This window comes from Nyctereutes procyonoides, unplaced genomic scaffold (genome assembly GCF_905146905.1).
Source record: "Nyctereutes procyonoides isolate TBG_1078 unplaced genomic scaffold, NYPRO_anot_genome, whole genome shotgun sequence".
Classification (NCBI taxonomy): Eukaryota; Metazoa; Chordata; class Mammalia; order Carnivora; family Canidae; genus Nyctereutes; species Nyctereutes procyonoides.
In genome coordinates, this window is record NW_026575131.1 from 3,811,861 (window position 1) to 3,952,951 (window position 141,091).

The following is a 141,091-nucleotide window of genomic DNA, read 5'->3' on the forward strand; positions in this document are numbered from 1 at the left end:
CCAGGCCAGGGCAGGGGTGTATTTCTCCACCCTCTGAAATGGGATGTGCCCATGAGCCTGCTTTATGAACTGTGAGCTCAGGGGCATTTGCATCTCCAGGGCAGAAGCTTTCTGAGCCAGTGGGTGATTTTCATGACCCTTTGTCATGGTGATGGCGGAAGCATGTTTTGAGCCATAGCATCTCTTAGCCTGAGTTCCTGAAAGCCCAAGGTGAGTAGAGCCCCCAAATGGGGGTGGACATTCAGTGCGAATGAGAAATAAACCTTTGTTATTTAAGCTACTGAGGCTTGGGGTCACTTGTTATGTAGCATAACCTTGCCCACTCTGACTGACACACATCCCCTTTCCATAATCACAGAGGTGATTTAGTGATGTGATGTTACTCAAACTGGACCAGAGTCCTTATCTAGACTTTTTTATTTTTGTAAAATAAATGAGTGGGGAAGGGACCTTGTTTCTTGAGTTATAGAGCAGTCATGTTTCGACCACAAAGATAAAGCCCATCTAAGGTATGAATGAGTAAAATGGAGGCAGAAAAAGGCAAAATATGATGGAGAAAGAGAATTCTGGTGACATCAAGACAGAGCTACTGTGAACGGCTGTACAAGTTGTGCACTACACAATTCTAAAGAGTGCTGTTTACATAATTACCATAATATATTTGTGTATTTATCAAGACAATTTTCCAGCAGATGGCAGTAAAGTGTCTTGAGGAAGTAGAGCCTTTCTCTGCTTGGCACAAATTTACCATACAGGCTGAAAGCCATGCTGTATCAAGACCCCAATTTCAGTCTTCAAGTCCCCAGAGCTTCCTGAACTTGAGCAGCACTTGGTAGGGTTTATGCTCTTGATAAATTCCCCCTGCTGTTAAACTGCACTCACAACAGAATCGTTGATGCTCCAGTCACCAACAAGAGGCATCGAGCTTGCTTTCCACTTTTCGGGGCAGACCCTAAGTGCTTTTAGAAATAACAGTCCAACAACAAGAGAGGACACAGAACAACCATTAAAGCAGGCAGAGAACCACCAAAAACATACCCGTTGGAGGCCATTCATGTGGTGCGGGTGAGCTTCCTATCTCGACAAGCACCTAGATTCTTGCTCTACGGCACTGCAGCCTGCAAATGGTTTGGGATAGTAATTTTTGTTAGGGACACAGAGCAGACATTGTGTAGACTGCATTTCCTCTTAAATGGTGAAATTATAACTGTGTCGTTGCTCAAAAGGACAGACCAAAATTATCTAGAGAGTTCACATGTGTGTGGCTTAGGCTAAATAAATAATGTATCATTGTAAAAGACAGGCTGGTGTCCAGTGGGGGCCGGGCCCCCTGCTATTCCTGATGCCGGGGCCCTGAGCCCACGCTGCCCCGTGTGGGGTGGCTCTCTCCCACAGCTCTGATGCTGGGAGTTCCCAAGAAAGGTTTATGGGAGGCTGTGGGCTCTGGTGCAAGACGATCTGGGATGGGGTCCTGGCACTGCCTTTTCTAGCTGGATGGCGCTAGACAAGTGCTCTCCCCACTTGTGGGGCCTCAGTGGCCACTTATCGCCCCACTTGTGGGGCCTCAGTAGCCACTTATCAAAAGTGGGAATGCGGACACCCACCTGAGGGATGGTTGGGGGGGTGTCAGGTGGGCATGGGAGCCACCAGCATGTAGCAGATGCTCAGTGCACAGCAACTGGCACCAGGCAGCTTTCTTGGCTCATCCCATTATCTGCTCCCCCTGCCAGATGGCGTGGGGGCAGGGATGGGGTCTGCTCTCCCAGGGCCTGTTGGCACTCAGTAGGTGCCCCACAGGTACTCTATCTTGTTCTACTTGTGAGGGAAATTGGCTTGTGGCTGTGGGGGAACAGGACAGGGACAGTTTTTGCCAGGCCAGGCTAGAAACCCATGTCACTATCCCACTTAACAGAGCGTTGGGCTCCAGTGTCCCCTCTGAATCCATGGGGGCCCCGTCCCTCTCCTGAGCGAGTGCTCCCTGTCCCTATTCCCCTCCAGACCCTTCCCAGGTCTCCTGGTGAGCATTGCTTGGCATCGGCAGGACACAGAAAAGACAGCTCCCAGGCCTCTCCAACAGCCCTGGCCAGCTGCCTGTTTTTCTGCCTGGAGCTTCCAGGGAGCTGCTGACAGCCAGGTTGGGGGGCTTGGGGTGAGACACCAGTGGGCACAGGAGGAACCAAATTCACCCTCTCCATCCATGGGATAGCCCTGGGGTAAAAGTGGTCGGGGCCCACTTTCCTTTGACCTTGGATGAATGACTTAGCCTCCCTGGTCTCAGTTTCTTCATCCATAAAATGGAGATAGTATCAGTACTTCTCAGCCGAGCAGTGAGGAAGGAGTAAGTGGGCTCCTGCAAAGCTCACAACGACTCCTGGCACGTAGTGCAGTCTCCAGAAATGAGTTACCACACTGATTATGATTCTAAGTCATTCCTGCCAGGCTTCCAGTCTTGGGCTCAGCTGCAATGACGCAGGTCTGTCTTTTCCCGTCTCCAAGCCTCGGGTGCCTGTGTGTGTACTGGAGACTGTGAAGATATGTGAATTCAGTCTCCTGTCTGGTCACTGGACCCCCTTCTGCCATCCTCCCCACCCCCCACAGGGAAGGGGTCACCTGACCTCTGGGAGGACTTGCCAGCTCCATCAGACACAGAAACAGTAGACCTATGGGCCCAGGATGTTTCCATGGCCAGCTCCCCTTTGCCTGGGATTGGAAACGGAGGCCTGAGAGGGACGGGGCTAGCTGCTGAGCAGATGTCAGGTCCACCAGAGCTGAGGTGTGGTCAGCCAGGTTCCCTCGGGCCCAGCTCTGGAACAAACTGTCCTGACTCGTCTGGCTGCAGTCCCTCGCTGTTGTTTGGAGACAGAGCAGTCATCGGCCCCAGCCCCACCCGCCCCTTGGCTCCCCTGGCTCCTTGGCCTGCAAGGCCCCTGCTAATGGAGGTCATGCTAAGTGACCAGCGGGAGGCTCTGCTGCTGCTTCAAGGTCCTCCCATCCTTCGCCTCCACCTGAAAACCAGGGGATGGAGCTGTTGTTCTCTGACTACCCTTGGAGACCTTGGAGAAAGAGGACGGGAGGCATGGTGTCAAAGGGTGCAGGGCCAGGGGACGACACTTGGTTAGTGCCCGCTGGGCACCAGGAGTCGCTGAGGACTTCATATCCCTGATGGCATTTGGGAGGCCGAAATAGACATTGCCATTTTATGAGTGGGGTGTGCATCTCCCCGACCACAACCCCACAACCCCAGCCTTCCCATTCCCACCTCCTCCACCACCCCCCTGCCCTGACTCAGAGGGGATCTGGGCTGAGGAGAGTGTGTTCCCCAAGATGGGACAGAGCTGCAGAGTGAGCTGCAAGGGCCCTTGGGAAAGGGAGGGGAGCTTCTCCCCGCCAGGCAGATGGTGGGGAGGCAGACCCTAGTTCAGGTGGGGCCCCATTACTGTCTGTTGGAACCAGAAGGAGCAGCAGGGCCCGGCCTTCTTGGCAGCAAGGGAAATTGAGACAGGAGCCCAGTTACAGGGCCTGCTGAACAAGACCCACCCAGGAGGTGGCTACTGTGTGGATCCTCAGCCCACTGGTCATTGTGAATCCAGGGCTCTAGGCCATCAGCTTCTAACCCTACCTGTTGATGGAAAGGAGGCTGCTGTCCCCTCCGTCCCTGGTCAGGTCAGGCCCAGACCCCACATAGGGAAAGGCTGCCTGGAGGGGCATTTGAGCTGGGTCCTGGATTCAAATCCTGCCTATGCCACTTCTTGGCTGTGTGACCTTGGGCAAGGCCCTTTCCCTTTCTGATTTCCAGTTTCCTCTTCTACATATAAGAGAGTAATGCCACCAACCTATGAAACTGGTCCACCGTGTATATCAAAGGCCCAATATGCAGTCGGTATACCATGCCTCTGCACTCCTCCACCTTTCCTTCTCAATCTAGGGGGCCTGAGGAAGCAGGCCTGGGTGATGTTTGCTCTGGCACTGGTTCCCAAGTCCCTGGCAACCTCTAGGCTGGGCCTTAGCTGCTGTCTCAGATGATGCCAGCCCAGAGACAGATTCTCTGTCCATGGGAACTTGAGTCCATCCCAGGACCATGGGCCAGATGATGGGAAAGAGAGAAGGCAGGGTGGAGGCTTGGCCAGGGCTCTGCCAAGGTCTTCTGGTCACAGGATGGAGAGTGGGCCCTGCCTGTAGAGTCTGGTGCCAGGGGCTGGCAGCCAGGGTCCAGCGCAAACAGTGGTGCTCCCCACCGAGAGCTGGAAATGGGAGCCTGGGGATGCCTGCAGGCGGTGAGCAAATATTTTCCCAAAGGATGCTTGGAACAAACCTCACTCCGGGAGCTCCCTGTGGTGGCTGGACCTGTGGAATGCTGGGTGGGAGGAGGCAGGTGGCACCTGCTGACAGCGAGGAGAGGGTGTCCAGCAGGGGTTGGCAGTCAGACAGCAGAGCCAAGGGCTGCTGGGACTGGGCGTCCGGGCCTGGGGCCAGAGTCCCTCTCTGGGAGGTCTGGCAAGACCCAGCAGACCCCAGGGCTACATCTCAGCCTGCCTTTGTGCATGTCAGAAGAAGGTGCCCCCTGGGCAGACACAGCTGGCAGGCTCCAGCTTGGGGGGTACAAGCATGGGCTTCCAGCACCCAAGGGTCCTCCTATCACTAGACACAGCAGCTCTGGGCCATCCTCAGAGCTGGTGCTTCCTTTCCTGATGCTGGCAGCCTCCTAAGCACAGGGAGGCTGGAGCCAAGTCCCTTCCTCCCTCACCAGTGACTTCAAGCGTTATGCTGGGGGATGGGTGACCTTTCCCTCTGGACCCTCTTGCCCCAGCATGCTGGAGGTCCTGACCTGCGGTCCCGTAACAGCAGGGTTAGACTGTTCATAGAAGCGTGTGGTGACAAGACTAGAGGGAAGTGAGCGTGGAGCGTCCCCAGAGGGGAGGCCACAGAGCTCACTGTGGAATGGCCTGGAGCCACCTGCTGCCCCAGGTATCTGCGGGCTTAGGCCGAGGCTGTATCCCTCTCGCCAGCGTCCTCACCCTGTGCTCTCCAGCCTCCCTCCCTCCTTGCAGATTTCCCTGAGCCCTGCAGACACCTGCCCCTGCCCAGGCTGTAGCTTGAGTTTGCAGAGATGTGGAGAGTCCTCTGTTGTTCTGGGCCTCTGGTTTCGCAACTCTGGCTCTTTCCAGGCAGTTCCTGGGACCTCTTATTAGATTCCAAGGCCTGCGGCAGGAACAGCTGAGTGGCCTACTGCCCAAGAGGGGACAGAGCTGTGTTCCTCCTCTGGGAGGTCCCTGCCCTCCAAGCATTCCTACATGCCAATTAAAGAGCTTTGCAAAACTGTGAAATAATGCTTCTCTGGGGGAGCTGTGTAGGGAGAGAGCTCAGTCAGAAGGCTCTGAGTACCAGGGCCTGGGGCCTGAACCAGGGTTGGGGTGCTGGAGTCACAGCTAGAAAGGAGGGGGACGTGGCCTCCCATTTGCTCTCAGATCTGTTCTGGGAGGTAGAACATGTCTAGATCCAAGAAGTGGGGCTCAGGGCAGTGCAGGGACTTGCCCAGATTTGTACAGTTCATGTGTGGCCATCGGGAGCAAACCCCTTTGGGCATGACACCAAAACCCACGCTTGGCCTTTCTAGCATCTTCCCCAGCTGCAGGACAAGAGCAAGCCAGCACAGGGCCTGCTTGGCGGTAGACGCAGGGCAGGAAACCTCCCTTCTCCTAGGCTGCGGGCTGCGGGGAAGGCCGTGACGGGGCTGGGGTCAAGGGGCAAGCAGAACAAAGGCTGTTTGTGAGAGGGGGATTTCAGGGCGCCGGGCCTGCACATAGGATGAGGGTCATCCCTCTGGCAGAGCAGCGCCCGTTGATCCAGGCTGCATGCCGCGGAGCAGGGAATTCCTGCTGGAAGGGGGGCTCTGTTGCTGGATCACAGCTCGGTGGTGGTGTGTTCATGCCCATCCGGCCTGGGGGAGTGGGAAAGGGACCCTGAGGACCATCCTTCTGAGGCAATAGGGCGGAGCCAGAAATGTTCTCACCCTCAGAGACGCCCCTTGGGCTAGCCCTGCCGCTCAGATCAGGGGAAGGTGGGTGCTGTGGAGAGGACACAGGCAAGGTGAGGACCCAGTCGATCTGGTGACTACCAGGTGGGCCAAGAAAAAAGACAAAGGCTCCAGCCACAGGCCTGCCTCGGTGGTCAGAGCTCTAGACCTGGGGCAGCAAGAGCAACCCTCCCTCACAGCTGATGACATGCCAGGGCCATGATGGACCATGGACAGGAGATGGGACCAGTTTCTCCTGGGACAGTCAGCAGGGGTGGATCAGCTGTGCATGATTTAAATCACTAATACACCCCACCAAAAGGCAGTCTGCTTTTTATTAGGACCAGGCTCTGGAAATTCTAAAAAAAGAATCAATGATAAAAATACTCCTCCCTGTTGTAAACAATTGCAGTAAATACTGTTAAGTTTTAATAATACAGATGCATGCTTCAAATTAGCATGTTTTGCTGATGTACAAACTCCCGCTACACGGTCATCCAGACACAAGGGGACTCAACTATGAGCATATGTTTGGAGGGAGAGCTTGTGATGCTTTGGAAGCATTCAGGCAATTTAAAATGCAGTTAGTGTCTCTAACTGCCCATGGCACCACCTACTCTTGTGTTAGGGGGTGGATTTGAAATAATCGATAATCTCATGATGATTAGAAAGATGGAAGGAACAAGACTTGACCTAACTCAGTTCTTTCCCTGTGACCACATGGAGTTTTTATGTAGGCTTAAAATTTAATACAGCGAAAAGAAATAGGCTGCTCTGTGTGAAGTACTTTTGCTCGGTAAGTGCCCATTTTTGTTCATACATAAAATATTTCCATTTTGTGATTCCCACTGGAAATAAGTTTGCCATGTAGAGAGCGGGGCTTTTGACCACTGGTCCTGCCTGAGTGTCCGACACGCTAGGCCAGCCACTGAGTCAAAGCAACCACAGGAGCTGAATTGGTTCTGAGAAGCTAAGCCCTGCGGAAGGTGGCTCTAAAGCCCGGGTCAGAGGAGGAGGCGAGGCTGGGCTGGGGAGGGGTGTGCTGAAGGCACAGCTGAAGTGGGAGCAGGTCAGAGGTCCCAAACGGAGGCTGTGGATGGCCAGGTTCCAGAGGGTGCCCAGACAGGCCTGGCGCAGGGGTGACTGGGAGAAGTTTACCGGAAACTACTGCTACTTTCTGTACAGGGTGTCTCCATTAATAGGACCCTTGGTTGCTTCTCCTTGGTGGAATGCCCTACCACAGGACAGGACGGAAGAGGGGCCTAAGGGCAGGAAGCAAACCCTGACTGAAGGCACCCCCCTCTTTGGCATCCTCTCTGCCACCCTCTGCAAACTGGGCTCCTCTGGGGGCTTCCCACCCTGTTCTTCTTCAACCCTTTCCCTCTGGTTTCTTCTAGGATGGCCTCACCCTCCCGCCCCCAAGGCTCTGCCTCCATCCTCTTACTTTTCCTGCCAAGATCTCGAAGTTCTCTCAATCGCACATGTTCCCCTTACCCTCCCTCTACTAGAAACCCCAAACCTGATTCTGGTCCAGAGCTCTCCCCTGAGCTCCAATGCTGCTCCTGGACAGAGCCCGATGGACAGTTATACCCCACACGTCCATCCTGGGCTCACGTTGCCCTCTGTGCAGGCTCTACACCCCGTGCCCCTCTCTTATCCTCCTGGATTCCCCCAGTCACTCAGTTCAGCCAGTTCTGTCTCTGTCACAGCTCTCCAATGTCTCACCTCTCCAGCCCTCCGCCCCTGCCCCTGCCTGGGACTGGTCACTGTTGCCATTCCTGACTGATTCCCACCCACCCCACCCACTGGCCCCCATTCCTCACTCTCAGCACCACTTCCAACACATTTCTTTTGGGCTCATAGTCAATTTACTGAATTCCTGCTGCACACTCACCCCTGGGCTGGGCTCCATGGAGGATCTACAGGGCAAATAAAGATGCCATCTGCTCCCTGAGGGTCTCACTAAGAGTGAAGGATGGAGAGCCATCCCATCCCACCCTCTCCCCACCCATCCCTCCATCCTTCCTCCCCTCCAGCCATCTCTCCCTTGTTCTATCCCCTTCCCCATGCCTATTCCTCCCTCCATCCAACCACCTTTCATCCCTCTATCTTTCCACCCATCCCTTCTTTATCCTCTCCTCCATCTTCCATCTCTCCCTCCATCCATCCCTTTAGCCACTGATTTATACATGTTGCCCCATTTTGTGCCAGGCCCTAGCCTGTTGTGGGGGTTCAGACATGACTCAAGTGTGATCTCAGGGAGAGGGGCAATAAGAAAACATGGAGATCAGAGCTGTAAGAGAGGACACACAGGGGCAGGGGACCAATGCCTGGGCTGGTTTCTCAGGGGTGAGTAGGAGTTTACCAGGGCAAAAGATGAGGGAAGGGCATCAAAGCAGAGGAAACAAGAGGCAAGAGGGATGAATGGTGTGGCATGCCCCATCTGCACTGTGTAGCCAAAGGGACAGATGTATGAGAGATGAGGCAGGAGATAGGGGAGAGATGGGACAGCTCACGAGGGCCTTGAAGGCCAGCCTGGTACAGTCAGACTTCCGTCCTCAGGGCACTGAGGCTGAGGCAGATCTCTAGGCAAGGAAGTTCTGTGGACAGGTGCATGTTTCCAGAAGAGCTTCCTCCTCCTCCTCCTCCTCCTCCTCCTTCTTTTTAAAGATTTTATTTATTTATTCATGAGAGACACACACACACACATACACACACACAGGGAGGCAGAGACACAGGCAGAGGGAGAAGCAGGCTCCATGCAGGGAGCCTGATGTGAGACTCAAGCCCAGGACCCCAGGATCACGCCCTGAGCCAAAGGCAGATGCTCAACTGCTGAGCCACCCAGGTGTCCCAGCAGAAGAACCTTCTTATGGCCGATGTCTGGGCTCATCAGAGGGGTGCTGGCCAGGGGCAAGACAGAGTGAGGGCGGGCACAGGGTTCCAGAGGAATGAGGGGAGAGGTAGTAGAGCAGGAGAATGGGGCCACCTCATCCTATTGGTGAAGGACTAGTTGTGGGGTTGGGTAGACAGTAGTGGGGACCTGAGAGCCAAGTGGGATGGGCTAGGGTGTGCAGGTGAGTCACTGCATTTCTCTCCGAGCACCTAGCCACCACTTACATGGTTAGGTTTTCACTATCTGTTATGCAACCCAGGTTCAAGTCCCAGCTCAGCCACTTAACCCCTGCCTTGCTTTCCTCAGCTGTAAAATGGGAAGACAGCTCCCCAGCTAAGGGCTTGCCCCCTCACCAGGTCTTTAGGGGTGCCAGGGAGGGAGGGGCTTTGGAGAACCATGCAGACCCTGAGAGCACAGGCCCTGGCTAAGGGGCTGCTGCTTGGCTCCAACTATGGGAACACAGGCCAGACCAGACCCTCCGACTTTTCAAGAAAAGCCAGAAATAAAGATGGTGCAATATCCTGCTTTTAAAAATATCTTCTTAGACAGCAAAAAATGTATTTGTGGCCCAAATCTGAGTTGTGAAGATTAGCTAGGTAGTGCCAACGAGTGCCTCCCTTCTCCCTCTCTGCCTTCCCTGCATCCTTCCTCTTCTCAAACACGAACCTGAGTTTTCCTGCACTATGTCTCCTTCCGTCCCAGCGTCTGAGCTGGATGGTGGGGGACCCGGAGTACTAGGGATTGAGGCAGTGTATCTTTGTGCAGAAAGTTGCAAAAATGTATATACCCCAGATAAACTGAAGCCGATCTCATCGGGTATTCATACACTCATATTCGTCGTGGCATTATTCAGCACAGCCAAGAGGAGGAAGCAACTCAAGTGTCCATTGACAAATGATTGGAGAAACAAACTGTGGCCTCGAAATACGATGGAATATTCTTCTGCCATTAAAAAGAAGGAAATTATGGCACAGGCTATAATATGGATAAACCTGGAGGACATTATGCTCAGTACACAAAATCAATCACAAAAGGACAAATACTGAATGATCCCATTTGTATGAGGCCCCTAGGGTTCTCAAGTTTATAGAGAGAAAGTAAGCTGGGAGTTTTGAGGGGCCGAGGGAGGAGGGAATGAGGAGTTAGTGTTTCATGGGGACAGACCTTCAGTGTGGGAACATGGAAAATCCTGGAGATGGGTGGTGGGGATGGTTGTGAATGTACTTACTGGCACTGTATTGCATACTTAAAAATGGTTAAGATGGGGGGATCCCTGGGTGGCGCAGCGGTTTAGCGCCTGCCTTTGGCCCAGGGCGCGATCCTGGAGACCCGGGATCGAATCCCACGTCGGGCTCCCGGTGCATGGAGCCTGCTTCTCCCTCTGCCTGTGTCTCTGCTTCTCTCTCTTTCTCTGTGTGTGTGACTATCATAAATAAATAAAAATTTAAAAAAAAAATAAAAAAATAAAAAACCATTTAAAAAAATGGTTAAGATGGTAAATTCTAGGGACGCTTGGGTGGCTCAGTGGTTGAGCGTCTGCCTTTGGCTCAGGTCGTGATCCCAGGGTCCCGGGATCAAGTCCCGCATCGGGCTCCCCACAGGGAGCCTGCTTCTCCCTCTGCCTGTGTCTGTGCCTTTCTTCTCTCTGTGTTTCTCATGAATAAATAAATAAATAAAGTCTTAAAAAAAGATAGTAAATTCTATGTTATATGTACTTTACTGCAATTTTTAAAAAGAAGTAGCAATGATATTCATGTGGGGGAGAGAAGGGCAGGCCAGGGAGGCTGGGATGGTGTCACTGGAGCCATTCCTGCCTGTTTCCAAACCTCCACAGCATTTACCCTTGCAACAAGATCAGGCCTCTACAGCCAATGAGCACATTTAGTTCCAGGCCCAGGGCAGAGACCTGATGCCATCCTGTGACCTCTGCACATAGCCGTGGGCCTGGCATGGGAGGTGCTGAGGAACGCTGGTTGGCTGGAGGAGCAAATTGGTATGGAAATGAGACTGGCACACTCAGCTTGGTCTCGTCTGGCTCTACCTTCGATTTTCTGTAGGAATTGAATTTGTATATTATATATACAAATTTTTGTGTGTGTATATATATAATTTTATCTACATATATATAGATATTTTATATCTATCTATCTATCTATCTATCTATCTATCTATCTATCTATAATTTTATCAGATCAAGGAAGCTCCTTTCCACTCCTAGTTTTTGAGATGTTGAGTTTACAAAACACATTTTTTTTCCCTATATCTGTTGAGATGATCATATGATTTTTCTTCTTTCGCTTACTTATGTGATGAACGAAATGACTTGCTCTTTCAGAGTTAAGCCAGCCTCATGCTGCTGGATAAATCATACTTGCATGCCATGCTTTATCTTTTTTAAAGATGGCTAGATTTGGTTTATTTATATGTGTTTAAGATGTTTGCCTCTGTGTCTCTGGATGAGGCTGGCCTGTGCCTTACCTTTCTCATGTTTGGGCGAAATCTATTTCTCAGCACATCCCCACCCTGGCCATGCTCACCAGCTCAGCCATCGAAGTTGGATGGGACCCCAAGACGAGGGTCTGGGTGGGGCACGAGCCCACCTGTGCAGCCTGGAGGGCTCTGCAGGTGGGCGGTTCATGATGTGTGAGGTTGGTGGCCCCTGGCAAAGGAGGGTACTGAATGGGTAGAGACATTCCCGCACGCCCCTCATCTGCAGAGAGGGCAGGGGCCCAGGGTGGTGGGTAGGGACAGGGTTTGGGGGCAGAACCTGGAGTGCTCAGACAGGAAAAGTCAGGTTTAGGCCACTGTGGCCTTAAAATCTCCTCCCCTCCCCATCTGTTCCCTCCAGATTTGGATGTGTCCTGTGGCCTAGTCAGGGTGGGGAGGGTGTGGCTCGTCTTCCCTGCTCTCCCCACCCTCTTTTGCAATCCAGTAGGGGGAGGTGGGGATGTTGCCAGGAGGAGGGCCTCAGTCTATCTCTGCTGTCTCTGGGACTGCAGTGACAGGCCATCAAGGCCTGCGGTGTCCTTAGTGGGGCCTCCATCCCCACCAGCATGTTCCTGGGCATGTGTGATTCTCCCTAAAGCATAGGGGAAGCCTTCTTAGGGGAAGCCCCCTCTGCAAGGAGCCCCTGGCCACAGCTGGATTTCTTCCCACCTGCTCATTTCCTGCTCCCGGCAGCGTCCCTTACTGCTATGGTGTCCTCGCCCCCCATAGCCAGGCATCTCTGCAGGGCAAGCAACTGGCAAGGCAGTCCACACCTGGCCCCCTACCATGGTGATGCCCTGTGGGCCCTGACAGCAGTACCTGTGGCTGGGCCCTGCCCCACCCCATCTCCCCCACTCTCTTCTCCCCTGCGCACACAGACCCAGGACCCAGGGCTCCTAGCCCAATGCAAGAGATGACTCCAAACTAAGAGTGAGGTGCCCATCTCCCCTCGTTGCAGATCTACCCAATCCCTTGGCGATTTGACTTTTGAGGGGGCTCTACTTTGTTTTCTGGGGGGAAGGTATGCTTAGCTCCTGCCCCATGAGCAACAGTCCACCCCCTCCTCCTCGTGGTCCACATATAGTAACGGATGGAGTGGGGCACAAGCTGGAGCTGGAGCTGGAGCTCCCAGGGTGGTGGCTGGAGCTACAGGCTGAGCCTATCCCCCCACTGGCTTTCTTTAAAATGTGGGCTTTGGGGTCTTCTCTGTTCCCAGTTCTGGGTCCTGATCACTAGTTCCTGCTAAAACAAAAGTCTCAGCACCCAGTGCTACTGGCAGGCTCAGATAAGCGGGTGACCTGCCCATGGCCACATGGGGTGTCCTCGTCAGATCTGGGACTGGCTTCCCTCCTCTGGATTCCTAGACAGGGACAATCCCTACATCATTCCCTCTTATCCTGACATTTAGGGATACAAAAGATGACCTGGGGCAAGGATTTGAGTGCGAGTGGCTTATTTGGGAGATGATTCCAGAAAGCACAGTGACAAGGTGAGGCAACAAAGGGTATGCTCATGAAAGAGTCACCGTTGGAAGCCACTGGGGCTCAAGCCAACTGGGGACCCTGCAGGGACAATACAGTGCACACCTCAGAGTTGCCCAGCATGGGCCGAGGAAGCTGGGGTGTTTGCCCACCAATCCTGCTCCTTATTGGTTGAGGCTGGTCCTGGAGGCATTAACCGCATGGCATTCGGGGCTGCCCTGCAGGCCGGGTGCGCTCTTGCCAACAGAAGCCATCTGTGTGTGCAGGATGACCAGGGAGGCTTCAGTGACCTCCCGCATGGCCTTACAGGACGCGTCTGCCACTGGACCGACCACTCTCTAGCCATCCCGTAGAGCCTTAATAAAAACAAAACCAGACCAGGGTAGGAGTGGGGTGGGGACATCACAGCTTACCACGCAGCCCTTTTATTAGCTCCTCATGCCTCGATCGTAAGTGTGTGCATGCTGGATTCTCACAAATCTTAGTCATGAAGCAGGGTCTCAGATCAAGAAGCAGAACCCAACCAGAAATCACCTCTGTGCCCTCCCAGTCACGACCTGCTCCTGACTTCTAACAGCAGGCGATTAGTTTTGCCCATTTTAGAACTTCCTAAAAAATAGACTCATATGTGTGTAGCCTTTGTGCCTGACTGTTGCTCAGAGCTGTGGTAGGGAGCTGTACCCCTGCTGTGTGCGGGCCCCTAAATGGCTTGCGTTGCTGCGCGGTGCTCAGCTCTGTGAACGCACCACGACGTGCCGATTCGTCCTGCTGCTGATGGGCATCTGAGCAGTTTCCAGTTTAGGGAATCATGAACAGTGCTGCTAGGGACCGTCTCGTCGGGACTTCTGGAGGACACATGCTCCCCTCCTCTTGAGTCAAACTCAGGAGTGGAATTTCTGGGTCAGAGTACGTGCATGCGCTCAGCTTTAGTCAATCCCACCAAATAGTTTCCTAAAATGATTGTACCATGGTGTGTGAAACTCCCACCAGTGGTGGACAAGAATTCCAGCTGCTTCACTTCCTTGCCCACACTTGATCTTTCCATTGTTTTCCTTCTAGAACTTTAGTGGGCGAGTGGCCTCGGCTTTTTCACACTCTCCATGTGGTGCCATCTCTGCCCCTGCCCGTCCCAGGCCTCACCCACATTTCAAAGATGGGAAAATGGAGGCTCAGAGAGGGGAGTCCCTTGCCTCACATCGCACAGCTTGCGGGTGGCAGGCTGGGAGCTTGAGTCAGAGTTCGCTGCAGGAGGCCTTCTGCTGGCTGGCAGGCAGGCAGGGCCGAGGGAGCCGGGGTGGAGACTCAGCAGATTTCCAGATGTGAAGTGGTGAGTGGGGTTGGGGCCTCCTCCTCCCCTTGAAGCTGTCCAGTGGGCCGGGGGATGACATCCTGTCCCTGTCCATTCTCTCACTGGGGAAGCTGGGGAAGCTGCATGCTCCAGCGGGAAGGTCAGGGTGAGGTTTGGTGGAAGACTCCCCCTGCCAAACCTCCTCCCACCCTGACCGAGGAGAGGGCACTGTGGTACACCTCAGGGCAGTGGGGCAGCAGAGTCAGGCCGTCCATGTGTGGTCCAGCCTCCGCCTCTTCTGGCCGAGCCGAGGGCTCATGATCATGGCCTCCAAGCCTCCCGAGTTCCTCATGTGCTAAGTGGCCCAGTGGCGATGCCTGCCTGGGGGGCTGGTGTGAGCCTTGCATGAGATGAGAAGGGAGCACGCTTTGGCTCCCTCGGCCCCACGGGGCATTCAGACGAGTGCAGCCGGCGGGGAGGGGGCAGCAGGAGGAGAGCTCGCTTCAGAGTCTGTGGCATCTGGCACTCTGGGCAGGGCCTGGAGTTGAGAGGGGCGCTGGGATGCTGCCTGGACGCCCACCCCTCCTCCTCCCACGTGTTGGCATGTGGTTTTGTTCAGCTGGAGCCAAGCTGTTGGGGGGGGGTAGTTTCCGTGAAAGAGCCTGGGAACAAGGCCCCTTTGTCTGGCCCGGGGTCTGCCGGCATCCTGGGCCTGAAATTGTAGGTCAGACCTCAGGCCGACCATCCAGGGGCACTACCTCTGATGGTAAGGAGGCTGGGGCTCCCCTCTTTGAGATGGGAAAACGGAGACAGAGAGGACAAGAGACTTGTCTAGGAAGCCCAGTCTGTTAGCAGGAGAGCCAGGACTGGAAGCCAACTCCCTCCTCCACCTTAACCCAGATCCAAGTGGTCCCTGGGTCCCTCCCAGGGCCTGCGTTGGAGGAGCCCCTTCTCTCTAACACTTCCATGCTGCCCCTGCCACCCCTCCCTCCTTCTCCCTCTTCTAGAGTTTCAGATCTGACGGACTGCAGCCACGTTCCCTGCTACCGAGAATAAGGAGCCTGCAAAACAGTCACCGTCTTGGCCGTCAGGGACCTTGCTGTCCAGTTTACAGCGCAGGAGTGGAGACCTTGACACGCGGCGAGCAGACGCCGTGGCCCCACGGGCTGGGTGGAGGTGGGGAGAAACCAGGAGGGCTCCCGGGAGGAGATGATGTTTTAGCGGAGACTTGAAGGCTGAGAAAGAAGCCGCCAGGCAAGGATGTGGGGGTCTGTGGGGAGAGGGGTTTTCCGGCAGTGCCCCAGCATAGCAGGAGCTGGGAGGTGCAGAGGCTGGGCTGGGGCAAGCAAGTGGAAGAGGGGAGGGGGAGAACATGAGAAGAGAGTGTCAGGAAACAGCTCCTATCAAGAATGGAGACGCAGATGGGAGCCAAACCACTGCAGGGCCTCGCTGGCCAGGCTGCTGGGCGTGAGCTTTACTCTGAGGCCCCCGGGAGTCACAGGAGGGCTTAAAGGCGGGGAGTCACATGGCCGGACCGTGCTTTAGAAATCAGTATTTCCAAGAAGAAAACAGTGTTTTCGGGGCAAAAGGAAGATGCAGAGATTTCGTAAAACGGGAGAGGCGGGTGGCTGACAGGCAGACGTCAAGATGCTCATCCCCCACTGGTGGTGGTGAGCGGCAAGGGGCCTGTGCATTCAACCCTCCCCGAGATGCCATTTCACACCCACTGCCCCGGCAGATGTTCACAAATGCTCTCGAGGAGGTGCAGCCCTCCGCAGCCGCTGGCAGCCTTGGTACGAAGCCTCGCAGCCACAGCCTGGCCTGAGCTGGGGAGCTTGACCGCGTGCACACCCAGTGACTCAGCACTCCCCCTCCTGGCCGCTGGCCCCGGAAGACAAAACAAATGTCACAGGAAGACGGTCCGGAGAGACCTACAGCGACACCCTTTGTAACAGGAAAGAAAACCCAGGAAGCAGCCAAAAGAGCCAGAGACCAGCGGTCACTGCGCGCTCGCCCGCGGAGTACTATGCAGCACTGCCTAGAGGTGGGGGCGGCGGCAGGCTCCCCGCCAGGCAGATAGAGTGTTACAGCGCGTCTGCCTCCGACAGGTTCAAAAACAGCCCGAACTCAGTAACGATTGGGGATGCGTCAACTGGGGAGGCCTTGCAGCTGGGGAGGGGTGCAGGAGAGCACGTCTAGGTCTGGTAGTCTGTCTCTCAGAGGCCCCGGTTCCGGGGTTCTCACATGAAGCAGAGTCAGACTCTGGGCTCCTATCGCATTCTCTCAGGCTGGTTAGCATTTTTGCAATGGGCGTAACCTGCTTGTTTGATTATTAGTCACCAACCGCAGGCGACGACGTTCCTACCGGACCCACGTTGCTTCCACGGTGGCGCAGTCCCTGGCCTTGGGGACCCAGCCTGGTGTGAGCCCATGACGTGTGTGATTCAGGAATCTCTGGGTTTTCATTGGCTGGATGGCCCGGGGGTTCCCTTGGCTGAGAGCCAAACACTGATGAGCTTGACGAAGTCCCCTCGTGACTGTTGGGGATTTTACAGGGAACATGTTTCTAAAATATGTGCTATTATCTGACAGTGTCTGAATCAAATACAGACAAAATCAACTCTAAGTCCAAGGCTGGAAAATCACCCACCCTGTCGGGGCCATTCACAGATTCCTCTCCAGCTTCTGGCAGCAGCCCCGGGTTTCCATGTAGAAGTTCATCCTACCCCCTACCATCCTACCCAGACTTTTAGGAGAGAGCAGGGAACGCGGGCTGACCCAATCAGCACAGCCCATTCCTCTCAGCTGCAGTGACTGGCTTAGGCCTGGGCACCTGACTTAAGCCCCTCCAATCTGAAGAACTTTAAGGTGAGTGGACTAGCGCTTCATTTTGTCTGGACTTAAAGAATTGTACGCTGGCGGCAGCAGGGTGACTCAGTGGTTGAACGTCTGGCTTCAGCTCAGGTCGTGATCCTGGGGTCCTGGGATCAAGTTTTGCATTGGGCTCCCTGTAGGGAGTCTGCTTTTCCCTCTGTCTGTGTCTCTACCTCTCTCTCTCTGTGTGTCTCATGAATAAATAAACAAAATCTTAAAAAAGAAAAAAGAGTTGTAGGCTGGAGCTCCTCGGAGGTTGGCTCACTAGAAGAGTGTTTTTGGCAGAAAATGGAGGAGAGGTAGGGAGATCTGAGGGACAAGGGGAAAGAAACCTGGAGACATTTGAGCACCTGGATCCAGCTATGCCTGAAGTCCATCCCTCTACTCTTTTATGGAATTCAGTATCTCTGTTTTTGGGCTTTAGTCTGTTTGAGTCAAGGGTACTGTGACTTGCAGCATAGAGTCCAGACCAGCATCCTCCTCCAGCTAATCAGTGGCACCTCCTGAGCCAGTAGCTTGTGGTGGGGGTCGTCCCTGCCCCTCCCTTGCCTGGCTCCCAACGTCATGTCCTTTTCAGGCCCTCCCTAGTTGCAAGGCCTTGCCAAGGTTATAAACCACAGATTGTTATTTGGTCCGGGCTGTTTTTGAACCTGGTGCAAACAGACATACTGTAAATGTTCCTTTTGGCATTGGGGAGACACCCGTGGGAGTACACAGTCTCTCCCCTTGGTATCTCTCCAATCCTACTGCTTCCCTGTGCCTCCACACCCATCTGAACCCCATCATCTCCAACCCAGGTTCTACCACCCATGTCCTCTGGGTGGGGGGCTCCCTTAAAACCCTCCAATGGGGGCAGCCTGGGTGGCTCAGTGGTTGAGCATCTGCCTTTGGCTCAGGGCGTGATCCCTGGTCCTGGGATCGAGTCCCGCATTGGGCTCCCTGCAGGGAGCCTGCTTCTCCCTCTGCCTGTGTCTCTGCCTCTCTCTGTGTCTGTCATGAATAAACAAAATATTAAAAAAAAAAAAACAACCCTCCAGTGGCTCCCCTTGCTCTCAGAATACACACCAAACTCATCCCGCAGCCCACGGCCTGCCACATCCTGCCCCACAGCCCTTCTTTCGGAGGGCTCCTCAGCTTCCACTCCCCGCCCAGGAGCGTGGTCCTCGAGCACTTACTGTGTGCCTGGCCCTGCCGAAGTCCTGCCCACCTCTGAACTCACGGGACCCCTCGTGGAACCTGATGAGTTAGGCACCACGTCCCCATTTGTAGAGAAGGAAACGAGGCCGAGAGAGGCTGGAGCCTCCCCCAGGCATTGTGCAACTAGGAGCCAGCCCTTGGGGGCCAGGTTCTGTGAGCTGACCACCTTCCCACACACCCTGCCCTGCGCGGCCTCCTCAGGGTGCTTCTTGCTGTTTGTTGGTGAGGACGTTGAACTCCTGTCTCCTGCAAGAGTGCCACTCCTTGAGGGCAAGGGGCTATCTGCCCTCCAGCTGGACCCCCATGCCTGGCACCAAGTGGGTGTACAGGGAAGATTTGCTGACTGAATAATAATATTAGCCCGTACTCACTGAGCACTCACCACGTATAAGCCACTTCTGAAGCACTTTCCATATATTAGCGGACTTAGTCCCCACGATAGCCCGCGGTGGTCGGAGTTTATTTTATAGCTGGGAACACCGAGATAGGGAGGGAAGGTCCCCAGATCCCACAGCTAGTAAGTGACAGAGCTGGGATTCAAACCCAGGAATCATGGCCCCAGAATATGTACTTGTAACCACACTATCCCTGCATGGGGTGGGGGTAGGGGGTCAAAGGGTAGACAGACACAGAGGACAGAGCCTGATGGGCGGGAGTGGGGGTCAGGCTGAGCAGAGATCAAGGACTTAGAGCCAAGACTGGGCTCATACCCCAAGTGTCGCAGGAGGCCAGGGCTGGACAGATGGAGATGCAGGATTAAGACACACCTCACTGGGGACCTTCTCTGCTTCCTGGGGTCGGAGCCAGCTGGCTGGTGTGCTGCAGAGTGTGAGTCCCCTGCCAGCTGCCTTATCTGGGCCTCAGTGAGGAGGATGGAAGGAAGAAGAGGCCTGGTGGGTTCCAGGGAGAACTGCATGGGCTGGAAAGAGACAAGAGGGTGGCTCAGTGTAGATCCCCAGGACAGATGGGCTGGCCCCCTCACAGGTTCCTGAGCCCAGTGGGGTTAGCACGAAGGCCAGGAGCTCTGCATGTTCAGCTGGGAAGTGGACAGACCCTGGAGTCAGTGCATGTTGCCACTTTAATAAGTCACCCCTACCTTGGGTCAAGTCTAAATGTCAGAACATGGAAGGTGAACCATCTCTCTGAGCTGTGCAGACCACCCCCAGGTCCTGTGCTCAGCTGCTGGCCCAGCTCTAGGAGAGGGAGACAGGCTGAGTTGGCCACAGTATAGCAGAGGAGCTGGGGCAGCTCAGCATGGAGAGTAGCAGCCTTGGGGGGGGGGGGCTCTGACTGAGGAAAAGCAGACAAGTCTGGAGCTCCAGAGGGCACACCTGGAAGGGAAGAAGGGAGTCACCTCTCGGTGTGCTGGAGACTTTTATGTCAACACCTAAAGTTGCCTGCCCTCCCATCCCATAGCTGAGTTTCCAGCTCCTTCCTCTGGGTTCAGCTGGGGCGAGGTGACCTGGGCTCCTTTCGTCTGGGGAAGGGAATTCTGGGCCCTGTCCCCCTGACATTTCTCTGTCCTAGAGGGGCATGTGGGTCTCAGAGTTGGAGGAGGAAACACAGAGCCTCCCAAGCTGTGGCTCCCAGGGAAATGCTATGGACTGGGATTCCCAGACTGAAGAGCTTGGTACTTCTGGGGGCCACGGGGCTCTCCCCAGCTTCCTGACGGGAAGGAGAGAGCCTGGATTTGGACTGAAGCTCAGCTGTCTTTGAGCCTCACCTTTCTCATCTGTAAAATGGGAACCGACAGTGTTTAACTCCAGTGTGATGCAAAGGAATGCAAGAGAGATGGGTGTAGGCGAGCTTCATAAATGTGTAGCATGGTGGTGACTTCCGTTACCACTTTTATCATTGCATGAGTTTAGGTCTGTCAAGAAGCCCACAGGAATTTTGCCAAGACAGGATAGATGTGCAAGGACATTACTGTGAGAGGAAACAGGGGAAGGCAGGAGAAACTCAGGCCAGCATAGCTCAGCCACTTGCTACGAGAAATGGGAAAGTAAGGAGGATGGGGATGAAGAATGTCACAATGTGACACAGCTCCTGAAAGCTTCAGGCAGGATGAGGGGCAGCCCTCACCCAGCTTTCTGCTGCGGGGAGGCCCGAGTCTTGCTGGAATGATCCTGCAAGCCACTGTGGAGGGCAGATCACGGTGGCCTCAGCAGAAACGGAATGGTACATCCAGAAGGACGGGCAGGCACCTGTGCTGCCTGAGGCAGGAGATCTGAGTGGTGCCTCTTCCTGGCAGTGCTAATCACCATTATTCTAAACTTTCTGATACCTGAGCACTGGTTGGGCAAGCCCTGGCAGGTAAACCAGAGATTATTTGGAGCCTCAGAGGCCCAGATTTGTTATTTAAGCAGAGATGTTTTCCCTCTGCACATTCCTAGAAGGGGAGGCTTCCAGGAATTACTGGAGATCTCTGCCCCACCACAAGGCCGTGTGCTGGAGGAGCCAGCCACCAGCTGTGTGGATGGGGTGGCCAGGAGTCTTGGGGTTAGAAGCAAGGGCAGCGATGAACCAAAGATGGATGGACAACTGTGAAAAGGAGCTGGAAGAGAATATAGGCAGCCTACTACGTTTACCTTAGTATGGGGAAGCCTCTCGAAGCACAAAGAAAACTACTGGTAGGTCTTGCTACATCATATTTCACAAGTTCCGTATGGAAGAAAACACAGCACCAAAGTTAAAACAGGGGTGTCTGCTGCACGTACTCAAAAGACAAAGGGCCAACACTCCTACTACATGAAGAATTGTTAAAAGAGTTGTTGAGGGCAGCCCGGGTGGCTCAGCAGTTTAGTGCCTGCCTTCAGTCCGGGGTGTGATCCTGGAGACCTGGGATAGAGTCCCATGTCAGGCTCTCTGCAGGGAGCCTGATTCTCCCTCTGCCTGTGTCTCTGCCTCTCTCCCTGTATATCTCATGAATAAATAAATAAAAATCTAAAAAAAAAAAAAAGTCGTTGAGCTAAAGGGGTGCCTGGGTGGCTCAGTCGGTCGAGTGGCCGACTCTTGGTTCCGGCTCTGGTTGCAACCTCAGGGTGGTGAGAGGGAGCCCCTTGTAGGTTAGGGCTCAACACAACTCTGCTTGAGAATTTTTCCCTCCTCCCTTTCCCTCCCCCATCTGCTCCTCCCCCCCTCCCCTGAAATGAATGAATGAGTGAATGAATGAATAAATAAATAAAAGTCTTTAAAAAATTCTGGAGTTTAAGATAAATGCTTCAAGAGTCAAAATGAATGAAGAGTACGTACAAGAGTTCTCAGAAGAGACACAAGCAGTAACCATTTGAAAAGATGGTCAACCTCAAGTAACAGAATACCCTCTTCACCCAACAGACCGAGTAAACATCCCTACATCCCTAAGACTGAGACCCCCCGGTGGTGGTGAGTGTGTGAACAAACCCTCTGACATATTGGGAGGAAACTCTCAAAAAAAAAAAAAAAAGGAAAAAAGAAACTTTCTCAGAGTCCTTGAGCGGTTATATATCAAAAGTATTTATTTTTTAAAAGACTTTATTTATTCATGAGAGACACAGAGAGAGGAAAAGACACAGACAGAGGGAGAAGCAGGTACCCTGCAGGGAGCCTGATGCGGGACTCGATCCCAGTACCCTGGGGATCACGACCTGGGCCAAAGGCAGATGCTCAACCGCTGAACCACCCAGGGGCCCCTATTTAAAAATGTACATGCCCTTGGTCCTCACAACTTCTTGGAGGTGGACAAGTGTCCGAATATATAGATTTGGGGATGTTTTTCAAATTCGTGTTTATGATAAAGGAAACGAGGAACGATCAGGTAAATACAGCACAGTGATAGCAGACAGTGGAATACCCTGTGCCTGCTGACAGGGACTGTGTGGATAAGCTACTGATGTAGAAAAATGGCTACAACAGATCACATTAAAATGGAGCAGAATAAAATGCTCCTTAGGATTTGTGTACATTTGCACATGCATATGACCACACATGCATCTAATTCACGTATATATACATAAGTATGTAGAGAACAAAAGTGGTTGGAAGAGGCCCTCTTGTGAAGGTAGATTTGCTGGTGTTAAATCTTCTATTGTCTGTTTTCCCTAATTTATGTATTAAGATCAGAGTCAGCCTCTTCCATTTCACAAATGGGAAGACTGAGGCTCAGAGTTGGCGAGAGGCTTGATGGGACCAGGCCTCACATCTCTGGGCTGCTGTTGCTGTCCTAGGCGCCCCTTTCAGCTCCTTAGGGCTTCACTGTGTGGCCTTAGACAAATCCCTTCCCTCTCTGGGCTGCACCAGTAGGGAAGGAGCTTTGAGACCCCCTCGGCCTAGATTTCCAGCCCACGGGGGAGATCCCAGCCTCTGAGCTCAGTGGCCCTGGCCCCTTCGCCCTTGCCCTTTGCCAAGAGAGCTGGCTTGAACGGCAAGGCTGAGCCAAGTCTTGTCTAGGGTGACTAGAACTTTTCAGAAGTGCCAGAGATTTCCTCACACCAGGCAGAGAGATGGGCGGGGGTGAGTCACGAACGAGCAGAGTGAGCAGGGCCTCGGGAGGTAGGGGCTGACCATTCCCAGATGGGAAGCGTCAGGCTGGGCAGCTTTCCTGCAATCAGCAGACAGCTTGGGAAAATGTGGAGAAGCCCCAGAGTGGAAGAAAAATTGTAATGGGTTTCCCACCTCTTTTCTCCACACACCCCATTGCATGTTTCATTCAGCTCCTCCAACTGCTCTGCCCAGGGGTCACCGGGTCCTGGCTCACATACCCAAGGAAGGGGAACCCGTGGCCCCATGCAATGTGCTCCACACCTTCCCCTGCAAGGGCGGGGAGGAGCGTACAGACTCTGGAGCCAGACAGCTCTGGGCAGGGGCTCTGGCTATGCTGCTGAGCCTGTGTCTTTGTAAAATGGGGGTAATGATATCCAGCATCTCTAGGCTTGTTTCAAGGATTAAATGAATGAATCAATATAAGGTGCCTATTCAGATGCTTGGTGCACAGTGGACAGTTAACAGATATGACTTTATTTTTCATTCCAATCATTGTCCCCTTTATTTAAGACAAAGTGCCTTTGGGGAGAGTCCAGACATCATAAAATCTGATCCTCAGTGGAGAACTAACCCTAGTATCTGAAGCAAGCCTCGGAAGTGCAGGCGCCAGACTCGGTAGGTAACATTGCCTCAGTGAGACAAATTCTACTGGCCAAGAATTTTGGGTGCAAGTAACAGAACCCCAATTTAAATTGGCTGAAACCCCAATGGGAATGCATGGGCCTTTGTAGCTGAAAACTCCAGAGGTGGGTTGGGCAGGCCAAGCATAATCAGGCGCTTAAACGTTATGTCATCAGAAAGCTGTCTCTCTCAGATCCTCTCTCCCTGCTCTCTGAGCTGGTTTCCTTCTCAGCAGGTTTTCCTAAGAGGTGGTTTCTATGCCACAGGCTTGAACGCACAGCTGAGCAATGCAGCAGGAAGAGCACCTCTGTCCCAGGCTCCGATGCAGACAGCCTGCCTTAAATAGAGAGGCTCCCTCCCTTCAGTTCCTTCCCTGGGTGGGTTACTTTAGAGGAGCTCACCTGGGCCAGTGACCCTCCCTCCCCCAGGAAGGGAGGATCAACTCCATCCCAACAAAGCACATGGACTCAGAATCAAGAGAGGAGGGTTGCGTCAGGAGGCTGGTAGCTGGTAGCTGCCAGATGTAGTTAGCACAGGTGTTCACGGAGGGCTCTGGACTGTGAGCTCCCATGGAAGACTGGTGCATACAACGTTGTCTACGACTTGTTCACAGAGCACTGCTAGTTACTAGCTGAGTATAGGTTAGACTGCTATAACCAAGAGATCCTAGAAGACTATGGCTTATGCCTTTGAAAGCTTATTTCTCTTTCATGGGAGGATCCAGGCTGGTATGGTGGCTCCGTGATGCTCAGGGCTGCCTTGCACCTGAGCACGGCTTCCTCCTGGTATGCAAGGTGGCTGCTCCAACTCTGTATCCGCCAACCACCGGCAGGTAGGGGAAAGGGAAGGGGAGGCCACACCGCTTCTGCTCCCGGTCAATGGCCTCGCACTTCTTGCTTGGCTGCCAGGGAGGCTGGGGATGTGCCCTTAGCCAGGCAGCCGTGGGGTCTGTGTAAAACATCTACAGTTATGTTTCCCACATGAAGAGTGGGGCATGACTATAGTTTGTGCCCCAGATGGAGTAGTTTTCATTGTGGACAGAAAGGCGGGGAAGTTCCTGGTATATAATCGACTTTTTGCTGGGTTGAAGAGTAAAGACAGGGGTGTGCATGGGTCATGCGGCTGGAGAACTAGGTGGGGTCCAGACCAGAGAGGGCCTGCCCTGGGTTCCAAGGACTGATTGTGCACTCCATTCACGTCACCTGCCAGCAGCCACCCTTAGGCCACCCCTTGGGCCTGGAATATGTCTGCTGATGATATGGTTGGCCCACTCCTGTGGGGAGAGATGTGTAGAAGGAGCCAGCAGAAACACTGGGGCTTCGGGCCACTGGAGTAGGGAATTCCAAGTACTGGTGTGAAGCATTATGGGCTCCAGAAGAGCACATCTCCTTGGTCTGTCCTTGAGGAAAGGCCCAGCTGGAAGGAGAAAGCCAGAGGGAAGTCCTTGAAGCAGTAGTTTTCAAAATTGGTAGTACCTTACAATTGACTTGGGTTTGAAAATATAGTGATTCCTGGCTGCACCCTCTGTAGACTCAGATTTAATCATTCTGGAGTAGAATTACAAGGAGGGGCAGGCAGAGAGAGAAGCAGGTTCTCCAACGAGCAGGAAGCCCGATGCAGGGCTTGATCCCAGAACCCCGAGATTATGACCTGAGCTGAAGGCAGACGCTTCACTGACTGAGCCATCCAGGTGCCCTTATTTTTTGTTTTTAATTTAAGTAATCTCTACCCCCAAAGTGGGGCTCGAACTCATGACCCCAAGATCAATAGTTGCACGTTCCTCCAACTGAGCCAGCCAGGCACCCCAAGGACTGCCATGTTCTAAAGCTCGGGCGTGGGTGCTGCTGCCCTGGGTTTTCACTGGGCAGCAGGATGGCAGGTAGTGCCTCCTCCAGGTGAGGAGAGCCTCTGTCTGAAAATCACTGCCGCATCATCTTTTAACATCTTTTCCTTAATTGTGCAATTCTCTTTTGGCGGTCTGGCTGGGCCCAGACAACCACTTTCCTAGCTTCCTCTGTGGCCAGGGACAGACAGCTGCCTCACACTGCCCAGTCATTGTGGCTGTAAAGGATGCTGCAGGGGAGGCGCAAGCGATGAGTAAGTGGGCCTGCTGCAGAGGAAGGGGTGTCACATCCACCCTCAGGAGCAGCAGCAGGAGAAGTTCTGGCGGGGAGTCCCGGCCTATCATTCAAGGAGTGGACAGCCCTGTGCTGTCTGCATCCAGGTGAGTGGGAAGATTTGGGGCACCTTGCTGGCTCACGTTGGTTTAGGCTGTGCGTAATTAACAACAACAAACATTTACTTGAGGCCATATCACGTGCCAAACTCTGCCCTAAGAATCTTAATGTCAAAACAATCCTATGAGGCAGGAAAATGTTTTATAGACCAGCCACTGAGGCCAGGGGACTGAAGCTACCTGCTGCACATCACACAGGGCGATGTGGCTTTAAATCAAGGCCATTTGGCTCCAGAGCCACTGCTCCTAGACCATACACTATTGTTGATTGGGGTGTTATCGTTATTGTTATTCCCATTTTTCAGATGCTGGGAGAGGTGCGGTGACCTTCTGGAGGCCACTGAATGAGGACACAGACTCAGGAAGCCCAGTGAGCCGTCTCCTCCAGAGCCTGGCCTGCCAGGTGGTACAGGTGTGTTCTGTACCCGCCAGCCCTGGCGCCCTGGTGCCCGGGGAGGGGGGCTGCTGGTGAGATTGACACTGATGTGAATAACTGTACTGCCCACTCTGAGCACTGTCTGTGCCTTATCGGCCTGGAACTTCCTCTAGCCACGTCTTGGCCAGGCCCCAGACCCCAAATTCCTGGTGGGTGATGTGCGCTCCATCTGAGATAACAGCCATGGCAGGACTCCGAGGAGTCAGCTGCCTTGGCCACTTCTGCAGCTCAGATAACAGCTGATGGGCGAAGTGTCTCCACTTTATCTTGTGAAAGCTGGCTAGGCCTTGGGTTCCCCCAGGCTGCAAGGTGAGGCCAAATCTTGGCTCACTGCCTCTCCTCCTGGCTGGAGACTTGTGGGGGATGGGGGTGGGTGTAAGCCTCCTGGGGGGGGGGCAGTGAGTTACCTAGATGCAAGGGAGCCAAGGTCCAGTGCCTTCTTTGCCCCAGGCCTCCTCCCTTGCTGACAGAAGGAAGGATTCAATCTGTCACCCACTCCTCAGACATTTACTGAGCACTCCCCTCTGCTAAGCTCTGTTCAAAGTACTTTTATTTATTGTTATTATTTTTAAAGATCTTATTTATTTATTCATGAGAGACACAGAGAGAGAGACCGAGGAAGGTAGAATAATACAGAGAGACAGATGGGCCTCAAAACAGAATTAGGGACACAGAAAGGAGAGACAAAGTGGAAAAAGGGTGAGACACCCTGAGAGACAGAGACCAGGCCATCTGAATGGGGTACCCAGAAGTACAGATGGAGGTGGGTTCACAGCAACACGGAGAGACAGAGAGACGCACAGACACATCCAAAGATGGCACAGCCAAGAGAGCACAGGAGAGAAAGCTGTGAATGTTCTAAATGCCACTGAATTGGACACTTTAGAATGGCGAAAACGGTGAATTTTATGCTATTGTGACTTTTGCCAGAATAAAAAGAGAAGTAGAAGATGGCAAAGAGAGAGGGACAGAAGGACAGAATTCCTGGATTGTGACTCTCTTAGGGGCTGATGGCCTTTAGAACCCTAAGACAGGGGTGGGGAGAGGACTGGGGGCTTGGGGTCCCTGTGCCTGCAGGGCCCCTGCATTTAGCGCCAGTCCTCCTTTCACCTGGGCTTCTCTGGGGCTAAAGGTTTCACTTGTGTGTATTGGGGATGGGGTTTTGAGCCCTTGTCCAGTTGGAAGGCCCAGGGAGGTAGCCTCCTGCCAACAGCCTGCTCCCCACAGGGCCTCTTTCGAGTCTGGCTCCTAGTCAGACTGTGGGATGCCCCACTCTGCCTCAACTGCGGGGATGACACGGTCCTTAACGCTTTAGCCTACATTTGGCAGAGTTCCCCCTCCCTACCCGGCCGCACTGTGGGGATGACACGGAGTTCTCCCCGGCTCCCCATCACAGGTCGGACCAGAGTGAACCCATTCAAGAGACAGGAAGCTCAAGGGTCTTGGCTGAGGTCATACAGGGGTCACAGGCAGCTAGCCTGTGCGCTGAGGAAGAGGATGAACCTAGATGGGCCCAAAGCGGGGAGGCGGGGCTGGGGACCCTCTGCCCAAGGGCCTGGAGCAGCAGTGCGGGGTGCCAGGGGGCCGGGGTGTGTGGGCGCTCCCAGGGTAGGACGCACGGGGGATGGAGAGGCCTGACCTCGGGTCCCGTCACACCGCCCGCCCTGGGCAGGTTGTACGCCCCCCCCCCCCGCCCCCCAGCACGGCCAGGGTTGCTGGGCCCGTCCTCCCGGCGGGCACACTGAGGGCCAGGCTGGCCGAGGCGGCGGGGATGTGGAAGGGAGTTTAGCGTCGGGGCGGGGCCCGAGGGGTGCCGGACAGACACACGGACGCGGGGCTCGGCTCGCCCGCGGGCGGCGGTCCCTGGGCGGCGGGGCTCGGCCCCTCCCGGCGGCGCAGAGCCCGCCCCGGAGGCGGAGGCAGGGGAGGGGCGCGGGCGGGCTGGGGCCGCCTCCGCCCTCCGCGCCCCGCCCCGCCCCGCCCCGCCCCGCCCCGCCCCGCGCACAGCGGGGCTCGCGGCTCTCGACGCGCGACGGCCGGGCGGGCGGACGGACGGACCGACAGCGGAGCGCCCGCGGTGAGTGCGCGCCCAGCCTCGCCGCGCGGGCCCCCCTCCCCCCTCCCCTCCCCTCCCCTCCCCTCCCCTCCCCTCCCCTCCCGGGCCGCCGGCCTCGCGCTCGGCTCGGGGGCCCCGGACGCCCCGACGGTGCGGCGGCCCCGCGATGCGCGCCCCGGGCCGCGAGGTGCCCACACCCCGCCCCGCCGCGGGCGCGCCCGGCCGGCCCTGGCCCCATTGCACGGATGTGCGCACTGAGGCGGGCCTCGGGGGCGGGGGACCTCTGCGTCCGCGGGCAGCCCCCCGCCCCCCGCCTGGCTGCGTCCCGCCGGGCGGCCCCCGCAGCCTCGCCCCTCGCCTTCCCCGCGCCTCCCTCCCGCCCGCCCTCGTCGGGCTGCCCTGGGCTCCTTCCGTCGGTCAGCACCGCCACCGTCCAGCTCACACCCTCAGTTCCCCGCTCCCGTCACACTGCCCCCCCCCCCCGCCCCGCAAGCCAAGAAAAGTTCCTGCACCCGCGGCCTGGGCGCACCCACCATCCTGCCACCACGTCCCCCCAGCTGCAGAGTCCTATGCTCACAGCCCACATGCTGGGGCTTCTCACACTCGTCTCCCACACGCGTCCCTTTTGCACACACGTGCCTCACACTCGGGCGCCTCCTAGACAGGCACGCCTCTCACTCAAGCAGTTATGTGTCACTTACACCCGTGTGTGTCTCTGACACGCGTGCCTGTCTGCCACACATGTGTCTATCGCACATGCATGTCTATCTCACATGTGTCACACACGTGTCTCTTGCATAGCTGGAGTAACAAACAGTGCCTCACACACTGAATCTTGCACATGGAGTCCCGTAGACCAGCTTGGTAGTTGCGGGCGGCTGCCCTGACACTCCACCTCTCTGGGCATAGCCTTCCCCGCTAGCCTGAGTGTGCGGGGAGCCCCAGTAGGCCTGGGGGGATCTCACTTGGCTTAGGCTCTCTTGCCGCGGGAACTGGGAGGCTGTGGGAGCACGGAGAGGGGCCAGCAGCCTCCCCACTCCTCATCACCCCTGCGTGCCCTCCCCTTCCCCCACCCTGCTATCCCAAGCAGCTCTTTCTTTACTGTTAGGAGATGACTGCACTTGGACTCAGCCGAAGCTGGTATGAGCCAGCAGGTGTCACTATGAGAGGCCAGAAAAAGAAAAAAAAAAGATCTGGGTGCTGGTCATCAGCAGAGCCCCTTGAATGAGAGGACTGGTTAGGCCCCTCCCAGAGCCAGCCCCCCTGCAAGTATTCGGAGCTGAATGATGAGACTCTGAGCCTCACCTTCCTCACATGCAAATGAGGGTGAAGATTCCCACCAGGAGGAGGGAGGGACCTGTAATTGTTGCTTCCTCAGCTTCCACCCTTCCCTCCTGCACCCAGAGCTGTGAGAAGGGGGAAAGGGGCAGGAGATGGGTGAAATCAAAGAATCTTACTCTGTGCAAACCTGCCAGCCCTGGCTTTGACTGGCTCTGTATGTTTTGTTTGGCTCTTACCGTGTTGTTATTATCTTTAAATGTTTAATTAACTGCCAGCATTTACACATTGTCCGGTTTCACCTAAGAGTCCGGATTTCCATCTTTACCTGCAAAATCACAAGGCCTGGCAGCTTCAGGGTCCCCTGTCCCCCTGTGCTGCCCCTGGGGGTTGGGATGGGAGCATCCTGTGGCCAAAGTCCCCACCAGGCTTGCTTGTACATTCTCAGCTCCTACCTGGCCTACACAGGCCTCTGTGTTGGCCATGCCTGCTGTATAAACTGGGCTATTTTTACTGCATTGCCCACCCCAAAGGGGCCTACACTAGTCCCCTCAGCCATAGCTGGGAAAGCCTTGAGTGAGCCTCATACCTCTTTGGAGCACTGAGGGGCACGCCAGGGGCCTGGGCCACAGTGCATCTTTGTGATGATGGTAGGCACTTTCTGCTGGGCAGTGGGGGACAGTGGACTGGGATCCCCCATGAGAGGAAGGCAGTGATTGAAGAGCCAGACCTTGACCATTACGTTTCTTCCCAGATCCTGTCGATGATTCTGCAAGGTCACATTCTTACCTTATTTGATGGATGGGGAAACTGAGGCTCAGAAAGAGTTTTCTAGCAAGGGAATGGTAGAGCTAGAATTTCAACCTCGATTTTTCTGACCCTCAAGCCAAGCTCTTTGCCCTTCTCTCAATGAATCCATGGGAAGAGGGACTTGGTCTCATTGATCCTGGGCAAATTCCCTGAGCCAGGTCCCCACGTGACACACAACAGGTGCTTAATAAATGCTTGTGGAATGACCAGGGAAGCAAAGCTGCAGTCTCTGCAGGGGTTAGGGTAGAGCTAGATTCAGAACCTAAAGGGAAGAAGATTTCTTGCAGCCTAAATGACCACTCAGATTCCAGATTCCTTTTTTTTTTTAATATTTTAATTTATTTTTAAGTAATCTCAACACTCAATATGAAGCTCGAACTCACAACCCTGAGTTTAAGCGTTGCATGCTCCACCAGCTGAGCCAGCCATTAAAAGGTACCCCCTAGGTTCCTTTTCATGAGCCTGAAAGCTCAACACAGTCTTCTGCCGTAGTCTTGACAGTCATATTCACTGTGAGCCTGTGACCACGGGGGGAAAGACCGCTGAGTCTCAAGTCTACATGACCTCAGGTGCATCACAGCGTGGCCTGTTGGACACCAGATTTCACGTTGGCCTTGCATTTGTGGGCCCTGAGTGTAAGCATTTTCCCCATAAGCCCCTGGTCCACATTGGTGGACAAGATGCCTACCGGGGAGAGACTCAGGTGGAGGACAGGCTCCCAGCTCCCATTCCCTTGGGTGGCCTCTTGATGGATAGCACAGGGTGGGGCTGTTGCTGCGTTATTTTAAGTCCCAGCTTCCATGACCCTGTGCTCTTTCTTGCGAGCACACGTATGTGGCTGATATAAGTGGTGAAGTGCCCTCCCACCCCCGTGATGTGCAGCCCCCTGGATGTTTGTTGACTGACTGAATGAGGACCAAGGGCTTCCAGAGTGACTGGGGATGGTGGGCAGCAGCCCTGATTGCTTCCTCGTACTTCCTGGAGGTTTTTGTTTCTGCTGGGGAAGAAGGTACAGGGCTGTGCAAGGTGGTGCAGAGGGCCGGTCCCTCCCTTCCCTGGGCCTCACTCTTCCCTTCCGTAGAGTGGATATTGTGATCTTGAGCTTTCCAGCGCTCATGGTCCTGAAGTGGGGAGGAGAGGATGGACTCGCGCGGTGTCCAGGAGGCAGTTGAGTAGCCCCGCTCCCAGGCTGCCTGAACTCTGAGGGGCCTCCCCCAGCCAAAGGCCTTGGCCTGGGATGCAGTTCCAGCTTGTGACAGGACTCTGGGTGCTGGGAAACTTTGCTCCCGTGTACTTTCTATTCTAGTTAGAGGGGTGAGGTGGGGTGGGGTGATTCAGGTGGTAAAGAGATGAACTGAATTGATTTCAGTTGCTATGAAGGCGTTTAAATCAGCAAGGTAACCAAATCCAGGGAGGCAAGGAGGGCCCTCGGGGGGAGAGGATTTCTGAGCTGAGACCAGAGTGCCAAGGGAGAATGCCAAGCAGGAGGCACAGCTAGTGCAAAGGGCCTGAGGTGGGACCCTGCTAGGTGTGCGTGCGGGATGGAAAAGGAGGAGGCTGGGTGAGTCAGGGAGGGGAGGTAGCAAAGGAGGAGCTACGCAGGGAGTCTGAAAGCTACTAAAAAGTTTTGATGGAATGAGCAATGAGATTGGATTTCTGTTTTAAGACACCCTCTGGAGTAAGATCAGATCAGGAGGCTGTGCTGGGGCACAGTCCTCACCCTTGAGAAGCTACAGGCAGATGGAAGAAGGTCTATGGGCAGACGTTTGAAACTCAGGGTGACAGACGCCGGCACAGCCTCACCATGGAATATTATGCAGCTGTAAAAAACTGAGGCTGCTCTCCGTGGAAAGATCTTTCAGGATCTGTTAAGAGAAGAAAACAAGGTGCCAGATGCCTTGTAAAACTTATGCCGCCTCTTGGGTCAAGTAAGAAACAGCTTCACGTTGGCTTGTGCGTATAGAAAGAAACAAAGCCTGGGAAGAAGCAGGAGGAACAGGGGCCACTGGTTACCTGTGGTCACCTGGGGGTGGCTTGGGGTGGGCAGACAGGGGTCAAGGGTATAAGGCTGAGATGACATTTCCCACTTTGTGCCTTTTAAAATATTTTCTGCTGCTTGAGCCGTGCGACGGTATTGCCTGTTCAAAACATTACATTACAAAGCGTTTGGGCAGTTGGTGGGGGACTGTTCGTTTGTGAGTTTTAAGTGGAAGTGTTTAAGGATAGTTTTTAAATCCCCTGCCTTACTGATCTGGTGGTTGAACAGACGTCTTCCTGGCGTGGGACACAAAAGTTTCCACTGTGATTAAATTAGATGGTAACAAAGTCACTTTTTGCAAAGTCTTGGCAAATGGACAAAAGAAAAGAAAAAACCCACCCTTTCTTTCTCTCCCCATTTCTTACCCCCTTTTCCTGTGGGTGTGTTTCCTTCTGGTGATTTGATTGCTGGCGCTTCCTGGTGTGGGCACCGTAGCACTTACCATCCCATTCCGGGACCATTTCCCCAGTCAGCCCTGCTGGCTGGTGGGGAGACTGGTGACAGGCCCAGAGCCGGGGGCAGCCGGGGCAGCCAAGTCCCCACCTTGGCATCCTACATGGTTCAGATTCCCAGCTCTGCCACTCCCAGGCTGTGCTCCCATCAGGCCAGTAACTTACCCCACTGAGTCTCAGTTTCTTTGTCTGTAAAATGGGTGTTCCAGCTCTGTTAGGGTTAATGGAAGGAGGAAATGAGATCGCTCATTCTTTCATTCAACAGGTATTTATTGAGCATCCGCTGGGTAGTGGACACTGTTCTGAGTGCTGGGCATAAGACAGTGACCAAGACAACATCCTCTGCCCCCCACAGAGCCTGCTTTTTGGCGGGAAGCACAGACAGGAAACCTGTGGGTGCTCGCTGCGGTGTCCTGTGCTGGCTGTGTGTGCAGAGAAGAGATGGCAACGCTGGTCTGGGACTGGGAGTTGGGTGGGGATGTTTTAGGTAGAGCATCAGAGGTGTCAGTGGAGCAGACACCCGGGTGGAGTAGGCATGTCCAGCCAGAGATCACAGCACATACAAATGACCTGGAGGAGCTGGAAGTCAGGACCCCTGCGAGCAAGGAGGTCCACTGGAGGGTGAGCCATGCCCAGGGGCCACGGGAGGGCTTTCATTTTTATTCTGGGTGTGATACAGATTCCATTCAGGGAGGGACCAGCTCTGATTGAGATTTTAAAGTCCCCCCACCCATGAGCTGCTGGGGCCTAGCACTTGGCCTTATGGGGCAACGGGGAGTAGTGGAGTTGTGGCCTTTCTCTGGGAGGGTTTGGAACCATGGCTAAGCATTGCTGGGAACAGCCAGGGAGAGGCTCGTGGGGTCACAGTTCCTGGCCAGTGGCTCCCTGGACATCCATGCCAGGGATATGTGTCCATGGTTTTGGGGTGCTCACAGTAGCCTCTGGTGTGGGAATGGCCTGTTGTCCCTCCTGTGCCAACTTGTGGGCCCCAGAGATGCACACAGGCAGTTCTGACATGCTTCGGCCAGGGCTGTCCTGAAGGAGAGCCCAGAGGTCATGACAGCCAGGTAAGCATCTAGCTGAGTCTGGCAGTGGTCAGGGAGGGCTTCCTGGAGAACGTGATACAGGCACTGTGATGTGAAGGTAAAGAGTGAGGTAGACACCAGAACAGGGGAAAACCCAGTTTCTCTTGGAGAGGTGGGTTGGAGGAGAGGCAGGAAGTAAGGGTTGTGCTGGTAGACTGAACCCTAACAACGGAGCACCTCAAATCCTGGTCCGTGAACTGGAGATGGGCAGTCTTGGGGGCATTTCTTAGAAGAGGAGGGACATGGCCAGATGCTTAGAGGGTCCCTTGGGCAGTCCAGCCATGAAGGTGGGACTGGAGGGGGCAGGATGGTAGGTGGGAGGCCTGAGAGGGTGACACAGGTCAGGATACTGAGGCCCAGAGAGAGGCGTGCCTGCCTGCAGTTTCATGGCAATTGAGAAAGAAGAACTGGAACGGGAGCCAGGTCTGTCCACGTCCAGGTCCTGCTCCGGATGGGCTGCCCCTTGATCACGGGCACCACTGGCACACACGCACGCACTGCTAATTCACCTCCCCCGGTCTGGTCCCTTCCCGGGGCCCCTCTCAGGTCAAGCCATGCGTCATTTTACACCATTGTCCTCACAGTTATTGGAATTTGGAAGCATTGCAAAAATGCCTCGGTCTTCTCATATATGGAGATTGTTGCAGAGAAAGTACTGGTTTGGGGAAAGGTTATTTCCTTCCTTGAGGGTGGGGAGCCCAGCTTTTCTAGGGGGGGGATGCTGTATTGTAGGCCACCCGGGTCACAGCACTGGTGAGGAAGCCGTGCTGCCTGCCTGTCCCGGGCTGGGAGACAGCCTGGCCCAGAATGTGGGGGGCAGGGAGCACCCATGTCCTGGGGAGTGGGATGGCCGCCTCTGGCCCCTGGAGGCCTTTTTGCCTTCAGGAGACCCTGACCTGCTAGGGCTTCAGTCTTTCAATTTCCTCATTGCAAAGTGGGGACAGCCCTCCTGGCTGTGCTGTTGTTTGATGGCCAGGAGTGGCCTGAAATGTGGGAAGAGGGCCTGACCTGTAGAGTGCCAGTAGGGTAAGGAGCCACCCAGGCCAGGAAGGCATGGGGGTGCTGGCATGCTTGCCTGGCCCGACCTTGAGTCCTGTGTTTGTGTCCCAGCCTCAGCTTTTCCGAGGATGTAAAATGGGCCTGCTGGTAGTGGCCTGCCCGGAAGGGTTGTTGTGCAGATTTGAGGAAAAAGCCCCAACACAGCTTTTGGCAGGTACTTCACTAATTCATGCTAGCTAGGTTCTTTGAGCATCAGGACCCCACACTCCTGTCCTCCTTCTCTGTTCTCCTCATCATTAAGAAGATGGCCTTGTGGTCAGGACACACCAGTTTGGGTTTTGTTTTTTTTTTTTTTTAATTTTAAAGATTATATTTATTTATTCGTGAGAGACACACAGAGAGAGGCAGAGACACAGGCAGAGGGAGACACAGGCTCCGTGTGGGGAGCCCGATGTGGGACTCGATCCCAGGACCCTGGGAGCACAGCCTGAGCCGAAGGCAGACACTCGACCACTGAGCCACCCAGGTGCCCTGGGTTCTTGATAAGCCTCCCAGGGTTCCTTCCTCAGCCTGGGTCTCCCATCCCAGTCTTGAATTCCCAGCTGTGTCTTTGATCACCAAGTGAGTGTTAGGTGATTCAGAAAATTCTGTTCTTCTCAATGACTCCTCACAATGAAAGCACCACATTAAAAACATTGTGGTAGAGAACTCTCAGGACCCTGGGAGAACACCTCCCCAGCCCCCAGTGAGTCTGGGGCCTGTAGGCCGAGTCACAGGGAGCCAGGGAAGGGTTCTGAGCAGGAGAGTGCAGCCTGCTGGGGAATGCGTGGGACAGGCTGACTGGGACAGGACCTCTGGGGGTCAGGGCCAGCTCAGGATCAGAGTATGGGTGGTCTCGACACATGCCAGTCCCTTGAAGGCACAACCACACTGTACCCTCCTTGCTCCCCCAACACCCACAGGCATGTGTGCACACACAAGCGCACCCCTCCCCCCCAGGGCCACAGCTCTTCCCTGTGGTTTCTGTGTCAGCCCCCTGGGCCTCAGGAGCTGAGAGATTAGCTGTCCTCGTGGTGGTTTGGTGCTGGTTGGGCATCTCAGCGTCCTTTATCTGTTCCCCTGGCATGTCCTCAGAGCAGAATAATTCAAGTGTTGTCCAGCCTTGGGCACCTCAGAGTCTCTGACTGCTGTTCTCAGATCATGGGGCTGAGGAAGGCAGGCCCCTTAGGGGCCTCGTGTCCTTTCTTTGGGGAAAAAAGCCAGTGGTATTGGCTTCCTCTCCTGATACATGATGATCAGTGCAACACTATCACATTTTCTGCTGTATCTTCCGACCTCTGGTGGCTTTACATTATACACAGTATATATATTTTTTAAATTCCTTCCCCGTTTTACTTATATTTATTTCAAAGGAGACCTCTCGTCACAGCTGTAGGCAAAAATCAGACTTGCCCCAAATCAGCAGTAGCCAGGAAAATAAAGATTAAGAGCAGCCATGCAGGGCTTTGAACACTTGTACTTCTGTTCCCTGCCTCAGCCTCGAGCCGTGGGACCTGCCCTCTCTTTGTTACGAAGAAAGGGTGGCAAGTGGCAGGCAGATGTGCAGGGCACGCCAGCGGTCCACAGAGAGTTCTCTGTGATCCTGATTGGTGGAAAGAGATTAGGTGGGGGATAGTTACTCTCCATGGGCCTCTGTCACATACGCTTTGTTCCTGAGATTTGAGGTCGTCCTGCATGGTCCTCTCTAGCCCTTGGACAGACCCCTCTGGCAGGCCATCCCACACCTCCCATCTCCTGGGGACCCCATTGGCATGTTTCCTGCTGGGCAGGGCTGTGACGGGAGGCTGCTGCCCCTCCAGCGGGATGTCTTCTCGGAGACCCAAGTCCCTGGTTCTCAGGCCAGGGGTTGGGAGCATTCTCTGAGGTGTCCAGTGGCCTGGGGTCGATGCCAAGAGGTTGTGGGTGGGGGGCATAGGGCCAGGGCTCCAGTGCTGAGGGAAGAGGTTGATGATAGCTTGCGAGGTGAGGCTGGGCCCAGTCTTTGAATGACGTGGGCAATCTAGGCCTGGCTCAGTGGGCTAGATTCCATCTGTAAGCTATGAAGTGCAGTGAGCAGAGGTCATTAATGATAGGTCTCATGGGTGATACTGATAACACTCATGCTCATGACTGGTCAGGCCCTTAATTAGCCGCATGCCCCAGCGAGAGGAATAGTTTGCCCTAGTGCTCCTCTGCCCTCACCCCCCATAACTTGTTTTCTTGAACCGAGTGGCTGACCTTACACCCTGACGAGTGAGAGAGACTCATTTAAGGGAGTGCTGGCCATGGGAAGGAAATGGTGACGTCAGTTGCCTGTCCCTGCAATGCCCCACTGTGATCCCAAGGCAGGATGTGCCTGAGCCAGGTATGCTCCTGAGGCATGGTGGTGGCTTCCTGTGCAGGGGGTAGGAGCATGACCCCTCCTTGGCTTCAGACCTCAGGGTTCTCACTAGGATGGTAGGGCCTCAGCATGCGGCATGGTAGCCCAGACATGCCCTGGACTGTGTCTCACACCATGGTTTCCCCCCGCACCCTGCTCCTCACTTCAGATGGGGCCTGTGTATCGTGCGGTGGGCGGTTTCGCCTTCACGTGGGCTTCACTTGAGGCTGCTCAGGAGAAGCAGAGGGTCCAGTGCATCATCAGGGAAGACCTGGACCCGCTGGCCCCAGAGAAAGCTACAGCTAGGGTCTCTGATGCCGCCAAGCCTGCCTTACACCCCATCTTCATTTTGTCTCTGCTTTTCTCTACAAGCCTGGTTGATGTTCTCAGAATGATTTAAATGTGCCTGCCCTCAGCTTAGAGGCCTCCTGGCTTCCAGTCTCTTCTACTAGAGATGCTCTGTATGTTCTTTTAGTTCCAGTTCAGAATCCCGGGGAAGAGCTCTGATTGGCCCAGCTTGGGCGACACGTCCATCCTGGGCCAGTGGGCTGTGGCCAGTGGCGGTGGCGGGGTTGTGATAGTGACATGGCTCTGTGGGCTGTCTCCAGCCGGCCCCTGAGAATGGGCCCTGTGTGAAGCAGACTAACCCTGCAGGAGGTGCCTGCTGCAGAGTTCAACTCTATTAACTCCAGAGAAAAACATTCTTGGAGTCAAGTCAGCAACAGACACAACGCGGTTGCTCATCTTACTTTCTCATCACAAGTGTTAGGATTATTTTGATCACAGGTGAGAATAATTTCAGCAAAAAAGTCATGTAACAAAAAAGTACAGGGTACAGTTGTAGGCTTGGCTATATCCAGTGGCTCTAGAGATGACCCCAGGACTGTGTCTCCATTCTCCGTGTTGCATTATCCTCAGACAGCCTCTGCCACGTGGCTCACTCCTATAAGCTCAGAAGCTTCAGCATGGGCCCATGTGACAGTCACTGTGGATGAGAGATGGCCATCCTGTGGTCCATGTAGCCTGAGAGGGGGTGGCTCCCTAGAGGGAGATTGGGGTTTTCTTGCTGGGAGAAGGGGATGGAGGTCTCCAGAGCATCACTGGGTTGTTCTATCTAACCAAGTAGCTGTTTCTTCCCCTGTTCCTATGTCACATGGCGGACCCATCCCAAAGGGAGTATGAGGATGTTCCAGAATGTGTAACAACGGCTCTTCAACATCTGGGGTAGTTCATAGTTTAATAGGGAGTTGAGAGAAGGGGTGGGGACTGTAGGGTCTTGACCTCTAGCCTGACCACACTTAGCCCAAGTGGCGAGGATGCGGGCTGAGTCTGTTATTCTCGGAAGGTTTGGTCTCACCCTCGTGTTTTGCGTCTCTCTTGTCTGTGAACCCTGTGTGGATGCAGACACTCCGTGTACAGATTGCAGAGAGGTCAAAGAAGGCAGCTTTGAACTCCAAGGGAAGGTTTTTCAGAGGAGGGCCTTGAGGGATGAGTAGGAGTTTGCTAAGGGGAAGGAGGAAGAGCCTGGCAGAGAGAACCAAGGAAAGGGCAGAGTTGAGGAGCCATGGAAGATTTAAGAGTACCTGGGACAGTCCTTTTTAAAAATGTTGAATAAGTATTCAGTGCCTGTTGTCTGCCAGGAGCGACGCTGGGGTCCCTGCATTGTCCCCCTGGGTGCTCCTGGGTGTTGCAGAGAGGCTGCTTTGGCTGGGCTCACGGGCACGTGGGACACGCTTTCTCGGAGGGTCACGTCCGCAGTGCCCGGCAGCCTGGGGAGCTTGGCCCTGCGTGCTGCCTGTCTCTGTTCTGGGCCCTGGGGGGCTCCTGATGGTTATGCCACAGCTGGGGCCAGACCCCCTACTTGCTGCACACTGGCCACCCTGCTGGCAGCCCTGAGAAATTCCTGAATTTCAGGGCCATGCAAATAAATAGGGGCACCAGTGCAGCAAAGCCCGAGGACATAGCAGGGTTTCTGTGGCTGGTGCCTCCTTCCACGTGCCACTGTGGTCAAGGGAGCCCAGGGCTGCTGCAGGCCAGCCCTGTCCTGCTTGTCTCTGTCATCCGCCTCTAGTCTGTCCCTGTCTTGTCTGTCTGCTTGGCTTCTGATCTCTGCTTCTCTGTCTAACTTCCTGTCTTGTCTCTTTCTGCCTGTCCCCTTCCACTCCACCCTCGCCCCTTGTGGAGTCATGAAGCTAGAAAGGTGACATGTGAAAAAAGGCTCCTGTGCACCTGTGGTTACAGCGTGGGGCTCCCAGCGTAGACGGTGACTCGCCAGGTGACCTCATGCAAGTTTCTGCCGATCTCGAAGGCCCTTCTGGGAAGAGTTTGTGAGTGACACTCACATTTATAACTCATCCCATGTCCTGTGTCAGGCCTGTGCTGGGGCCATACACACTAATTAATTCCTCCACCCCCCCTCCCCCACTTTGAGCGCCGGCAGTGGCCCAGACCCAGGTCAGGGCTGAGCAGAAGGGCAGGGTCCCTGCCTCGGATCACAGTCCAGCTGGGGACATAAACAGACAGACACATCAGTGTAAAATGGTCCCTGCCAGTCCCGGCCCCTGAAGGCCATCCTATCTGGCTAGCCAGGCGATGGGATCTCCGCAGTGTGGCTGATTGCAGAATGAGCCCGTCCTGGGCACTGACTGTGCCCCGAGTGGGTGACATCAGCAGGGCTGTCCACACTGAGGCTGGAGAAGTGGTGCAAGACTGGATGGGCTCTGTTGGAGCTCTGAACAAGGTGGGGCCAGGGACATGGTGGGGAGCAGGAGGCAGGTCATGGGGGCGCTGAGGAGACAGCATGGTCTGGGCCGAGGGGGAGAGACACAGGTGTAGAGAGAGGGATGGTCAGGAGCCTGGGGGAGCAGTGGCTGGGGCTGGAGAAGGGGGTGGGACTCACCACGGGAGGATGGCCCAGCACGTGTGTGTGTGTGCACAGGTTTGTGTGTTCGTACGCATACACAGTCACATGCACATTCATACCTCCTCATGCAGTTGTACACACTTAAATTTGCACACACAGCCACTCCACAACCACTCCATTACACTTACAGTTCACATCCTCATGAATGAGTTCACCCTTCTTCACACGAGTGTGTGCACAGACTCACTCATACACCCAAACTCCAGTTCACACGAGCGCTTTCTCACCTCACCTATATGCAGCTCTTGTGGAAGGGACCCTTGGTCCTTAGGCTTCCCTTGAAAGCACCTCTTATATCAAAGGAAGGAAAAAAACAAGAGAATGTCTGCCAGAGCCTAGAGATAGGGTGAGAGCCGGGTCCAGGACCCTCTCAGGGGACTCCCAGGAGCTCCCTGGAGCAGCTCAGTCTCTGCTGGGTTTCTCAGCACAGAAGGAACCCCGGGCTCAACTCTAGAAGGTGGGATTAGAGGCTGCGCCAAGATTTGGGAGGCTCTGGAGGACTCCCAAAAATTTATCTTACCCTGGCCTACTATGGTCCCTAAAATCCCACCTCCCTGTTCCTTCGGGGGGGGGGCCTTAAATTCCCCCAAGGCCAGTTTATTTTCTGGGACAGGAGAGGGGTGAATCCATTTCCATAGGAGCCTGGCAGGCGATCCTCTTTACCAGGAGGAGCTGACTTTTCTCAGAGCTTTTAATCACAGAATGTCAAATTTTACTGATGCTTTCCCCCTAGCATCTAGTGAGATGACCTTATAGCATTTTTCTTTTGGTGAATTGCATTGATTTTAAAATATTGAACTACCCTTGCATTCCTGAGGTAATGCTGTCTGGGCACAGCATATTATCTCTGTAATGTGCTGCTGGATTCCATTGCATGGTATTTTATGTAGGACTTGGCAGCTAGATTCATAAGTGAAACTGGCCTGTACTTCTCTCTGCTGATAGTACCCATGTCTGGTTTGGTGTGAGGATTTTCCTCATCTTACAAAATGGGGGGGGGAAGATGCCTCCTTTTGTTTTTCTAGAGCCTGGAAACATTTTTTTAAAAGGATGGAAAGTATTGTCACCTCTGATTGTACCGTGTCTTGAGCTAGCCTCTTGCAGATGGTTCTTTATTTCATCCCACAGCATCTTGTGAGGAGAGCATGGTGCTTCTTTTTTTTTTTTTTTAAAGATTTTATTTATTTATTCATAAGAGACACACACACACAGAGAGGCAGAGACACAGGCAGAGGGAGAAGCAGTCTCCATGCAGGGAGCCCAACACGGGACTGGATCCCGGGACTCCAGGACCATACCCTGGGCCCAAGGCAGTGCTAAACTGCTGAGCCACCCAGGGATACCCGAGCATGGTGCTTCTCATTTAACAGGTGGGGAAAATGAGGCTCAGAAGGCCAGTCTCTGGCCTATGGTCAAACAGTGGGAGTCAGCTCAGCTGGGCTGAGAATGTAGGCCACTGTGACTCTAGGGCCATACTTCCAAGCTATTCAACATGGCCAAGAATTGTCTGAGATGCTGGCCTATAGGAGAGCCTTTGGCTTATTCTAGGGTTTTTCACGGGGTCTGGGAAGAGTGCTGATTGAGCATCAGGAGAACTTTCCTAGCTCTACCTGCCCATCTGCTGCTCACCTACCTATGTACCTGCCTACCATTCATGCATCCACTTGTCCACTGATCCATTGCCTGCATAGTCACTGAGCTGCCTCTCAGCCATTCATTCCTACACTGATACACCCACCCATTAACCCACTGTCCCATCCATCCTCCATCTCCTCACCCATCTATCCACCCGTCTGCTCATCCATCAGACATTTATTTATCCACATGCTGGGTTACTCATTCATCCATTGACCCACTTTCCCATCCATCTGCCATCTGCTCATCCACCCATATATCTATGTTCACCATCTGTCTATTCCCCCATCCATCTCTTCATCAGCTATCCATCTACATACCGGTTTACTTATCCATCCACTGACCCACCTCTTCTCCATCCATCTGCTTCCTCCTACCTGCTCATCAATCATCCACCCATCCATCCATCCATCCATCCATCCACTTGTCCATCTACCTACCCTTGGGGCTTAGCCTTAGAGCAGGAGCTAGGATTTGGGTCTTCAGAAATTCAGAAGGGAGGACACCATGGTTTGGGATAGCAATATGAGCAAAGATGAGGGGTTCGGAGTCTTCCAGTTTATCAGGAGTTGGGTGAATGGAAGGCAGCAGAGGGAGATGGGTCTGGGAAGATAGATGGGGGCTAGATGGTGATGGACTTTGAATGCCACTCTTAGGAGTTTTCACTATGTCCCTGGGCCAGGGGTCTTCAACTAGGGGTCTGTGAATGAGCTCCAGGGAGTCCATGGGACCCTTAAAATGATCTACAACAGCTTTTGGAGTATGCTCATGTATCTGTAAGACTCTCAGTTGCAAGTGACAGAAAACCTGGTCCAGGTTAGCTTAACACACTGGGTTCATATCACTGTAAAATTCAGTTTTTCAGTTAGGCATGGCTGGATCCAGGTGCTCAGCAGTATCACTGTTTCTGTTTTTCCACCTCTTGGGCTTTTCTTGTTTTTGAGTTGGCTCTAGCCTCAGACAGTCTCCACCTGAGAACAGGATGGCTTGAGGGATCCTTGACATGAAATCATTTCATATCTAACACACTGGGAAAGAGAGAGGCCGTTTGCCCAAAACCTTACTTGAATTGGGTTTCTTGAGCTCACATTAGCCTGCTGTCCAAGTCTGAATTTGGCATTGTTGTGACAGGAATAGGAAACAGTGATAGTGAGGGGCAGTGGGGTGGTGTGGACCCCAGAATGAAGCCCGCGGGCTGCTCTTAGAAGGCGGGTAAATATACAATGGAATGGTTTCTGCTACCAGATTTTGCTTGCATTTTCCCTTTTTTTGGTGTGTGTGGGGGTGGGTGGGTGGTTGTTGCCCATAGCTTTTCCTGGATTCTCGAAGGGCCCGGAGGTGACAGGGAACCATTCAGGGTTTTGAGCGGGGGTGAGAGGAGATGAGCCAAAAAGCCTCCTGTGGGTGGGCCCAGGGCAGGCTGGCTGGAAGATGAGTGGATCTGTCACAGAGGGAGGGAGAGGTCAGGGGTATGACGCGGCCAGTCTGTCTGGGGCCGGGCGTGGTAGAGGGCGCTGGACACCAGGTGGGGAGAGCAGTGAGCTCAGCGTGGCCATGGGCAGGCCCGTGTCTCATTGCTCCTCCCTGGGAGCGTTTCTTCCTTCCAGAGTTGTGACTTGTGGGGAAGGAATATAGCAGCTCCCTCCTGGTGCCAAAAGCAATATTTTCTTTTCTTGAAGGTTGATTGTAAGTCATGGACATTCATCTTTGTGATTTTTCACCTGCTTATGCGGTAATGAGATTAATGATTATGTATACAGGGTCAGCTCTCACCCAGGCTTTGAGGAGCTTTTTATTCATTTCTTTTTTTTTTTTTTCCTTTCTTTTTAGGGAGGAGAGAGCAGGGAGGGGAATATACCCTGCCTGCTCTACTTGAAGGATGATTTTTCAGTGTTTTCATGAGCTCACCCCTTTGGCGATCCCCAGGGGCCAGTGAGCCTTTGAGGACACAAGGCTCTCAGCCCCTCTCTGTGTCCCACCTGGGGTCCCGATGTTCGTCAGTACTTTGCACCAGGGGTTGGCTGAAAGACCCTGTGTCCCCCAGCCCCTCCCCTCTCCTCAGGGGTCTCAGGCCACCCACCTATGCCTTCAGCCCTGCCCCCCGCCAGCACGAGGACCCACACCCCACCTCTCCAACACGCCCCTGGCCCTGTAACCTGTCTCCTCATGGCCAACCTTGTCTCCCTGCAAACGATTCCAGCGATTATGAAGACTTTTGCCCATGAGGAAATGAAGGAAAATAAGACTTTAAAGACGGAAGCCAAACATGATTACTTACTTTCGGTGATTTGTGACTATTGTTCACATCCTTCCTGTCCTTCTCATTTCTTCTGCCAGCACCCTCTCTAGTTCTTGTTTTCTTTCCTTGGGCTACTAAAATTGGCTCTTTTTTTTTTTCTGTTCTTTAAAAAATCTCTTTTATTGTATAAAAGCATACATATAAAAAAAAGTACATGAAAGTCAGCATACCCTCAAGTGACCACTACCTGGGTGCATCAGGAGGACAGCCCCCACACCCAGGAGTTCCCATGGTCCCTCCCTGTCTCCCTCTGCCCACCAGGTGCCCATCACCAGACTTCTGGGGTGGACAGTCCAGCTTGGCTTTTTAGTTTTGTCTCCTATGTTTGTATTCCCCATATGATGTTTCAGTTTTCGGACTTTATGAAAACTTCCTTGGACTCCTTGAAAGGATGTCTATAGTTCCTTCTTTTTTCCTTTCTTTTTAGAGAGAGAGAGAGAGAGAGAGAGAGAGAGAGAGAGCGCATGGCGGGGGAGGAGCAGACATAGAGGAAGAGAGAGAGTCTCAAGCAGGCAACGCAAGGCCTGATCCCAGGACCCTGTGATTGTGACCTGGACCGAAATCAAGAAATCAAGAATTGGATGCTTAACTGACTGAGCCACCCAGGCACCCCTGTAGTTGTTTCTTGAATTCCCAGCATGCTGGACCTGGTGTGGGCCCCTGCCCCACTGTCGGAACGGTATCTGCTAAATATTCTGGATGCTTTCTCTTGTTCTCTAGGGGCACTGCCCATGGGGAACTGATGGGACTCCTCTTTGGAGCTTCTCTCTATCCTTGATTTTCATACCCCTTCCTCCATCTTTTCTCCTCTTGCTACTCACCTCACCACATCCTGCCCTCTTCTTTGTTCCCTGCATACCAGCCACAATGTGTCAAGCTGGTTCCTACCCCTGGGCCTTTGCACATGCTCTTACTGCTGCCTGAGATGTCAATCCCCAGATCTTTGCATAGCCACCACAGTTTTGCCAGGCAAGTCTCAGCTGAAATGTCACCTCTTGCATGTGGTTGCTGTCCTGACCACTTTTTTTTTTTAATATTTATTTATCTGAGGGAGGGAGAGAGAGAGAGAGAGAGAGAGAGAGAGAGAGAGAGAGAGAGAGAACATGCACAGGTGGGAGGGGCAGAGGGAGAAGGAAGAGAGAATCTCAAGCAGACTCTCACTGAGCATGAAGCCTGATGTGGAACTTGATCCCAGGACCCCAAGATCTCATCCTGAGCTGAAACCAAAAGTTGGATGCTTAACCAACTGTGCTACCCAGGCGCCCCTGCTGTGACCACTCATGATGCCTATAGTATCTTCTTATTCATTTGTTCCTTGTCTCTTCCCTCTACTAACTAATGTTGGCCCCATTCGGGTGGGAGCTTTGTTGGTTTTGCTCACTGTCACATCCCAGTCCCTGTAATAGGAGGTGGCGGGTAGCAGCTGTGTGATGAATATCTACAAGGTAAAGGACTCTGGCTGTATTCCCTTAGCAAGACAGACCTGGGTTCAAATCCCCATGCCACCTTTTACTGGTGATACGACTGTGGGAAGATCATTTACCCTCCCTAGGCCTGAGTTTCCCTACCAGTAGAGTGTGTTAACCCGGAGTTCAGTGTTTGGCACTGAGGAAGTGATAGTTGAGTATGAACCTAACCAACAGCTAAAACCCCTGCTGACATTCTGTGCCAAGTACAAGTTTATTTTTCCCGATGAACTAGATGACTTCCTCTGATCCAACAAGGAGCACTGGGTCATCCTCTAATTTCCCTTCTGGCTTTGGCTGCCAGGAAGCTTACTAGCAGGGGGAGGTGTCTGGAGCAGCCCTGGTTTCCTGTGGGGCCTTCGGTGTGCTTCCTTCTTTCCTCTCCTCTCTGAGCTCTTTCATTATTCACTTTTGGCTCCACAGTGCATGTGTTTCTACTTTTTATTGTATCAAAATACACATAACTGAAAGTGGACTGGGCAGCCCCGATGGCTTAGCAGTTTAGTGCCGCCTTCAGCCCAGGGCATGATCCTGGAGACCCGGGATTGAGTCCCATGTCAGTCTCCCTGCATAGAGCCTGCTTCTCCCTCTGCCTGTGTCTCTTTCTCTCTCTCTCTCTAATAAATAAATAAAATCTTTTAAAAAAATCAGAAAGTGGACCATCTTAGCCATTTTTAACCATTGTAGTTCAGTGGCATCAAGTCCATTCACACTGTTGTGCCACCACCCCCACCGTCCATCTCTGGGACATTTTCATCTTCTCAAATGGAAACTCTGTCCCCATGAAACACTAACTCCCCATCACCCCAACCCCAGCCCTTGGCCCCCACCGTCCTACGTTCTGTCTCGATGAACTTGATGACTCCAGGGACCTCATAAAGGTGGGATCTACAGTATTGGTCCTATGGTGCCTGCCTTATTTCACTTAATACAATGTCTGCAGTGTTCGTCCGTGTTGTAGCCAGTGTCAGAACCTCCTTCCTTCTTAAGGCTGAATAATATTACATTCTAGGTATAGACCATGTTTTATTTAAATACTCATCTGTTGATGGACCCTTGGGTTGCCTCTGCCTTTTGGCTATCGTGAATAGTGCTGCAATGAGCATGGGTATGCAAATACTATTTTTAGTACATACTTTCTTACTTTCTGAGCCTGGGGTGATCTCAGACTAAATTATAAATTAAAGGTAGATAGGGCGGCTGGGTGACTCAGTGGGTTAGACATCTGCCTTCAGCTCAGGTCATGGTCCTGGGGTCCTGGGATCGAGCCCTGCATTGGGCTCCCTGCTCTGCAGGGAGTCTGCTTCTCCCTCTGCCTCTTCCCCCTGGCTTGTGCACTCTCTCTCTCAAATAAATAAAATATTAAAAAATAAGTTAAAGATATATTTGGGGACACTTACTAGGACTACACTGTTTTATCTGCTCCTGCCCTGTATGTGGGGGGATGTGCACGTGTGTGAGAGACACTGTAGCCACCTGGTCCCCCTCACCTGGAGGTGCACTCATCCCCTGTGCTCCAGATGTCAGCTGCTAATGGGTCCCACCTGTATCCTTCTGCAGGTGCTTACCCATGGCCAGCAGGCATTGCCTCCCACTACGTGCCTGGGAAGTGATCCTTCCCTCTTCACCCCATTGTGTCCTTCGCCAGTGACTGACTCAGATCCGTGAGTGGGACAAGCCCTGGGGTGCCAGTCACACTGCAGTGCTCCCCAGGAATCAGACTAGTGCCAGACTCTAACCAACACCACATCTTTGCCCAGTTTTGTCTCCTGTGCCCCTTTCCCTTCTTCCAGGAGTTGTCGCCCAATAAGTCATGTGTGTGAGAACCCATGCCAGATTCCTCCTCTGGGGTCTAAGACAGCATGTAGCTCCTGCATTCCCTCCTGCACTGTGTATGTTGTATGACTGTGGGATGTGGTTGGAATCTGATAGGATTGACATACTGTGGCCTACTAGGGCCACCTGGGTAGTAGCGGGTACCTTGCAAAGGGGGCAAAATCCCCCTGTCTGCCACTTAGAGAAGAGGTGGGTCCAACCCCAGGAGACCAGGATATTCAGGTGACCCTAGGCAGGACGGAGCAGGAGCTCCTCTGGGCCTCCCTCCTTTGGGTATAGATAAGAGAAGCCCAAGGCCCAAGGGAGTCCAGGGGGATAGTGAACTGGGAACCCACTGATGCCAATGGGGAGTGAGTGTGGACTTGCCATGGACAAGAGAAGCCCTGCCAGCAGGTCCTACCTTCTAGTTTTCCTGGAGAAGTTGGGGGGGGGGGGCGTCTAACTTTGGTGCAAAGTATTCAGATTTTAAATGTTACAACACTAAATTAATTATAAATTATAAATTAATGACATTGAAATGTTATAATATTTGCAACTATTTTCAAATGTGGATCGTTAGGCTGGCTTGTGACCACCCCCTGGTCGGACTTGGGGGGCAGCAGGGAGCTGTTTGGGGCAGGCATCTGAGAGGAGCAGGGCCAGGTGGTCCTGATGACTCACATGGTTGTAACTAGTGTGTCTGCAAGTGTCCTGTATGTTTATTTCTCTTCTGTCATCCTCCGCTGCTTGGAAGTCCCAGTGTTTTGATATAGCTGTCTCTTGTTTAAAAGAGAGATCCCCTGCAAATATTTAGAAAGTGTTGAAGCCATGCCAGCACCAACCTGAGCTTTTCTTCTTGTCTGGGGTTGTCAGGTGAAAATGCAGGATGCCCAGTTAAATTGGGATCTCAGATAAGCAATGAATAAGCACACCCCCAGTATTATACAGGACATACTTAAGCTAAACATTTGTGCATTGCTTATCTGAAGCTCCCCGATAACTGCATGTCTTGTGTTTTTATTTGCTAGCTTTGGCAAGCCTGTTCATGTCAGGATCAGAAGGATCAGAGGCCCAGGGAAGGGAAGCATTTCCTTATCTTGTGATTTGACGCTATGTGAGACCAGACCCCTCTTTCGATAACAGCACCGCGATGAATCAGTATCTCCCAGGGCCATGGGGGAGGGGGGCGCCAGCATGGCCTTGGCAGCCCAGAGAGTTCTCATCTGGGCCCGCTGTAGATGGGAGCTGTGCGAGGTGGTGCCAGCTTACTGCAGAGATTTGTGTTTGAGTTTTGGGGCAGCAGTCGTGAGGGTAGCAGAGAGGGGAGCTTGCAGCCAGAGTGAGGGAGGGTGAATGAGGGTCGAGCAGCACCCCAAGGCACCTCTGACTATGCTATGCCAGAGACCTCCCTCCCTCCATGCCCTGGGGTGGGGGACAGAGGGAGAGTAGGCATGTCTCCACCCTGTGCTCAGCCACCTGCCTCAGGGGATGCTCCCTGGGAAGAAACCCTTTCTAAGTATGCACCCACCCCTACTCATGAGAACCTGACCCTGGGCTACAGCAGAGTCCTTGCTGCCCCCTCTCCCCGCCCAGCAGGTGTCTAATCCACAGAGACCAAAGCTGTGGCAGCCTGGACCATGACCTCCACCCACCGCTGGTCCTGCCTGGAGCCCTCTCCGGGACCTCCAGCTCTGGGAGTCAAAGACCCACCCCACTGAGCTGGGTGCACTCCCACATATGAGTGTCGGTGGCTTCCTGGCCTTCAGCCCCACCTACACACTGACGTAGCCCTTCATTGTGGAGAGTGGCAGACTGAAACCGAGATGACCTGAAGGGACACCAGACACCCATCACCTAGATTTTGCAGTTGTGAACATTTGGCCATTTTGCTTTTGACTGCTCTCCACACTGACATATGTTAGGGCATATTATAGGCATGATGGCTCAAGAAAAGATTAGTAAAGAAGGAGAAAGTATTAATTTTGAAAGCATGCCAGCTTTGGCAGCCGTCACACCTCACAGAAAGATCGGCTGGTCCCCAGTCCGTCCTTGGAACCCCACGGTTAGCCGAAATGGCTTTCTCATCTGGTTAGTTCACACCCAGGGCCGATCAGGATTCCCACACGAATTGGGCTGTTCTGTCTCAGGCCTGTTTGGATCTAGAGCAGCCTTGTCCTTTGCCTGCTCTTCTCGTGGGCTGTAGGGGCAGGGGACATTTGTCCTGCGGAATCTCCCATCTCCTGATCATCTGTGTTTAATTGCTTAGATCCCAGTGGTTCTGGTTACCTGTTGCCTCATGACCAACTACCCTGATCCTTGGCAGCTGAGAGCAACAGCATTCATATAACTTGCTCAGACATTTAGGCAGGCCTTGGCTCCTTCTTTTGGCATCAGCTGGGGATGTCTGTGGTGTTCACCTGGCATCTGGGCTGATGGGGGCCTTCAGAATGGACCCATATACCCAGTGCCGTGTGCAGGAGGCATGGATGTTGGACTCATGTGGTCTCACCAGCAGGGTGGTCACACGTCTTCCCTGGTGGCTCTGTGCTCTCAGAGACCTGGGTGAAAGCCACCTGGCCTCATCCAGGTGCCTCAGTATCCCCACTGCCACTCCCCTATGGGGTCAGTTGAAGTTCTGAGTTTCACTGGTTACCCGTGTCCCCAGGCCCATCCCTCAGCCAATTGCAGTGAAGGGGGGGATGAGCTTTGTGGGTTGGCTAGGTGTGGTCATGTGGCCATGCCCCAGCGTGGAGCTGGGTGCAGGGCCCCCCTACCTGAACCCTCCCCGAGGCTGGTGGGGTTCCTGCTTGTAGAGGGGCCCACTTAGGATGTGGGATTCTTTTTGGTTTTCTAGCTAGACCTCAGGCGCTAATAGTTGAGTTAATTACAGTTCTCAACTAATAACACACCATTATCTTGGTCTCTGCAGGGTCCTGCTTTTATTTTATTGGTCGGTTTATTCCCATTATCTTTGCTCCCCACACCATTCCATTTTCCCACTATGGCTACATCCAGTTCTGCTCAGTGCGTATCTGTTTGCCTGTGTTTTGCAACTGGTGTATTTTACTCCACACGAGTGCCTTGGGCTAGCTTGTTCTGTTTCTTACCTGTTCCACTTGGTGCTCTATTTTTAAGGTCCGACCTTGTTGCTCTCTGCACAGCAAATCACCGACATAGCATTCGGTGGGGCCTTACAGTGATGTGTCTGTCAGGGTCCCAGCAGGAAATGGAGTGTGTGTGTGCGGGGGCTTCCAGGGTTTCCCAGAGGAGTGGTTAATGGAGAGACCTAGAACAGAGGTGTGGGCAGGGTTGGGTGAACTCTAGTGGGTGGGGAGTCCTTAGCGCCCTGGGCCTGCAGGGGCAGGGGAAAAGGCAGCTCTCCGAACCCAGCAGGGTCATCCAACTGGAGTTGTGGCCTTGGGCAGAGTAGCGGGCAGCCACCACCAGACCCCTGCCCTGAGGGAAGGCGGGGAGGGAGATGGGGAATAGGTACCCCAGCCTCTCTTGCCCACCCTCTGGGCTGTCAGTGGCTGCCATGGAGGGGTGCGGGAGCCTCCTGGACACGGGCTGGAGAGCTCAGCCTCCCAGGTGGAGGCAGGGTGAAGGAGGGAGGGGAGTGACTCTAGGGACAGGTAACAGCACAGTGGTCTGCGCCCTGCTGTGTGTCCCCCACCTACCAGCCGACGAATACCGGGTGTCTACCGTGGGCATGTGGACCTGCTGCAGATTTCTTTGGAGAGCTCACTGGACATACTTGTGGACCTAACTGCATATCCAGGCCTCTCCAGGGTGTCCGTCCCACTGGTCACTTAGGCCAGCTGGCCTTGTAATAGTCACAGTCTTGTTATTCTGAATATGCATCCATTAGCTAGGTCTGCCAGGGTGGTGGGTATAGGGCAGGACCTGTGCGGGTTTGACCTTGCATTTCCCCTGTCCCCAAGGAGTTCCCACCTTGGGAGTGCATGGCCCAGTCTGCAGGCATTGGGCAGCCTGGCTGGAGGCCCTTTGTTTGTGACCATGGTCTGGCTGCTGGGGCTCCCCCCTGCAGGGAGGTCAGACTCCCTTGCTCTGCCCCTCCCCTTGTGGCTCCTCTTTTTAGATTGGAAAGGGGGGTTGTCTGCAGAAGCCAGACATTAAGGGGGCCACTTGCTGTGGGGGCCGTGGGAAACAGCAGCTGGAGTCTCCGGGAGGGATGTGTTTGTATCTGAGAACCAGTGCTGTAGAGATTGTGCCCTCCTGCGTTTCACCTGTGTGTCTCCAGCCCTGCTTGCTTATCTCCAAGGACAGGGAGCTCACCCCTTCCCCCTAGCAGCCTGGTCTAATACTTGACCTGGAGAAAGCTTTTCCCATGCGGAACTGGGATCCACCCCCATGCCCCCTACCCTTCATACACACCTGAGGGTCCTGACCTTCCCAGAGCAGCTTGTGGAGATGTACCAGGGCTCTCTGAGGCTTCTCTTCTCTAGTTGAGGCACCCTAAGGGGCCCAGGCCCCTCCCCATTGGGCCACCTCCTCTGAACACATCTCCGTGGGTCCTAGCTGTCTCGCAGGGGGTCACACAACCTTCAGACAGCGCAGGAGGCTCTGAGCAGCATGCCACAAGCCCCATGCTTCCATTCTTCTAGCTGGAGACCGTAGTGGGAATGAGCATGAGGTCCCCAGTTTTGGGGTGAGCCTGGGGGGGACCCTGAATTCAAGCACACCCAACATGTGTCAGTCAGTGATGAGGCCACACAGGCTTTGTGGGGAACAGGAACCCATACCCTGTGTGACATCTCAAAGTGGCTAGGGCTCGGTGGTTTTCAAGAGGAGTCAGAAATTTGAATTTTCTTTTTCAGAAACCTACGGCCAGTTCCTGATTCCTCTTTGTGCTTATAGAGCCCCCCTTCCTGAGGTGGCTTCTCGGCTGGGGGAAGGGGATGTCCCTTCCTGGCTTTACCAGATTCATCCGGACTTTCCTTGGGCTTCTCAAACTTGGCGTGGCCCCAGCTGGGCTGCATGTCCCCCTGCAGGCCCTCCTTCGGCAGCCTTCCCTGCCTCAGGAAGCCAGAGCTCCATCCTCCCAGGTCCGTGGGCCAAACCTCGGTGGCTCCTCCCAGACTCTTCTCCTGTCACACCCCATCCAGCCCCTCAGCAAATCCTGTCAGTTCTGCCTTTGAAATAACTCCCCTTCCCCTCATCCTCTCCTGCCTCCCATCCTTTGCTACCCTGGCCATCTCATGCCCTCTCCCTGGTCTCCCTGCCCCTGCTTAGCTCCCTTGTTCTCAACATAGCAGCTGGGTGAATCCCTGTGAGTAGAGAGTCCCATCTGGTGGTCCCAGACTCCACAGCTCCCAGCAGCCCCTGCCGGAGCCAGAAGCCCTGCTTGATCTGACTGTTGTTACCTCACTCATCCTGCTCATGTGCTCAGCGATGGTGGCCCTCTGCTGGTCCTGCCTCAGGCCCTTTGCACTTGCTGTTGGGTAGGCTGACATGCAGATATGCCTTAACCTTCAGATATTCACATGGCTGTCTCCTGTGATTCACTCAGGTCTCAGATGAAATGGCACTTCCTTAGAGAAGCCTTGCTTGACTACCCTGGCTAAAATAGGCTTTCCCACAGTCCCAGTCATTTCCTGCTCCACTTCCTTGCTTTCTGTCATTTATTTCTCCATTGTGCTTATTACTGCCGGGCATTCAGTGGGTCTATTACCTGCCTCCCCACATCAGAGCCTCTCTGCTGGCACAATGGCCACAGAGCTGATTCCTTTGCTGAGAACCCCCAGTTCTAGAGGTGCCCAGCACTTAGGGCCTGTTCAGTCGGTGCTGGGTGACTGGCTGGCAGAGGCAAACCTCCAGGTCCCACTGAACTGGGTGCAGAAGAATTGGAGGAGTTGCTGTCATTTTCCCCTGGACTCAGGCCCTTACCCTCCAGGGGAAGGGGGGAGGGGACAGCAGCATGAGGCTGCTTCTTCTAGAAACAGTGGTGGCTCTGCGCTCTGTTGCCTCTCTCCTCTTGTCAGAAACTTTTAAGAAGTCATTATCATATTCTTTTTTGTTTGAATGTGTAAAGGTTTGAAATTTTTATAGTTACAGGTTCGAAATGACAAACACTTAAAATATTAGAGATGTCACTTTATTGTCCCCCCCCAACCCCGTTTTTTAGGAAGTCAGACAGTTTTAGCAAAGTTACTGCAAACAAACAATAGCTCAGCCTCGCTGCGGTAGGTGGAGAAGGAGCCCTGTCTGGGAGTGAGGGCAGGCTCAGGGCGGTACCCACTGGGATCACAGACTTTTCCCTGCTGCAGGGAAGGCTCCACGGGGCTTGGGGCCACAGCGGCGGTGTGTTGGGGTCAGCTGCTCTCAGGTCACTAGGGGTCTGCTGAGTGGGGTTGCAGAGGGCATGGAGGGCATATCTCAGGGCAGATGGGAGGTGAGGCTGGGGCTGGGGTGGGGGCCAGAGGGTGGAGAGCTGTTCCTGGGGGGAGTGGACAGGACTGACAGGGGGTGTTAAGGACAGAAGGTATCTAGAATAACTCTGGGAAGGGCAGTAGCATTTGCTGAGGCAGCTGAGGACATTGGCAGGAGCCTCCCCTGTGGCTAAACCTGTTGTCCAAGGGCAGGGGTTCTGCTGGGGGCTATTCCTGGGCCCGGCGGTCTGAGGGCTCTGGTGGGAGGTTTGGCTGGCTGTGCCCGGGACGGGGCTTGTTCCTGCGCAGCATCCACCTGACCATATCCTCTGGCTGGCAGCCAGGCCTCTCAGTGGATGGCCGGCTATCAAGTTGGACTTTGACGGGGACAGATGTTACTTGGATGGTCGTGTGTGTGTGTGTGTGTGTGTGTGTGTGTGTGTGCATGCATGTGTGTGTGTCCACCAGTGGTGTCCTGGCCCATGGAGGAGGCTGTGGGCAGGAGGCTCCTACTCAGAGGGCATGCATCAGAAGGCAGGCAAGCGTTGGGGGGTGTCAGTGGCCCCGAGCTGGCTACTCTGTGGATGCCCCCGTCTGTGCATCTGAGCAGACGTGCCCGGAAGCGTGTGCGTGTGCAGTATTACAGGGGTGCACGCATGCAGGTGAAGCTGGCCAGGGCTCTGTCCTGCCGCGTGCAGGTACTGGCGTGTGTGCACCTGCGGGCCCCCCCACCCCGCCGTGCAGTGCTGACAGGTGTTCTTTCCGGTTCCCCCAGGCCCTTGCAGAAGAGGCAGTTCGTCTCGAGGTGGCACCCAGACTGGCCGCGGGACCATGGCATTGCTCTGGGCGCCCGTGGGAGCCTGGCTGGCCTTGACCCTGGCCCTGGCCCAGGGCCCGAGCTCCGGCAGGGCCGCCCCCAGGCAGGACTGCACAGGTGTGGAGTGCCCACCGCTGGAGAACTGCATCGAGGAGGCGCTGGAGCCGGGCGCTTGCTGTGCCACGTGCGTGCAGCAGGGCTGTGCCTGCGAGGGCTACCAGTACTACGACTGCCTGCAGGGCGGCTTTGTGCGTGGTCGCGTGCCCGCCGGCCAGTCCTACTTTGTGGACTTTGGCAGCACCGAGTGCTCCTGCCCCCCCGGCGGTGGCAAGATCAGCTGCCAGTTCATGCTGTGCCCGGAGCTGCCCCCCAACTGCATTGAGGCAGTGGTGGTGGCCGACAGCTGCCCGCAGTGCGGCCAGGTGGGCTGTGTCCACGCCGGGCGCAAGTACGCTGCCGGCCACACCGTGCACCTGCCACCCTGCCGGGCCTGCCACTGTCCTGACGCCGGCGGTGAGCTCATCTGCTACCGGCTACCCGGTTGCCGCGGAGATGCCGAGGCTGCGCCCTCTGCCACTGCCGGGAACTTCTCAGATGCTGAGGAGGGTGACCCCGAGCGACACTACGAAGATCCCTACAGCTATGACCAGGAGGTGGCTGAGGCTGAGGCGGAGGCTGCAGCGGCCCTGGCGGGCGAGTTCCAGGCAGGCGCAGGGGGCCCAGCCGCGCTGGGAGGCGGTAGTCAGCTGTCCTCCGCCATCCAGGACACCCCCTGGCCGGCCGCCCTCCCCAGGCCCACGGCGGCTGCTGCCCTGGGTCCCCCGGCCCCCGTGCAAACCAAAGCCAGGAGAGTGACAGAGGACAGCCAGGGCGAGGGGCAGGCCGGGGCAGAAGAGCTGGCCATCAGGGAGCAGCCCGCCGCAGGTGGCCCCCGGGGACTGGATGGACTGCCCACTGTGGACCCAGCTGGGCCTCATCTCCCCGCCCAAGAGGACACGGCAACGGTGGGGGTGGGGCCCGAAGAGAACTTAATCCCAGATGCCCAGGCCACCCTTCGCAGTGCAGGGCAGGAGGGAGCCAGGCCCATCCCGGAGTCCAGCACGGCCGGCGTCCCCCCATCACAGGCCACACCGCACTCTCCTGGGGGCACGACGAAGCCCAGCACCCACACTGTCCTGACCACATCTCCCGAGGAGGCACCCTGGGTCCCACCTACCCAAGAAGTTCCCAAGCAGCCACCGGTTCTGCCCCGTGTTCAGCCAGCGGAGGACACAGACCCTAACTCTGTTCATTCTGTCCCCAGAGGTGACCCTGAAGGTAAGAGCCTATTCTGGTTTCTCCAGGGACGCTCAGACCAGGGAAGGGCAGCCTCAGGGCCCCCATCAGTGCCCCCCTGGTCTCTGCACTGTTGCCTGGGGCAGGGGGAGCTGGGTCTGTGGAACCAGACTGGGGTCAGTCAGCCCGGCCCCCACACTCTAGGCCCGGAGGCTCTGAGATGGTGCTTTCTCCCCAGCTGCACTCCTAGGGGTGGAGTGGGCGGGGAGGGGTGAGGTCCCTGTTGGTGAAGGTGCGGGGCTACCTGGGGGCCTGGTAGGTGCACCTGATCAGGGCTGGAGTTCCCGCAGGAGGGCTCAGCTCAGGTGTAGGCTGGGCCCAGTGGGATCTGCAGGTGCCCTGGCAGGAAGCAGGGAGTCTTGCACATGTGGTGCAGCTGCTTGCTCACATCCCGTCTGACAGTAGCACTTGGGCATGACTGTGTTCTTGGTCTCTGAGGGGACAGCGGAAGAGATGTGGTCTCCCCTGGAGGCTCCTCGCGAGAGCCCAGTAGCAGGGCTGCCGCCCCTTGCGGCCAGGGGTCCTGTCAACACACACGTCATTCTCGTCCCTGCACTGTTCAGCACCCTGCCGTGGCTCCCACCTACTCGAAGTAGAGGCCAAGGCTCTCTTCAGGGCTGCAGGCTCTGCCGCAGTCAGCCCCGTGACCTCCCAGACCACTCTCCGTCACCCTTGTCCTACTCTGTTCTGGCTGATGTCACAACAATGCCATGGACTTAGACAGCAGGCATTTCTCATGGTTCTGGAAGTTGAGAAGTCCAAGATGAGGGTGCCGGCAGACGTGGTGTCTGGTGAGGGCCCTCTGCTCCTTGAGTGGCAGGCGAAGGTGCAGCTCATCTGAGACACATAGAGAAGGAGCAGGTTTTTCTTATCTTAAAGATTTTATTTATTCATGAGAGACACACAGGGAGAGGGAGAGGCAAAGACTCAGGCAGAGGGAGAAGCAGGCTCCATGCAGGGAGCTCGACATGGGACTCGATCCCGGGACTCCAGGATCACGCCCTGGGCTGAAGGCGGACGCTCAACCACTGAGCCACCCAGAGATCCCAAGAAGGAGCTGGTTTTCTTGCCTCTTTTCTTAGAAGGGCACTGATCCCATCATGAGGGCTCCACCCCCACGGCCTAATTACATCCCCAAAGGTTCGTCTCCACATACCATCCCTGTTAGGGTTTTGTTGTTTTTAAAGATTTTTATTTATTTATTTGAGAGAGAGGGAGGGAGAGAGAGAGAACACGAGCGAAGGGAGGGCAGGAGGAGAGGGAGAAGCAGATTCCCCACTGAGCAGAGAACTGGATGTGGGGCTCGAACCCAGGACCCTGGGATCATGACCCAAGCCGAAGGCCAATGCTTAACCAATTGACCCACCCAGGCCCCCCACCCCCCAGTTAGGCTTTTGACATATGACATTGGGGGTGGAGCATAAACACTCAGCTCTTATTGAGCTTCTCCCTTACCCACTCTGGTTAGCACTGGCCTCCTAGCCCCTTTCAGGTACCTTCCAGCCCTAGGGCCTTTGCACTTGCCACTTGCTCTTGAAATGCTCTCCCAGGTGTCCATGTGACTCATTCCTTCCTTCAATTAAGCTCTCTTTTCGAGCTTACCTACCCAGGGAGGCCTTCTCTGATCATCTAGTTAAAAGAGCATTCCACGGTCCTCTTACCCTGCTTAATTCTTCCTAGCAATACCTGACATTATAGCACTTAGTTAAGTTGTTTAACATTGTTACCCCCACTGGAATGTTAGTGCCATGAGTGGAGGGACCATACCCGTCATCTTCTCTGCTTATGCCTAATGGCCTCCAGCAGGGCCTGGCAACACAGTTGGCTCTCTGTAAATAACGGAGTAAATAAATGAGCGAATCGCTGGGGGCTTTCTGGCCATCACCTCTACCATCCTTTCTCATCCTAGCTTCCCTGCCATCCCATAAACACCTTATACTGACATATCCCCTCTCTTCCACCCTTTTGCTCACACTGTTCCCTGCCCTCCAGGAAGTCTTCCCTGAATCTTTATGCCTTGTCTGATCCCGTCACCACTCCCACTCCCCGGTTCCCTGCCTCACCTCTTAGGGTACCTTAGGCAGTTGTCTGCTCGTCTAGAGATCCCTCCTTATAGCTGAGAATCTATGTCCTGTTCAATCTCGTATGTAAACGTTCTCTATAAACCTTCATTAGGCATTAACTGTGACCAGGCCCTGGTGGGCCCTGGGGAGGCAGAAATGGACCACTATGGCCCATGTCCACAGGCCTGGGGCAGCAAGGGTGGGATGCCTGGTTGGTATCTGGGAAGGCTTCCTGGAGGAGGGGGCATGAGGGGGCTCTGGAATTTCTGCAGCCCACCCTTCTGCCCACAGCTGTGTGGCCTTGGGCAGGTCTTTTACCTGGCTGGGGCCCCGTTTTCCTGACTGTCAAGTACTATAGCCCTTGCTGGGCATAGACTGCATAAAGCCTGTACCTACGCAGTGAGGGGGTGAAATTGCAGGCTCCTCCTGACCTAGTGGGAGGATCAGCGCCCCACGACCGCCAGCCAAGATGGCTCTCCTTCCAACCCAGTTATGGTGAGTAGGGCATGGAGCTCGCCCTTGCTCAGCACCTCCTAGGTGCCAGGCCCCATTTCTGTGATTTGATCCTTTCCGCAAGCTGGGGAGGTGGGCTCCTTCTTTAAAACTGAGCGCGTCAAGGTCAGAGAGGTGTGGCTAGTGGCTCCAGGTTGCAGAGTGGGAGTTGGTGGGCTGGAACTAGGGGGCTCCTCTTTACCCAGCCCTGAGCCTGCAGGATGTGGGGAGCATGCGTGGGGTGAGCTGGGGGCTGTAATGAAGTACATGTGTGCCCGGGGAGAGCTTGCGGGCCTGGCTCTGGAGCATGGTGCATGCAGCAAGTTTGGGTTGCAGCCTCCCAGGGTTTCAAAATAGACACAGCCCCCACCCCTCACCCCCGCCTCTAGCTCCAGAGGCCTCTCTGTGGTTCTGGGCCTTTGGAATCTTGGAGACTGACTTTGTTCTCAGGAGCCCTAGTTATTTTTTCCTCTGCCCTGTGCTTTCTCAAATGGATTTTGGGGTGCGGCTTTTGATGAGGGCTGCTTGGGGCAGAGGCCCCCTGATTTGGTGTCCCCCACCCCATTTGAGGGCTGTCCTGGTGGAGGGCCTAGCACATGCAAAGCCCAGAGCTAATTAACAGGGCATGGACAGGCAGCTGTGTTTTTTTGGTGTGCAAGGAAAGGAAGGTGTGGGAAGTTGCGAGCCAGGGGAGCTTGGCCCTGGCCAGATCAACAAGGGCTAGCCTGCCATTGACCACCCCCACCCACCTTTCCTCCTCTCCATACCATGTGTCCAACTGTCACCCGCTGGCTCCCATGCTCTGCTCCACTACTGCTCAGCTTGGGCAAGTGGCTTACAGTTCTGTGCCTCCTTTTCTCCATTAGTAAGCTGCAGGTGAGTCCCTGCCTCGTGGGGGTGTCTTGATTAAATGAGCTGATTCATGTCCAGTGCTTGGCACGGAGCTTAGCTCTTGCTGAGTAATTAAAAATGTTAGCTACTGGTTGTCACCCTCCACTCTTCATTCTACCTGTTTACTTCTTCTTCTTCTTTTTTTTTTTAAAGATGTTATTTATTTATTCATGAAAGACACACAGAGAGAGGCAGAGACACAGGCAGAGGGAGAAGCAGGCACCATGCAGGGAGCCCAGTGGGGGACTCGATCCTGGGTCCCCAGGATCACGTCCTGGGCCGAAGGCAGAGCTCAACCGCTGAGCCACCCGGGCTGCCCCTTTACCTGTTTGCTTCTTCAAGAGATGTTTGTGGGCCCCTGTCTGTGCTTGGGGCTGCGCCTGTGAATGGGGCAGCACAGCCTCTCCCCTCCTGAGGGTGTTCAGTGGACAAGCGCACACAGAGATTTATTCATGGCCATAACTGAGGATGCACAGCTCAGGAAGGGTGGGTGGTGGAAAGCCTGATGGGTGGGGGTCAGGGGCCCGATGGAGCATCCCCCAGGAAGTGGGGACCTTGTGGGGGGAGGGCTGGGCATCCCTAGTGACCGAGGGGCTCTTAGTGGGGAGTAGCCAGGGAGGTAGCTCGCCCTGCCCGCCAGGGGAGCTGGCTGAGAGGCGGGCCATGGAGCCGGAAATGACCCTCGCCATGTTGCCATGGCAGCCCTGGGGCCTGGAGAAGGAGGTTTCCAGCCATTGCCCCAGGCCCGGCTGGGGTGGGGGTCCTGTCTTTGAGCCGGAGCTGTGCCAGGGATCCTGGCTGCCTCTGAGCATGTCCAGATGTGGCCTAATGGAAGCCACATGCCCGGCTCCCTGGGCCGGGGAGAGGGGGTCCGATGTCTGTTGTCACTCAGGGGACCTTGTGAGAGGGCCCCCCCTCCCCACGTACTGCTGGGGTGGCAGGACGGAGGGCGGGAGCCAGGGACTTCTTCCCGCTGCCCTTCTGGGTCCCAGGGGAGGGCGCCCTGGGGCAGGTGGTCCTCAGGAAGTCCAAGTTTCTCCCTCCTGGGAAGGTCTCCAGCAAAACCTCAGTGGGCCCCCAGACCGCTTGGCAGGAAAGGGGCCCCTTCCTCGGGACCCTCAAGTAACCAGCTTCTGCAGGCAGTCTTTGGATGCTTTGACATTCTGGTTAACAGAGAAACTTTAAAACTCCAATAACTCTGTCAATTGCAGATGCTTTGTAGTTCTTGTGACTTGTGCCAGCACCGTTACAGGCGCTGTGATAATTAACCCCTTTAATCCTCACTGCTGCCCCCATCCCTCGTTGATAGCAGAGGGATCGGGCCCCTTGTCGGAGAACATATGCACAGGGAGTGGAGGTAGATCCAGATTTCCCACGTGTTTCTTCATGTCTTCATCCCTGTCGTCTCTGCGTGCCCGGTGTGGGCACCGGCCGTGACAGATGCTGAACATACAGTGTAGAACAAAACCCTGCACAGTTCCTGCCCTTGGGGAGCTCACGGTTGATAGGGAGAGATAGCCCAATAGTCACATGAATGTGACGTTCTGAGCCATGACCAGGGGTGAGGACAGAGGTGGATGTGCTCTCTAAGCCTGGCTTGGGGGATCTGACTTCTTCTGGGGATCAGGGAAGGCTTCCTGAGGGAAGTAATGTTTGAGCACTAGGGCTTGTTGACTAGTGATAGGTGGCAAGCAGAGAGAGGAGGGTGCTCCAGGCAGAGGACACAGCACATGCAAAGGCTCTGTAGTCAGAGGGAGTACATGAGATTGAAAGGAGGCTATGTGAGTGGTATGAACCTGGGGAGGGGTAGGGACCATGATGGTATTGATCCTCAAGGTGAATATTTGAGTCTGTCCAAAAGCAGTGGAGAGCCATTGAAGGTGCAAGGCAGGAGGTGGTATGATCTTATTTGGGTAGTGCAGTGCTCCCTCTGGGTGCTAGGATGAGAACACAGGACTGGCAATGGGCCTTCCCAATGTCTGTGGGTTTCCAGCACCCCCTCCCCCCTGCCCAGCACCCCCCAGCCTCGCCCATAACTACCAGGCTGTGACTCCAGGGGCACAGGAGAGAGGGACCTGCCTGGACTCTCCTGTCCCTGGAGGATCCTTGCAGACCCTACCTTCTCTTCTCTAGTCTTGGCCTGTGGGAGATTTGTGTGGGGCCTGAGGGAAGCAGGCTGCGACCTCGGACACCTGAGCTCATTTCCCATGCAACACAATCACCTCCTGCTAGAGCTCCAGGCCCCCAGAGCAGGCATGGGACGGAGTTGCCCTGTGGAGGCTGCGGCCCTGCTCCGCAGCAGAGCCCCGGCCAGGAGAGCCAATAGGAGGGCCCAGCCAGCCCTTCCTCTCCTCACCCCAAACCACGGGGCCTTGAAATGGGGTATCTGACTATGCTTAGGGCTGTATGGGGCCTGCTGAGAGCAATAGGACAGGCAACCCAGAGGCCTGGGCTCCCCACATCCACAGTTAGGCCTGGTCTGAAGCTCACCACTCACTCACTGTATGATCTGGGGCCTGGGACGTCACCCCTCTGAGCCCAGTCTCTTTGTTGACAAAATGGCATGGTTACAAGTGCCTGAGGCTGTCGGGAGGACGAACATGTCAGGAGCCAGGCCTGCGTGGAGCAAGAACACGGGCCAGCGTTGCCTGCACCTCTGCCCACTGTCCTGTTAATGTGGCGCACGCTCCTCTCCTCAGTCCACTGTTGGCTTCTTTCTGCAAAGCATCTTTATAAGCAGTAGAATTTTGTTGTGAATAATTTGAAATCAGAAGATTTCACATATATCTCAGTTCTCCAGCTTTCCCAGAACATTGGCAGTTGCGGGCACACCAGGCCCATGTGCCACAGGCTGGCCATTGGGGTTGCTGAGAGAAGGCTCCCCACCCTTCAGACTGGGTGGGTGCTCTGCAGTTTGCTGGGCAAGCTGTCCTTGGTTTCATCACCAGCCTGGCTCCGGTTGGCAGCTGGGTCAGGTCCTGTACCGGGGGTACCTGTCAGGGCATAGAGTTTCACCTTATGGTCTGTGTGGTCATTCTCTTTTATGGACGAGAAACTGGGATCCTGAGAGGGGAGGGGTCTTTTCTGGAGGTCACAAGAGAGCTGGACAGGGGCTGCGGGCTCCTAGTGGAGGGATGGGCTCAGGGCTCCTATGGGGGACCTGGAGGCACAAGTGGGTCTGCATGGCCTTGGCTGGGCCCTCCTGGTGTCTGTTGGCCCCAGAGCACAGAGCACTGGAAGGAAATGGGGCAGGGGCAGGGCTAGGCCTGTGGTGGGTTTCTGTATTTTATTTTTAAAACTGTCCTCTATCTTTCAGAACAGCTTTATTGAGATACATTCACGCACCATCAAGTCTCCCCTTAAAGTGTATAGTTCAGTAGTTTTTATCAGAGTTGTGCAGAGATCACTGGACTCCAGTTTTAGAACATTTTCATCACTCCCAGAAGAAACCCCACACCCAGTAGCAGCCACTTGCCATTTCCTCCTCCCAGCCCCCTGCCCCCAGCATCCAAGCTACAGCTACTTGCTGTCTCCATGGATTTGCATATTCTGGACATTCCTGGATGTGGAGTCATCCAATATGTGGTCTTCGGGGACTGGCTTCTGTCACTTAGCATAATGCTTTCAGGGTTCATCCATGTTGCGACATGTGTCAGTACTTTGTTCCTTTTTATGGCTGAATAACATTCCATGGTGTGGATGTCCTGTGTTTTCTATCCGTGCATCCATCGACAGAATTGTTTCCACCTTCTGGATGTGACTGATACTCCGTATGTACTCCGGTCTAGGCAGATGTGTCTGTCTCTCCTGGTCGTAAACCCAGTGCGAGGACTGCTCGGTCATATGGTGACTGTACGTTCAGTTGGCAGTTGAGCTACCTGCTGTTTGCCCCAGCAGCCATACCATTTTACATTCCCACCAGCGGGGCACGAGGGTTCTGACTTTCCACATCCTCGTCAATACTTGCTACTGTCTTTCTTTTCTCTTTTTGGGGACATTGGGGGGGTGGGGAGACAGAGAATTGTAAGCAGCCTCTATGCCCAGCGAGGAACCTGTCTTGGGGCTCAGATCTCATAACCCTGAGATCACAACCTGGGTCGTGAAATCCAGAGTCAGGCACTTAACAGACTGAGCCACCCGGGTGCCCCTTACTGTCGTGTCCTTTTGAGTATAGCCATCCTCGTGACTGGGAAGTGATATCTGATTGAGGTTTCAATTTGCATTTTTTCTGATGACTCATGATGGTAATCATCTTTTCATCAACTTAACTTTAGAAAATTCTAGAAAACACAGAACACATAAGCACATGTCCCATTAGCCATTAAAGTGATGACACCATCCCAATGTCATGTTGTCTCTGGAAGACTCTGCCATATACTCATGGGAGAAAAAGCATGAAGAAGGCAACTGATGTTGCATTGTTGTTCGGAAAATAACACTGATCTCATGGATGCCTGGAAAAGCCTCAGAGACCCTCTAGGGCCTAGGACCCTGCTTGAGAACCACTGGTCAGTCCACAAATACGAGCATATTATGCACACTGTTCTGTCCTGTGCTTTTTTCCTTTGACAGCGTGTCTTGGGATTTTTCCTTGTTTGTATGCAGAGAGTTCCCTGACCAGCCAGCATGCCACTGTATACTTGTTTCAGCTTTACTTTCCAGTCCCTACTGATGGATGTTTAGGTTCTTTCTAGCTTTCTACCATTACAAAGCAGTGCTCTAGTGAATATCTTTTGCTGTGCCCTGGTGTGGAGCACTGTATCCATGTACATGTGCATTTCTTTGTATACGTATATATATTTATATTTATATATTTTGTGAACTTATTAAAGTATAATCAATAACCTAACAGAAGCATACAGCTCAATAATACGTTTTCACAAATGAACACACCCATGTGACAGGGGCTCAGATCATGAAACATCACAAGACAAGCCAGGGCGCCCCTGAGTACCTGTCCTGGGGAACCACTGCCTTGACTTCTCACAGCAGATGTTAGTTCTCTGCTGACTTCTCTAAACAGAACCAGAGTCTGTTCTCTTTCATGTCTGGCTTTTATTGCTCAGCACAGCATTTCTGAGGTTACATGTGTTGTCATTGGTCCCTTTGGTTGCTGAGAGGTTCTCCATCATATGGATGGACTCCAGTTTGGTTGTTCATTCTCCTGTCAAGAGGTGTTGGGGTTGTGTCAAGTCTGGGACCATTAGGAAGTGTATTTCTGTGCACCTGCTTGAACCAGCCTTCTTTTGATCACTGGCACACCTTTCTTTTGGGAGGTACTGGCTCCCGTGTGCTCAGCGTTAGAAGACAGAGGATGCGTATCTGTCACCTCAGTAGGTGTTAATTTGTCCTCCTTTGAAAGGTGTGCCAGATTTTGCTCACACCTGTGTTATATGAGAATGCATTTTCCCTGTTATTTATTTGGCAGATATTTATTGAGTACCTATGGCGTTGCTCCAGGGGCTGGGGACACAGCACCATAATTAAAATGGGTGGAATTCCCATCTCTCATGGAGCTTCCACTCTAGTGGGCTTGAGGGGGCACATAATTAATCACATGAATATGTAAAATTTATGGTATATGGTGCTAGGCACTAAGGGGAAAATGAAGCAAGGTGCTATAGAATGGTCTCCACAGGCCAACCCGGGAGGAGGGAGGTGGTATCCTGGGGTGGTTTTAGTTAACACATGAGTTTTGCTCTCCCCCACCCACCTTGGCCAAGGAGTCCTCAGCAAGTCTGGCCACACTCCCACCAGTGCTACGTGGGGCTGCTGCCTGGCCTTTCTGGCACTCTCGCCAAACCCGTGCCAGTTCTTCTGCTGCAGACACGCCTTGGTCATGATATGAATGATCTATTGCCATAGTAACGTGAGCAGCAAGTAACCACACAGTAGACATTCATTTTTGCTCCCATCCCATCCATTATTGCTGTCGGGATAGCTGGACTCCACAGCCCTGGACTGGGAGCGGCAGATCGTAGCTGGGCTCATGCTCGTCAGCGTCTGTGGTCGGCTGGCAGCTCTGCTGGGGCTGGCAGGTGTGGGACGGCCTCTGCCAGGATGTCTCTACTCTGTGTCCTCTGTCCCCTTCAAGCTGGTTAGCCCTGGCTCATTCTTGCCCCAGAAACGGGGCTCCAGATGAAAAACGAGAAGAAGCACACAGAGTGCCTGGGCCTAGGTTCAGAACTAGTAGAACCATATCTATTGCCACATTCTGTTGCCGGCCAGTTAGGGGCTGGCCCAAGTTCAAAGGCTTCTCTTGCTGGGAACTGCTGTGGAGTCCCATTGCGAAGGGTGTGTGTAGAGGAGGGGAGGAGAATTGGGGCTGTCCTTGCACTGATGAGCTATGGGCTGGGTGCTCCATGGACCTCATTTCAGTTGGTCCCCAAACGACTTCACAGTGAGTCCCTTCTCCCCTTCCCAGGAGGGAAACGTTTGTTTGGCCCATGGTCCAGCAGCAAATAAGTGGTGAGGCCAGGTCTGACCCAGGTCGGCTGAGCTCAAGGCATGTCTGGATTTCCTGCTTGCCTCCTTTGGTAGACTTGGTATGGAGCTTCCCAGGCTTGAACAGGCATTTCCCCTCGCTAGCTATGTAACCTTAGGCAGATCATGTTATTGCCTGGGCCTCAGTTTTCTCATCTGTAAAATGGGCTTTCAGACGCTCCCTCCTATAGCTGTGTTCTCAGTTGGAAGAAGGCTGATGTTGGGCACCAGGTGCTGGGGTCTGTCTCCTAGCAGGGACACTCACAGCTGGTGTCCTGGGTGCTGATTCCAGCCCTGGGGTCTCTGTTGGGAGGGCAGCAGCCCTTGCACTCTGGGCTCCTTCCCCTTCATACACTGAGCCTGCAACAGCAGATGTGGCTGTCCTGAGGCTTAACCAGGTCCTTTGGCCTCCTGTACCCTGAACCTTCCAGAATCCTGGGTGCCTCAGTGAACTGGAGCTGAGAGATCTGTGCTCAGGGCTCCCCTGAGGGCAGTGTCAGCATCGTCTGCCTGCCAGCAGCTCTTCCAAGCCCAGCCAGGAGTTCGTGTGGCCTCTGCATCCTTTGTCCTACAGCATCTGTGGCCTTGAGGGGGGTGGTCCTGTAGACTGAGGTCAACATTGTGTGGGCTGGAGTTCTCCTGGGCCCTCCTTGTTCACTCCAGGGTCTCCATGCTGGGAAAATGGGCTTGGGGCCAGTTGCACTGGGGATGAGCCAGCTTGGTCCTCAGAGGGTGAATCCTTGGGTATGAATCCTGCCCCTGCCACTGTGGCTGTGTGCCCTCCAGCTGAGCCTTAGTTTCTGCATCTGTAAGATGGGAGAGTGATCTTACCACCCCAGGATTGTTGAGAGGACTAGGAGAAGGAATGTCAGCCCGCACAGAGCAGCTGCTTGGGACTGAGTTCCTGTCTTTCCCGTGTCAGAGGGCCACTGCACTCTAGGGCCTGGGCTATGGACTTGTGTGTTTGCCTAAGTGAACAGATGTGCATCTTTTCTGGTGGCCAGGAGTTTTCCCCGCTGGTGAGAAAGCAGAGGGGCCAGGCCTAGTGGGGTTGGGTGGGGGGTATTCACTTCCTGCTCCCCTCCCCTGTGCTGTCACTCTGGCTGCCTGCAGATGTGCAGTGCAGTGTCCCTCCCTGGCTGTTCCCTCCCTGCTCTATACTTCTGTTCCAGCACCTGCCAGCTGAGTCAGCAAACGCCTGGGCCTGACGTCTTGTCTTCAGGGTCATGGCCTGACTGTGAGGCTGACATCCTAGAAATGGGGAGGGAACACACTCCCTGCTCTGTAAGTGGTCTCCGCCTTTACCGTCACAGGGCTGGCCTGCACAGGGGAGCGTTCATTACATGCCAGGTGCTGTGCTGGTCACTGGATGTGCATCAGTGTGTTAAGCCTTGTGACACCCCTGTCACTAGAGGTAGGGTAACTGAGACACAGGGGAGTTAAGTGAATTGTCCAGGGCCACTGAGGGAGATGAAGCAAGCAGACGTTTGCCAACCACTGATTCTAGCCCTTTGCCCTGACTGCCTCCATGGTTTGCCCGATTGCCTGGCAATGGTATATAGTTCCCACTGCCAGTAGACCAGGGCTCTGGGACTGCCCCATGTCACAGAACCACAGGGCACACGTAACATCCAGGGGGAGGTCAGCAGACCCCAAGCTCTGCATGTACCCTCAGTCTCAGGAACCCTCCCTAGCACAGAGTTTGGAATTCTGGGATTCTCTGGGATCCATGTGGGGGAGGGTGGAGGAGGCTCAAGAGCACAGTCTGGCTGCACGGAGCTGCCTGCCTGGGCACAGAGGGCTCCCAGCCCCTGAGAGAGGGCAGAGGTTGGGCGGGGGAGAGTGAGAGAAGCTGTCTTGTTTCACCTGCAGCCCCCACCCTCTCATCTGCCCCGCTCACTCACGACATGCTTACAGGTCATGTGCTCTGAACCAGGGTGCCAGGGGGAACCAGAAAGGAGACTACCCCCCCTTCCCCCCCAGCCTGGGATAGATGTACCTGCTGTAATGAGCAGAACTTTGGAACACACAGGATGGAGAGGCAAAGCCAGATGCCTGAGGTGGGGCAGCTGGAGGATGAGAGCTGCTGGCCAATGGGGACCCACGAAGGCTATGGGGACCATGGGACTAGGAAGACGCCTGGAATGGAGGGGCAGCTGCTCCCCAGCTCCAATTGTTACCCTGGGGCAGGGGAGGCCAGCGTGGCCTATAACTTTGGGTTTTCCAAAAGAAGCCAGGAATCTGGAATTTTATATGAAAGCTCCCAATTTGTAAATGTTGGCAATTCATTCAGATTATATTAAAGCACTGGTAAAGTATGCAGTGACTACCAGGTTGCTGCTATGGTTTAGTCTCACAGAGCACCAACTTCCCCAACCTTTCCCACCCCTAATGATGCAGCTAGGACACAGAGGCCCAGAGGTGGGTGAGGGGCTGGTCAAAGACTCCGTGAGCTCAGAGGGTGGGCCCCAGAGTCCTGACTCCCAGCCCAGCATGCTTTCCCTGCAGACCTTCTGCCCAGTGGAGTCAGAGCACGGGAAACAGAAGTGGCACATGCGACGGGCAACTGAAGAGAGTTTCATGAAGAGGCCACATGTACAGGTGAGGGTGGGGTCGGGGACCAGCGGGCCATGGTACAGCGCCTGGGCTGGCAGCCGTGGAAGCTGTCACTCTCAGGTCTGAAGGGGAACCTGGCAAGAGCTGAGGTTCTGAAGGAGCTGTGGTCTTCAGTAGAGGTGGCTATGCCTGCTCAGGGTATGTGTCAGTAGAGGAACAGGGTGGCAGGCGGATCTGGGACAGATGGGGACAGGCAGCAGGTGCAATGGGTGATGGCCATAGGGATGTGGCTGGGGAGAGATCAGGATGTCTCCAGGGTGCCACACCTCCCAGGCTTGGCTTGGGGGAGATACACTTCCTCAGATGGGTGATCCCAAGTCTGTGGGCAACAGCTACTCCCAAGTCTCTTTCTGGAGGTGTTGGGGCCAGTTGCTGACACTCAGGTAGAGACACAGCCTTGACAGTGGGAATGCAAGTCTGGAGTGTCGGGCAGAGGTCTGGGCCAGAGGTAGAGACCTGACCAGAGGATGACTGGCTTTCTGTTTATTCTTTATCAAGCTTGCCCCACTTGGCAGCTGGGGCAGCAGCTGGGTGGGTAGGCTCTCCTTTTATTTTATTTTTTTAATTTAAGTTCAGTTTGCCAATGTGTAGTACATCATTAGTTCCGGATGTAGTTTTCAGTAATTCATCAGTTGCCTCCAACACCCAGTGCTCATCACATCACGTGCCCTCCTTAATGCCCATCACCCAGTTACCCCATACCCCCCACCTCCCCTCCAGCAACCCTCAGTTTGTTTCCTAGAGTTAAGAGTCTCTCATGGTTTGTCTCCCTCTCTGATTTCTTCCCCACTCAGTTTCCCCTGCTTCCCTAATGGCCCCTTGCACTCTTTGTTATATTCCGCATAGGAGACAGCTCTCCTTTAGATGAAGGCCTCGGTGAGGGACCGTAATGGGCCTCCGCCCTTGGTCACATGCACTGTTTTAGAAAGCTGTTTGCCACCATCTAATTCAGGAGCGCTCTTCCAGTGACTGGTTCATTCTGAGAATGTGAGCCGCCCACTCTTGTGTCCCAGTGTTTGGATCTTTGTCCTGCCCTTATTCTGGGAAGATTATTTTCTCTGGAGATGGGGTTGGTCCCAAGCAGCTTTTCAGGGTTTGCCTCCAGGGTCTCTATGTCTGGCGACTCTTTCTAGCGTGGTTTCCTCTGAAAATAATGCCAGTTCCACATACTTCCTTTGAACAGAATTGAGCTTATTAAGAGTTTTTGCACCATTCTTGATCAGGGCAGCCAGTTTTGTGCAAACTCCTCCTCTCTCTCTCTCTCTCTCTCTCTTTTTAAAGATTTTATTTATTTATTCATTAGAGACACACACAGAGAGAGAAAGGCAGAGACACAGGCAGAGGGAGAAGCAGGCCCCATGCAGGGAGCCCGATGTGGGACTCGATCCTGGGTCTCCAGGATCACACCCTGGGCCGAAGGTGGCGCTAAACCACTGAGCCACCCGGCTGCACACTACTCCTCTCTTTCTGCATGAAATCGACTTCTCATCCAATGGAAAATTCTGAGCAGAAATGGCCAGTTAAAATGCAGATGAGAGACACACACTCTATCCACCTGCTCCCTGGAAAGCTGTGGAGGGCCTTCCTACTGCACGGATTGTCCTACTACTCACCTCCCACCTCCCAAAGCTTTCCAAAGACCATGCTGCAGTCACATGCCCTGGGACCTCACAGCCCCTCCACGTTGACAAAGCCCACCAAAGAGCCCCATTCATATCTGTGGCTCCACCAGCCGCAACACCCTGATTCCCAGGATTCTCCTGAGAACCCAGCCCACACCAGGCAGCTGAGGTGGATGCTCGGTGGGGCTGCTGTCCACAGGGGCGGAGGCCCAGGGAAGAAGTCTTGGCCGGATAGTTGTTCAGGTCTTGCTGTTTCTCATTTGAGATGGAGTGTGTGTGCGCACCACACATATGTGAATGTGTGATGGAAACATTTCAGTCTTGACACTATGTGATGCGACTGTAAAAAAACTAGACATTCTCTCATGTTACTTTACACCCTGATCCTACACTCAACACATTTACTAATTCCCTCAAGCCATCTGATTCTCAGACCATATTCTTATTTCTCCACTTGTCCCCGAAGAACATTGCAGAGCTCGTTTTGTAAAGTCCTATCTAATCAAGGCCGATTAGACATTATTTGGTTTATATGTAGTTGCTATTATCTTCTGAGTTTCTTTCTATAAGTTTATACTAAAGTATGCTGTAGATACCCTTGAGTATTTTTAAATCTTGATTAATATAACAGCACTCCTTTAACAGCTTTTTACCTTATATTTTTATTTATTGTACTCTTTATAAAGTGTGATTTATGTGAAGCACATGGATCTTAATAGAACAGCTCAGTGGATTTTCACATAGGAATACACCTAGGCAGCTCCACCCAGATCAAGATATAAAACACTTAAAGCATTCCAGAGTTTTCCTGGTGCCCCTTTCAGCCATTTCTACACTCTCCCCCATGGAAACTATGATGCTGATTTTTATCACCATCTTGCCTATCCTTGAATTTATTTTGTATAATGGAAACCATATGATATTTTGCATTTAACTTCTTTAGCTCAAGGTAATGTGTTTTGAGATGCACCCATGTTGTTGCAGTAGTTCATTTAAAAAGATTGCTCTTTATTCCACTGTGGAGTGATTTATTTATCTATTCTAGTGTAGGTGGACATTTGGGCTGTTTTCAGTTTTTGGCTGTGATAAATACAGTTGCCGTGAACATTCTTGTTGAGGTCTTTTGGATGATGTAGGCATTCATGTTGGATATATACCTAGGAGTGGACTAGCTGACTCGGCCATTTTTCCAAAGTTTATTACCAGTTTGCATCCTCACTAGCAGTGAGAGAGTTCCAGTCACTTCATATCTTTGCCAATACTGGACGTCTTCATTCCTTTTCATTTTAGCCGACCTGGTGGATATGTAGTTGCATCTTGTTCTGGCTTGAATTTGCAGTTTCTCATAACTTATGATGTTGTGCATGTTTTCGTATTACTGTTGGGCCATTTTGTTGTCATTTGCTCATTTTAAAATTGGCTTTCTTTGTCTAACTGATTTCTAGGAGTTCTTTATGTATTCTGATTGTGTGTCTTTTGTTGGATCACATATTACCTTGTTTTATTGCATGATTTTTCTTTCCACTTTCTCTTTTTAAAAAAAATTTTTTTGTTTATTTATTTTGGAGAGAGTGCACGTGGAAGTGGGGGAAGAAGCAGGGGCATAGGTAGAAGGAGGGGAAAATAATCTTAAGCAGACTCTGTGCTGAGCATGGAGCCCAATGTGGGGCTTGATCCCACTTGCCCTGAGATCGTGACCTGAGATGAAAGCAAGAGTCAGATGCTTAACCAACTGAGCCACCCAGGCGCCCCATCTTTCCACTTTCTTAATGATGGTATGTGATGAGTACATTGCAGATGCTGTCTTCTGAGGAACACAGACAGATGCCCAATTCTAATGAAATGCAGTTTATTGATCTTTATTTTTTTGTTAGTGTATTTTGTGTTCTTTTACAGAAATCTTTGTCTACCCCAAAGTCACGAAGTTATTTTCCTATGTGATGTTCTAGACATTTTAACTTGTTTCACCTTTCACATTTGATTCTATTTAGATTTGTTTCTTTAGGTAGTGCAAGTAGGAATCAAAATTCATTCTTTTTTTCCAATGCATATTCAGCTCACCCAACACCAGGTGTTGGAAAGGCCATCTTTCCCCCACTGCCTTGTTGACTTTGTCAGTAATCAAGGGACAGTATATAAGTAGGTCTCTTCTGCCCATGTTGAGATTGGGCAAGGAGCCTGAGGAGTGGGGGCTCCTGCTTCCCTTGGAGTAGCTGCTGCAGAGGAATTTTAATTTCCCCCACCTGCCTCCTTCCTCACCCTTTCCTCTGCCTGCTTCCATGCTCTGCTCAGGAGCCTGCTGTCTGGAGCGTGCAGCTGCCACAGGATCCTGCGGCTGCTCCTGGCTGGGCATGTGGTCTGGGGCAAGTGGTGCCTCCTCTCGGGGCTGCTGCCTGCCCATCTGTAGAATGGGGGTGTGCATAGGAGCCTCTTCCTGGAGCTGGAGGGGAGATGCAGTGGGTGCAAGCTGGGAACCCATAGACGGCTCTCCAGCCTGTCAGCAAGAGCGATCCAGCTCCTCTGGCAGGGCTGGGCAGGCAGTAAGCACCCCACACAAGGAAGTTGGGTGATGGGACGTGCTGGACAGGGCAACTGAGGCTGGGGGCCGCCCTTCCCAGGTAGTGGAGGAAGGCATCTCTAAGGGGCTGAATTGAGTGGGCCCTGGTGGGTGGGCTCAGCCCAGCAGCTCCTGTTGTTACCATTGTGCCTGTGATCCTAGCACAGTAAGATAAAGTTCAGGAGGCCTTGTTTATCTACTTTACAGTCACTGTAGGAGGACTCCAGGCACTCCCAGGGTCTGCAGGTACCCACTCCCCCCGCCCCTGAGAATACCAGGCTGCCTGGAGCATAAAGCCCTGGTGCTGGGCTGTTTGCTGAGGCCCCTTCAACATCCTGTCCAAACAGCGCTGGCGGAGATGGCCCGCTCATCACCCTCCTGCCAGGTGCACTGTTTTTCTGCAGCATTAAAGTCCTAAAGAATTGTGGTCAGAGGGGTCATGACCTCTGGGCTGGATTGTTCATTGTTCTGTGATCAAAGGAGGTTACAATCTCCAGAATCTCCGAATCCTTTTATAGCAGAATGTCTCTTGAATGGACAATATCTGCACAAGATAAGAAACAGAAAAAAATACAAAAGGGGACATAGTGAAATGTCAGGGTGCTTCCTCCCTCCCACAATCTGGTCCTTCCTTGAACCAAACAACCACTGTTACCAGTGTCTTGACTGTCCTTCCAGAAGTAATCGCGTATGTCCGTGTAGCCAACTAAAATGATAAGGGGTGGTTTGTACATACTTTTCACCACTGACCCTTTTGTTCTTAATTCTTTTTTTTTTTTTTTTTTTTTTTATTTAAGTAGGCTCCATGCCCAGTGTGGGGCATGAACTCACAACCCTGAGATCCAGAGTCGCGTGCTCTACCGACTGAGCCGGCCAGGTGCCTCTGTTCTTAATCCTTCATAGTAGTTCAGATTTCATACAGTAGAAGTGTGGGAAGATCTACCTAATTCTTTTTAACATCTGCATAAGAGTGGGCAGTTATTTAATCACTGCCCTCTTGATGAGATTTTGGTAGTCTCTGAGCTTGCTCTCACAAATTCAGCTGTAGCAAGCATCCAGGGCATGCATGTTTGTGCCCACGGGGAAAGGAGTCTGTCAGCAGGTTAGATTTTTGGTTGGGGAAGTGCTGGGTCACATTATTTTTTTATATTGCAATGCATTGTTTTCTTTTTATTGCAGTAAGATGCTCATAACATCGGCTGCTTCGACTAGTGTGGGGTGTACACATCAGTAACATGTAGTACATTCACATGGTACATCATCCATCTTCCAGAACTTTTCCGTCTTCCTAAACTGAAATCTTGTGCCTGTCCAACACTGACCCCCCATCACCTCTCCCCCAGCCTCTGGTACCCTAGATAAGGTACCTATTCTAGGTACCCTAGATAAGGAGAGTCATGTAATATTTGTCCATTTGTGTCCGGTATAAGTCACTCTTTGGGTCACAATGTAAAATACTCGTAGTCTTCAGTCTGAGTCTTAGAATTTCCTAATCACAGTATGTTTTGCGGTAATGTTATTGTGAAGAGAAGCACCGATGGGGCTTATGCGACAAAGGAACGTTTAAAGTGGACGGACACCCGTCGGACACACCCATGGGTGGGGATGGAAGCCGTGGCCCACCGGCCCTGACCCCCACCCGCTCCACATTTCCCACCAGCCCGACTTCTGTGAGCATGTGTTCCTTCCCCCTTTGGAGCTGCACAGTCGTTTTGCTTTTCTCCCTGGCTTTGAACTCCTTGTACGAGGCCGTCTGTAGTATTCTTCTGTGACTTGCCTCTTCCCCCCACAAGACCCCATCTGTGATTCATACATATTGTTGTGTGTGGTTGTAACAAATTTGTTCTCATTGTGTAGTCTTGTCTCAGCTATTCCCCTTTTCTCTTGTTGTGGGGTGCTAGTGTTGTTTGCAGTTGGGGGAGCTTCTGTTTGTGGGTGTCCAGGTGGAGACCACGGGCACCTGGGTGTGTACCTGAAAAGGAGGTCGCTGTATCATTGGCTCTGGGCATCTTCTGATCTTCAGCTTTATTAGACAAAGGTGATCGTTCCCCAAGTGGGTTCGTTCTCCCTCTGCTGCTCAGGGATGCCGGAGGCGGGCTTCCTGCCGAAGCCTATGAGGCAGATGGTTGGCAGAGTGTTCGGAAGCCAGGATGGTGTGGTGCTGGCCTGTGGCCCTGGAGGCCAGAAAGAGGGCCGAGGCTGCAGCTGTCACAGCAGGAGATGCCCTTTCCCTTCTGACCACCGTGCTTGCAAATAGCCCGCAGGCAAGGGACGCCGCACACCCTCTCGGCCAGAGCTCAGGCAAGGTGGCAAAGTGACCAGAAATGGGGGAGTCCGCCAAAGTACAGAGGAAAGCAGAAGAGGCAGAGGAGGGATTTCTGAAAGCCCCTCCAGCTTCCTCTGCTAAAGGTGCTATTGTCCTACCCATCCATTTATTGATCTGTTCCTTTGTTTCTTAATTAATTATTTGGAGAGTAGTCCCAACACCTTCTGTGTGCCAAGACTGGGGAGATACTGGTTACTGAGCGCCTGTTGTTTGCCAGTCACTGAATCTTCTCACACACACTCCCCTCTTTGTGGAGTGTGGCAGGGAGAGGTTATTTGCCCGTTTTACAGGCAAGGAGACGGAGGTTCACAGCATGAGTGACTTGCCCGTGTCCCCTAGCCCGCGCTCACAGCGATCGTACAGATGTGCCTGTGCTCACCTCTGACCCCCAGCTGGAAACCACAGCATGGAGGTGGTACGGGTGAGGTGGACAGGCCCTGGCTTGCGTTCTTCTCCCTTATTTTCCTAAGCCTGTGCTCTGGCCTGTGCATCTTAAACTCTATTTACACATCTGGAAAATCCAGAGAATCATCCAACTTCTTGTTGTTGATGTAAGCTTTCCTGAGATGGTATACACCAAGGGCCAGGGACACTTCGTCCCACCCCAGGCCCTGGGAGCCCTGAGAAGACTCAGACCTATTCTTTGCTCCTGAGACGCTCTCAGTCTGGTGGTTGAGACAAGCATGTCACCTGACAGTGACATCACAGTGAAAGTATGCACCACATGCTAATGTGAATGAAGTCAGAGGAGGGGGCCATTGGTTCCCCCCCCCCCCGGGTTGGAGGTGGGTGTCAGTGGGAGCTCAGGAGATGGAGGGGCGGGGAGTTACATGTGGATTGGCTGGTCAGGGATGGTTAGGTGGACCATGCAGGGAAGGGCATTCCCAACATGGACCAGTGTGTGCAAAGACAGAGTGGCACGGAGAGGCGTGCATGGCTAGGGCAGAAGGTGAGAGCTGGATGCAACTCTGGGCTGTGATTCCTACATCAGGGAGGGGTGCTTCATTGTCTAGGAGAGTGACCTTCCATTAGAGTCTGTGGACCATGGGTTCCCTGAGCTGACTTGGGACTGGGGAAGGCCAGGGCGTTATGAGCAAGACTAAGGAGGGTGGTGTGACAAGGGTTGGCATAGAGCTTAGTTTAGATATAGAAGTCAGGGAGCCCCTCTCCAAGGAGGTAAGAGCCCTGAAGGGAAAGGGACAACGCTGCAGAGTTTAGGGGCAGGGCAGGGCATAGGAAAGGGGCAGAAGATTCCAGGTGGAAAGTAGAGTACATGCAAAGGGCCTAGGGCAGAAATGAGCCCAAGGAGTTGAAGGAGTGGAGAGAATGAGTGAGAAAGACAAAGAAAGGAGGTGAGGTGAGGCAGTCAGCAGGTCTTTGTAAAGAAAGGAGGACTACTGGGGGCCCATAGGCCGAGGAGAGACACAGTCTGATTTGTATCTATGAACTCATTCTGAGATCCTCTGGAGGATGGCCTGGAGGAGGACATCCGGAAGAACAGGGACTGTGTTGGACCAAGAGGCGGTGGCAGAGTGAGGGGCCAGGTCAGTGGACTGAGATGCACTTTGGAGGCACCCCCTGAGTGATGGAGGGAGGTGAGGGATGAGGAGATGGTGCAGGAGGGTCCTGATGTTGCCGGGGGCCCTTCACTGGCCTGGGGGAGACCTGAGGAGAGGTGGTTTGGGGGCAACCAGCTGCTGAGCCGGTTCTGGCGGTGGGAGCACCAGGGAGCACCTGGTGGTGGTTCCTTAGCCAGCTGAGTGTGTGCACATGAAACTACGGCTGGAGACAGGTGTGTGGGAGGGGTTGAGGTGGACAAGGCACTTGAAGCTCGGGGGCTGGATGAGATCAGCCAGGGCCAGGCTGGAGACAGAGAAGGGAGGAAGCCCTAGGACTGGAACTCTGAATGGTTGGGGCCTGGGAACCTAAAAAGAACCAGAGAGAAAGACAGAAGCTGGGGACCTCAGATGGGGTGGTTGAGGAAGGAGACTGGGAGCAGAGGGTCTCTGGGCTGAGCCCTGAAGCCCTGGGCTGGGGCAGGAGGGTGTGTCTCCTGGATGAGGAGACGAGGGGTACACATCTTGTTGGGCTTTGCCTGGCCCTGCCTTCCACATCTTGGACAGTACCACGCAGCACCAGGCTTGGCCCCTGGACTAGTTCCCCCTCCTGCTCTAAGTGGGTGGCCCTCCCAGCACATGGGTTCACGGCCTTTGAGTTCCTTTGTCTGAAACAGAGGGAAGCCAGGGTGGGAAAGGCCAGGGAGAATGGTGGGAAGCCTGCCAAACACAGACTGAAGCCTGGCTTCTGATCAAGGAGGGGGCAGAAGGAGAGCACCATACAATCCATGGGGAAGCAGAACCCCCTCTCAGGCTGGTGCTGGTTAGAGTCTCAGACAGGGCCTTCAGGATCAGCTCGATCAAGTCGCACATCCCACAGACATAGGGGAACAGAGGCCTGGAGAGGGGAAGAGAAGAGGGGGAAACTGAGGTTTGGGGCTTCTGACAAGGGAAGAAGTAGGCTCATAAATAAATAAGATTTCACATAGTGATAAATGCTATGAGGAGCCTTAAAAAATGAGTGATGTGATGAGAGTAACTGGGGCTGGTTGGATATGCTGCCTCTTGCTATACAGGGATTTTATACTTCTATTGTATTAAAGGTTTTCCTTTTTACTTGTGGATTTTTTTAAAAAGATTTCATTTATTTATTCATGAGAGACAGAGAGAGAGAGAGAGAGAGACAGAGACACAGGCAGAGGGAGAAGCAGGCTCCCTGCAGGGAACCTGATGTGGGACTCGATCCCCGGACTCCAGGATCAGACCCTGGGCTGAAGGCAGGCATTAAACCGCTGAGCCAGCTGGGGATCCCCTTACTTGTGGATTTTATTTCTCCCCCCAACCCAGCTTTATTGAGATGTAATTGACCTATAATATTGGGAAAATTTAAGTATACAATGTGGTGATTTGATTTACATGTGTATTGTGAGGTGATTACTACAGTAATGCGTCCACCACTGGCACATAGTTGCCATTTTTTGTTGTTTGTGGTGAGAACATGTTAAGATCTACTCTCTTAGCAACTTTCAAGTACATGATACAGTATGTATCATGTAGGTGCTGTCCTGTGTGTTAGATCACCAGAACTTAGGTGGACGCAAGCTTGTACATTTCCCTACCGTCTCCCTGGAGACCCCCCCCAAGAGTCTCTGGCAACCCCCAAACTACTCTGTTTCTTGAATTTGGCTTTTTTTTTTTTAAATTCCACATATAAGTGAGATCACACAGTATTTTTCTTTCTCTGTCTTAGTTTGCTTAGCATAAGACCCACAAGGTCCATCCATGTTCCTGAAAATGGCAGGATTTCCTTTTTTATGGCTGAACAATATTCCATTATATATTTATGTATATTTGTGTATGTGATATACCATTCATCCATCAGTGCATGCTTAGGTTGTTTGCATGTCTTGGCTATTGCAAATAATGCGGTAAACTTAGGGGTACAGATATCTTTTTGAGACTGTGCTTTAATTTCTTTCAGATATATATCCCAGAAGTGGAATTGCTGGACCATATGGTAGTTCTGTTTTTAATTTTGGAGGATCTTCCATACTTTTATCCACAGTGGGCTGCACCAATTTACATTTCCATCAACAGTGTACAGGGTTCCCTTTTCTCCACATCCTCGCCAACACTTGTTATCTCTTGTCTTTTGAATATTAGCCTCCCTTGCAGATGTGAGGTCACATCTCATTGCAGTTTTGCTTTGCATTTCTCTGGTGATGAGTGATGCTGAGCATCTTTCCACATACCTGTTGACCATTTATATGTCCTTGGAAAAATGTCTATTTTAGTCCTTTGCCCATTTTTAAACAAAATTATTTTTTTTGCTGTCAAATTGTATGAGTTCCTTATATATTTTGCATATTAATCCCTTATCAGTATGTGGTTTGCTGATATTCTCCCATTTTGTAGGTTGCTTCTTCATTTTGTTGATGGTTTCTTTTGCTGTAAAGAGGCTTTTTAGTTTGGTGTAATCCCCCGCTTGTTGATTTTTGCTTTTGTTGCTTGTATTTTGGCGTCTCCCCAAAACTCATTGTCAAGACTAATGTTGAGGAGCTTTTCCCCTGTGTTTTCTTCTAGGAGTTGTGCAGTTTCAGGTCTTACATCTAAGTTTTTAATCCACTTTGAGTTGATTTTTGTATATGGTGTAAGGGTCCAATTTCATTCTTCTGTGGATTTTACTTTTGAAAACAGTTCTCTTTATCCTAAAATCATTTTCCTCGGTTTTCCTCTAATACTGCCTTTAGATTTGGAATTTATTTTTGTGTATGGTGTCCCAACCTCATATATTCAGTCCTTCTCACACTGAGATTGAATGCCATCTTTATCGTATACTAAGTTCCCATGTGTACATAGTTCTGTTTCTAAATTCTGTTGTTCAGTGAAGGGACAAGCTGCCTAGGTGATCTCCTTGTCTCTTTAATTATTAGACTTTAAAATATGCTCTTTTTCTTTTTAGAATTTTTCTTGGGTATTCTCAGACAATTTTGGATGAATTTTAGAATCAGCTTGATAAGTTTCATGATAAAGTATGTTGGGACTTTGTATTGCCTTGAAGTTGTAGATTAAATGGAAGAGAATAGATGTCTTCAAGGTACTGAATCTTTGTGTCCAGACACAAGGGGTATATTTCTAATAAAATATACTGTTATATCTATTAGACAATTTTTTTTCTTCATGTGGATTTAGCATGTTTATGATGGATTTATTTCTAGGTTTGTTTCTGTTTTGAATGAGATTTTAATTATCTTTTCTCTTTAATTGTTACTCTGATATAGGAAAGCCACTTAACTGAATATCTTGATTTTGTTTTTGGCCATGTTATCATCATCATCATCATCATATCTATTATTAGTTAACGGTTATTAGTGAATAATAGTTATCATTATTATTATAACTATTATACCTTAGTATTCACTTAAATATTGTGTTAGTTTTTATTCCTTTGGATTTTCTAAAAAAGACGAAACCATAACATCTGCAAAGAATGCCTATCATCTCTTTGTTTCTAATATTTCTACTGCCTTTTTTTCTTGCTTTATTACATCTGCTAGTATCTCTAGGACAATACTAAACAGTGTCACGCATTTTTGTCACATTTCTGACTTCATGGGACCTGTGTCTAGTGTTTCACCATTGAGTGTGATATTTGCTGCTTGTGTCTGGTAGATTATTGTTGTCAAGAACAGTTCCTCCTGGAACAGTTCCTCCTTTTTGTTCCTCCTGGTACAGCCTTCAGGTTGTTACTGAAACTTATTTTTCCTCTTTTACAGAGGGGGACTTAGAACTTAGAAAAGCTCAATAACTTGAAATGCCCACTCAGCAAATGAAGCCGATGATTCTTAGTGAGTTGTCACTCTTTTCCTGGAACCTTGCAGGCTGCTGACATCCATTGGTGGATTTGCTGCTCCTCAGCTCTTCTAGGTCATGTAAACTGCTCAAGGACATTTAGAGGTCTTTGTAGGTTTCAGCAGTTATACAGCTACAGATCCTCATAGTAGAGAAGGACACTGAGTCTTTAGAGAGAAGAAATGTCTATACATGGTAGCACTAAGATGTGGTCCCAGCCTCAAAGTTATTCCATTATACCTTGCTGTCTCCTCAGCATAGGTGTAGGTACTCCAGGTGAGCTTTACCTTTGTTTTGGTTTTTAAGATTTTTTATTAAAGGATACTAGTTACAATGTTATATTAGGTGTACAAGATATCAATTCAACAATACTATACGTTGTTCAGTTCTCACCACAGTAAACGTAGACACCATATACTGTTATTACAGCATTATTGACTATATTCCCTACGCTGTACTTTTCATCTTCATTTATTTCATAACCGGAAGTTTGTATCTCGTAATCCTCCTTATTATTTCACTCATCCCTGTACCACCTCCCCTCTGGCAACCAGCAGCTTGTTGTCTGTATTTAAGTCTGTTTTCTTTTTTTGTTCTTTTTTTGTTTTGTTTTGTTTTTACATTCCACACTTAAATGAAATCATATAGTATTTGTTTTCCTTTGTCTGACTTATTCCACTTAGCATAATACCCTCTAGCTCCATCCATGTTGTTGCAGGTGGCAAGATCTCATTCTATTCTTAGGGCTAAGTAATATTTCATTGTATATATGTGCCACATCTTCTTTATCCATTCATTTATAGATGCACACATGGTGCCTTCATACCTTGGCTGTTATAAATAATGCTGCATCAACAGAGGAGTGCAGGTATCTTTTCAAATTAGCATCTTGTTTTCTTTAGGTAAATATTAGTGAAATTACTGGATCATAGGGTATTTCGGTTATTTTGTGGAATCTCTCCATACTGTTTTCCACAGTGGCTGCCCCAGTTTGCATTCCCACCAACATGCATGAGGGTTCCCTTTTTTCCACATCTTCACTAACACTTCTGTTTCTTGTGTTTTTCTTTTTATATATTAGCTATTCTGACATGTGTAAGGCGATGTCTCATTGTGATTTTGACTTGCCTTTGCCAAGATAGTAATTAGATAATTACTAATACTGAGCACCTTTTTATGTGTCTCTTGGCCTAGAGGTGCTTTATCTTTGCATGTCATTTTTTTTTTTAGACCTCAGAAACAAATGGTTGCGTTAATTATACTCATTTTCTGGCACCTTGCATGTTATTATCTCTGTAAGACTCTCTCTTGTTTTATTTGTGTATTTATTCCCTTTAATTTCTTTTCCCCATTGCCAACCTCTGCCCCACCAGAGGCAACTGCTCTCTTCTGTTTAATTTGCATGTGTGTGTTTTTCACTTATGTGCAAAACGTGTGTTGTAATTTTGTGCACAGTGTTTTTAATTTGTTTAACCGATCTCACGTGGTTTCTTTCCCTCCACCCCAGTGTTTTTTGTGCTGTTCCATGTTGCTGTGTGTATATGTGTCCAGCTTCACATTGTTGTGTGTACATCTAGTCTGTTATTTCTGACAGTTGTGGAATCCTCCATGGAGGACATCCCAAATTCTATTCAGTCACTTCTCCACTGATGAACACCCACTTCCACAAATGATGCCAAAGTATTGGATCCTTGTAGTGGTTGCATTATGGGCCTGGGTGGAGACTTCCCTGGAATGCACAGCTAGGAGCAGAGCCACTGGGTCCAGGATGATGTGTAAGCTTAATTTGTCAGCAATGTGTGTCAGCAATGCCTTATCTCCTTCCAGACTGGCTGTCCAGTGACCACTTCCATCCCCAGGGCATGAGGGTTCCCACCTTTGCCTGGCATGTATCATTCTTTCTGATTTTTCCTAAACAGGTATTTTACTTTGGTTTTTTTTTTTTATTTTTATGATAGTCATACAGAGAGAGAGAGAGAGGCAGAGACATAGGAAGAGGGAGAAGCAGGCTCCATGCACCGGGAGCCCGGCATGGGATTCGATCCCGGGTCTCCAGGATCGTGCCCTGGGCCAAAGGCAGGCGCCAAACCGCTGCACCACCCAGGGATTCCTGGGTTTGTTTTTTTATGTTAATTTTCAGGAGATCATTATGTTTTCTCAATGGCAGTTCTTTGCCAGTTTTAGGCATTCCAGAAATGTTTCCTAACCTGTCAGCAATCTTCTATATGTCCATGGGGTTCTTTGTTATACAGAGAATTTTAATTTCAAGGTGGGCAAATCCATCTGTTTTTTTAAGCTGTGGTCTATGCCTTTCAGTTTTAAGACGTTCCACTACCCTGCCTTTTCCTGCTCTCCCAGCCACAAATATTTTCTCCACTAACTTTCCTAGGTGAAGTTTTTTTCTCTATTTTTTTTAAAAGAGAGAGAGAGTACTAGTGAATGTGGTAGGAGTGGGGGGCAAAAGGAGAGGAAAAGAGAATCTCAAGTAGACTTTTTGCTGAGCTCGATTTCATGACCCTGAGATCATGACCTGAGCTGAAACCAAAAGTCAGATGCTCAACCCACTGAGCCACCCAAATGCCCCTCCTAGATGAGTTTTAAACTTCTCTCCCTGCTGTTGCTTATGCCTTGTCCTGTCTTGGTGTCTTAGGTCAGGTTTCTTAGAAGCAGAGCCTGAGGGGGGCCTGGGTGGCTCAGTCAGTTAAATATCTGCCTTTGTTTGGTTCAGGTCATGATTCTGGGGTCATGGGATCAAGCCCCCGTATCGGGTTCCCTGCTCAGTGGGGAGTCTGCTTCTCCCTCTTCCACTGTCCCTCCCCCCACTCATGTACTCCCATGTGCATGTGCTTTATCTCAAAAATAAATAAATAAAATTAAAAAAAAAAAAAGCAGCAGAGCCAGGTTTTGTGCCTGTGGTGGTTCATTTGGAGAACCTGCCCAGGGAGGGGGCAGGGAAGGAGCTTGCCAATGCCCCAATCACACAGGGAACTCTGGAGCATGAGTGGCCCCACACACTGTCCCCTTTGAGGGAGCACTTTTCTACGCTTCCCACCCCTGCCAGTCATTGATTGGCCATTCTTCTCCCAGCCTCCTCCCCCATGGGGTAGACTTAACCTCACTGGCAGCTCTCCGAAGTGAACAGCTAGCTGCCACCCTGCATAGCAGTGGGGGTGAGTGAGTCACCTTTCCGGTAATGGGGGTCTGGACAGCACCAGCAGCATCCCCTACATTTGCCCACTCTGGAAACCTGGGAACAAATTGCCTCCTCTAAGGGTGGTGACTCTGTCTATGTTGCCACCCACAGTATCCACGAAGGATCTGATTGAGACGTGCTGTGCAGCCGGACAGCAGTGGGCCATCGACAATGACGAGTGCCTGGAAATCCCTGAGAGCGGTGCTGAGGGTGACGCCTGCAGGTAGGGTGAGCACCCTGGAGCAAGCAGAGCTGTCCCTTTGCCTTTTTCCAGATCCCTGCTTGCTTTAGCCCATGGGCCCCGACAGTGCAAGGTGAGCACATGCTTCACCTGCCTGCCTCCAGGTGCCCGTGGGCACTTGGTGATGGCTGCTGTGAGCCCTCTGGCCAGGCTTTCCCCCGCTGTGGAGAGCCCAGGACTGGCTGTAGGAATGAAGTAGCCATGCACATCTGTAGCTGGATAGAAGAGCATACTTAAAAGAGTGCACAATTTGGAACAAGTGTTAAGGGACGTGGTCACCTGCGAACAATTAGGTGCTTCGCCCACTGTATATTGCGGTTGCTGCTTGGCAGTGCTCAGCTCACATCAGATTTTCCTCTTTAACTTTGAACTAGGAGCCTTCAGCCCTCTTTCTTTCCCCACTCTGCTGCCCTGGGGTCTCCAAAAGGCTGGCCCTTAACTGTCCTCAGCTGTCTCTGTTGATTGATTCTCTGACTTTCATTTCCTCAGCAAAGGTGTGGTTTGTACTCTTGCCCCTTCTGTGCCAGGCCCCTGAAGATGTTTTGGTCAGCCATTTACAAATCTCTCCTTTTTCCCAGGGATGCCTTCTTTTCCAACCTACTTATTTTTCTAGATAAGGAGGACAAGGTTCAGAGAGGTGATATGGTTCACCCAAAGCCACACAGCTCCCTGGGAGCATGGTCAGAATTAGAACCCATGGTTCCTAATGTCTAGTGCAGCATGCTTCCCTTAGAGACATTTAAATTCTAAACTTCTCCCTTTCCCTTCCCTTTTATCATATCACCAATTTGGGGGCTACTTAGGAGTTGGAGCATACATTGATCAGGAGTTTTGAGCTTGGTGGCCCTGAGGGGTGCTTGGATCCCTCTTATGATGGGAAACTCACTACTTCATAGATAGGCAGTTCCAACACTGAAGAGCTCCCACTGAGACATGCCCTTTCTCAAGTGAGGCTGAGCTCCACCTCCCTGTGACGCCCCTCTTTGTGTGCTGGCTCATCAGCTACTTCTGCCCAGGGCAGCCCTACAGATACTGGGTGGCATGGCCAGGGAGCCTGGAGGCTGCTCTCCTACAGGCTGAGCCACCCTGTGCATCCTGGGTTTGAGTCTCCCTGTCTGTCTCAGCCCTCTGGGGGCCTCAGAATGCTGACCCCCTCCACACTGGTCAGGGATGGACAGTGTGGAGTCCAGAGGGCCCCAGACCTGAGGGTTCCTGGTTTAACTCAGAAACAGAACCCACATTCTTTGGCGGAAGATGTGCTGGGTTTGCCGATGCACAAGCCTGGCTTGCAGCAGACCTGCAGCAGGGGCTTCCTTCTCTGAGTCTCAGTTTCCTCTTCTGTGAAATGGGACAGGTTATCCCTCCTGGAGGAGTCCCAGGCACTCGGGTGGGGCTGAGGCACACCTCTGTTGCAGGACAGCCCAGAAGCACTGCTGTGTGTCCTACTTGAAGGAGAAGAGCTGCATGGCTGGCGTCATGGGGGCCAAGGAGGGCGAGGCCTGTGAGGCTGAGGACAATGACACCTGCGGCGTCTCCTTGTACAAGGCAAGACTGATGTGGCATCTGTAGCCTGGGGGTGAGGTCCTCGAGGGCTGAGGGGATGAGGGGGGGGTGGTTAGGCTCCTTGTGGGACTCCTCTGTGGGGAGTGACACTCTTGCCTGGTTTGGGGGGTTCTTCATCTGCATAGAAACACCATCAGCTATTATAGTGACCCGTTAATTCAGGAAATGTTCGTTGAACACCAGCATGTCCTGGGCTGCTTTATGTACTAAGGAGGCAGGAATGAATAACATGTGAAAAGTCCTGCCCTCAAGGGGCTTTCTGTTTCTGGTTTTTGGTGGTGTTGGGGTTTTTTTTTTTAGTTTGTTTTTGTTTTTATTTTGTATCCAGTTTATTTCACTTAGCATCCTATCCTCAGGTCATCCATGTTGTAGCATGTGTTAGACGGTCTTCCCTTTTCAAGGCTCAATACCAATCCATCGTATAGCTGTAACACATTTCGTTTATGGCACTTGGGCTGCTTCTGGGTCTTGCCCAGTGTGAATAATGCTGCTGTGAACGGGGGGCGAAGAAGAGCCTCTCTCTTGAGGACAGACAGTATTTCCACTTCTGCTGCGCTGGCTAGAACCTAGTCCGGTGGCCACACCCAGCTTCCAGGGAGGCTGGGGAATGCTGTCTTTATTCTGGAGAGGTCACACACCTGCTGAAAATCAGGAGGAAGGGAAAACAGACCTCGCGGATGGACAGCTGGCTGTCAGCAGCAGGGAACCAGCACACACGAAGACAGTCCAACAGTTTCAGGAGAAACCACGAAAGGAGATGTTTGGAGTAGGCTGGTGGGGCAGGTAGATGAAGAACCAGTGTCTCAAGCCTGGGTGCTTGGGACACGGACCTCTGGAGGAGGGTGCCGTTTGGGAGATTTGGACTTGGGTTTTTGTCATGTCGGGATCTGTTTCTCGTGAACACTGATATTGGGAAAAGGACTTTGGGGACAAGCAGGTTTAGCATTCCACTTGTGTGTCTGTCTGTTTGACCCTGGACCAGCCCTCTTTTCTGAGCCTCATCTTCTCCATCTGTATAAAAAGGGGATGATAATACACATCTTATGGGGTGCTTGTGAGAATCAGAGATAATGGAAACTCCCTATGTGTTAAGTGCATAGTGAGTCTTGACTAAGTGGCAGTGCCCAGCATTGGGAAGTGCAGGTCTGGAGTGTCTGTGAGCTGTTGCTCTGTGACGCACCAGCTCAAAGCCTGCTGGCTTATGACTCGTTTAACCCATGAGTCAGGGTGGGTTTGCTGACCTTGGCTGCTCTGGCAGGGTTTGCTCACCCGTTTCCCACAAGCTGATGGCTCTCCTGACACTGGACAGTCTAGAAAACGGACTTCTCTCTGTTCCATGTGGTCTCTCCACCTCCAACAGCCTAGCCCTGAGGCTGTTATTCAGTGTGTGGCTGGGTTCCAACACAAGGGGTAGAAGAGTGCAAGGCCTTTTGAGGTCTCAGCTCAAAACTAGCACACTGGCACTTCTCTCTCATCCTCCTGGCCAAAGCAAGGCATGAGGCCCCATCCAGAGGTTGGGAAAGAGATGCTTTCTTTTGAAAGGAGGAACTGAACTATTACATCACAAACATGGTAGAACAGTGAACAGTGAAAAATTGGGGCTGTTGTTACAATCAGTCTACTATAGTCGTTTAAACAAATTAAATATTTTATTCTTGGAGGTAGACAGTCTGGGACAGGGGGTACCCAGGCTTCTATTTCTCTGCTCAGTCATCTTTAGCTGTAGCTTCCATCTTCACAGTTACCTCATGATCCCAGATAGCTGCTAGGGTTCCAGCCATCACATTGGTTCCAAAAAGGAGGAAGGAGAAGAGCTAAAGAGATATATTTCCAAGTTGAGTCACCCCAGTTTAAAGCTCCCTGAAAGCATCACCCAGTGATGTCACTCCTATCTCTAACTTCAAAGGAAATTCTGTCTTTTTAGGTGGCCTGAGTAGAATTGGGTTCTGCTAATAAATTTTGGTAGGGGGCTGGTTAATGGATGTGTCTGGGAGTTAGTGTGTAGTTCTTTTCACAGTGGCCATTTATTAATCACTGCAAAAAACCTTGCATTAGCCCCCCTTTGAGCCACGCATGGGAAGTGGAAACCAATGACCCCTCTGCCCTGGGACGGCACACACAGGGTGGAAGAAACGAGACAAGAATGGATTCATTCCCAATTGCCAGCTCCTCCCGAGCCTGGCCCTGGGCTGTGTCCTGGGGGCTCTGAGTGCATCCCACGGGCTCACAGGCCGCGGGAAGGCAGACGGGCTCTGAGGGGCCAGGGTGTGGGTAGTGATGGCGTGTGTCTCTCCAGCAATGCTGTGACTGCTGTGGCCTGGGACTCCGTGTGCGGGCTGAGGGCCACTCATGCGAGTCTAACCCCAACCTGGGCTACCCCTGCAACCACGTCATGCTCTCCTGCTGTGAAGGTGAAGACCCCCTCATTGTGCCTGAGGTCCGCCGGCCTCCGGAGCCCGAAGCTGCACCTCAGAGAGGTGAGTGCTGCTCCCCAGGGCCAGAGCATATGGGCCGGTTGAGTGAGGGGCAGAGAGAGCTTTTGGGGCTTCTAGCCAAGGCTGGGTGCCCTCTTGCCTTCAGTGGGGACCCTGGGTCCACTGTCACCTGTGGCTGAGGCACGAGCCTGCTCTAGACAGAGTTCTTCTGTGGCTTCCAGTGGTGGCCTCTGGCCTATTACTTATGAGATGGCGATCCCAGCCAGCCATGTGGGTGCCATCCATTCCACCCACTGAACCACCAACTCCCTACTGCCCTGCCACTCTCCACTCTGCCTCCCTCCCATGTCTTTGTTCACCTGCGCATCCACACATCTTCTTCCCCATCCACTCTTCTATCCAACCATCCACTTCAGCATCCCCTGCACACCCTCCTGGCCCATTTCTCTATGCATTTATCCTACTATGCCATCCATTCCCGTCTCCTTATCTGTCCACTCACACATCCGTCCTTCCATCCATGTGTCTACCCACTGACCCATTCACCGACCCGCCCGCTTACCGATCCATCCATCCATCCATCCATCCATCCATCCATCCTTTATCTGTCCATCTGCTCATGTATTCACCCACCCACCCAGCAGGAAGCCTTTTACTCATCCACTTATTCATTTACCTTCCTTCATCCATCTGCCCTCCATCCCTGTCACCTGTGTCTTGAGGGATAAACCAAGATAGAGAATGTGTTTGGAAATGGTGCCTTGCCTGCCTGACCAGCCCCTTCAGGCCAGCACTGCCGTTCTCCCTGTGTTCTCAGTGCTTGGCCCCTAAGAGTCCCTAGCAAATAACTGAATAAATGGTGGGTTTGTTTGGTGGCCTCCCCTTCACCACCATGAGCCCTGTGAGGGCTGATAAGGCCTGGATCCTCTTCCCATGTGCCCCTGCCCAGAGCCTGCCCCCGGGCAGCCTTTGGCTATATGTGTGCCAGTGCAGAGCCTGGAGCCCATGTTTGCTCCTGCCTGAGCAATCTTAAAGCTTCCAGCCCTCAGTGGAAGGGCTCCCCAGTCCTCCATATGCTCTGGTCACTGTTCCAGCTGCCATGTCCAGCTCCTGTCACCCTAGCCAGGGATGTCTCCTGGACTCATGACCATTAGCCTCCTTTGTGCCTGTGGGCCAAGAGGAGCCTGGTGAAGGTGTCCCAGTGAGTGCACAGAGACTCCGCTAAGAGGGACCAACCAGCCTTACCAGGCTAGTGTGGAGACAGTTCTGTGTCCAGTCCAAAGGAAGTACCACCTGTTGGAGCTGGCTGGAGGGGCCTGGTTGAGCAGTGCTGGGAAGGTCTGGTTAGTACCCAGAAGGGTTTGGTTCACGGTATAGTCCGTGAGGAGGTTTGGCTCTAGGAGTCAGAGGTGGGGATGCGGCCCGGTAGGGTCCAGAGCCAAAGGTATGTGTTCCTCTCCTCCAGTGGGGAACTGGTGGGTAACCTGGGCCTCAAGAGACATAGATGGTAGGGCCAAACTGACCCGAATTCCAGTCCTGCTCAGGTGACTGACCTTGGGCAAATCGCTTTGCTCCTCTGAGCCTCCATTTTCCTTCTGCCAGGAGCATTGTATGAAGAGCATGCTGGGGGGAAGGTAGGCTGAGCATGAACCCTAGAAATGCTCCCCAGCCTGCAGCCCACTCAGCAGAGCCCTGGTCCATCTGTTGCCCACCTGCAGTGCCAGGTCTTCAGGCTGGACCACCAGCTGTCATGGCCCCGTCTGTATGAACCAGGCCAGGGCTGATTGGGCTGAGCACAGTGTAAACACCCTTGATGTGAAACATGTTTCTCAGATGTGACCTCATGTAGTTGGTCTCTTGGGGGGCCTGGCTCCTGGGGCCAGTGAGCAAAGCTGAAGTTCCATGCTGACTGGGAACATGAAAGGCTGCAGCACCCCCTTCCCCATTCCATTACTGATATATGAAGAGCCTCCAAGGCACCTCAGCCCCAGAAGCCTTCTCTGCCACTCCCACCTGCTCCCCACTGCAGCCCCGGCAGGCTGGAGAGACCTAGTGCTGCCCAGGGTAACATGGCTGTGGAAGGCCCAAGTGAGAGCTCAGATCCCCATCTGACAGAGCACATGTCTGGGGTCCTTTTTGTTGCTAGGGATGGTCCTCCCAGATGTCACTGAGATCAGGGGTCTAGATCCAGTTCAACACTTTAGCCAAAGCTTCCTGAGGAGCGTTATGGGCCTGGCCAGGGCATATTGCAGGGCATAAAGACTTGGACCTGGCTCTCATGGGTTCATTCTTATTGCTGAGGTCTGTTTATTCATCTGTCCATTCATCCATGCATCCATCCATCTACCCACCTACCTATCCTTCCATTCATCCATCCCTCCATTCATCATCTGTCATCCATCCATCCATCTATCCATTCACCATTCAAGCATCCCTTCATTCATCATCTATCATCCCTATCTCCCTTCCTCCCTCCATCCATCCATCTGTATCTATCCATCTATCCATCCATCCATTATTCATCTATCTCATTCATCATCTATCATCCATTCATCAATCCATCCATTCATCTATCCATCCATCCCATTCATCTATTTATCTATCCATCCATTCATCCATCCATCATCTGTCCATTCATCCACCATTCATTTATCCCTTCATCATCTGTGATCCATCCCTCCCTCCCCACTCCATGCATCCAACTATCCATCCATTCATTCATCCATCCATCCATCCATCCATTCATCATTCATTCCCTTATCCCTCCATTCATCACCTATCACCCATCTAACCATCCATCCATCCATCCATCCATCCATCTATCCTTTGTCCATCTGTACTCTTAGGTGGGCACACAGAAGGTTCTCATGAGGACCTTCACTGATTTCCTGGAGGCCTATAGTGTCAGCCACCTGCTGGGGCCAACCCATGTCCCATCATGAGCACTGAACCCCACTCTAGTTTCAGAGACAGAGTTGGCGAACCGGGAGGCCCTATCCCTGGGCACAGAGACTGAGCTGCCCAACAGCCTGCCTGGGGATGATCAGGATGAGTGCCTGCTCCTCCCAGGGGAGCTGTGCCAGCATCTCTGCATCAACACCGTGGGTTCCTACCACTGTGCCTGCTTTCCTGGCTTCTCACTGCAGGACGATGGCCGTACCTGCCGCCCAGGTAAGGGCCCAGATGGCTGGGCAGGGGCTGATCTTGCCTGTGGAGCATGGTGTTCCTGTGATGGACACAATGGTCTGCTTCCCCTCCTGTTACCCAACACTCTGGAGCTTGTGAGAACTGGAGGCCCCTAACAGTGGGATTTGTAAGGCCAGGCAGACAGGTTGAAACCATTTGCTCCATCTGAAGCTCCATCTGTGTGGGCAACCTCAGCATCCCACCCTAGAGCCCAGTGCAGGGCCAGGACCCAGGCTACAGAGGCCCCCACTGACCCAACTCAGTCTGTATCCCCAGCAGTAGGCCCGAGGTGGTCAACCTTCAATAGGCAACCTAGGAAGCTGCCTCGTTCCCTGGTCTGGGAGGCTCTCTGCCTGCCGGCTGTCCAGGGATAAGTACATTTTTAGTCTAGAAACTCACTCCTCTCCTTCCACTCCTCCTCCGCTTCAGTAGCTGCAAGAGAGATCTTGCCTGGGGTATGTTGCTTTCTGAGCCTGTTTCCTCTTGTGTGAAATGGGTAGGAGGGAATTAAACAAGGCATGGCGCCCAGGGTGTAGGAAGAGCCTGAAGCCAGGCTGAAGGCATGAGCTGTCCCCCTTCTTTCTACCCTGTCCATGACAGAAAGTGACCCCCCACAGCCGGAGGCTGCAGAGGAGTCTGCATTGAAACCAGAGTCCTCCCAGGTGGCCTCCAACACCATCATGCTACCAGTGCCACAACCCAACACCTGCAAAGGTAACCTGGGCCCTGGGGTGGCTCTGGACTGCCTGGTGGGAGGCTCCTCAGTGCTGGGCATGTGCAAGATGGCCTCCTTCTGCTTCAGGGATTTGGTTGGTCTTGCCTGTCTGAAGTCAGGAATCGAGAATGTAGCTGAGGAGGTGAGGTTGTGGGTGAGGGGAGCCCAGGGCTAGGGTGTGATCTCAAGCAAGTCAGTTAGCAGCTTTTCATCTCAGTTCCTGTAACACTGAGCTAATAGAATCCTTGCTTGATAAACTGTCTTGGAGCCTGCGTGCAGTAGTGCGTGGAAAGTCCTCTTTCTTGGTCCTTCTGTCTCTGCATCCTTTCTCTCCCCCCTGCTCTGTCTTCTCTGTCCCCTCCTCTCCATCAACACTGTCACTCCAGGGAGGGGTTTGGTGTCCGAGTGGTGATGGTGATGGGAGGCCCTGAGCATTGCCCCTGACACCAGCCGATTTACCAAGGGTCCTTGTGGAAAGGACCTGTGGCCGGGTTCCTTTGCTCCCAGGCCCTCTGCCTATAGGCTGGAGCAGGGCTGACAAGCCTGCTGGTCTCTGATCTCTGTGTGGTTTTCTCCCCCAGACAATGGGCCCTGCAAGCAGGTGTGCAGTGTCATTGGGGACACAGCTATGTGCTCCTGCTTTCCTGGCTATGCCATCATGGCGGATGGTGTGTCCTGTGAAGGTGAGTACCACAGGGGCCACTCTCATACCTGTGCAAACCTGAGCTGGCCTGTGTTGGGGGCCCCAGAGCAGAGACGGGGCAAATAGAATGAGGTGGATGTGTTCTGAGTGTGAAACTTAACTGAGTTAGTAAGGGAGTGTTTTTGGCTGCTGTGACACAGAGCATCAAATAGAGGAGCTGAAACAGCTCTTTCCTCTCATGTTACCATGTACAGGTGTGCACATGCCATCCAGGTGTGCACACAGGCTGGCCAGGGCTTTTCAGGCCACTTCTATCTTGTTTTTCTACCATTCTCAAGAGCAGAGCTTCTCAAACTTCAGTGACCCACAGAGTCACCTGGAGGCCTGGTGACAGCATGGATCCTGAGAATTCCACAGAATCCCCAGAGATCTTGACCCAGTAGGGCTGGGGTAGGGCCCGAGAATTTGTGTTTCTGACAAGTCCCTGGACCGTGCTCTGGCTAGCCCTGTCTGTGTGGCTGAAATTGGTTTGTGGCCACCTTGTCCTTGTTCGAGCCACGTACAGAAGAGAAAGAGAGAGGTGCACTCCCTGTTGTTGTAAGGCAGGACCCAGGAGTGACGTTCATCCCTCCCACTTTTCTCTGATGGGGAGCAAGGCTGGGTAGTAGGTGCCCCAGTTGGATGGCACGTGCTTGGTTCTATTACTGAAACCACAGAAGGGGCAGTAGATGTTGGTAATTCAGGGTCATAGAGGGACCAAAAGCATGTCCCTTTCATATCTGCAGTCCTGCTAGGACCAGGTCTTGTCCTGGTGGGACTTCAGTGTAGCACGGCCTGCCACTATGAAGTGAGGGCATTGGATCTGGCACCTGCTGGGGTGCTTCCCAAGTGAATGACACCTTGAGAACAACCCAAGAGACCTCAAGACTATACCTTCTCATGTCTGGAGGCAGGACAAGCATGGAGCATGGAGATGGTCTAGGAAATGCTTTAGTACAGGTTCAAGTTGAGGAGATATGACCTCAGTGGGTGTCCAGGGGTAAAACAGTTAAGTCTATCTGAGAAAATATGCATATCCCTATCAGAAACTGAAACCTACATCCAGCCCCTTGGCTGGGACTGTATTGTGATGTGGACAAAAACCATCCACATGCCCAGAGAGGGCGGGAGACTGACCCAGAGTACACAGCATGGCGGTGACTCGCCCACCTTTCTCCCAGGTGGGGGGAGCAGATCTCAGGTGCCCTCTGGATTTCCCTTTACTTCCATCAAGGCCCTGAAAATGTGAGGAATGCATCTCTCCTGGTCGGGCCTCCTTTGGTCCCGGTCAGGGTGTCTGTGTCTCTCCAGGCCTCTGCAGGACCCCTGGCAGTAATGGCTGTGGGGTCCAGACCAGACGTTGCAGATAGTGTTCTAAGAGGGCAGCCTGCCCTGCAGGGAAATCCTGCTGGACTCTACCCTGTTAAATAATTGAAGAAGTTACACAACCATGAAAACTCAAGAACTTTTTAAAAAATGACCAGATTTCAGATTTTTCTTTGAACTTCTGCCCACAAGGAGTTCACAGTCCTGGTCCCCCCCTAGACAGACCACAGGCCCCACAGCGCCCCAATGACCGCTTTTCCTGTGGATGTTGCCAGCCTGGTCCCCTACACACTTAAATTTCAAATCCCTGCTGTTGCGTGGCTCCCTTGGCTGCCCGGGGAGGTGCGAACGCCTCCAGAGCTGGGTGGGAGATGGCCCCTGGTCCCACCCTGCTGTGTGACCCTGGCCAGGCTGCCTGTCCTCTCTGAGACTCACCTCACACCTGTCCTTCCTGGGGTTCTGGCTCTGACATCTTTGGACTGTATAAACTCCAACTTGGGCCTGAAGCCCAGAGGTACGGCTGGTGCCCTAGGAGGCCCCGGGCAGGTCCCTGCCCTTCTCTGGGTCTCAGTTTCCCTCTCTGTCCCTGAATGCTCCAGGACAGGCCATGCCCTTCTAATGGCACTTCTGTTTTTCCTCCTGCGGCTGTCACTAGACCAAGACGAGTGCCTCATGGGCACTCATGATTGTAGCCTGCGACAGTTCTGTGTGAACACCTTGGGATCCTTCTACTGTGTCAGCCACACAGTGCTCTGTGCCAAGGGCTTTATTCTCAACAGGCACCGGAAGTGCATGGGTAAGCGAGAGCCCCTGCCTGCCGCCATCGTCACGGCTCTCTGCTCTGCTCCACGCCAAGCTGCCACACTGTGGCCACATGCTAAAGGGTCTGCCCTTTGCATATGAGCTCTCAGCACCGCCAGCACCCACTCCTGCTCTGTGTCATGCCCTACATGTCCTGGTGTCCTGTTCCGCTTCTTCAACCGATACCACCGGGAGGCTGCTTTCCCCAGGGACGTATGTGCCTGAGAGTCAGAAAACTAATTGATGTATGACTTGGCTGGGTCACTGAAGTGAGGAGGTCATGTGTGCAGGCAGCAGATAGAGTCCATGGGGTCTGGAGACAGGGAGGCCTGGGTTTGAAGCAGGACCCCCTAGTAACCCTGTGGCCTTGGACAAAGGCCTCCCTTTCTCCACGCCTCAGTTTCATTATCTGTAAAAAAGGAGGTGTTGATCTTCCTTTGGAGATGATGTGACCTGTATATGGGATAGCACAGAGCCTGGGGCACAGTAAGCATGTGATGTCAGCTGCTGAGATTATCCTTAGGTGCACCTGGAATCCCCTCCAGAGGTGAATGGATGGAGCTGGGGTCAGGCTGACCCAGCATTGATTGCACCCCGACTCGGTGTTCATTTGCTGTGTGACCCTGAACAGTGGCACTCCATCCCTGAGCCTGCTTCCTCGCCTCTAACGTTGGGGTCAGTGGGGCCCAGCTCCTGGCCTGAGCATGGATGGGGCCGGTGCTCGGTACCAGCCCTTCCCTCCTGCCTCCTGCTGCACAGTGGCCTGGGGGCTGGGGCTTTAGGTGTGCCCCCTGGGCAGTGAGGAGGGCACACTTGATGCTCTCCCATGGCTCAGCGGTCTGATGTTTTCATGGAGGAAACGGGATGGTCCTCAACAGAGAGATAGACCCAAAGTAGCAGGGACTCACGGCAGACTGTTGGAAATGCTCTGGCAGAGACACAAGCAAAGGGAGGCGTCATTCCAGCCTGGGGCATCTGGACACACTCCCCGTAGAAGGTGGCATTTGCATTGGTCTCCAAGGACGGATGGGACTTGGAAATCGGGAAGGGCATGCAGGGTGGAAGGAACTGCTCGAACAAAAGTGTGGAGGGAGGAACAGCACAGAGTGTATCCAGGGCACGTGATCAGAGCCCCGTCTGTCTTCTGTGTGCTTGGGGACCATGTCCAGCCTGGACATGTTCTCTTCCTCACCCTCCGCTGCTGCTGGGCAGATGAGCCCACGGTGCTGGGCTGAGGGGCGGCTGCAGACATGTTTGCCCCTGGCCTCCAGCTGTCGGCACAACATGCGCCCTCCTGAACGTGCTTGTCAGTGGCTGGGCAGCTCTTCCTGTCTGGGTCGTGTCTGTATGTGTACGTCTGGGAAGGCAGATCCTGCCTGGGCCTGCGAGCACCCCTCCCGGGATGCCCTCACCATGCCTGGGTGTGCAGGCTCCCCCGGTGGCCCAGATAGAAGCCCTCACACTAAAAGGGGTCACCAGGCAGACAGAGAACAGGTTCTGGGATTCAAAGAGCAATGGTGTATTTCATTCAGCAAAATTTATGAGCTCACATTCTCGTTCTTTCATGTCTCCCTCCTTGTTCTTTCTGTACAGACGCACCAGTGTCTCCTCTCCTCCCTCCTGTTCCACTGACATGCTCATTTTATCATCTGTTAGCGCTTGTTCTCCACCCCACTTCTTCATGCACAGATGAGTACCCATGTCTTCTGCGGTTCATCTGTTAGCTCCAGACATGGTTATGAACCCCGGCTGGTGAGTTGGGGGATTCGCACCTGCATGAAGAGTGTGCCCCCCTGCAGCCAGACTGCCTGGGTTCAAATACTAGCTCTGCAACTTTCTAGTTGCAAGACTTTAGATGAGTAAGTTAGCCTCTCAGCCTGTTTCCCCATCTGTGAAATGACATAGGAGTAACACTCGTCTTTGTCATTGCGGAGATGGAATTAGAATTCCCCAGGATTTGATGTCACTGTTAAAATTCAACAAATGTGTCACACTGAGGCAGCCTGCATAGGTAGTAAGCTCCCTGTCATTAGAGTTATGTAAGCCAAAGTGGGATAGGGTGGAGCCAAGTCCTGAAGACTTCTAACGGATGTGTGACTTCTGCTATTTGTCTTTTGTGTTCTGCCCGTTGGGGACCATATAGGCAAAGGGAAAAGTGTTCCAAGTGGGGTGTTCTGCTAGATGATGGGAAGGAAGTAGCTCCGGGTTCTGCAGCCCATCCTGCAGCAGCGTGGAAAGGGCACAGCTCTGGGCTGTGTGCTCTGCGTTCCCCTCTGGCTGCTGCCTGTGCAGTTATATCACTTCATTTGTGAAATAGCATCATACACCGCTGACCCCTGGTGACCCTCAGGTAGTGTCCGCTGCTGTTATTTATTCCGGTGACTCCTCCCAGGCTATTGGGGTTGTAGAGCTGTGGCCTCTCTGGGGTCGTGGGTATGCCTCTCCCTGTCACACCATCCTGTGAATCTTGATCTTGCACAGCCAAGCCTTCCTAGGAACCTGCTGGCCCAAAACTCTCCCTTTCCACCACCCCACTCCCCCCCCCAAGTCAGGGTCAGGCTGGCCTGTATCCCGTTCAGTCACCTGTGATTTGGGGGGCCTCTTTCCCCAGCCATGTGCTCCCCCTGCACCTGGTCTCCGTCATCCCCCTAGACGTAGCTACATGTCCCTGCCCCTGAGAAGCGACTCTGATAGTGCGGGGTGCAGAGACTCAGCTTTTCTCCCCCACATCTCCACCTTCCCTGTCCCTTCCCTGTTCCAGGTGGGCAGCTCCCTGAGGGCGGACACTGTGGCCGACACCCCGCGTGGCCAGCTGGGCCTGGCACAGAACAGGTGCTAGTTACCGTGTGTCTAAGGGCTGACTGCACCGGTGGAGGATTGCGGTGCCTCCCGCCAGGTGGAGCGTGGCGGCGGCCGGCACTGGGCTGGTCATCCTGAGCACCAGGCCCGGGGCGGGTACTGGTGAACTCTCCGGTTCTCCTGCCCCCCGCTTCTCTCACCTTTGCAGGCCTCTCCCCTTCCCAGTTGCTCATCTCAGTCAGCTCTTGGCCTCTTCTGTCGCTTATCCCCTAGGGGACCTCCACCACTGACCACTCCCCAATGCTCCCCCCACCCCCGTGAACTCACACGCGTGCCTGGCTGCCTCTTGTCACACACTCGGTGTGTCCACAGGGTTCCCAGCCTTTCCCGCCAGCCTCACTCCCATCCCAGGTGCTGCGCCCTGCCTGTTCGACTGCTCAGCCAGGAAGCTCTGCACACCTCTTGGTTCCTCTTTACCGCTCACGTCTGGCTCATTCATCACTGGATCCTGTGGGTTCCACCTTCACAACATTTCCAGAGCTGGACTGCTTCTCCTCGCCTCCATGGGGGGTGGTCCGAGCCCTGTCATACATCTCCTGTCCTAACAGCCTCCATGCTCACCGCTAGGGTATTCACACTCAGCCAGGGAACCCTGTCACAAATGAGACCATTTCTGTCCTCTGCTGGAACCGTCTATGTCTCCCCCCTCCCTCTGCATCCACACTCTCTTCTCTTCTCTCCCCTACAGCCACACCCCGTCCCGGGCAGTTCTTGAGTCTGCCGGGCAGGCCCAGTCCTCAGAGTCCTAGTATCTGTTGTGCCCTATGCCTGGAGTATCTGCTTGACTCATCCCTGTCACCCCCTCAAATGCTTGCTCAAATGTCCTCCTGTCTGAGGATCCCTCCCTGACCTCCCTGCTGCGCCTCTGTATTCCTCATTCCCTTCACACTGCTCTGTTTTTTCCCACAGCACTCATGACCACCACCCTCCCAACTTTATGTTTATTTTTCTGTTGGGCCTCCGGCAGGGATCTGTCTGTCTTGTTCACCGATGGATGTATTCCAGTGCCAAGAACAATGCTTGTTGGCACAGCAGACGCTCGATAAATCTTTGTTGAATGAATGGATGCATAGACAGGTGGACATCAACCACGTGTGGCTCTCTGGGTGGTGAGCACCTTGAGACCCTGAGGGCAAGGATGGCTGTGCCAGGCCCAGGTCCTGGCACCACCCTGCAGCCCCTGATGCCCCGCTCTCCCTGCAGACATCAACGAGTGTGTGACGGACCTGCACTCGTGCAGCCGGAGCGAGCACTGCGTCAACACAGTGGGTTCCTTCCGCTGCTACCAGGCCCTCACCTGTGAGCCTGGCTATGCCCTCAAGGATGGCGAGTGCACAGGTGAGGTGGGAAGCTGGAGGTCCCGCACTTGATGTGCCTCTTGCCCTGCCCCCCGCCCCACCCTGACCCCACCTCCTATCTCACCCTGACCTAGCCTGTCCCTGCCTCCTGCCCCACCCTCACCCCACCTCCCATCCCACCCTGACCTAGCCAGTCCCATCTGTACCCTGCCCCTTGACCTGCCCCTGGCCTGACCAGAGCTTTCTGCCTCCGGCAAGCTCCAAGCACTCGGGTTTCTTGCCTGTGGGAAGACCCCACAGATGACGGTGTTTGGGGCAGAGTGGGGTGTCTGAGGCTGGTGGGACTTAGTGTGCTTCTGGCTTTGCTACCTTTGCTGGCATCTGGGTGCCAAGTTACTCCCTCGCCTTACCTCAGTTCCCGTGGTACACTGGGGTGGAGCCCCACAGAAGGATCACTGGAAAATTCTAGCCTCCTAAGAAGAGGGAGAATTTTCATCAAACCATTTCAACAGATACTTCCTGAGCTGCTTTTATGTTCCTGGCAGGGTTCTGGATGGCAGGATATGGGCTGGGGTGCAGTGTCCTTGTCCCCGACCTCCTGATGAGGGAGACGGGGGGCCACACAAGCAAACGGAGAGCAGGAGTGGCTGGGCTGTGACTGGACTTCAGGCGGGGCCTCCAGAGAGGCTCTCTGTGGAGGTGATGTCATCCAGACCCGCATGATGGGAAGCTCTGGGGAAGGGGGCTCCAGGCAGAGGGAACAGCAAGTGTGAGGCCTTTCAGGAGAGCAGAGATCTTGGCGTGGTCAAAGAACAGAGTCTCAGGGTACAAGCAGGCTGGGAGTGTGGAAGGAGGGCCCAAGGTGGCAGGCCCATTGAGGAGAGTTGGAGTCTTTCACGTGTGAAGGTGAGCATTTCGGGGTTTTTTACTAAAAATGTCCAAAAGAATGTCACCCAAGAGGTAAGATATGGGGTGCTGGATTGTGATAAACTTCGGAAACCAGGGATGAGAATTGGCCAGGAGGCTGGGCATGAGCTCAGGGAGGTGGATTAGCAAGCTCCACACTGGGCCCTGAGCTGGGGGTGGAGGAGAGGTGAACCCAGTCCCCTCAGCACACACGTGTGTGCACACAGATCCGGGGCCAGCCCCCATCTGAGAACCCTGACACCCGGGGAGGGGAGGGGCACCCGCACCCTGGACGTGTCCCACGACCCCTGCCGCTGTCATCTTGGGGTGCTGCCTGCCTCCTTCTTAGACCAGAGCAGCTGCAGACGGGCTTCCATCTCAGGCATCAGGTGGTCTCTGGACGGAGGCCATACCGGTCCCAGTTTGGCTGCTTAGAACCCAGCACAGGGCCCCCTGGACACTGGGCTGCCCTGGAAAAATGGTGAAAGCCTTGGCAAACAGACGGGGTAGACAGAGGGAAGAAGGCTAGGTGGGAGGACTGCAGGCAAACAGACACACAGGCCTTGGTCCGACAGTCAGCACAACTGAGTGATCTCCGCCATGCTGCTAATGCTGAGTGTCACCTTTCTGCATCCTGTCTGTGTTTCCCCATTGGTAAGAAAGACCTGGTGTGCCTGCTGCAGGAAGCCTGAGGGAAGGTGTGATGCGAGTACTTTGTAGACACAGAGGTCAGGGGCCCTCCGTGACTTGCTCAGTGCCACACAGCTGCTGGGGGACAGTGGTGCCATCAAGGCCCAGCAGCTCCAGCCTCAGCACACCTCCCGAGAAGCCTGGTCACATGCCCTTGGGGATTTGGGCACGCATCCTCGGTCCTACCTGCCCCGGGAGCACAGACCCTGAAGCAGGCCACCTAGGTGCTGGTCCCAACCCAGTGCCCCCTGAGCCATCGGCTGTGTTTGTGCCTCAGTGTCCTTGCATCTGTTCCTGGGGTTGTTGGGAGCATTAGGTCCATAAATCCATGTCTGAGAACTTGGGACGGTGCCTGGTACCACAGAGGAGCTCAGGCGCTGTGGTGATGGCATTGCTGCTACTGACACAGTCACCACAGTGACATTGCTCTGCCGGCCTCCCGTGATGGAGAAGACCTACCCAGCCCTCAAGGTCATGGTGGGGCCGTGTGGGCAGGGGCCTGCCCAGTGGCCCCTGACACCCCGCCTCTGTGTGGCAGATGTGGACGAGTGTGAGCTGGGCACACACAACTGCCAGGTGGGCTTCACGTGCCAGAACACCAAGGGCTCCTTCTACTGCCAGGCACGGCAGCGCTGCATGGAGGGCTTCCTGCAAGACCCCGAGGGCAACTGCGTGGGTGAGCGGGGTCCGAGGGGCTGTGGCCGCCGGCCTGGGGTGGGGGCTCGGGGAGGGCTCGATGGGGCCTGGCTTGGTGGTCTTGCCCTGGCCCAGCCTTAGCATCCCTACTTGTGAATGGACACGTCAGTGCCTGGCCCCCGGAGGCACTGGTGAACCAAAACTCTTGCTATCCTGAGCCACCTGACCTCAGCTGAGCTCCTCCTCTTGTGGCCTCAGTTTACCCGTCTGTGGGATCAGGCTGTGTGTGTGAATGTGTATCAGAGTTTTTTAACCTAGCTAGCAGTAAGGAATGTGTTTATACCTTGACCTGTGACACACGGACACAGCTGGAACACACAGTCCACAAAATGTGACCCTACCACACATAATACTAACATTTCTCTTTGCAAAGAACGTTAGACATATGGGGTTGATTTTGTGCCTTGTTCATGGCCCAAGAGGTGGCAGGTGGTGGCCTAATTGTCCTTGCGTGGATCTGAGATCTCACACTCTCCCCACCTCCCTTCACTCCTTCCGCAGAGCTGCTGGCCTGAGGCCCCAGCTTCCCCGGGGCTGCCGGGCGCGTCTGGCCCAGGGGCAGGGAGCCAGAGCCCCTGCGGGACTGACAGTGACCAAAGCAGGCGTGGTCAAGGCTGCACTCAACCTTGTGTGGGGTGGGGGCGGGGGTGAAAGACGCAGGAGACGTGGGAAGGCAGGCAGGTGTGCAAGGCCAGCCACTGGGCGTGGGCAGAAACAAGGTATGTCAGAGGGTAGGTGTTGGCACACACCCTTCCCGCTGGAGGGCACTTGTGGGATGGGCGTCTCCGTCTGGCAGGGGAGATGCTTTGGGATGAGAGGGGCAATGGCTTTACCTGAAGCCCTTCTCAAGACTCTCTGGGGATCCCTCTAGCCATTCTGGGAGCTGGAGCTGTTTCCAGGGCGTCCCCTTTAACAGCTCCTCACTATGTGATCTTGGCAGTGTCACAGGGACACCTCAGGGCTGCGGGCACAAGAGGGGCCCTCGATCAGCCCCAGGATACCCAGCCAGGGTCATGGAAATGTGAGGAGGGGCCTGCCTGACTGCCAGCAGTTCCTCCGTGATTCATTTATCGACAGCTTTTCAGAGCACCTACTGTATGCATGGTTCCAGAGGTCAGAGAGTCATAGCACTTTTTTATTTTATTTTATTTTATTTTATTTTATTTTATTTTATTTTATTTTATTTTATTTTATTTTATTTTATTTTAAGATTTTATTTATTTATCCTTGAGTGACAGAGAGAGAGAGAGAGAGAGAGAGAGAGGCAGAGACATAGGCAGAGGGAGAAGCAGGCTCCCCTTGGGGAACCTGATGCAGGATTCGATCCCAGGACCCCAGGGTCACGATGTGAGCCAAAGGCAGATGCTCAACCACTGAGCCACCCAGGGACCCCAGTTATAGTACTTTAATGAGACATTTTGGAGGAGGGGGGACTAAGAAAATACATTTATAGAAGTAGCAGTTATTCAAATGTACTTTGATAAATAATAAACAAGTAGGGGATAAAGTCTTAAAGTGGGGGGGGGCACTCATCTAACTGGAATGGTTGGGGGCCTCCCTGAGGAGGTGACATTGGGGCAGGGACCTGAGGAAGAGAGGGAGCCAGCCATGCACATATCAGAGGGCAGGGTGTGCCGGAGAAAGGGCGACAGCATGTGCCAAGGCCCTGGGGTGGGCTGGGGCATTATGGGATGATGAGGGGGCCAGTGAGGCTGTGGCAAAGTGTGAGGGAGAGATGGAGGATGAGCTTAACAGATTGGTGGGAGGAGCCAGAGCAGGGGCATGATTTACGGTAATTAACCTAGAACTCGCTCTAAGTTCTAGGGGAGCCACTGCCTTCAGCCACTTCATCAGAGCAGCTGTGAGAAGAATTGTAGGAAGAGCTTGGCAGGTGCTTAGGTTCTTGGGAGGAGATGGTGCTGGGGCCATAGAACACAGGAGTGGGACAGTCTGATCATGCGGGCCTGCCCAAGGCTGGTCTGGATGCCCAAACCGGCCACCCCCACCCACCCCCCACCCCCCTGGTGCGAAGCTCCAAAGCCAGGAGCGGGGGAGGGACCGTGCCGGGCTCCCCTTCACCTACATTGCTTCTGCAGACGTCAACGAGTGCACGTCGCTGTCCGAGCCATGTCGGTCAGGCTTCAGCTGCATCAACACTGTGGGCTCCTACACGTGCCAGAGGAACCCCCTGCTCTGTGGGCGCGGCTATCACGCCAACCAGGATGGGACCAAGTGTGTGGGTGAGGCCAGCCACCTCCGTGCCTGCCTTTTATCCAGCCTTGGGCTTCACGGGTTCCTCTGCCTGTGGGAGGCCCTTGCGGAGGGAGAGCCTAGGCCTCAGGGTGCCCTGCTCGCCTCCCCTGGCAGACGTGAACGAGTGTGAGACGGGTGTGCACCAGTGTGGCGAGGGGCAGGTGTGCCACAACCTCCCCGGCTCCTACCGCTGTGACTGCAAAGCTGGCTTCCAGAGGGACGCCTTCGGCCGGGCCTGTATAGGTAGGTGGGCAGGACTCCTCTTGGGGTCCACCTGCCCCCGGCCAGCCCTCAGGCCTCCTCCTCTTTCCTGCTGGCCCTGTCCTCCGCTTGCCCTGCCAGCGTTCAGCCTGACTGCCCGCCGGTGTCCCGTCTAGCCGTGCCTCTTTGCTCTGCTCTCCCCTTGCTTCTCTCGGCCACCATCCCGTCACCCTTCTTTCTTCCCTCTTGCTGTGTCTGCCCAAGCATCTGTCTCTGCCTCAGGCCTCCTTCTGACACTCTGGCCACCATTCCCCTCTGCCTCTGGTGTCTTGGCCTCTCCCGTTCCCTGTCCAGGCTCCTCCCTGCTGTTCCTTCTGGGTTTCTGTGTCCCTGTCCTCGCCCAGCCCCTCTTCTCCCCGGGGCGGGGTGGGGGAGCTGGCTCTCAGGCCACTTGTGCCCTCCATGCGGGCCACCCACCCTCTGCCTGCCGCCCACCCACAGACGTGAACGAGTGCTGGACCTCACCAGGCCGTCTGTGCCAGCACACGTGTGAAAACACACTGGGCTCCTACCGCTGCTCCTGTGCCTCAGGCTTCCTCCTGGCTGCGGATGGCAAGCACTGTGAAGGTACTGCGCACCCCGACCTCTGACCCCGCACAGACGGACGCACCACGTAAAGCCCAGAGCCTTGCCCAGCCCCTAGCTTCGTGCCCGGTGCTGCCAGTCTAGGGTGACCCAATGTTCCTGGTCTTCCAGATCCTAGAAACTTAGATATCTATGTAAAATCTGCTGGGTTTGCATGTTACCATAGATTTAAACTCTTAGAAAAACACACTGTGAGTTAAACCAAGCCTGTGAAAGGGCTGGACCCTGCCTACAGGTCAGGGGGTAGGTGAGGGAAGGGGATGTGGGTCTCCAGCCCTGCCCGGCCTGGAGGCACTTTCCTTATGTCCCTCCTGGGGAGGGGAGTCCTCTGAGACCCCTGAGCTGGCCCTCCCGGGGACAGTACCAGCCCAGGGGCAGGGCAGTGTGACCGGGTCCAGCTGCATCAGAGGGCGTTTGGTGGCCTCCCGGGACAGACCATGTTACGTTCACTTGCTCGTCTGTGTTCTGATCCTCTGGGAGCCCCTCCTCTAGGCCAGGCTGGGTGCATCGGGCTGTGGGCAGGGCCCTTGCATCCCAGGCTCTACTGCCTTCACTGCCACCTCCCTGCTTCAGGAGGCTTCTCCTTTCCCACCTGTGGCTGGATGTCAGAGACCCAGAGATGGAACCAGTACGGCCCCAGGGCCTCAGAAGCTCAGAGCCTCGTAGAGGACATAATGACTGTTTCGTGTGAATGCTGTGTGTGTTGGGAGGTTCTGAGGATCTGGACGTGGGCCAGATGGCGGCCCACCAGGCCCTGCGTGACTGACTTCCCCTGCTCCTCTGGCCAGGCCCACTCTGCTCTGACCACACTGGCCTCCTTGCCGCCCGCCCCCCCCCCCCCCAGGCACCAGGCGCACTCTCACCACAGGACCTTTGCCCTTGTTCTGCTCCTTCCCCAACAGCACTTGTACCTTCTTACATAAGGTTATTTGAGCCATGTAATTAGCCCCTCCTCCTTGTTTCCCAGCACACAGGTACATCAGCTTCAGGAGGTGGAAATTCTGTCTGTCTTGTTGAGGGCTAAGTCCCCAAATTGAGCACAGGCCCGGCATACCAGGCATACCATAACAGCTGGGCACTTCTTGGTTAGATGAGTGAAAGCCAAGTCCCTGCCCTCAAAGAGCCCAAAGTCCAGTGGATGTTCCACCTGAGCCATGAGCTGACCTTTCACTCGTTCTCTCCCACACGTTTGGCCCACATGCCCATGCATGCAGCTCTTACCCCTCCCCCGGCCCCATGCAGTGCCAGGCCTGGGAAGCAGGGGCAGGGGAGGCCCCAGCCATCGAGAGGGTCCTTGTTAGCCCCTAGATGGTGCCTCCCAGAGCCATCTCTACCAGGTCATATGGACTCTCAGTAAGGCAGCTCCTAGCCCCCCACTGGGGAGACCGAAGCCTGATCTGTGGCTCCCTCCTCCAGGCGGCGGGCCGGAATCCCACCAGCAAGTGCCAGCCCTGCCCCTGCCCCTGCCCCAGCTGGGCTCCTTGCCCTTTCCCAGGCCTCTAATTCCCCACTGGCCCTTAAGAGAGGCTGAACTAATGGTTTCCCAAGGTAAGGCTCTAGACAGGCGGGGACCTCGGCCCTCACCACTGGGCCCGGAGGACTCTGCGTGACCACAGGCCGTCTCCCCGCAGATGTGAACGAATGTGAGACCCAGCGCTGCAGCCAGGAGTGCACCAACATCTATGGCTCCTACCAGTGCTACTGTCGCCAAGGCTACCAGCTGGCCGAGGACGGGCACACCTGCACAGGTACCTCTTCTCTGCCCAGGGGCCCCCTTCCTGAGAGGCACCCTTTCCCCATGTGCTAGGCCCCCAGAGACTTCCTGCTGGGCTGGGGACACACAGGACAACACAGGCTTCAGCATCACGTTAGAGCTGGATTCCCAGCCCTGCCATCTCCCTGGCTATGTGACCTCTGGGTCCTCTATAAAGTGGAGATGATGGTCCTGGCCTCACCAGGATGAAGGACGAGGTTACACACCTTGTCTATACCCATGTCTGGTACCTTATTGGCCCTGCACTGATAGTAGTAATTATGGAGCAACCCCAGGGAGTGAGAACTGGAATGGGAGTCCTGTTTTGCTGTGTGGCCTTTAGCAACTCTCTTCCCCTCTCTGAGCACTGTTCTCATTGGTAAAATGGGCCCCTAGAGCCCAGAGCTGTGGTGGGGCCAGGATGATGGTCAATATCTGGGCTCTGTGGGTGCAAAGGGTTCACGAGGGACTGAAACTCTCTCCCACAGACATTGACGAGTGTGCTCAGGGCGCTGGCATCCTCTGTACCTTCCGCTGTGTCAACGTGCCAGGGAGCTACCAGTGTGCATGCCCAGAGCGAGGTTACACCATGACGGCCAATGGGAGATCCTGCAAGGGTAAGTAAGGGGTCCCTGCCCTACCAGAGTCTCAGGCAAGCTCTAAGTAGGCACAGAAAACCTTATACAGCTTGCTGTGTGATTGGAGCTCTGGCACTTAGTACATCAACACGGAATGGCCAGTGCCACTGGTGGCCATATTAACCAAGGTCTATGTGGGATTGAGGAGGGAGACAATCTTTCCGCAGTTGGACTCAGCTTAGGCTAATCTTTCAGGCTTAGGCTCAGCTGTAGGCCCTCTCCTGGGAGAGACACAGGGATGCTGAGGGGAGGTCCTAAAAGACAAGTGACCTGTCCAGTGGGGAACCCGAAGAGCAACTCTGGGGTCCCCATGTCTGCCCCCAAGCATCTGCATCTGCTAACCTTGCATGCAGAAAGACATTGTCCCAGCCAGAGCTGTGCAGAGCTGGGCAGGGCTGGGCAGTCACCTGTTTTTCAGTTTGCAGCTACTTCCCTGGATAGGGACCAGATTCTGTGACATCTGATGTTCCTTCTAAGTTGGGGAGTCACAATGCTAAAGTTCAGTTTCATTGGGACTTACTGAGGCCACCAAATTCTAGGCCTGGCAAGCTGCCTGGGCAAAGTGGAGAGGCCTGGAATCCACTTGGGGGGGGGGAGGGGACACAGGAGCATCCCTTCCCCCTTTACCTCCTCCCCCTGCCCAAGAAGTGACCCCTGAGGGCTTCACAGCCCAGCTCACCTACCCTCCTCCTGGCCTGCGTGGCTGGCTCTTCCCAGGTTGGTGGGGCTGAGAGCCCAGAGTCCCCTGGGTTACAGCTTTAGTCCAAGGCAGGCCCTGGTGCTCCTGTAGGCCCAGGGGTTCAGAGCTGGTGCTGGGCAGGGTAGTGTTAGATCAGTGTTGTTCAGCCTGGGCGTTCCTACCTGTAAATGGGTCCTGAGATCATTTTGGTAGATCTCAGCTGGCTATTTGGGGGTTTGTTTTTGTTTTAAGTAATGAAAAGCAAAATACAGGATCAGGTGGGCACAGTGGACGTGGACTAGATCAGTGTGCACCACGCCTACACAGATTGTTCCAGTCCATATGTGCATCCTTAGTCCAGAGCAAAAGGACTCCCTACCACAGGTAGACGTAAAGAAAAAATAAACGGAAAGACTCCGAGTGAGTGTGGGTAAATCACGGCTTTGGAGGCCTGGTAGGCTCACAGAAGCTGACCCAGGCTTCCCTGGCGGCAAAGCTGGCTGCTTTTTAGTTTAAAAAACAAGAAGTATTGGGCTCCATTAAAGGTGAGCATTTCACTCGCCATAAACTGTGCTGTGCGGGACACATGGCTTTATGTTCTTGGACTAGGATTTCATCTTGGACAACAAGGCTCTGTTTTAATAGCAGAACAGGTGTTCTGCAATGACTTTGCTCTTGCAGATGCTTCAGGTTGAAAACCTATTCGAGTCCAGGATAGTCTCTCCCTGACCCCTCCTCCCTGGTCCATGTCTGCTGAGGTCTCTGGGTGCCCCACCGGGTGGGAATGCCTCTACCGCTGCCAGAAAGGGCTTCTGGGGCCTAGATGCACACCTGGCCTGTACTGGCCATTGGCACATCTGACCCCCAGCACCCATCTCTGGTTCTGGGACTCTGCAGCTGCTCACACTCACCCCCATCCCTGGCCACTGCGTCGTCCTCCCAGGGCTGGCTACCCTTCTGCCCCCTGACAGCACCATGCCCCCACCCCCGGTGAGGCATAGGTCCCCCGCTTTGCAGTCCCTGCTGCAGACCCACCAGGAGGTCAGGCGCGAGGGAGGCCCCAGTGCCCGTGTGATACCTTTGCTTCCCCTCCACACTTTCTTGCTGGAAAGGTCTCTGTACTGCCACTGGGTGAACAAGGGCAGAGTGCATGATGATGGTTTTGCCTGGTCGTGTCCACTTCCTGACTCACCAGTGGGGGCCATGCCCACGGCCCTTCAGAGCTAAGTGGTGACTCTCTTGTGCTCCCTGATTCTGTTCTGACCCAGGCCAACCCCTGAGGTCTCACGGCTCCAACGGAAAGAGGGGAGGCCAGCCGTGGGAGAACTGAATGTGCTGGTTAATATCTCATAGTAAATCCTGACCCTCTCAATGGTGGAAAAAAAAAAAAAACAGGACAGAAAAATGTGAGGGAATTAAGACTGGGCAGTGTCTCCTAGAATACACACTCTGTGAAGGAAGGGCCAGGACCCCCGTGCACCAACCTGCGGGGCAGCGCCCAGCACATAGTAGGTGCTTATTAAACATTCAGCCACTCGACTAAACTGAACAGCAAGTTCTGCTGATACCTGGATGCGTTTTTTTCCCAGTCTCGGGTTATGCCAATATAGACACATGTGTGTATGGATACAATATAATGTTGGTTACGATCATGCTGAAAATAAGCGTGAATCCAGCGTTTGTTGGGTTTGGGATGCAGGTAAAGCCCTTATCAGCAGTCCCCCCCACTACAGGCTAGCTTTTAGCAGTGCTGTTAGTATTAGCACTGACTTTCTTCCCCACTCCAGCCCCTCTGAGTCGTGGCTGGTGCTCAGCTACGGTGAGGCTGCAGTGACACCCCTGAGCATATGGCCTTGTCCCATCCTCCCTCCAGCCTGACCTCTCCAAGAGAGGCTCCAGGGTTGAGGGCCACGCAGACACGAAGGGTCTGACTGCCCTGCAGGGCAAGGACCCCAAGGTCATAAGGAAGGCCTGTGCCGGCTTCCTGCGAGCCTGGTGAGGCCAGGCTACAGGGGTGCTAACCCCCGGCACTCCTCCCTCCCACTTCTGGGCATCTCCCCCATCAGCACTGGGCCCGCAGACAGCAAGAAGCAGCTCCTTCCCCGTTCCCGTGCTGCACCCTTGCGCACCCCTCCAGAGGCAGGACTTCCTGCTCCCCACTGTGGGCAGCCAGAGGGAAGCTGGGGCCGTGGGGGGTGGGGGGAAGAGCAGGAGGCCCTCCCTTCATGTGGATTCAGTTAATGAGCCATCAGGACAACCACCGCCCATCCTGGCCCCTCCGGCTCCTGCCCTACTTTCTCCCACTCGCCTTTGCACCACCCTGGGAAATTGGGATCGTGACCCAGTTTGCAGAGGAGGAAAGGGAGGGAGGCTTGAAGAGGTGAATGAATGTCAGCTGGCCTGTCTCCAGAGAGGGTGGTGGCCAACGGCCGGGAGTCAGCATGTGAGGATGGGAAGTGACACCGTTCCTGCCTCGGGGGGTTGTGAGGACAAATGAGTTAATGAGTGCAGAGAGCCCTGAGCATGGGATGGACACCAGGTGTAGACAAGAATGCAGGTGGCTGCTGTTACAACTGTCCTGTCATTACTGTCATACTGCTATTGTGAGGAGTCTGTGTGGCATCATGATTGGATCCCTGGCTTCCAGCCCCAACTGCCTGCTGACTGCTGTGTGACTTTGAGCGAGTCCCTACCCCTCTCTGAGCCTCCTTTCCTCCTGTGTCTGGGGAGGCCCGCGACCCTAACCTTACAGGCCTGGCATGAGGACTGAGTGAGGAGAACCCCTAAACTGGATCAGTGAGGAGGACTGGAGAAAGAAACCAGGAGCCTTCCAGGGAAGGTCCTGCAGGACCTCTGCCCCCCTTGCCCCAGCGACAGCCCCCTGGGGCCTCTGGACTCCATCACCTCTGAGCTGAGCAGCTGATCTTCACAGAAAGGGTCTTTGGAACCTATTTATCTGATCTTACTTGTCTTACAGGTTGCCTGTGTGCACACACACACACATGCACACACGTTTGCTTCTCTGAGCTTTGGTCAGATATTTATCTATGTCTCTTTGTGTGTGTGAGCATCCTGAGAGGGTCCCCCTTGTATGTTTGTGTCTGTGATCCGGTGTATCATTGTGAGTGTGCTTGAGCAGATGGGTGTGTGTAACCGTGTGTGTTGGTGTGAGTGTGCACAGGAAGCGTGAGCATGTCTGTGCGGTTTGTGGGGGGCATCTTAGAGTCTGTATTTACAAGTGATGGATCTGACACTTCCATCTAGCAATATGTGTGGAGCACCTGCTCCATGCCAGGTGCTCTGCTAGGTGCTGGGGACACGTGGGACCAAGGAAGACACACACCCATGCCATTCTGGAGCTCCTGGGGTGGAGGGACAACAAGCATGTGAAGTAGCATGTGTTTCAGAGCAGGACAGGCAGTAGAAGGAGAATAAAATGGGAGGGGGACTACTATAGGGCAGTCAGGGAGGGCGTCCTGCAGAGGTGACCCTGAGCTAAGACCTAAAAGATGGGAAGGAGCCAGGCATGTGAAGATGTGTTCCAGGGGCAGAAACAGCATATGCAAAGCTCCTGAACTGGAGTGGGGTCAGGGTGTTGGAGCAGCCCAGAGATGTCCACTAGGGCTGCAGCCCACGTGGAAGGAGAGGCTCAGAGAAGGCCAGAGGGGCCCTATGGTGCCCATGAAGAAGCTGAGTTTTTATTCTGGGAGCATGGAAAGCCCTCAGGGGACACGGACAGTTTGTTGTAAAGCAAGGCGCTCAGCCGCTGGGTGTGGTGGGGACAAGGTGGGGGTGTGTGGTGTGCGGCTGTATGGTGTGCTTGCAGCCAGGACAAGCTGCCCTGAGATAATGTGGGCTGGGCTGGGCTAGACCAATGCCCCCAGCTGGGGGGGCTCTGTCCTCACCCTCCTCTTCTCTCCCCAGACCTAGACGAGTGTGCGCTGGGCACCCACAACTGCTCCGAGGCTGAGACCTGCCATAACATCCGGGGCGGCTTCCGCTGCCTGCGCTTTGAGTGTCCTCCAAACTATGTCCGGGTCTCCGAAACGTGAGTGCCCCTACCTGGCCTTGGGCCCCAAGATCCCTGCACCCCACCCATGCTGCCTAGGGGAGAGGTGGCCCCATCCTCCACCGCTCCTGCTCTTCACAGGTCCTGACTGCTAGGTGTGGTCTGGCCCCCACACAAGCACCTTGCAAAAAGCTCAGAGTATAGAGACCAGAGCGAAGACAGCTTACAGAAAATCCCCCTGAGTGGGGCTGTGGGACCCTGTCACCCAGTGACACGAGTGGCACAAAGTGCCTGTGACTGTGCTGTCACATGAGCTCGGCTGGACCCCCTTGTTGCTCTACCTCACAGCTGTCTTGCATGTCTGTGTGTGTAGCCTCCCACCAACCATATTTCCTAGTGTGGACGTGTCCCTCGTCAACCACTGCCCCGTGGCACCTGGCCATTTTTCACCATCACATACACGCTAACATCCGTGTGCATGCGTGACATTTAGGGGAGTGTATCTGGATGACTTTCCAGATCATCTCCATTCTCTGGGTCTTAGCTGCCCCCCCCGGAACATGGGGGCAAGAGGAGTGCCATCCTGGGGCGGGTGCGAGCATGAGATGGGTACAGGGGTGCCATGGGTTTGGCATGGTGCATGGCATGGCCAGAGTGTTGCATCAGTGCCACCTGTTGCTGGTGACAAGGTTGTCATTGTGGCTGTGTGCTGTGGTACACCACATGGGGAGCCCTGCTCAGAGGACCCCCTAGAGCTGCTGAGCCCCTGTGCCTGAGCAGCATCCATTTTGGAAGCAATGAGCTTGTAGCATGATTGGTTTATTTATTTATTTTTTTTAAAAAGATTTTATTTAGTTATTTGAGAAATACAGTGAGAGAAAGCGCAAGCCGGACGAGGGGCAGAGGTAGAGGGAGGAGCAGACTTCCCGCTGAGCAGGGAGCCCGATGTGGGGCTCCATCCCAGGACCCTGGGATCATGACCTGAGCCGAAGGCAGACGCTTAACCATCTGAGCCGCCCAGGTGCCCCATAGAGAGTGATTTAATGCTGGAGGGGTGGCAGTGGCTCCCAGACCCAGGAAGGGACAGATTGGTGCTATGCTCAGAAATCAAGCCCTGAGGCCCCCTGTGGGGTTTGCTGGAGCTTCTATCCTCATCGTCATCGTCATTGTCATGTAGCATGGAGTCGCGAGGCCCCTAAGGAGTGGGTGACTTGGAGCTCCAGGTGGGCCAATGGCCCTGGTGGTCGGAGAGGCTTCTCCTGGGAATGGGCAGGCCGTCCTGAGTCAGAAGAGGAGATGGCTGCCAAGGAGGGTCATTCACAGAAGAAAAGGAATTTGGAAAATGATTAAAACAATCAAAACATCATGCCCGGGGCATCTGTGCCAACAGAAAGTGTGCAAGTAAAAACAAACTGGAGGAAGGTGGGTGAGAACGAAGGGAGGAAGGAAGGAGGCAGGGAGGCACCCGTGGATGCCATGCCAGGCCCCGTGCGCAGCCCCGCGTGTTTATTCACTCGCCCCGTGCAAGCAGCGAGACCACGGGCTATTGTCCCAGCTTAGATGAGGAGACCGAGACCCAGAGAGGTAAGGTGCCTTAGCAGAAGCTGTGAAGGGTCGAGCTGGCCACCGAGCCGGGCCCAGGTGGTCCCCGAGCCTGCACGGAGGCCTGTGCCTTGCCCGGCTTGGGTGGGCGTCAGGGGCGGGAGCCCCCGGGCCTGCTGACTGAGCCCTGCCCCCTGCCCCCACAGGAAATGTGAGCGCACGACATGCCACGACTTCATGGAGTGCCAGAACTCGCCAGCGCGCATCACCTACTACCAGCTCAACTTCCAGACGGGCCTCCTGGTGCCCGCGCACATCTTCCGCATCAGCCCGGTGCCCGTCTTCGCAGGCGACACCATCTCCCTGGCCATCACCAAGGGCAACGAGGAGGGCTACTTCGGCACGCGTCCACTCAATGCCTACACGGGCGTCGTCTACCTGCAACGGTTGGTGCGCGAGCCCCGGGACTTCGCCCTGGACGTAGAGATGAAGCTCTGGCGACAGGGCTCCGTCACCACCTTCCTGGCCAAGATGCACATCTTCTTTACTACCTTCGCCCTGTGAGGCAGCCGCCTGCCCAGCACCCCACGGGGGCCATGGAACCCCGATCCTCCCGCTGTGTCCCCACACCAGCCTCTGCACCACCTGCCAGTGCACACCTTTCTGAGGTTGCTGAACACTGCATGTGTGCGTGGGGCCGGGTTATGGTGGTAGCTTTTACTCTAACTCTGTAAATTAACTTAATTTTGCTGACTCGATTCCTCCTGGATTCCTGGGCCTCTCCTGTGCCCTGCCCTGCGGGAGGGAGCTGGGCAAAACTTTGAGGGCAGCTCAAGGTCACCAAGGCAGGTGCTCGGTGGGTGGAGTCAGAAGGCCCAAGACTGAAACACAGCTACTGCGCTGGGGTGTTTGGACTTAACCAAGTGACCTGTCCCCAAGGCTGATACTCAACATTTCATATTCCACTGTGATTATTAGTTCTTTACTTTAAAAAAAATCATTTTAAGTGTTTTTGTTTAATTATAAAAGTAGTATGCACACATCGCAAAAAAATATATTCAAATAGTACCAAAGGATTATAAAGTAAAAAAAAAAAAGAAAAAAAAACTCTTACTTTGTAAAGTGTTTGTGTTTGGTGATGGTTATCTGTGTGCCTTGGGCAGGGTCCTGGCAGGGTCCCCAGGCCTGACCAATGCCTGTTTGTTAATCTTGTTGAAGGAATCAGCCCCGAACCTGGGGTTTTCCCTTGGGGGTGAAAGTGTCCATGGCAGTGTAATTTTCGATTTTACTACTACTGCTTTTCCTCCTCCTCCTTCCCCAAACGGGGACCTCCACTGGCTTGAGCCTCTGGAAGTCATCCAGAGACTCCAGTACTGGTCCTGGTCACAGGGGCCTGAAAGCATTGGGTCAGATAGAGGATCAGATAGGAACCCAGAGAATAAGAGAATTTATCTTGTCTCCTCCAGGGTGGGTTTCCGGGGTTTTGAGGCTGGGGTTGGCGGTGGAGGGCTGAGAAGGGAAGGGACGGGCCCCTGGTCACACGGGTGTCTTGGACCCAGTCTGAGTCCCCCACCCATGCACGTAGGCCACTCCTCTTGGCTCTTTATCTAAGCCAATGGGTTTCAGATGCAGGCAGGGTGTGACTCCAGGGGGTTTTGACCTCAGCGTGGTGGGTGGCACCTCCCATTTCAAAGCCAAACTAGAACAGTGTCTCACAGCACTCCACACCTGGGAGGGAGAGAGGACCCAGTCCCCATACAGCAGTGCGCGCATGTCTGCGTGTCTCTGCGTGTGTGTGTGTGCATAGGATGCATATGCCACCAGCTGGGGCGTGTGGTGTACTGTGTATGGTGGTCGGAAATGGGGAGCAGCAGGCCTGCTGGGGACAGTGGGTTGCTAGGAGCCCGTGCCTGCGTGGAAGGATGTTCTCATTTTTCAAGACAAACTCCCAGACGATGTTCTGATGTGAAACTTCCCAATTTAAGATGTGGCAATTATTTAAAACTTCCTTTAAAAAAAAGATTTTATTTATTTATTCATGAGAGACACAGAGAGAGAGGCAGAGACACAGGCAGAGGGAGAAGCAGGCTCCCTGCGGGGAGCCCGATGCAGGACTCGATCCTGGGACCCCAGAATCACATCTTGGGCTGAAGGCAGATGCTCAACTGCTGAGCCACCCGGTGCCTCTATTTAAAACTCTCTAACAGCAGGAATGAGCCAGCCTCGGAGCTTGCGGCTGTAAGCCTGCCGTGGAGGCCTCACTGCCTCACGGCCTCTTCTCTCCTCCCTGCGTGCCCCTCACTGGCTCTGTTCCCAAGGACGTATAACCGGAGCTAGGATTTCCTTCTTGCTGGCTTGCCTATCTCTGTCCCTCCTGTTTCTCTGGTTGTCAGGAAAACCAGAGCTACCGTGTCAGGCATGGGCACTTACCCAGCAGGGGCCAGTGGGGACTGGGCTTCCATTCAAGGCAGGTTAGGGACCCCAGCAGGGGATGGGGTGGTACCTGGCAGCTGGCCCCGGCCTACACGGTCACACAGGTCCTTCCTCCCACTCGAGGGCTGCTCCCTGTGGGACCTCGAGTGAGGGACATCACCTCCCTGGGTTTCATTCACCTTGTCAGTGGATGGGGGTACCCACAATTTTTCCATCACGAGGCTGCTATACCACTAGGATGAGCGTCACACACACACAGCATCCAGCTGGGTGCCTGACTCACATGGAGGCTCTTGGAAAACCAGTGTTCCCTCTGGCGTCGGAGGTTCTCAGGTTCGGTGATTCTTCAGTTCCATGTCTACGAGGAGTTTGACATGCCACAGTTTGAGGGAACAGTCCCCACAAGACCGCCCTCACTTCGGACACCGGACACAAAGTTGGGGGTCCCCGCAACTACCCTCAGGTTAGTTCACCTGAACCCCTCAGGGAGCGCCACATTTAGGATGACCGTTTTGTGATGACAAAGGCATACAAACTAAAACCATCCAAGGGGAATGGTGCATAGGGCAGAATTTAGGAGGGGTTAGTGTCCCCAGAACGTGTCCCTTTCCTGGCCTGGTGGGTGACAGTTGACACAGAGTGTGGCCAGCCAGGAATCCTTTGGTATCCAGCACTTGTAGTAGAGCTTGGTCATAACCGCCAGCACCGCTGACCTCTGCTTGTCCAGTCCCTCCCGGAGGTCAGAGTTGATGCGCCACGTCCCAACGCCCCGCCACCAGTCACGTTATTAGACCGCCCAGTGCCCCACGTCCCCAGGCAGAGCCAGTCCTATCAGGACATTCTGGGGCCCTAGAGCTCACCTCCCAGGAGCTGAGGGCAGAGGCAGCGGCTCTGCTTTTAGGGACAGTGAATTCTGGCCCCCTGACCCCTGGCCTCGGCTTTCTGACAGTGGAGGGATCATAGTTGAGCATCTAGGTTTAGCATTACTTGCTTCAGCTCCTGATCTGCTGTGAGCAGCCTACGACAACCGTGTGCAGAACCGTTTAGCATAGAAACGTGCCGGAGGTTAGCCAACTCTGGTGCTTTCTCGGGCTGGCTGTCTCCCCGCAGTATCTGGGAAATACCGTATCCTGAGCGGCCACTTACTGGGCCATTGGTGTCAGCAGTGGAACCCATCACCCATGCGGTGCGTGCTACGGCATGTCGCAGCAGGTGGACGTCACCTGGAGAATAAGACTAGGTCCCACGCCATCATTAGCACCTCATCCAGCCCATTGTCTGTCGTATGACTGAATGTGTCCCAGGGCAGCCCACCTGAGTGGGTTTGCAGCTTCCATCCAACCCGGGGATGGCCTAGCTTCACCCATCTGGTATCATCCAGCTAAGAGACCATATCATTTCTTCCTCCGGGCCTCTCGCGAGATATTAGTGTAATGCTGGACAAGTAGAGTATTGGGTTTCTCTCACTGCATAACCCATTCGTTTCTTTACCCTCAGCTACAAACTCCCTTTCTGTCTTGCACTCTAGTTCTTCCACATTTGGAAGGGACATCACATTTGGCCGCTGTGGCAGTCTACACTGCAGGCACACTTCAGATCAGCTGGCTGCAAACTCAGAGGTCCCCTGACCCCCCTCAGGCTCAGTAATGCTCTAGAATGACTCACAGAACTGGAGAAAGTGTCTTACTTATTTTTACAGTTTTATTACAATAAGAGAGACTCTACAGCCAAGAATGACAATCAGCCAAGGGAAGAGAGACACGTAGGGCAGAACCCAGGAGGGTGCAAATGTGGAGTTTCCGCTTATACTCTTGCTATGGAGTCCCGGATGGTGTTGCCTCCTCCCAGGCTTGACCTGTGAGAATCCCCACAGAGGATCTCCCAATGGGGAGGCGCTCCTGAGCCTTTGGGGTCCAGGGTTTGTATTGGAGCTGGTTGGTGGTTGGGGCGCCCTCGTTCCCTGGCACAAGGGGGCAACACAGCCGCTAACGACTTCACCAGGGGCAGGTTGTCCCAATGGACGGGATGCTACGGCAGGTGCAGCGATGCACGCATTTGAAAAATACGAGGGAGCGAGGCAACAGAACTCCATGGTTACTGCTAAGTTGTGCCAGCTTGCAGAGGGACAAGGAGAAATCTGGGGCTGGTAACAGGTAGTAGCTGAGGCTGAGGCAGGCCCTTCAGCGGCAGCGCACAGAGGCACCTGTCTCCTGCAGGGGAAGGGCGGACACGCCTGAGCTGCAGCAAAGACCTGCCCAATTGTGGGCGTCATGGAGCTCCAGGGACATTTGCTGCTCAGCCAGAATCAGTCATGGGAAGTTAAGGGCCCTGGGGTGAGAAAGCTAACACCATGAAAATGTGGGGGAATGTCTGGGCGTTTGACTGTCCGGAGATGCAGAGGAAGCTTGCCACTACCCTGCAAGGCTCCAGGCACCCCCGTGGGAACTGCCCACACCCCCTCTCCTGGCTGCCAGGCCTGTAACTGGGCTTGAATCCTGGTGTATCCTGGCAAGAGGTGTTCTGGGCTTGATAAAGAGGGAAAGACACTTACACCCAAGAACTGCGGAAGCGATCTGGCAAGTGTTGACGAGAGCCAAGGGAGCTCCCCTGAGATGGATTCTGAGGGTGCTGGACCAGCAGAGCCAGAATGAAAGGCTGGATCAATGTGACTTCACCGACTTGGGGGCACTTTTTAGGGACACAGGGTTTAACACCTAGGCAATGAACTCAGGGGACAGGACCTACTTAGTGCCCTGGACACAAATGATGGCTGATTCCGAGCTGCCACAGAAGCTGCCAGCTTTGAGTGGGGCTGGAGCCGGAAAGGGATCGGCAGCAGGTCCAGGTAGCGACTCGAGCAGCCTTGGGTCAGACGCACACCTGAAGGGGAGCTCATGGCAAACCCCGGGGAGGGGGTATTCACAGTACAGGTCCTTGGGATTCTAGAGCAAGGCCATGCCATCCACCATTTGAGAAACAGCGTGTGGCATGTTACCGGGCCCTAGTGGAGACCACACACTTGACCACGGGCACCAGGTGGTTGTGCGTCTGGAACCACCTGCTACAAGCTGCATCTGTCAGACCCAACAAGTCTTAAAGTCGGGTGAGCCCATCACAGTCTATCCTAAGATGGAAACATGTCCAGGATCAAGCCTAAGCAGGACCAGAGGCATGAGTGGGCTTCATGAGCAGGTGGTAGACATTCCCATGGCACCCAGAGCTGTTGTACCAAGCCTATGCCCTTTTGCCAGGTGGAGGTTTCTCCACAACCATCTGGAAGAGGAAGAAGATGCCAAAGCTTGGTTAATGAATGGTCAGCCAGTATAGGTGCATGTTAGAAATGGATGGCACCACATAACAGCCACATCCAGAAGTGACCTTGCAAGACAGTGGGGAGGGAACATCTTCCCGGTGGGTGGTATTATGGGCAGTGACCCCATCATCCACTTTGTGGAGAAGTGGCATGAGGTGGGACCACGTGGGTAGTGGCCATTGACGGGCCATCTGGCCAGAGGCCTGGAAAGAAAAGAATGGATGCCTAGAGACGAGGGTTCTGGTAAAGGCCTGTGGATCCCAGGGGTGGCAGCAGAAGTGGCCTTGCTAACCCTCCAGTGGCCACTGAGTGACTTTGTCTTCCTGTCCTTGCAACGCTGGACTCCTCAGGGGAGGAGGCACACTTCTCCCAGGGGCTATAGCAAAGGTCCCACTGACCTGTGCGTGGCAGCCGCTGCCTAGGCTCTTTGGTCTCCGCCTGCCTAGGACTAGTAGGTAAGGAGCAGAGCCCCCATATTGAGGGGGTCATTGACCCTGGTCAGCAGAGGGGGCAGGGCTGCTCTGACACAGTGGGACAGGGAGGAGTATGTGAGGAAGCCTGACAACCTCAGGAGTTCTTGTGGCACTGTGCCTGCACACAGCCACAGGCGGCAACCCCAGACTGTGACGGGCCTGACGATCAAGGTGTCAAGTATCAAGCTACCAAAGATCCCTGAGGATGAAGGCTTGGGTCAAACCATCCGACGAGCCCCAATCACCAGGTCGCCATGTTATGAGAGCACGTGTTTCCCATGGGATGCTCCCAGCTAGGGATGGGCTTGACAGGGATACTGAGGCAGGCTCCTTCTTGGCAGACACAGTACTCCCGTGATGGCTGGCGACGGTGGACAGAGGACTTCCAACAGTCCTGCTGAGCTCCTTAGACCGGTGGCAGCAGGGATGCTTCTTCCACTCAGCGTGCCCTCCCGCTCTCCTTCCCTCGGGCTCTTGCCTAGACCTCTTCCCGTTTTCTTTCCCAGACATTTTCCCTAACAAAGTCTTGGCATGTTTAATCCCGTCTCGGCATCTTTGTGTACATGTGTGTTTTGTTTTGTTTTGTTTTTTTGAAAGGCCTGATTAATACACACACACACACACACACACAGATGGATAATGCTGCAGAGGTGATATTTACTCTGTGACCTCGCCTCTGTTGCAAACTGATTCAAGCAAAAAAGATTCAGGAAACCAGGAGAGAGAAGACTAGACTTATGCTGGGGTTTTTGGGTTATGTGACTGCAAACCCCCTGTCTGTGTAAGCAGGCTTAGGTTGGGGTTTCTCTCACTTGCCATCCAATGGTCTGTATGGACTGGGACCGGGAGTGGCGTTAGAAAGGGAAAACCCTAAATGTGGAGCTGGCTGACTGGTGGAGAGGAGCGGTGCCCCCTGTTCTGGCCCAGGAGCTGGTACATCCTGGTACCTGGTAGGGACGAGGGTGCTGATCAGTCCGCTTGCCTCGTTCCATCCAAGGTCTCGGGAGGAAAAATAAAGAGGTGGGACAGCACTGGCCACCTCTCTGCTGTCCCTGTGATCCCATAACAAAGGAGACAAGCTGAACTCAACCTGACCCAAGGGTACAAACACAGTAGGGTTTATCGAGGCTCTTCTCTGCCCTCTTTCTACTGCAGACACTGGTGGGGGCGGGGGTCTCACCCATGAGGAGCTACCCCCACATTTCACAGCCCCCGGGGAGCCAAGGCTTGCGCAGGTTGGGTGATGCCTGGTTTTGCATGCCTTTGATTGGCCTGTGAGCATGCCTAGGCATTCACAGTGGGAGGAAGGGGCATAGAGGCTGGGAGGCCAACGGGGTGGACTTTGCAGGACATTTGCATCTGCCTGTGCAGCCCTGAAGCCCCCGCTTTGAGCACTGCACCTCCCTTTTTGTTAGGGATGCCCCCCGCCCGCCACCTGCACCTTGGGGCCCATCTGTGCTGGCCTCTGCCTATTGGTGCCCGTGTTCCTGCTACTGCGCTAGGTTCCAGGGTGGGTCCCAGACACGGGCCAAGGCAATGAGGTGCTGTGTGAGCTTTGCTGGGAATTACCGGGCTGACCTTGAGCCTGAGAGGCCATCAGGCCTGGGCCCCTTGTCCCCTGTCGCTGCAGGTGCAAGCGGAGGGGAAAGCCAGGACTGCTAGAGGTGACCAACGTCATCACTGCTTGGGCCCCGAGCCCTGCCGGGCTTGCGGTCACAGCGGCCTTCGATTTTTCTGTCATTCTTTTCTTTTTTGTGTGAGCTAGTTTGGTTGAGTTTTCTGGCAGATGCAACAGAACAACCCAACAGGATGGAGTCAAATTGGGGAAGGGCGTGCCAGGGGAAGGGAACAGCCTGAGCAAAGCTCTGGAGATGGGGAGGAAGGCTGACGTGCCTGGAGACTTGGTGAGGAGTGCAGGGTGTGACCTGATTGGATGGGACTCCCACGTAATCCTTATCTAATCCTTGTGGCAGTCAGTAGGGGGGCTGCTGAAGCATGGTGGGGCAGGGACAGGGGCCGTGTTGCATTTTCCAAACGTCCCTCTGGCTGCAGTCTGGAGAACGCATGACGGGGGTGAAGGCAGGTCCCTACAGGGGTTGATCCCTCTGGGGACCAGCAACTTATTGGGTTGGGGCCCTTGGACCTGGGTCTTATCACTCCAGCCCTATCTCATGTCCAGGCCCCTCTCTTCCTTATCTCGGGAACAAGCTCACTCACCAGACTGGAACAAGCCTTCTGGAACTATCTTAGCCAAAGCCTTCTGGAACTATCTTAGCCAAAACCGTGGTGACTTTCATGCTAATACTCATGCATTCTGACCTTCTGCATGCACTCTGCTCTCCAGACCCTGGGGATAGGCTGCAGTTCATGGCTGAGTGTCAGGCTGAGTCCAGTCTGCCCACTGGTCTTCCTGCCAAGGCTCTCTGGTGGTGATTAGAGACAGGGCCACCGGCAGTGGCAGGGTTGAGGGGACGTCTGCACCAGCGCACACCGTCATAGAACTCAGGCCTCACTCCCGGGACCAGCGAGGGGTGGCCAGTAAGTCCATGCACAGAGGGCCGTGCAAGGAGCAACTGGGGCCGCTGGCTGCTCTGTTGCATTGGTTTTCAGACCTTGGGGGCAGAGGGCTGACACTCACCCACACCACTGTCCCGGGGGTCGGGGGCAGCATCCCATCCAGCTCCCCCAGCCCTCCCTCTGGACACCTTGCTGTGTATCTCTGTGTTAGGAACAGCTTCAGAAAATGAGTACTGTGACTGGGTGTGCAAGTAGTTTTTAAATAAACATTCTATTTTAGAATAGTTTTGGATCTCTCGAAAAAGAGCAAAGATAGTGCAGAGCGCTCCTGCATGCCCCCCATCCACCGATTTTCCTTATTATTAGTACCTTACACTCTTCTATGCACTCATCACAATGACTGAACTGGCACTAATACGCTAGTATGAACTAAAGCCCACCGCTTATTCAGATATCCTTGGTTTCTCACCTGCGTCCTCCTGTGCCCACAGATGCCACCCTGGATACCATGTTGCCGTCATCGTGGCTCCTCTTGGCTTTGCTAGCTTGGCAGACTTTTCTCAGCTGTGAAGACATCGACAGTTTGAGGAGAGTTGGTCGGGTGCATGGTTAGATACGCCTCCTGGAGCTGGTCTGGCATTTTCCTCTGGATTCGACTGGAAGGGATGGTGGTCTGGGTGGGGGCGGGGGGGGGTGGTGGCAGGGGAGAAGCTCCCAGAGATGTCACACCGTATCGAGGTCACGTGCTGTTGATATGACATATCACTGTTGGTGTTGACCTTGACCACCTGGTTGAGGTCGCGTCCATCAGGTTTCTCTGTGAAGTTACTCTTTTTCCCTCTTCCCCTACTGCCCTCTTTTGTCCTCATATTTTAAATTCTTTAACAGCCCCGTGTTAGAGTTGCCATTCAGTATCTTTACTGCCTGCACTTGGCACCCTTTTAAACTGGTCTGTCCCTGCAGAGTCCTCCAGGGGCGCCCCCACAGTCTACTCCCTGACGATGCCCAAGCTGCCCCTGTGCACCCCACTGGGCCCCCAAGACTTTCTTTATCCAAGTCACTGAGCTACACCACAAACCAGGGCCCACCCAGTTAGCTGAGGACTAACTAATGGACCATGGGCTCCATGCTTGGCCGGTACAATATTTGGAAAAGTTTTGAGCCAACACTTCACATCAACTTATGGTTTCCCGAGGTAAAGCTGTTCTCTTAAACTATGTTGATCTGGTAGCTCCTCTGGTCCCTTCAGACCTCCTGGCACCTGTAAAATAGACCCTGCAGGGTGCTTTTCTCACAGAAAGAGCTGTTGTGGAGTGGGCCTGGCAGCCTGGCTCGAGGTGGTAAGGGGCCTGTCACAGGAGGTATGCAAGGTGGGCCAGGAAGGCCAGGACACGGGTGGAACCCTTGAAGTCCTATCTTGTCCAGAGCCCATGGTTTTGTTAGGCCATGGGTTTCTTGGGCTACTCTGCAGCCAGTGGGCTGGAAGCCAGCGGCTCCTTCCTTCCTTTTCAGCGGAGTTCTGGTGGATCTGTGGGGCAATGGTGCCCCCTCGTGGCCGCGGCCGCAGCCCCAGCCTGCGTTCTGCCCATGGCCAGTGGGGAGGGATGGATTTGGACAGGTGGGCATGAGGGAAAGTGTTGTTTTATTTTTTATTTATTTATGTTTGACTTTATATTTTAATTTAAAAGTACTTTATTTAAATTCAATTTGTTGACATATAGCATAACACCCAGTGCTCATCCCATCTGGTGCCCTCCTCAGTGCCAGTCACCCAGTCACCCCATCCCCTCCACTGCCTCCCCTTCTGGAAAGTGTTGTTTTAACTTCACGTTCTTATTTACTTCTAGTTAGTTAACCTATAGTATAATATTAGTTTCGGGAGCAGAATTAAGTGATTTATCACTTATACACGACACCCAGTGCACATCACAAGTGCCCTCCTTAACTCCCATCCCCCACCAACCTCCTTTCTGTTTGTTTCCTATCATCAAGAGTCTCTTATGGTTTGCTTCTCTCTCTCTCTCTCTCTCTCTCTCTCTCTCTTTTCCCCCTTCCCCTGTGTTCATCTGTTTTGTTTTTTAAATTCCACACATGAGTGAAATCATACAGTATTTGTCTTTCTCTGACTTATTTCACTTAGCATAATGCTATCTCCATCTGTGTCATTGCAAATGGCAAGATTTCATTCCTTTTGATGGCTGAGTAATATTCCACACACACACACACACACACACACACACACACACACACACCCAACTTCTTTGTCTGTTCATCAGTCGATGGACATCTCTTCCCATAATTTGGTTATTGTTGATAGTGCTGCTATAAACATCAGGGTGCGTGTGTCCCTTTGAATCAGTATTTTTGCATCCTTTGGGTAAATACTGAATAGTGCAATCGCTGGGTCATAGGATTGTTCTATTTTAAATTTTTGAGGAGTTTCCATACTGTTTTCCACAATGGCTGTACCAATTTGCATTCCCACCAACAGTGCAACAGGGATCTCCTTTCTCCTTGCTGACATCCATTAGCAACAACATCCATTGTTAATTTTAGCCATTCTGACAGGTGTGAAGTGGTATCTCATCATGGTTTTGATTTCTATTTGAGGGAAAGGTGTTTTTTATGGCAAGGGGGTCCATGGTACCTCGTGGGCACACCGGAGGCCCTGCCTGTGGCCCGTTGTGGCTGGAGGGAAAGGGGTACCAGGAGCAGAAGCTGGAGGTCTGGGAGAGGTCAGATGGAAAGAGCATTGGGTGCTGAGTGAGGAATGGTCCTCAAGGACATGTGGCCCGGGTAGTGCCCCAACTTTGGCAGAGTGGCCAGCCCTCCCTTGAACAGCAGGTGTGTCCCGAACCCCAAGGCTGTGGTCTTCCTGAGGTCTGCTCCGTTGCCCCACCTGTGGGACCAAGGATCCCCACCCATAAGAATCTTCCTGGCAAATAGACTTATTGACCTAGTCTGACCTGTGCTGCCACGTGACCACCATTGATGGCAGGTGCTTTAACGGTGGTGGAACTGCAGGCAAAGTGCACCACCCAGAGAACCGCCGTGCCTTGGTTCCACTATCGTCTATTGGGCAGCGACTGCCAGGTTCCAGCTTCTGTTCTTGGGGGCTCTGCATTGCTAAGATTTCGCTCCACCCCTCTGCAACCAGAAGGGCAGGCTTCTGTTCCTATTTTACAGAAGTGGAAACTGAGGTTTAGAGCATGGCCCTTGTCTGAGGTCACATAGAGATTCACACCCAGGTGTGCCTGACTGCAAAAGCTCAGTGCTCAGGAGAATGAGACAAGTGACAGGCTGGGAGACAATATTGCTAAAGACATCGCCGGTAGAGGACTGTCATCCAGAAAAATACAAAGAATTCTTAAAACCCAATAAAAAATGAATAATCTGATTTAAAAACGGGCAAAAGACCTCAAGAGACACCTCACCAAAAAAGATATATAGATAGAAGTATATGACAAATAAGTATATGAAGAGATATGCAACATCATATGTTATTAGGGGATTGTACGTTAAAATGAGATACCACTGCACACACAGCAGGATGGCCAAAATCTAGAACACTGACGATGCCAAATGCCGGTGAGGATGCAGAATAATGGGAACTCCCACTCATTGCTGGAGGGAATGCAAAATGGCATATCAACTTTGGAAGACAGCTTGGCAATTTCTTACAATACTAAACACACTCTTACCGCACAACCCAGCAGTCACACTCCTTGGTATTAATCCGAAGCAATCGAAAACATATATATCCACACAAGAACCTGCCCATGGATGTGTATAGCAGCTTTATTCACAATTGCCCAAACACAGAAGCAACTACAATGTCTTTCTGTAGGTGAATGAATACGTAAACCACGGTCCGTCCCAACAATGGAATTATTCGGTGCTAACAGAGAATGAGCAACCAAGTCATAATGGACACGGAGGAGCCTAAAATGCATATTATTAAGTGAAAGAAGCCAGTCTGAAAAGGCTACAGAGTGGATAATTCCAGCTATATGACATTCTGGAAAAGGCAAAACTATGAAGACGTCAAAGATTGGTGGTTGCCAGGGGGTTGGAGGAGGGAGGGATAAGTAGGTGGAGCCCAGAGGATTTCAGGGCAGTGAAATGACTGTATGATACATATGATGGTGACACATGCTGTTATACACTTTTCAAGACCCATAGCATGTACATCAAGAGTGGATCGCCATGTGAACTGTGGACTTTGGGAGATGATGATGTGTCCACGTAGGTTCATGGGCAGGTGTTGATAATAGGGGAGACTATGCATGTGTGGGGGTAGGAGACATTTGGGAATATGGCTGTGAGCCCAAAACTGGTCTGAGGGTGCCTGGGTGGCTCATTGGTTAAGCATCAGACTCTTGATTTCAGTTCAGGTCATGACCTCTGGTTTGTGAGATAGAGCCCACCCAGTGTGGAGCCTGCTTAAGAGCCTCACTCCCCCTCTTCCTTTGCCCCCAACCCCCTATGCTTTCTCTCTCTCAATGAAAAAAAAAACCCTCTCTGAAAAACAACCTATTAAAAATAAGCAAAGCAAAAGCAAAAACACCTCATTGCATTGCCCTACCCAGACTCCAGAAGCTCACAGTCTGGCGGGGAGTCGGACACAGAAACAGGTACAACCGTTTGGACAGTCCCTGCAATGAGGAGGAAGCGCAGGCAGCTGCGGACTCTCAGCAGGGCTATTACGCGGGCATCAGAGAAGGCTTCCCGGAGGACGGTTGCCTCCAGTGGGTTTTGCCCCTCCAGCAAGCTGTCACCCCAGCGGAGAAGCAGGGCGGGCATTCCAGGGGGGGAACCCGCTTGCACCGAGGTGCAGTGTTGGGGGAGCAGCGGAAGTTCTCAGCTGCAGAGTGGGGGTGCGCGTGCAGGGATCAGTCGCAGGAGGAGGGGCAGTGGGCCCTGGGGGCCGCTCCCTGGAGCCCTGGCAATCCCCAGCAGGTTGAAAGGGGGCTCAGGCGAGGTCGGCTAAGGGTGTGTGCGGCGACCCCTGGCGGTGGTGAGCGGCATTGCAGGCGGCCGCGCAGGCGCAGACCAGGCCGAGTCCGCGCGGGCGGGGCCAGGTGGGGCAGGGGCAGGTAGAGGCTCCGCGTCCCGCGGCTGTGGATGCCCCGAACGACATCCTCCGTGTGTCACTGGCCTCTAGTGGGACTGTGGGGTTTCCTTTCATTATTCACACAGACAACGAACTGCGGTAGCTTCAGCGGTGTTCACACTACCTTTCGGGTATCTCAAAACGTCGCTTATGCTCATCGGTACTTTGAAATTACTGTGGGCTACACCTGCCGCCGGGCCGCGTTACTCACTGTGGGAAGAACGGAGCCGGCGAGGCGCCGTCGCACAGGTCTCTTTTCAGTATTTCGAGAACTATGATTTCAGAGTAATTGGCATTTTAAAAACTGCCCCCAGACTGCCAGAGACGTTCCTGGCACACGCGCGCACACACGTGTCCATGCACGTACATGAACAAGCCTATAGGCACACGCAGACGCACACACAAATACATACACGTGTGCACACACTTGGTTGAGACCCCTCTGAAGAAAGGCGACAGCGGTGAGTGCCCTGTAGGAAGTGGCTGTCCATACACTTAACCATCTAGATCTGTACACTTGAGTGAGAAAGAGGCACTACTGGTAGTTCGGTTTGAACAGCAGGTGCACATGGACTCTCGCAAGTGCCTCAGCTCAAGGGCTACCCTGCATCTGGGGCCTGTGCCTGTGCTTGTGTTTCTGGAGGCCAGTGAACATGGATGTGGGGAAATCTAGGGGGTGCATCTGATGGGGGGGGGCACCAATCTGGTGGCAGGGGTGCGGGGGTGTGAGTGCAGGATTCTGATCTGTGGCACCTGTCAGGCTGATAGCCTGGCATGCAGCCCCTTGTCCTGCCTGGCCATTCTGGCCCCCAGAGGAGACCCTGCCCAGGTGTTCCCAGGTGGTCTGGGGGAGCGCGCCTGCCCTGCCTTTCCTGAGAGAGATAGGGTGGGCTACAAGTATAGCCTTCTCGCCTCACCAAACTCGTCCTCCTTTCTATGACCACTCCCATTTTCCAGATGTAGAAACAGGCCCAGAGAGGTTGACTATTTCGCCCAGGGCCACGTAGGCTGTCCAGCCAGGGATAATGGAGGGGTAGGTGCCTGGTCTTTCTGAGCCTCAGTGTCTCCACCTGGCATGGCAGGAGGTCGCAGGAAGATGTCTGAGGCCGACCTAGCAGAGGAAGTCCTCATCTTGGGTCTCTCCGGGGTAACTCCCACCATGACTCCCCATTCCCCACGGCATCGGGTCCAAGTTCCACAGTCCTGCATTGTGGGTCTTGGCCTCTCCAGCCTCCTCACCCATCACTCCTGACCTGTCCCCTGTGCTACCCCAGCTGCTAGCCCTTCCCAACCCTCTCCAGGCATGTTGACAACCCCGTGCCTCTGCTATTCTGTTTCCTCTGCAGGGAGTGCCTGGAGAACTCATACTCATCCTGTAGGAGTACTCCGACCTGCCCCACTCTGATTGCCCACAGAGAGCTGGCCCCTCCTGCTCTGGCCCCCACTGCTTTCACACATCCTTGAAGGGTAGCCCATAAATCTCAGGATTTATGCAGATAAACATCATCTCTGCATCTCCAACGCTCAGCACCAGGTGCAGCATTAAGTAGGCACTAATAAATGTTTGTTGAATGAATAAACAAACGTGTTTGTGCACTGCTCTGCCCTCTCCACGAGTGGCTTGAGAAAAAGTCTGAGGCCTTTCCAGCTATTCGGGTGGTCATCTGAATTTGTCCAGCTGTCCAGGCTAAAGGGAGAATCAGGACTGTGTGGTGGTGACAGAGCAGTCTGTCCTAAGAGTCCTAAGCTGGGGCTTGTCTGTGAGCTGCACCGCCCCCCAGCACCCGAAGCATCTGCCCTAGGTTCCTTTCTGCATGCACCTTGGGAAAGGGGTGCTCTGCTGTTGCTCCCACATAGGCCTCTGAGGGTCCCCAGGGGGGCTCAGCCCTTGGTGGCTCTCTCTCTCTCTCTCTCTCTGCCCTCAAAGGTCAGTGCTGGGCTAGGCCTCATCCTCTCCTCTGTCGATGTATCAGGTCGGAAGCTCAAGGCTGGTCCAGCCTGGCCGGGGCCAAGGTTTACGAGCTCGTCCTCCCCACCCCAGCCACTCTGACCCTGTGAAACACGCCAGGAAGGGTGGGGACGGGAAGGGGACAGCGGGTCTCTGAGCCTGCCCCGGGGCGCCGTCAGCAGGTCGGGATTTATGCCTTGATGTTCCCACCCCAAGAGCCGGTCACTGGGCTGACGCCCTTGGCTGGTGCTGAGCCATCCCTGCAGGGGACCTTAGTGGGGCCCGAGGACCAACAGCTGGCCAGGAGGTGGGCAGGAGGAGCGGAGGCATCCCGAGACAGACTGGTCCCAAAGTGAGCACAAGTCACCCGGTTGCTGCTGTGGGATGAGAACTTGCCTGGCAAGCCCACCCGCCAGCCGCGGGGAAGGGCAAGTACCCGACTGGGACTGGCGGGGCCTGAGGCCAGCCCAGCCTTGGTCCAGCTGAGAGACACTGGCTAGGACAGCCTGCCTCCCTGGGCCTCAGTATGCTCAAGTGCGAATGGCATAGTGGAGTAGCCACCCACAGGGCCGTGGGGCTGTGTATGCTCCCTGACGTCAGCTGATGTGCACACTTGCAGGGGCATCACTCGTGTGTGTCTGCCTGGTGGGCCCTTCCCTTCTTGGTTTTTGTTTTTTTAAAAGATTTACTTATTTATGTATTTATTTATTCACAAAACACACAGGGAGGGAGGCAGAGACACAGGCAGAGGGAGAAGCAGGCTCCTCGCAGGGAGCCCGATGCGGAACTTGATTTCAGGACCCCGGGATCATGCCCTGAGCCAAAAATAGATGCTCATCCACTGAGCCACCCAGGCGTCCCCTTCCCTTGTTGTACCAGCCACCCCTACACTCCGTTTACTTTGGGGGAGCTCCCCTCCCCCATGCACATGGTCTTGGCTGAGCCGTCTCCCTGCACACCTTCCTACCTGTCCCTCCAGCACTGGGAGTCAAATACGAAGTCCCCTCAGCAGGGCTCCTCAGGGGTGAGTGGCAGCTCAGAAGGGCAAGAAGCAAGGGGAGAGGTAGTTTGGGGGGTTTTGCTGGCCTCAGACTGAGTTCCAGAAGCCACAGTGGGAAGGATGGGGCCAGGGGAGCGGCAGGCAAACCTGAGCTGGGTCTGGGATGCGGGGGCAGGGGTGGTGGCACCATGGGTCACCCAGCTGCTCATGTAGAAGCCTGGGGCAGCTGGACTCCTCCCTCTCACCCCCCACATCCAAACCATCAGTGCATCTGGCTTGCTGGGCCCTCAGGACATTCTAGAACCCAGCCTCCTCCTAGCCTCTACTTCTCACTAACCCCCCTCATCCAACCATAGGCAATTCCTTCATAATGAGTCCTCAGAACACTTCAGAACTCAACCACCTCCACCTGCCTCTGCTGCCACCAGCCTGGCTCCAGCCGCCACATCTCACCTGGAACATCGTGACTGCCTCCTCCCTTATCTCCTGTCCTCACAACCCCTTCTCCTCAAAGCTGCCTGGACATTGGTTGCAAATAGCTCGCCTGTTCTCAAGTCCTCCCACCCCCCATGGAAACCAGCACACCCAGGATCAAGCGAAGTTCCTTACCGTGGTCTGTAAGACCTCTGAGTTCTGGTCCCTGCTCGCCTCTCTGACCTCCTCTCCTTCACTCTCTTTCCGCATCCACTGCAGTGCCCCTCGCTGCTCCTGAGCTTACTTGGTACGTTCCCACCTCAGGGCCTTTGCACTTACTGTTCTCTCTGCCTGGAACTTTGTTTCCCAAGTATTCATAAGACCCTTTCCCTCTCTATCAGGTCTTTTCTCAACTGTCACCTCCACATGGATGTCTTCCTTGATTTCGTATCTACAATAAGCCCGTGCTCCCCCATCACCTATCATTCCCCCATCTTCTTACCCTTTTGTACTTTCTTCCAAGCAGGTTCACTGATGTTATTTTATAGATTTAGCTGTATAATTATTGTGGGGGGTCGCTGCTAGACAGACCCTGTGGTGTGACGAGTGTGGGGGTGGGGAAGACACAGTGGGGTCTGCGGGGTGCTCAGAGCACGTCCCTGCCTCAGTGTCCCCCTGAGGCCTGGGCTCTCCCCCCCCCCCGCCCCCCAGCAGCCTGCTAATGCGATGCGGGTAATTCTGAGTCCCTGCTTTGTCCGGGAAGAGAGGTTGCCATGGAAACAGAGGCACGAGGCTCCAGCAAAGGGAGCATTACCCTCCCTTTGTTAGACCCAGAGGCCTGCCTTCTGGGGGCCACCCCACCTGCTGCCCGCCTTTGGGAAAGAAGACAGCCTGAGGTCTGTGCTTATTGAGGGGCCAGTGGCCAAGCCTGGGGACCCCCAGTCTGCCCATCTTTCTTGCCCTTGAGCCTCCCTTTTGTCTCGTTGGCGAGGAGGATGAAGGAAGGGCCCAGTTCCCTGGGGCGGTGGAGGATCCGGCTGGGGAGCCCAGGGCATCTGGACCACCCGCATGTCCGCACCCCACGGCCTTCAGGCATCCCTGGCCCTGGCCTTCTGTGCACCCCCAGCCCTGGCATTTCCATCCGCACACAACTCTGCTTGCAGAAAATCAGTGCTGAGCCCACTGGGGCGCTCGTGGGCTGGGCTGGGCTGGGCTGGGGTGGGCCACCGGCCACAGTGACGGCGGCCAGCGCGGTGGCAACTGGAGACCTCCCCTGGGCTCAGTGGCCCCTCGGGCGCCGCAGGAAGGGAGGGCCCGCCTGTGGGCACACTGGGTGGTGGGGGGGCTGAACCCCTGCCCTGCCTCCCCGGGACAGGGCCGCAGCCAGCCGGAAGGTCCGTGACCTCTGGGCTCAGGGGTGTGGTCGCTTCTTCCGTCCGTCCGTCCGCCTGGCTGCTGCCCAGGCCGCGAAGGGGGGCTGGGGGCTGGGGGCTGGGGGCTGGGGGCTGGGGAAGGGGGAGGGGGCAGGAAGCCCAGGCCTCCCTGCGGCCCGGCCCCCTCCAGCAGGTGGCGAGGCCCGCCCTCCGGGTGGCCGCTCCCTGCCCCCAGCCGCCCGGCCCTGAGCGCCCCCCGCCGGGCCTTGGGCGCCTCTTCCCTTCCGTGCCCCTGTCCCTGTCCCTGCCCCTGCCCCGCCCAGGGCATCCCCTCCCCGCTCGCGCCGCAGGAAGGGCCTGGGCGCCCAAGGCCGGAGCCGGGCGCCGCGGAGCCGGGCGCCGCCAGGGGGCGCTGCGGCGCCGTGGACGCGAGCCGGGAGCCGGGGCCAGTCGGGGCGCGGGGTGCCGGCCCGAGGGTCTCCCGCGGCGGCGGCGACCGAGGCCCGGGTCTCGCGGGGCCCCCGCCCTCCCACCACTGCCCCGGGGAGGCGGCGGGGGCCGGCGCCCACTTGCCCCAGCAGCGCCCTGCGAGCGGACCGGGGCTGGGGGCGCCGAGGGGCCCCCAGGAAGCAGCCGCGGGGGTAGCTGGGGACTGTGCAGGGAGGGCATGGGCGCCCCCGCTTTCCCGGGGAGCCGAGGCCCTGCCCCAAGGAGGGACCCCGCAGCCGCCAAGTTTCGGCTTCCGGCCCCCGGGCGCTCGCAGCGCGCAGAGCGGAGACCTGTCCTGGGCTCAGCCCCGGCGCTGCCCCTTCCTTGCCAGCGCTTTGGGGCCGCTCCTTAAGCCCTCGGTGCTTGGGGTGAAGTAAGCGGTGGCCTGAAGGTGCCGGCGCCCGCTCCGCGGCTCGGGAGGGCCGTTAGCATCGCTCGTTACACATCCTGTTTGCTCACAGCCTCAGAGACCCAGACACTCAGCGCGGGGTGCGGAGCGTCAGGAAGGGGACAATCGCGGGGCAGCGCACCCTGTGCCTGGAGCACCCAGGAGACATTCGACCCAAACTGTCCCTTTCCAGGAAGACAAGGAGAACGAGAGGCTGCAGCAGGTTGAGCTCCAGAAGGTCCGTGCCAGGCCCTGACCGGGACAAGCTGCTGAGCACCGCCAGCCCCAGCCCCCCCACCTGTAAAATGGGACGCCGCGTCTCTCATGTAAGGCCAGGGGTGCACATCTAGGACCGGGTGTGGCACACAGTAGGTGTTCAATAAACCTGGGTGGCCGCCTCCCCAGCTTCGTCACACAATGAGACAGGCTTGTAGAGGGAGGCCTGAGACCGGCCATCCCCCACCATCCAGGAGGGGACAAATGACAGCCGCCGTGAGGCCATCTTGGCAGGGTGTTGGGTGGGAGGACAGTAGCTTTCAGTGCCACTGGCTGACCCTCTGGGCCTGGGCACAGCCCCTCTCCCGGCCATCGAGCCCTGTTCCCTGCTGAGGCTGCCATCCCCTGAGCAGCAGGAGGAGGGTGGACAGTGGCCGCAGCAGCAGGAAGGCCACTAGAGGTGGTGCTTGTGAAAGGCACAGGTGCAGAGGGGTGACAGACTCAGCAGAATGACCGGGGGGCGGGGGGGGGGGTCTCCCAGGGTGCCAGGGAACTTCGTGGCCATTCTCACTGACCCCTCACTGTATGTGAGAGCAACCAAAGTCAAAGAGGTAAGGGGCTTGCCCCAGGTCACATGGCTAGGCAGAGGTGGGTGGGGCAAAGGCGGCGGAGCCTGTATGTCTCCTCCATGATCAATATCCAGGCCACATTCATTTCTGCAGCCCTCTCCATACCAGCATGGAAGAGCGTGAAGATGTGTTTGTTGAGTGAATGACTGTGTCTGCCAGGCAGCATTACCAAAGATCTATGGTTGTGGTGAGGGAGGGGATGTTCTGCTCAACTTTGTTCTTCTCTGAGCTCCCTTGCTCCTGAGCTCAGGTCCAGACCCTTCAGTGGACTCTGAGATGTGCAGTGACCCCTGGAGACTCCGTTCTGTGAGGAGTGGCTCAGCCAGGACAAGTGCAGCCTCTGGGGTCCAGCTACTATTCCTAATTCTCTTCATGATTGTCCTGGGGCAGGAGGGACAGGAGGGGCTGGGAGGTCTGTGGGCAGGGCTGGGAGCCTTAGGAAGACAGGACCTAAGCTTGTGAATAAGAGCGCCCATGTTAGGCACAGCTGCCCCATGCTGAGGGTGAGCACGTTGGGTTGGCCATTGGTTGGGGATGTTCATGCAGCCATCCGTTCATTATTGAGCACCTGTTGTGTACCAGACGCTGGAGCATCAGACCTTCTTTGGCTGGAGAAATGGACAGTCAACAAATAAACTTAGGATGTGAGGGCAGGGGGTGACAAGTGGGAAGACAGACAGCAGGGCAGACTTGGAGCAGAGCAACCCTGGGCCTGGGTCAGACAGAGGAGGCATCGTAGGGACAGGAGCCGGGATGACCGGGAGGTAGGGGGCTGCCGGGTGGAAGGCAGGGGAGAGGGTCCCCGCAGAGGGGCCTGCTGGCGAGGCCAGGAGGCCAGAATGTGCCGGGGTGGCTGACGCGGGGTGACAGAGACTCAAGAGAGGGACCGTCGCCCATGCCCTAGGCCCCCTTGCCCTCCTCCCCCACTGGCTCCCGGACCCCAAAATGGCACAGCCCGGAAAGGCTGCAGCAGCTCTATGGCCACAAGGGGACAGCAGAGGACACACCTAGGAAGGACTGGGAAGGCTGGGGGCTGACCCGGAGCCCTGGGGGACTCTCCAGCAGCTGGGCCTGGGGACCAGACCCTCCCAACTCTGCTCCTCTGTCCCCATCCTTGCAGCCCTCTTCTGAGCCTCCCCCAGCTCCTCGGCAGTCGGAACAGTGCCTGCTAAAATCCTGACGCTTGCCTCTGTGACATGGGGACCATCCCAGTTCCATCTCTGGGGCCCATTGTCGCTCTCAGTAACGTTGTTGGCAATCGCGCATACCTCCGCTGATTGACCTGCCTTGAGCAACCTGCTTTCACTCTGAGACTCAGTTTCCCCATATGTAAGCTGGGGGTGATGCCAGGGCTTAGGTGTGGGAATCCTGTGCAAAGAAATTGATATAGTACTGATAAGGCATGCCAGGTACTCAGCACAGTGCCTGGCACATAGTAGCTGCTCAGTGAAGATAATTTATAATGACAAGGATTAATGACTTGGGGTGTCGAGCCGAGAGAGACAGAGAGAGAGAGAGAGAGAGAGAGAGAGAGAGAGAGAGAGACTGTTCAGATGGGAACACTGAAGAGGAGGGATTTGCTAACGCATACCCACCAGGAACAAGGCTGGGAGCACCCCCCGCCAAGACTCCCTGTCCTTTTGCAGATGGGGACCCTGAAAGGGTTGTCAGCCTGGCCAAGGCCGCCGAATCTGGGATGCCAGCTTCCTGGCCACAGCTTATCCTGCCCCGCTGGAACACCTGCCTGTCAAGACCCCCTTTCCCCAGCCTCTCACCTGCCGCTGGTAGTTCCTAGACCATCTAGGCCCTGCTTGCACAGCACCTCCCACCCCAGGAGGTGACCGTCCCTCCCTGACAAGCCAACTCTGACGGGGGGAGGAAGGAGCTTGCTGGGGTGGGAGCTTCTCGGGCTGTGACTCCCGATGTCCGCCTGTGCCAACCGTGTGCGAGCAGAGAGCTGCAAACCCCGGAATGCCGCATGCCTGGAAACCTGGTCCTTTAGTCTTTGAGTTCTCAGATTATCCTAGTGGACGGGGCCCCCTCATTTCTAAGAGAGTACGGAAGGGAGCCCCTAGATTTTGATGCCCTTCGGGGTGCATGAGGTGTTTCCGGAGGGTGGGTGGGCACCCAAGGGGAGGCAGCTGGAGGTGGCAGTTTAGGGGAGCTGGGGGGGATGAGGGAGCATTGGGGAGTCTCAAGTGAACCCCCCTCCCCATGGGGAAGAACCTCCCCTGGATGGGTGTGCTCGTTCCCTTGGTGTGGAGGGGAAGCCCCTCTTCTGTGCCCCTCTCTCCCCACGTCCTTGTGAAACACCCACAGCCCTCTTGGAATAATTCCTCTGAAACCTCGAATACCTCCAGCGTCTCCCAGGGTATTTTTCTTGTGGTTAAGGTGGTATTTACAGTGAAAACAGCTATTGAAGCAAATCGCAAAAATAATGTCAGTGTTTCCACTTTTGACAAAAATGGGAAGGCAGGTGGTTTCTTGTCTGCGATAAGCGCATCTGCTCCTGCAATAATTACTATTTGAGATAATTATGAAAAAGAATTTAAATACTTAAGGCACGCACAGGGGCCAGGACAACTTTCTTTCGCCTTATTCATAATTTCTCCTGCAAGTTGGAGCCTTGTCCTGTCGTGGGCCGAGGGAGGGCCCCAGGAGAGGCACTGGAGGCAGTGGGCCAGTGCTCAGACCCTGGGGCTGGGGCCAGGGCCGGCTCCGGGCCCCCGGAAGGACCGTGGCTCCTGGAGGCGGGCACACTTGGGTTGAATCTGGACTTGTCTGGGGTGCCACTGTGGACAATGAGCTCTGCACCTCAGTTTCCTTATCTGGGCAGTGGGGCTAATGAGTGGGTACACCTTAGAGGATTGTTAGGAAAATCAAGCAGGTGAGGAAGGTCCGGGAAGCACCCAGCGCTCCGCAGGGGGAGCAGCCTGGGTTGGCATCTGAGGCTTCTGCAGCCCGGTGTCTGTGGAAATAAGACCCGGTGCTTGCTCAAGGAGAACCCGGTGAGTTTGCACTCCCTCCTCTCCACTCTCCCATCTGAACCTCTCCCCGAGGGATGCAGGATTCTGAGGGCAGCAGGGCAGCAGCGACTGCCCTAGAGCCAGAGAGGAGCAGGGCCCCAGGTAAGCTCAGGGGGCGGGGCCAGGGTTTAGGGCTGGGGCCCAGGTGTCCCAGTCAGAGCTCTGTGGGGCAAGGGGGGGTGTGTGTGTGTGGACTGTCAGGGAGAGAGTGTTCTCTCTGCAACCTGAGGTGTCCAAGCAGTGATCATCTACCAGGGATATTGGGGAAGGGCCGGGGCTAGGCTGGGGACCCCTGAAGACCTCTGTCTGGTCTTGGGATTTAAGGGTACATCAAGACCCAAGGAACCTGGGTCCTAGGGGAAGCTAGGGAAGGGAGACATGGAGAGAAGGTGACTGGGGCGGATGAAGCACACACAGGGGCCTCTAATGGAGCCCAGCTTTCAAGCTGCCTCCACCCAGGGCTGCCTCTGGGGGCCTGGGGACCTGCATGAGTGGAAATGAGGCAGGGGGCTGGCCTGCATGACCTTGGGGGAAGAGGGTCCTGTGACCCATTCAAGCACAAATGAGGAATCCACCCAGGGGGTCACAAGAAGACAAGGCAGGGGCCTCAGCTGGTCCTGCTCTGACTCATTCTCTGGTGTTGCATAGGTCTGTCTGTGCCTGACTCGGGCCTCACTTGCCTCATCTTTGCAACAATAGGGTTTGACTGTAAATGAAAACCCCGAAGAGCGATGGCTTAAATGAGGGAGAAATTCCAGATCTTTTATATTGAAGCCTAGAGGTAGTTGGTACAGTTCTGGCATGGAGACCAGCCTTCTAGCTTCTGGCTTCACGAAACTGAGGAGATCTGGTTCTTATGGTCCAAGATGGCTGCTGGAGTTCCAGCCATCACGTCTGAGTTCTAAGCAGAAAGACGGAGGGTGGAAGAAGAGAAAGGGACAAAGTGTGGGTATCGGATTTCTTTTGAGACAGGCTCCTGGAGGTTGGTGCTGGGCACTATTTCAAACGTCCCAATGTTTAGAGCTCAGCCACACAGTCACTTCGCAATGCCAGAGGCTTGGGAGTGAGGTCTGTATTCTGGGAGCCCAGCTGCAAATCAGAGAAAGAAGGGGGAGGATGGGGCTTGGATCTACCCCCAAACTCTGCCCCAGAAGGGCCTTTCTGGTTTGGCCCATGAGGGGCCCGAGGGTCTGGATGTGGACGCCGTGCTGTGTCCCAGACTCTAAAGGATAGAGCGCAGGCTACACTGGAATGAACAAGTTTTCCAAACCCCAAGGTTGTGATTGTGAGGGTGCACAATTTTCTAACTGTAGTGTGCGTGCATGCGCGTGCGCGCCTGCGTGCCGCAGAGCGCCCCTCCCCCGCGCAGGGAGCAGGTTTGGGGCTCTGGGGCGCAGGGGCTGGCCCGCGGTGGACAGCGTCCGCGGCGGGCGGGCGGCTCCCGGGCCCCTGGAATCCACTCGGCGGCCTGTCGGCGCACGTGCCCGCGCAGGAGGCCCGGGGCCAGGGCGGGAGGGGGCGCCCAGGAATGCGGCTCTTCCTAAGCGGGGCGGCCGGCGGGGGGCGCCCGAGAGCAAGCTCCGGCGCGGGGCGGGGGTCTGCGCCGAGCTGCGGGCTCGGGGCCTCCAGGGCCGCCTGGCGTGGGGTGTGTGTGCCTCGCAGCGGCGCGGGGTGAGCTCGTGCCCTAGGCACCCGCAGTCCCGCAACGTCGCTGCCCGGGGGAGCTAGTCAGTTAAGACAAATTAGTGACGAAGGGGTCCGGGTAGCAGAGGATGCAGGGGCTGCAGTTCTAGGTGCCCGGTGGGCAAGGAAGGACTCGCTGGGAGGCGGGCACTTGGGCAGAGGCTTGAGACGGAGGAGGGAGCCCCGTGAGCACCCGAGAGACGGCGAGCCGGGCAGAGGGCACAGTCTGGGCAAAGGCCCTGAGGCCGGCCTGGGCTGGTGTGGCCAAGCTCCAGAGCAGCGCCAGGGTGGAAGCAGCTGCCCGAAGGGGAAGGAGGCAGGGGGGCGGTGAGGTCAAGGAGGTCATGGAGCTGGATGGGTGCACCCTAGTAGCTGTAGGCAGGGCCTGGCCCTGCTCAGGGTGGGGTGGGAGCCCAGGCAGGTCTGGACAGAGGAGGGTCGTGATCTGATCTAGGTTTTCAGGGGACACCTCTGACTGCTGCAGAGAGAAGATGGGTAAGGTGCAGGCGGCTCAGTGCCCCCACAGGCTGTCCTCCCTTCCTCAGCCGCATGCAGCTTCAGTCCTCCCGGTTCTGGCCCTCCCCCTTCACCAGGCCATCACCTGGCTCAGGCCTCAGCCCTCACCCGTCCCTCTCTTGCTTCCTGTCTCCTCTGAGCATTCAGTCCCTCCAGATGGCAAAGGGGCTCCGTGGTTCCAGACCTCCCATCGGGTGGGGGCAGGTTCTGGCCTTGGCAGGGGTTAGGCCACTTCTGAGACAGCTGCGGGGGGAGGAGGGCACCAAGCTCTGACTGGCCCTGCCCTGGGCTATCAGAATCAGCAGTTAACACAGGACGGGTGGGATGCCACAGACCGACCAGCTTAGCCTGGGTGAGGTGAGGCCGCCCCTCTCTGCACAGCTGCACCTGAGAGGCATGTGGCCTTCAGGGGGATAGGGTGCCGTCCCGGGGGACACAAGGCTGGGGCTCAGGCTGTAAGCGCTGTCCCAATTCCCCCTCTAGGGGACGTGACGTCTGTATTACTTGCTGCATTATCTGGCTGCGACAGATGACCCCACAGATGACACACTGTGACTTAACATACCTCTCCCTTAACAGCTCTGCAGGTCAGAAATCCAGAATGCGTCTTACAGGGATGGACTCGAAGCGTCAGCAGGGTTGTGTTCCTTCTGGACACACTGGGGGAGAAGCAGCTCCTTGTCTTTCCTGACCTCGGCAGGCCGCCTGCCTTCCTTGGCTCGTGGCCTCGTCCTTCGTCTTCAAAGCCAGCAGCCTCAGGTTTTTCTGTGACTTGGACCTTCTGCCTCCCATCTTCCACCTCTAGGGTGATGTTGGGCCCACCCAGAGAAGCAGAACAGCCTCCCACCTAACACCCTTCATTTCCGCATCTGCAAAGTGTCTTGCTATGGGAGGGAACACATTCAGAGGCTCCAGGGATTAGGATGTGGACATTTGGGGGCACATTATTTGTCTGCCAGGTGGCCCACAATGCAGCCATGCCCCCGCACTCCTGGGGGCGTCTGGAGCAGTGTGAGCTGCGTGGGGGGGGGTTGCCCCAAATAAGAGGAGAGGGAGGGTTTGCTTTCACTGCTCCCACTGCGGCAGAGAACATTCCAGACTATCTGGGCCCTTACCACTCAGCAGACCCTCTCGCTGCTTCCTGGGTTGGGAGAAGAAGGGGACGTGCCAGCAAAGACACCAGGAATCATCCCAAACCTGCAGCCACGGCCACCGCACATCCAGGGCTGCTCACGGTGGGCGTTCATTAATCTCAGGGTGCCAGGGAGGGGGAGTCCCCGTCCCACAGCGCTGCCTCCTGGCCCGAGCACCATGCTGCGGAGAGCAGGGCGGGCCACTGGGGAACAGCCTCCTCCCAGCCAGCAGCTGGAGGAAGGCAACGGTGAATCAGGCCTTGGGGAGCTCTGGAGAGCCCGGGGGCATGCACCCATGGGGAGACCCAAACAGCCCCCGCCCCAGCTTCCCCGCTGGCCTCCACAGCGGGCTGTCCACTTGGCCGCTCCCTGGGTGTCTTCATCTGCAGTCCCCTCACCCCCGGCCCACTCTGGGGCGGCCTCCTTCAGGCTGCACCTGCGTTTTGTCTGAGCCTATTTTCAGTGACTGAGTGAGGAAATTTTAAATTAAAATCTGTATTTGTTGCTTTTCTTGACAACGGTATAGCAGCAACCCCACAGCCCACACTTCCAGTTGGCAATGACCGGCTGGCCCTGAGTCCACCTCCCCTTTGATGGCGCCCATGCTGTCCTGCTCCCCACAGTCTCCACGCTTCCTACAGTCTGCCTGGCATTCCTCTGCTGTTGGCCTTCATTTTGCGTCCACGCCTTGTCAGGTCCTCACTATTCTCACCCCTCCCACCCTGTCCTGATGCCCCCAAGCTGGGGGTGAGGGGTGGGGGGCGCCTGGGCAGCAGGGACGCGGGGACCTGGAGAAGCCATAGTTTCCTGGTAAAGCCTGACCCAGGGACATGCTGTCCCCGGGGGCCCCGTGAGTGCAGAGCACTGGCCGAAGCGTACACTGACCATGGTGGAGGGCCCGTCCTGTCGTGGCACCCTCCAGTGCTAGGCCCTGAAGACTGCCCACCCCCACGGGCCCAGAAGTGTGGACACCGAGCCCGTCTGCCTGCACTGGGAACTTCAGCACTGCCTTCACCTTTCTGGGCCCTCGTTGGTTTTGCCACCTGCATACAGAGAATGTGCTGGGTGACAAGTGCTCTATGAGGCCCTCCAGCCCAGGTCCTAAGCCACGGCCTCAACTGCTCTGTGACGTCATCTGGTGCTGGATTCTGCTTCTGCGTCACCCCCCACCCTACCCCACCCCACCCCCACCCCCGGGGACCTGCACTTCACAGAGGGGAAGACCCCACCCCGCCCCTTAATCCCTACTCAGCCTCACGCGTGTGGTCACCCACATGCATGATAACACCCTGGACGGGTGTTCACAAGCATCCAGACTAAAGGGAAGAGTGACTTAACACTTATTTTATTTTTTTAAAGATGAATTTATCTATTTTAGAGAAAGAATGTGCAAGTGCACAAGTAGGGGGAAGAGCACAAGGAGAGGGAGGGAAAGAATCTCAAGGAGTCTCTGAGCAGAGCACAAAGCTTGACAAAGGGCTCGAACTCACAACCCAGAGATCACGACCTGAGCAGAAACCAAGAAAGCAAGAGTCATATGCTCAACCCACTGCCCCACCCGGGTGCCCCGGGACTTAGTATTTATTAAGCACCTACTGTTTGCCAGGCACTGTTTGACGATGGATCCCCAGGGTCACTCTGTGAACTGGGTTCATCATCCTCTCATCACGATAAGAAACTGAGGCCAGGGAGGCCGTGCGAGCTGTCTCCATGGGGTGGGGGGGACTGTGGGGAGGTGTTGGATTTGGATGCAGGTGGCTTTCCCCACCTGTGGTGACAGCCCAGGTGAGCC

General features: G+C 54.3%; 1 protein-coding gene across 4 annotated transcripts; it reads left to right on the forward strand.

Moving 5' to 3' along the window:
• The first annotated feature begins 16,953 nt into the window (after window positions 1–16,953).
• FBLN2 (fibulin 2) lies at window positions 16,954–113,338 on the forward strand. 4 transcript variants are annotated; one of them, XM_055343479.1, is made up of 19 exons: window positions 16,954–17,033; window positions 25,920–26,026; window positions 54,490–55,848; window positions 83,629–83,740; window positions 85,174–85,303; window positions 87,618–87,798; window positions 90,718–90,927; window positions 91,543–91,656; window positions 92,239–92,340; window positions 94,321–94,461; window positions 98,529–98,663; window positions 100,758–100,895; window positions 103,012–103,155; window positions 103,283–103,411; window positions 103,871–103,996; window positions 105,646–105,762; window positions 106,256–106,384; window positions 111,009–111,132; window positions 112,842–113,338. In XM_055343479.1, the coding sequence occupies exons 3-19, from the start codon at window positions 54,546–54,548 to the stop codon at window positions 113,197–113,199; spliced, it is 3,693 nt and encodes a 1,230-aa protein (XP_055199454.1). In that variant the 5' UTR covers window positions 16,954–17,033; window positions 25,920–26,026; window positions 54,490–54,545; the 3' UTR covers window positions 113,200–113,338. The 4 variants fall into 4 exon arrangements, with proteins under 4 accessions (XP_055199454.1, XP_055199453.1, XP_055199456.1 ...); XM_055343478.1 differs by lacking the exons at window positions 16,954–17,033; window positions 25,920–26,026 and adding an exon at window positions 28,051–28,127; XM_055343480.1 differs by lacking the exons at window positions 16,954–17,033; window positions 25,920–26,026 and adding an exon at window positions 53,648–53,671.
• Window positions 113,339–141,091: the final 27,753 nt, after the last annotated feature.

Coding starts and splice junctions, on each gene's coding strand:
- FBLN2 (XM_055343479.1), top strand. CDS start 54,546: ATGGCATTGCTCTGGGCGCCCGTGGGAGCCTGGCTGGCCTTGACCCTG. Junction 103,412..103,870: donor CTTCGGCCGGGCCTGTATAG/GTAGGTGGGCAG, acceptor GCCCACCCACAG/ACGTGAACGAGTGCTGGACC. Junction 103,997..105,645: donor GGATGGCAAGCACTGTGAAG/GTACTGCGCACC, acceptor GTCTCCCCGCAG/ATGTGAACGAATGTGAGACC.